We start from the raw sequence: 118,323 nt of genomic DNA, 5'->3' as shown, positions 1-118,323 counted from the left end.
GTTCACACACGCATCCCCACCCCAAGCTCACGCTTCTTGTTTGCCCTTTCTAAGCACTTTGTTCCAAAGGTTTTTGTTTAGCCGGGATATTCAGGGAATGGCAGCATTTCATACCGATAGCTGCATACTGACACAAACAGAGCGGAAACAAAGGAACTGCCTCTTACTCATTTCCTACAGTCTTCACGGATTAAAACAAAAAACCAAACCAACAGCCATCCAAGACACCAAGAACAGGAACAAACCCTCAGCTAACTGGTAGCTTCCACAGCTCTGAATTCCCAGTCTCACTTTCTCCTGTCATTCTCCGTGCTGTGTTTTATAAGAGCAAGTTTGCAAGAACAAAGCTCTGCAGAGAAGCAGATAATGTGCACGTATAGTGCCTTCTATTTGGCACTCCAAACCCAAGTTTTTCTCCAGGCTGTGGTGGAGTAATAGTAGTGTACAGAGATTAGTCAATGCATGATACAAAAGCAACTCAAACATGCTAAAACAACTTCCTAGAGAACAAAGTAAATAGAAAGTAAAAATTACACATTTTGCTTAACAGCTGCACCAACAACATCAAACCCATCAGCAAGTATCATCAGAGATTTAATAGCCAGGGCATTGTCTCTTTCAGTAAGCAGTAGAAATATGTATCAATTGGCAGGCTCAGGATAAAATTCGTTGAGTTGGGGCAGCAGGGGTCTAAAGCAGAGGAAGGTCAACACTTGAGCCTTCTCCAGTTGCTTCAGTTTATCTCAAGTGTAGCAATTCCTTATGCTGTACAGGTCAGATTTAGATTCCTGGGGACCCAGGATTTATGCAGGGCTGCGGACTACACATTCCTGCCAATGATTTGATGGGATTGCCACTGCTGCATTCCCCACAGAATGCTTCTGTATCATACCATTGAGTATAATCTGACTGCACAAAGCACAGCTAAAGGATGGTATGAACCTTAACTACTGCACATTCAGCTTCAGATTTCAATATATTCATGTGTGCAGGTGTGGGCTGATTCCTGAAATAAATGGAAAGTAAGAAAGTACAAATATTTAATCACCATTTCTTGCCAATCCTGCCATGTGATGCTGAACTAGGACAACACATTTTCACTTTTTCTGTATGAAAATGACAGAGGTCTCAGCATAACCTAAAAGAAAGCTGAGGAGGCTAGAGGAAAACAGTAGAATTAGCAGGTGGATCCTGTGAGATCCTTTTCTATCCTGCCTCTGTAATCTAGCTGGAACATCTGCTATCCAAGTTGACATCAGCAGTCCGGCTAAAGAGAAATGCCTCCTGTCCCTTTACAGCTCCTGATGCGTAGCATCAAATGCTGTCAGTTCAAATTAAGCACTGATGTTTTCTCTCTGTGTCCTGCCTGCTGCCTGACTTGTTGCACTTCTGCATCCAGCTGCAGTGTATGTACTCTGGCAGAGGTTGGTAATTGCCCTGCCCCCTGAACAGTTTGAGGAAACAGCACGGCCAAGTTGGCAAATCACCATAGTAAGGATCAGCCCTGCACATCTCCGAAACTGGTCCTTTCCCTCCCTGTTTATCTCCAACTTTTTGTTTAGACAGAAAGATTGCAATCTAGCAGCCATTCAGAACAGAAGTCTTGTGCTTGTGCAGTCCCCAGAAAACAGATTTCCAGACTCAGCTAAGTACCTGGTCTCAGATGAAATGGAGCAGCACTAAAAATAAGTGGAGCGCACCCATCTTCTGTGGAACTGTATATTTAATAGTGTTTCATATCCAGATGCTTCTGTTTTCTCTAAAGACCAGTTTTCTACCAACATGAAATATCAACAGGGACCATTCAAAAAGTACAAATAGATACAATACTGAAGCAAGGATTTTTGGAGGAGATTAAAAATCTCAAACTGTCAAGATGTAAAATTATATTCTTCTGAAAATTGGACTATATAAAACTCATACATAATTTTTGTGGATCCTGTGGCTTGTCCTCCCAATTCTTAGATTAAATATCTTTTTGGATCTAAGACTGTCATGGTTCCACACCAGCTGGCAACTCAGACAGATAGAGCCACTCACTCAATCCCTCACAATGGGATGGGGGAGAGCATCAGAAGGGTAAAAGTGGGTTGAGATAAAGAGTTTAATAGGGAAAGCAAAAGCCATGTGCATGCAAACAAAACAATACAAGTGATTACTTCACCTCCCATGGGCAGGTGTCCAGCCTTCCAGGAAAGGAGGGCTCAGTCTTGTATAACGGTGACTTGGGAAGGCGAATGTCATCCAGCCCTTCCTTCTTCTTCCCCCAGCTTCATGTGTTGAGCACAGTGCTGTATGGTCTGGAATATCCCTTTGGTCAGTCCTGGCTGTGTGCCTTCCCAAATCCTTGTGCACCCCCAGCCTCCTCGCTGGTGGAGTGGTGTGAGAAGCAGGAAAGGCCTTGACTCTGTGTAAGAAGAGCTCAATGATAACTGAAGCATCCCTGAATTTTCAGAGCTGTTTCCAGAACAAATCCAAAACACAGACCCACACTACCTATTGTGAAGACAATTAACTCTACCCCAACAAAATCAGCACAAAGACCAAACACTCTTCATTTCCTCTCATCTCTTAAATGACATCACTGGACTATTGAGCAAAAGAGATTAGATCTCAGCAAACCCAAATTTCCCTCAGAACACACTGAAGATCATCTTTGACACCATGCCAGATTCTTAAAGGCTACCCAATTAACACTGTTTCATCTCCACAAACTAGCAGGCACTGAGATTCCAAGGCTTTTAGAAGCCATGTGCACAAGGTTTCATACTGGCTACTTCAGGAAGACAAGTGTGGGTCAGAAAAATCTTTTGCTTTGCTGTGGGTTGGAAAAACACTTTTATCTCTCCTGATTTTAGAAACTATCTTCCTTTTTCAGATGCTCCAATAACATTTTAGAGCTTCATCTGTTGGACAAAATGATTTGCACAGTCCAAGCTTTCTTCCTATGTTCATCCTGGAGATGTTGCCCTTACAAACATCTTGCCTAATGTAGCTGTTGACTCCAGCTGCCTTGATGCCCCTAGGTCCATGTGGCGATGGGAATGTCTTCCCTACCCCCATCTGATTGGAGCAATTCCTTGCTAGGGCATATTTTTCATTTGTCAAGACACACATTTCATTGCAGAGCTGTTCTTTGTTGAGCAATAAAGGAAGCTGCCTTCTCTTGCTAGTACAAAACAAGGGGCTCAAAAGGAAACATCTCTTCTCGCAATTTATTCACAAAGCCTGCCCAAAAGAAAAACAACAGAAGAAGTACAGGTTTAGGTCCATTAAAGTGTCCTGAGAATTATATACACTATTTGATTAGACTGTAGTGTGATATAATGGGAGCACTGGAGCCATAATGAACCCACAGGACATCCTGACAAGTTTCCAGACTAAACATAAAACCATAGTCTCTTGACTATTTAATTTGTGTTTATTTTCCCCTTGCATTTCTTCTCTGGTTCCCAAAGCATTAATTTATCTTGTCCACAGCCCTGAAAAACTTCTAAATACTATGAATACTGCATTCTCTGCCTGCTCCCTCTCAGGCAGAACATTGCCTTACTACTGAAGTCTTCAAGAGGGTTTCCAGCCAGGTAAAGAAGTGCAACTGGCACTTGCTGGGACTTGCACATACAACCACACCCTTTCAAACCCTTTGGAAGGAGTGTCTCAGAGCAGGTTTTCCCTCTGAGAGACGTGATCTTCCACCTGATGACCTCTGGAATGGAAATTAAGAAGGAACGTGTCTTAGTAGGCCATGCAAGTGTTGGGATAAATTCTGCTCCTGGTACTGCTGAGAAAATCCTCTACTCCTTTTTTCTTTCAACCCTTCTTCCCAAATTGAAGAAACACTTCTCATTTGATGTGTCTATTAGATTTAGAGCCACCCCGCTGCATAAGAAAGGCTGATGCAATGAAGGATTCTGCAGTCTCTTTCCAGCACCTCATGGTGCTAAAACAAATACCAGACATTCACCATGGAACACCAAACAGGTGAGCACAACCCAGCTCAAACTGGTCATGCCATAGGGAAAACCTCACTTACAGCAATGTGGAGATTGAAAACTGGTGGGCTTCCAATGTCATCATAGCATGGAGTATAAAAAGAGCCAGCCCAGATCCTGAAATGCCTGAAGCATATGCAGCAGAAAGATTCATAGAGGCTAATTTACACCTGCTACTCTGCAGTTAGTTTGAATACCTCCATGGAGTTTTCCTGAAGGCAAACACAGGGAGAGAGAATGTCAAAAATTTAACATACTTTGCAGTGCTTACTATAAGAACAACTAACAATGATCCCTCTGTGATCATATAGCAGAATAAATTGATTGGAAAGAGCAGGCAAGAAGTGTTTGTTAAAGCAAAGAATCTACTGCACTTCATTCTTCCCTCCAATTTTTGCACAGTTTTGGCACTTTTATTTAGCAAATGTTGTAGTGCCTCTCACTGAACAAGAATTAGGTGTTAGAATAAGCCTCTGCCAATAATGCTGACTACACACTTGTGATGCCAAGCAGATGGAGAAATGCAGCAGAGTGGCATCACATGGATTTTATTAATTTCTCCTTTCTGCTTCTATCCTAGTCTCCACTATTAAAATAAAGATTGCTGCATCTACTGAGTCCTTCCCCATATAGGGTCAATATCCAATTGCTCCTGCAATATGGTCTACTGCTTTATCAGTCCAGTCTTACATGTGCCATAACAATGCTTTCATCACTTTCTTTGTGAGGTAATTCATCAGTCTCCTAGACAACATGACAGTAGTACATAGGTCTGAAAATTAGGCAAGAGAAGCTGTATTCTAATTCCACTGTAAGACATCTGGTAAACAAACCTGGCTCCACAACTTCTCTCTTCAAGTATTTCAACTACTACCAGATAGTTATCACACCTCTGTAGCATGGCCAAGTTCCTCTTGCTTGAGTCCTTTTTTTTTCCCTCATTGTCCTGTTTGAATGTAAGTGCAATGCCTGGTTAGAACCAGTAGCTGAGTACTGTCACTAGGTAATTTTTAGTCTTGTTCCACACACAATGAAGTGACCAAGCATTTCATTTTAATCCAGATGTTCCCAGTTCTTTATTGAAAGTTGCTAAGATAGGTTTGACACATTTTTCTAACCACTCTGAGTTGCTCTGTTTTCTCAGTTTCCCATAGAGATCTTTCTAATTCAATAAAACCTTTCTTCTAGCAGAATGAAGTATGCTGGATCAGACATTAATTTTTTCTAATGTCTGGCACTTGTCCTTGTTAGGACAGAAATCAAATAAACCCATAGAGAGAGGATTCCTAATTGTGTATAAATGGTCCTTGTTTAACCCAAGGCTGTATGTATGAGCAGAGGCTTCTGCACAGCTGAAGTTGCAACATTTTTTAGTCTGCCAGTAACCACACTTATTGTAAGTCTTCAGTGACATCTACACAAAGGCCCAAATCCTAAGAAGTTGGTTAAGCAACAAAGTGGAAATTAGAAATCCCATTACTCATGGGATTGCAATAAAATAATTTATTCAAAGTGACGACCAGGACGTGTATTCAGCAATTCTGAAATGCAGCCATGCTCAGGATCTTCAGCCCAAACTCTATTATAAAATAGGGTGAATCACAATGAATACAACTGCCTTGAAGGTCTCTCAGAGACCACTGGGAGCTTGCCACACCTGTGCAGCAAAAATCAAAAGGAGATCCATCCTCGTCAAGATTTGAACTGAAACTCTGTCATACATGAAACTTGAAGTTAGTTGATAATTACTTCTGTAGGCAAGCAGTAGTAGGTTAAAATTTTATAATATAGGGATCGGAATCAACATAATAGGAGGAAGGCAGCAACTAAAAAGAAAATTCAGCAGAGAATTCTGAGGAGACAGTACCTTTTCCTCATATCTTAATTATCACTAAAAGAAATGCACCAGGACAGGCTGGAGGAAACTTGCTGGGCAGCAGCTCTGTGGAGAAGGACTCACGGATCCTGGTGGACAACAAGCTGTCCCTGACCACAAGTGTCCTTGTGGCCAAGGCAGCAAATGGGATCTTGGGGAGCATTATGAAGAGCATGGCCAGCAGGTCAAAGGAAGGTGATCCTGCCCCTCTACTCAACCCTGGTGAAGCACATCTGGAATCCTGTGTCCAGGTCTGTGCTCCTCAGGACAAGAGAGACATGGAGCTCCTGGAACAAGTCCAGTGGAGGGCATCAAAGAGTATTAAGGGACTGAAGCATCTCAGTTACAAGGAAATGCTGAGGGAACTGGGCCTTCAGCCTCAGGAAGAGAAGACTCAGAGGAGACCTCATCATTGTTAATAAGTATCTGAAGTGAGGGTGCCAAGAGGAGGGAGCCAAGCAATAGGAAAAGAGGCAGCGGGCAGAAACTGATGCACAGGAAGTACAATCTGAACACATGGAAGAACTTCTTTCCTGTGTGGGTGATCACATGCTGGATTGTCCAGAGAGGGTGTGTAATGTCCCTTACTGGATATATCCAGAATCTATCTGGACACAATCCTGTGTCATGTGCTCTGGGATGGCCCTGCTTAAGCAGGAAGGTTTGATCAGATCACTGTGATCTCTTCCAACCTGACCCATTCTGTTATTCTGTGAAATGGTCCCAAACAGACAAATATGGTTATATGCTTACAACATTCTGGATCTAAAAAATTGAGATTCAGTTCTAAGGCATGGATCTGTAACACAAAAGGCTTTTTAGGTATAATTAAGTACAATACTTTGCTAAATCGGGAAGAAAATTGCCTGGCTACTGACTTTGAAACATTTCCATCACCTTTTTAAGAAAGAAAATGTAGTGTCTTAGTGATTCCCCCCTATTACTGAAAGACTTTTCTTCTTCTTTAAATGGGCCATCATAAATGCTCAGAGATGCACAAGGAATGCACAAAGCAAAAAATGGTGTCATGCAAGCACACAGTTTTTTTCTCCCTTTAAAACATACTACCTATCAAAGAAAACATATATCTTAGTTTAGCTCCAGACCATTCAGAGATGGGTGAAATATTCATTCAGAAACCCAGGAACTCATTCATGTACAAGAGAGGAGAAAATGCTGTTGCTGAAAGGAATAAAAAAAGGGAGGGGAACCATAGATACAAAACATAATATTCCTCAAGCTACTATGTTGTTATACCCACTTGTGTTAATATCCAATATTTCTTATTTTAAATTGCAACTTGTATGCCCTGTATTTTAAGGCATCAAATTATACTGCCATATTGAGGATTATTTAAACAATCCCAGTAAGTAGGTCAGTCAGTAATTTACTCTTGTTTTATTAGAGGGTGCTAAAAGAAAAGAGCAACGCCGTTATTTGTTAAATTAACAGCTAGACCCAAATTGTTGGGGGAAAAAAAGTCATTAGTTGAGGAAGGGTTTTGCTAAGATTTCTAGCATAATGAAAAGTATGGCAAAACCTTTGTTTACCACAAAAATTTGTGTAGTGAGCAAACACAATTAGAGCAGCCTCCTTCGCACAGCAGGTTGGATTAAGCATCGGGAGGAACAAAGCAAAGAAGAGCTCTGATGACCCAGGGGACCAAGACAGGGGATGCATTTGGTCTTGTGCAGCTTCATTACACCAGGTTTTTCCACAACCAGAATGGAAAGACTCTAGAAGCTGCTGCTGAGAGAAAAGAAAGAAAAAAGCATCTCAGTCAAATTTCTTTAGAATCACAAGCAAGAAATATTCAGTTATGATTTTGACATACACAAAACCAAAAAATTATTAAATTGTACTTACGAAACCAGAACAGCCTTCTGGCACCAGACCTCATATATTTACTTGATAAGTAATCTCCAATTTCCCAGTGTTCCCACTGGAAATTCTCTCCAGTACTGTAATGTATCAAATGAATTCTAAAGAGAAGGTATTGATTTTGATGTGTGGCTGTAGGTAAATATATAAGGCTAGAATAAAGCATTTAAAAGGCACTAGCTGAATGGCATAGAAGGGGTGAAAAGGGTAAAGATCTGCTCTTAAAGGGACACATCAAGGCCCTGACACTCATTCTTCCTTCTGAAAGCAGCATCAGCAACTCCTCCACGTGAATACTCTGTGGTGAGGGATTTTCATGGGTTTGACTAGAGATGGTGGTAATGTCCTGCCCGTGCATCCTCATCACCACCCAGAATGGACAATTGTGCGCACTAACACTTAGCAGTCATAACAGAGGTAATAAATGGTAATATTCCTTTGGCTCAGTTATTTTACATCAGTATAACTGTTCCCAGGCTGTGGTAATAAACCAAATGTTTTGCTGATGTTGGCCTCAAGAGTTTCCTTGAATGCTAGATCTCAGTTATGGTTTGTCTTTTCCTTTGCTTAGAAACGTTGTTCCATAAAAACAAGTTTTATTCATGAACCTAGCTCTAGCTGGCCTTCCTCAGTGCAAGAGACTGATTCAAAAGTTCAGCTTTCTTCTCCTCCCTCACAATGAAATTTTTTTTCATAACCTGTGAAGCAAAAACATAATTAAATTTCCAAATCACTGCTACAGGATTTTATGTGAGGCTTAACTTTCCAGAAGAGTCTGCAATAAATCAGAAAGGCTTTATTAAGAGCTAATTTAAAATATCCTGGTAAATTTTTTGCCCTTACAGAAACATAGAGAGAAAGTAAGATCATCACATTGTTCTACTATAGAAAAGAAGTAATTTGGGGCAGTGAGCAAGAAATGGGTAGTCAGAAGGTCAGTACTGGGACAATTCCTGGTCTCTATTCAGTTCTCAGTTTTCTAAGCTCACAGCCTGTGGAGGGTAACAGGATCCTCCTATTAAATATTGGAGAATGTTAAGTAGTTACAGAATACAATTTTTGAACTTATTACAAGAACCAGCTTTCCACAGAAGGCAGTATGTCCAAGTCCCCAGTGTTCAGAGCATTAGGAAACTTTGGACAAATGCATACACACAGGCATTTGCACTTTTAAGGACTCAGGAAAACAAGTATATGCACAAAATATGAAAGTCAATCCATTAGGGTACCAGCCTGATAGGGGAAAAACATTTCATCAGAAATTAATTTCCAAGGAAAGCCCTAGATCCTTTTCTGGCACCTGCCTTGTGATTTATTAGCCCAGATACCTCAGACAGTCTTGTAGCCAGCAGTATCAGTTCCTCTTCTCCAGGTAACCAGGAATCAACCCATTTAGGACATCATGCATCACATTTCATCTGGAAATCCAGAAGCCAGCAAAAATTCCACAGCACAAATAGTTGTTTCCTGAAGAAAACACTCTGCCCATTGACTCTTGAAGCTCATGCTAATCCTGAGGCACAAGCAGTGTGAAGAACACAGAGTTTGTGTGAAATCCTTCAGGTGGCACAAGCATAGACTGCTGTTTTCTCCAAATTCCTAACCTAAATTCATTCCTGACAGCTCAGTGGTGACCTCATCTGTGTCCAGCCCTATGTCCTGCAAGTAGGATAATGCATAGCTGACTAAACAAACCCAAACAAGAAATTCAACACCTTGCAGATGGCATGGCCTGAGTGGTCTCACTATTACCTTGAAATGGCTCTAGCACTGAGGAGAAGCTGACAGAAAAACTGACAATTCTCAATTCACTTTGAGATGAGGAGCATGAGAGACATGTTTATTAAGCCAAGTTTACTAGTGTCTTTTGCCAAGGCCATTAGAGAACATATGTGTCCCTGCCACAATGCCTGAGCATGTCAGTATTTCAACAGTCAAGGGAATCAGAGATGACCCAGAAGGATCAAATGCTGACCACAGGAAGCCACAAAACTAATGCAGTCACCCAAGTTTGTACAGGGTATACAAACTATCCAGGCTCCAGAGAGTCAGTGGGTGTCAGGCATCATGAGGGATGAATCACCTTTTTCACAATTCTCTCCCAAAATATGAGGACTAAGCACAGACTTATAAATAAGAGAGAGCTAACAGCAGGAGAGCAAACAAGGATCCAGCAATCCCTTGTTTGAAAGCAAGCTTGACTCTGTGCTTTGCCCCCACAAAAATGGCCTTGTCAGTCTGTCCTGTCTATACCTACCATCTCACCGCAAGAGGTTACAGAGACACAGAACATTAACATATTTCCTCAGAAAAATTCCACTTCAGAAAACCTTTTACTTGAAAAGAAACTGAAAATTAACATAAAAATCAGATCATCTGGCCCATGAGATATGAGAAAACTTTCCACAACAAGAAACAGAGAGCTGAACAGCTAGACTAAGGCAGCAGGATTTTGCAAAATGCCTGCTCTATAGCATCTGTCTGATATCATGAATCAATAGGTTACTGGCCTATGACCTGTGGAGTTTCCCTTCCTTAATGGAGCAGAGAGGAATATGGGCTAGGACATGTTCTAGCAGAACAACTCAGTAGCACAGCACTTAGGCATTAGCTACAAAATGCTGATGAAAAATACACCAAAAGTAGAGCCCCTCCTGGAAATTCCATTTACTAGTATTTTAACCAAACACATTTTTCTGCCTTGAGTAAACAAGCATATGAGGAAAAAATGAACAGCTAAGAGAGGTTTTGGATTTTTTTTTTCTTTTTTTTTCTGTCTAGCTTAAGTAACAAATTTCTGGCTTCTACACTGATGACTTCTCAGTTAGGAGGGGCCATTTGGCTTTTAAAAGCTTAACAGGGACTGTAACTAGATTACTGCTGCTTGCTTGTCAAATGTGTAACCTAAAATTCCATCCCCAACACAAAGCAGTTGGAAGAAGATGCAAAAGTGTCTGCATTTCTGTGTGAATGCAGAAGGTACAGCCTCAAATCCACACAAAGAGTTCAGGTTCAAAGATGCAGCAGCCTCACGAGGGGTGTCCACTGCCCAACCCGAGCATGGCCAGATGGTCAGAGCAGCTCTGACACAATGCCTGGGGGAGGGGGCTTCACAGGGAAGTGGCCTCTCTGGGGCAAGGATGGTGAGGCTGGCCAACCCTGTCCTACAAGCTCTGCCTGCTACAGCTAATGGATGAGTACTGGATGAAAAGGATGAAAGCCTAGAGAACAGTCTAATGGTTATTACGGCATATAATAGGACTGGTAGACCAGGGATCATACACAGACTGAAGCCTCACAAAGAAGCTAAGGCAGGGTAGGATCTTGCAAGCTAGAATCCTGGAGATTATTTTAATATTAAAAAAAAACAAAACCAACAAACAAAACATAATTGAAAACATTGATCTGGTCTGTGTATCTATACTTCCTGGACAAAAAAGGATAGCAGAAACCAAAAGTATACCTGTATCAGATGTTAGGTGTTAGTATTAAAAAGTTAAAGTGAATTTATATTATTTAACAATAATAAAAAGAAGACTAAGACCTTTTTGGGAGCTATAACAAAGAACAAGTTTTGATTTCAGTCATGGAGTCCATTAAAGACATTGCTCTTACATACCAGGTCTAAGGCTTTCTTGAGGAGAGGAGCTCACTACCAAAAGCAAAGCTGGACTGGAAAAAGGAAGGTTATTTTTCTGTACTTCTCAGTTTCAGCACAGAAGCTATTTCAAAGCAAAGAATAAAGTTGCTGTATTTCTTGAGGCAGCTGAGGAAAACCTTCAGGGTTTGCTGTGAAGGTGCAGTAATCTCTGCATTCAGCACAACACTGCACATGCAGCAACATCTTTGGCAGCTGGGCCTTACACACAGTGCCCTTTATGCACAGGAACACAAGGCAGTCCTTAATGCCTGATCTCAAGCCTGGAATTCTGTTCATAAGACAGAGTCTATCAGACTACTTTGACATTTAATAGGACATTGCTCTTACCCTCAAGGTTCCTCAGTGAAACCAAGGCCTTCCCACTGACTTCAGCTTTCCCTGAAAAGTCACTGCATCCTGCAGCCACGTAGACAGCTGTTCCCTACCATCCCCCTGCCATGTCACCATGTCATGCCATTTGAACCTAGCAGCCTTTTCTTGGGACTAATCATTTATTAGCTGCCAGCAAGTAGCTATTTTTCCAGAGTAGTTGGGATGTGAAAAAGGCTGTATTGATAAACTGGGCTCTGAGCCCCTGAGAGAGAGAACAGCCTCTCCCTGCTCACGGCTGGTCAGGCAGATATGACCTCTCATGCTGGAAGCAGCTTTCTGACATGACAGCACATCATGTTCACCTTTGTGTGAAAAAACACTGACTAGAAAAGCCAGAGCTCCTTAAAAGAAAAAGGGGGCTCCCATCAATATTAAAGAATCAAGAGAAATTTCCCCTATCATCAGATGTTCTTTTGCATTCAGATGATGGGAATGAGAATGGTCAGCAAAGCAGGAGAAGCAAAACTGATTTGTTTTATGTAGATATGTGTGCAAGCATCTTCTCTGATCACTCCATCCATGTTCTCACTAACTCTACCATTAACAGGAAAACTCCTTTTTTATCCTGGTGTGTCACTGGCCAGATTTCCCTGTTATCTCTACCTCCCCTCAGAGGCATCTTGGAATTCTTCAAAGAAGTAAATGGGTTTGGCATTTAAGTGACTGGCCTTCAGCTACAGACTCAGCACCCTGAATCATGTGAGCCAGACGTGCCCTCAGTCTTGGAGCACAGGCTCCATCTTTGTCAACACTTCATGAAAGCAGTATCTCCACACCGGGCCCTCCTTGCTGCTGCTGGTGAAACTACACCCTCCTAGAAAGCTGATCCAGGTCTTCAAAACCCACAGATATTTCAAGAAAGCCAAAACTGCCAATCAGCCTTCGTCTTGCAAGACCTATGACTGCACTGCCATGACCATGGTTATTTCTGTCTGAAGGCTGAGGAGGAATGTCAGAAAGTTACAGCAAATCAAAATGAACTTTTTTTTCTAGTTCATCTAGAAAGCTGGATACAAGTTCATTCTTCCTCTAAATAAAGGGAAATGAGGAAGATGTGAAATGCTGAATTTTAGGAGGATCTTTTACTTCACTGCAATGCACTTTTCAAACACCCTTAAGTCATAGAGCAAACCTTTGGGGTAGACTTCATTAACTTACTGATAGGGTGTAAGGAAGAAGATTAGAAAGACAATGAAATAACAGAGGGAGACAGGAGATTAGTGAAACGTTTCACATGCAAAACTAGAACTGCATTGAGCAATCTGTCATCCCAGCCCTTCCCTACCCTCTAATAGCACCATTTCCAGCAAAGGATTTTGTGTTTCCATTATGCTCCCTCTGCAAACTGTTAGTGAAGTGTTACAACTGAGAAGAAAAGCAGACAGACAGCTTCTGAGACTGACCAAGAGGAAGGTGCTGTCTGCAGAAAAACAAAGTCAGAAGAATAGGCAGGAATGTCTAGAACACATTACATCCCTTCTTTTCTGATTCTATCCTTCTGTGATTTCAAAGTACCAGCCCACTCACCAACTTCAGAGCTTGCAATCCTGCCTCTTGCATCTACCACTGCGGTTTCACACAAATGCCAAAGTCATCAGGATGGAGTCCATAAAGGAGGAAAAAAAAACCAAAAAAACAAAACCAGAAAACAACCAAACCCTGTCAAGCCAAAAAAATCCCTTGTTGCCAAGGTAAAGCCCAGTCCAGATGTGTGGGTAATTTCTCACTTGCCTGTATGAAAAAATGAGTACAGAAAAAATTTCCATCTCTTGCCTTCCATTCTGCTTCCAGGAATAACACAGTCTTTCCATACCTTAGAAGAGAGGCATTAAGCCTCCTCCATGTACATCCATGGCAGTAACCAATTTTATTTTTTTTTCCATGCTTTAGTCCCAGTCAGAGCTGAGAGGAGAGTGAAAAGGCTTTTTACAGTAACATATTTCAATGTGCTTTACAGCCACAAGGAAGCAGGTCAATTATGACAGTTCCTAAAGTGATAATAACTGAGGCAGATTTACTACACTGCTCTTTGGAGTCCAGCAAGACTTTCTATCATACTTAGGGAAGACATCTTATCAAATCTGTAATTCCATTGCACTGAGATACACATACTTATCACAAGCACACTGAGGGAAAGCCTAAAAAGTAAGCACAGACAAATTATCTATTTTTTTTCACTCTGAGTAAACAAATTATTTATCACAGAGACTTTAGCAGAATTCAATATTACATGAACAAAGTAGGCAACTGTCCATTATGACCAAAATTTTGAAAAGCAGACAGAGACATAGGTGCCCACTTTGTGACATTTTACAGTGATCTCTGATTGCCAAAAAAGCAGAGCAACAATCTCTCTCAATCAGCCTAAGCTTGGCACCTTAAATGGATAATGATTTTGAAAAAGCAAAGGGAAAGTCATTGACAATTCCACCTCTACAGAGTGAAATTGCCTTGGACCTTCATGAACCTCTCCTGAGGCTGATCAAATAGTTTCAGGGCCAACAGCATGTAAAATGGTGTGACACTCCCATCTGCAGAATTGTAAGGGCGATACAGCAAAGCAGATACATTGCACTCAAGAGTTGAATCACCAGAGGAACACCAAGACTCCTGTATGTCTTTCAACATCAAATAAAACCAAAGTGGCTTCTCCCACATAACTGATAGGTGGTACTGTGTCCAAATGTCTAACAAAAATTGGCTGGCTTTAAAAGAGATTTTTTCTGGCTTCATTCCAAACAGCTCTCAAACCTGCCTCCATAAGATGCAAGCCTCCAATGTAACAGACATGCAAGAAAAAAATATGCTCAGCAGTTGCATATATTAAATCCTGAGACATTTTCCACTATTGCAGGTGTTGATAGATTATCTGGTCCAAACTTACTTCAGCTCAGATTTTTTATTCTTACCCAAAATACATAAATGAAGCAAAAATGAACAGAATTTTTTTAAGTCCTCTTCCTGCCATCCCCTAAATTAACCTCTTACATTCTTCCAAAATGTGTAATCACATGGTAGAAGACATTATTTCCCTTTCTGAGCAAGTAGTGAACAAGTAAACTCCATTTTGTTCAATGGAAATGCTGCAGAGATGCACTCAACTCATTTTTTGCCACTTGACAGAAATACTCTATTTTTTCCTTTTATTTTCCCTTTTCATTTCTTCTTTTTTTTTTTTTTTTTTTTTTTTTTCCCAAGGAGAGAAATTCTTGTGCCAGCCCTGGGATATAAAGTCAAAATTACAAGTGCACAAATTATCCATGTTACTGCACCATTGCTGGGTAAGGCAGCCTCTCTGGAAACAATAGCTGAGGCTTGAGGTATCCATAGGGAAAAGAGAACATCGTGCTTGATTTACAGCCCTTCTCATGGGATTTACTCTTGGCAAAGTGCCTGTGTGGTTTATGTCAGAAGGGATACATGATTTGCATGTGCATCCAGTGCTCTCTGTGAGGTAACTCTTAAGTGCTGATGGAACATAAAAGCACTGAGCATCCCATGAATTAAAAAAAAACAACAAAACACCAAAACAAAACCCAGCTAAAAAAAACGCTTGAGAACCATCCTCCATCAGGAAAAGCCAAAGGCCTGAGGCTCTGGTAGGAGAGGGAGAAAGATGAATACCCACATCTCTCTCCAACAAATCCAAAAGCTATGATGAGAATAAATTACTGTTAGATTCCATAATTAGATAATGGCAGAACAGTGTCAGTGCATGAAAATCTGCAACAAGAACGTTTAAGAAGCACATTTCTGGATCCTTTTTGCCCTTTTTCTGCTCCAAACACTTTAGAAACACACTATTTTTTCCAGGTGTGTATTAGTACAAGCAATGTAGATAAATACAGATGGACAAATAACACTTTGACCGGCATACTCAGATGGAATCAGATCAGTATCCATCAGAAATAGTCCATGATCCTGTACATTTAAAGACAAACCAACCAACCAAACAAAAAAAAAACCCTCAAAACCAAAACAACTCCCTCCAAGAAAAGAAAAGCACCCACCCAAGGTTTTTACAAGAACAAAGGTTGCAAGGTGAAATCCATGGTTTTGCTCTATCACTTGACACAGATGTTCCCACTGCTGTTCACATGACTGGAGACTGCTCAGTAACAGAACTGCAAATACCATCTCTCTGGACTCAGCAATCTCTAATGGATGAATGAAATTCCTTCCTCCCCTCTAACAGGTGTGGTCCAGTCAGCCCAAAGAGTCTGCATAGGAGAACCTGGTTAACTGCTATTTACCATGAGAGATAGTAAGCAGTTCATTGTTTCTTCTGGTGGCCACTCAGGATTACATCAGCTGTAACAACTACCTCTGCTTCATCTCTATTTTAGAGGACTTGGGGGACTGAGAGCACCAGGCATCTTGCTGCTGTTTGTGGAAAAAAAAATTGTCTCAGAACTTGCAGAATAACCAGGAATGGGGAGAAAACTCTGTATTCTTGGGACTCTGTCGTCTTGCACGTTCTTGATTTGCCTGTCTGTGCAGGGAGGAAAAGGCTGGTTATAAAGAGAAATACAGAATTAGCAGCCTTCCTTGTTGGTATGGCAAAAGAAAATGAAAAACTCACGCCAATACAATGAATTTCTGAGTAACAATGGAGCTTTGAGAAGACAGTAACAATTTCTCCCTCCAAAGCATGAAAATCACAGAGATCAATACAGCTTAAGGAAAATACTTGCCAAGCTCTAAATATTTTTGCATAGCAGCCTTCATACAAACTGCATCCAAAGTAAGCAAGCAAAGCAAAGACACATAGAAACAAGGAAAAGCAACCCCAGCCAGCCTGAGTTGAGTTTGAAAAGGAAGGGGATGGATTCAGGTACAATTCAAGAGGAAATGGAGGACACTTTCACAACTACCCTGGAAGTTGCAAATCATGGGCTGGCCATGGTCCAGCTGGTCACCTGCTGTATGTACAGTTCCTATGAAGTTGAGCTAGGAGAGTCAAGTTTCCAGAGATATGATACTACTAAATCATAAGCAATTTTAAAAGCATCCAGAAGTGAGCATTTAGTTCCAGGAAAAACAAAGCAAAACAAAAAAAACCCACATCTTTATTTAAAATACCTTTTTGATACCTTTCTGTGCATTTCTATAATATCTACCATTGTGGGTCCCTGATGTGACTGGATTTTGTCCATGACACTCTAAGATCAATAACAGGCCTACTGAAATTAGTAAATTCATCATGAATTGAAAGAGCTTTGCCTCAAGGCTGTGAACAATACCTGGAGCCTGTTTTTCTTCAAGTTCTAACCTTTGCTTTCTGTACAAATACCACCATCCTTCTATTCATACCTCTTACACAAGAGACAGGTCAGACAGACAGACACTGCTGAAGGAAAGGAGGAGCAAAGCAGTATTTGCTCAGCAGCAAATCAGAATTCCTTGCTGAGGACAATACCTGCAGCACCATTCCAAGGACTGGTGAAATCTAAACTATCAACAAACAAAGCTAATCTCAGAGAAGAGAGAAAAGAGAGAAAACTGGAAGGGTTTTCACTGGGTTCTAACTGTCATCCAAACATTTGCTGTGAGTACTCTCAAGAAATTCTGCATCTTTAGCAAACATAATGTGCATAGTTATTTGCAAATGAATTCTGACTGTTCCTTCCTGCCATGCAATTCTTCATAATTTATTCTCATCTCCCTTTTCCTCTTCCTCTACAACTCGAATTACATTTTGGAAATGCATCCCTTGTTTGAGAAACAGGATTTAATATCATCCTAATCAGCTCCAATTTTTTGGGGAGGCAGAAGGAGGAATTGAAATTAATATTGTTTCAGTTGCTTTCATATGTTAGAAGGGTGTGACAAATCTAGGATACATATTCAGAACATTTTTATTTTCACCACTCAAGAATTTTATGGAAGAAAGGAAGGCTTTCTCCCTGAACAGGGAGAGTCTCCTCCCTGTACAAAAATACTTTTGGTTTCCAGGCACCTTTTCTAGCCTTCTATGTCTCTTGCCTTCTTTCTAAACAGCAAAACCCAGTCATTACTAGAGATAATAACCACTTACAGCTAAACTCCATTTTGCTCTCAACTTTGTCCCAGCTTTTTGTGCTGGACACAGCCCAAGGTGCGCAGAGGCTGTGACTACAACATTGAGTGAGAGAGGTTCCTGTACCTGAAGATAATGACATCATTTGTATTTTATGGTAGGGGGCAAAAAACCCCAAAACAGGACTTACGTAAACCTCTACAGATATTGATTAGCTGATTTCAAAAATAAAGAAAAGTGATGATGTTGATATGCAGCAGTGAAGAAAATCTGCCTTTAATCATAGACAGGTACCTGAGCCTTTATAATCAGCATTTCTTCACTGTGCCCCTGTATTAGAGTCATAGAAGAGATCCCTATGATCATCAAGAAATTCAAACCTACACATTTTATAAATAAAAATCTGCAGACCCTGAGTGAATACAAGGATGTAATTCAGCCTAGGATTTCTGCAGCTGTTAATAAATCACTCAAGCTGCACTCTGGCAGCTTATGACATCAGCAGATCCCCTCAAGTGAATTACAGCCATTCATTTACACAGAGGAGGCCATCTATCATCTATTATTGACCATCTGCTACTAAGAATACGCACATTTTTGATAAATTAATAAGCCTTTGGCGGGAAACATATTTTATTTTCTTCCTAAGCATAGTCACTTATGATATCCAGCTTTGGGTTTGTGACTGTCAGTCAAAACCAACTTGTGACATGAGCCAGAGGTGGTCACACCTTGATGGTTTGGGTCCACTTGCCAGCACCTCAGGCAAGGCACAGTGGCTGGTGTTTAACATCCTGCTCCTGCACAGAGGGAAGGGACCGATCCTCTCACAGGTACCACAGGAAGGTATTTACTCACCCAGCACACAAAGGAAACAAATTCTCAGAGTGACCATGCCAACAGAGGAGTGTTGCTGTTTGCAATGTGAAACCTGTTACCTCTTTGCACATCATTTCTTCCCAGTAGTGAAAGTGACAGCTACAGAGCAACTCCTTGCCCTGCACAGAATATAAACCACCAGCATAAATGAAAGATCGGGGTCATTAGACCTGATGATTTCCTCTGTCTCCTTCCATGTAAGACTCTCTGCTTCCTCATACTTTTTTCTCCACTCAGTGATACTGCTGGGCTCCTAAGACTGTCAGATCTGATGGTAAGGATTTGGGCACAGTATTTCCAGTTTAGAATTCCAACACAAGTTCTATGTAAGACATAGCACAAGTCATGATGTGCTTTAAAACTTCTGTGGCATGAGGGTGCCTTAGAGCCTGGCAGGCATGCTAAAGAGCCAGAACATACACGACAACTCGGCTTTGCCACTGGCACAGGAACACTCCCAGATGTCTGTGCCACAGCTGCTGATGCTGGGGCTCTGTAAAAGCACCGAAGAATAAAAGTCAGAAATAAAACCCCAACGCCTGCATGGCAGAGTAGAATTGTCAAGCAGGTGATGGACTTTTCAATTGTAGTTGTACGTTTGCAGCTCTCCACATGACCCACTGCCACAACCTGTAAATCAGATTTGCAAATAAAGTCAGAGTGGGCACAGAACACCATTTGCTCGGCTAGAGCTGTATCTTTTTCAGCTTAAGCTGGATTTGGCTTCCTTTCAATAGAAAGGTTTTGTTGCAGGGGTGGTTTGGAAGAGGGAGGCTCAGGGCTGGATTCTGACCCTGTAGCCATGGGCAGAGGTCTGGGCTCACACAAAGCCCCAGAAATCAGAGTGCAGCAGCTTCTACACACAGCTCAAGTCCCCTTTTGCTTCTTACAAGATACAGCTTGTACAAAACCACTCAGTACATTAATATTTTACTAACTACAAATTTTTAGTAAAAACTGGATGACCAAAAATGTTTACAATATTAGAGCTGTGTTGTCATAGCATATATGGGATGCTGAAAATGTAAAAAGTGGGAACATCTACAAAATTTGCAAAAAAGCAATTTTTTTTTTATAACTGTAACAATTTAGGAAGACTACTTTGGGAATTTGGGAATGCACACTGAAACTTATCTATGGCTTGGTGCATGCTGAAAATCTTTTGGTCTAATAGTACCAGAAAAAAAAATCTCCAAAAGTCACAAAAGCAACATAGACACGTTGAGTAACCTAGGACTGACTGAAATTTTTACATCTTTAACAACTGATTTCATCATTCCCATCCTTTGATAACTAAGTAGAAAACAACAAAGGTTTATTAGCTGAGATTTTTCATGTTCTGGTGAGGGTCTAGGCTGATGTAGTAAAGCCAATATTGAAATTAACCTAAATAGTTTCTGAATTGAAGTCTGAACATACTATACAAAATATAAGAAATTACCCCAATTACATTTAGTGGGAGACAGTTGCCATTTTTGGTTTCCAAAACAAAAACAACCCAAACCAAATCAAACAAATAAACCCCAAAAACAAAAGGCACATTTAACATAGTAAACTTATTCTTGAAGCATCTTATCATGATTTGACCATGGTTTGATCACCCAACTTCCTTATTTTTGAAGGCAGTATTTTGTTCTATTGAATCAAAGGCCTACAATGCAAAAACCACTAAAATGTGGAAGAAATAACAAACCCAGCTGTAATTGAAGTGGAAATAGTGATTATTTTTTCATTTAATTTTTGCAATTGTTACCAGAAGAACAGAAGATATAAGTCTCAGATAAATTAATTCTGGAAAAAAAAATAATAAAATAGTCCTTTCAGATGCAGCCAGGGCTTTGTCAGCAGATCACCTGCCGGAGTTTAGGGAAAGGATGTAAACAGGGGCTTTTCCGTGTCCTGTTTTCAACCACACTAAGGATTCACCAGCCTTGCCAAGGCTCTGGAAAACTCTTGTTGCCATAAAGACTGAAGTCAGCATCTTCCAATCTAACAACATCCAACCTTCCAAGAGGACTGGATAAGCTGTTCCCATAAACCTACAGAGCAACCTGGTGCACTAGAAAGCAATATACACAAAATATTACTAATATCACAGTTCTACTGCTCGCATCTATTCTGGTTTAAATTAAATCTTTTAGACATTTATAATTTACCTGTATGTTAACCTGGTTTAGTAACTGGGTAGGCAAAATTTCAGCTTCAGAGGCAATTTCTTGTTATCAAATTAGAGTAAAATCAATTTGTCTAGCAATTTGGCTTGTTGAGACACATGGCATTTCCAAATATCATCTCGCTGGTGTTATTAAAGCAAAATTAAACAAAGTCACATGCAAAATTACGTTCATTTGAAAATCTTTAGCATCCTACTATGCATAAAGCTGAGGATTTGGTATTCTGGGTGAGTAGCTGCTGACAGGATGGATGTTACACGGCAAAGATTTCCCTTAGAAAAAGGGGTTTCTGGTTGCCTTAGACCGAGTGCAAACAACCCAAAAGCTCTAGGAAACTTATATAAAAAAAAAAAAGCTTCTATTTGAGAATAGTTTGTTCTGCCACAAGCGTATTGTACAATAAAATACAGAATGTGCAACGTGAAACATCACGCACATCACAGAATTCCTGAACTTCCAGGAGGAAAACGTTGGCCTCCAGCTTTCCAAGCCCGGCGAATGTAGTACCGCTCAATAGCTACTGCACTGACGAGCTTTTTTTCCCCACAAGCGCCCGTTCCTGCCCCCGGGGGCTATCGCAGCCGTCCCGCCCCGCTATCGCGACAGGGCGCGACACTGACGCCGCCGCCTTTGTTCGGGCGCGGGGGGGCGCGGCCGCACCCCGCCACTGGGGGGCGCTCCCGGAGCCACCGCTCCGTGAGGGCCGCGGCCACCGCCCGCCGCCGCTGCCTTCGGCGCTGCCCCGGGGCGTGGAGGGGAAGGGAAGGGAGGGAGGTACCGTCCCAGCCCCTCCAGCCCGCGGGGGCCATTTTTAAATGGCTCTGTCAGACAGCGGCGCGGGGGGGAGCAGGTGCCGGAAGAGCTCAGTTTGCGGTCCCACTCCCTTCTCAGGTGGGGCAGGACGAGCTGTCGCCGCACGAACCGCGGAGAGCGGCACGGCAGGGGAACCGCGAGGCAGCACGAGGACTCGCATCCCGGCTGCATGCCGGTGCGAGCCCCGCGGCGGGGAGTCCCCCGCGTTTAAAGGGCAGCACCGCGCGGAGGGATCCCGGAGCGGGACTTCTTCCCCGCACACACGGCCGTGCGGGGCGGCCCGGGCCTCGTTCCCCTCCCTCGGCGGGATCCCTCCGCCGCGCCGGGCGGTCATGGGCCCCGCGGCCGCCGGCGGCCGCCCTCCGCGGCCGGACAGGCTACCCCGGCTGCCCCCACGCCGCCCGCGGTGAAGCGGCGGCGGCAGGAGGCGGCGGCGGGGAGCGGCGCGGCTGGGGGCGGGCTGTGTTTCCTTGCCAGTAGTGTATCCTTCCGCGGCGGCGGGAGTGCGCGGCGGCGGGTGTCCGCGGTGTCCCTCCGCCGCCGGGAGCGCAGGGGCACTCGGCGTCTCCCCGGACGGGGCGAGGAGGTCGCGGGCTCCGCCGGGAGGAACAAGAAGAAACTTCGGGGCGCAGCGGCCAGCGCGGCGCTCGCCTGGCTCGGCGGGGCGGCGAAACGAGGGCTCCCCGCAGGGAAGGAGGAGAAGGAGGAGGAAGCGGCGGCCGGTCCGCGCCGCCACCCCGCGGGGTCTCTGCGGGGGAGCCCGGGGGACTCTTTCTCGCGGGGCGCGGCGGAGGGATCTCCAGGCGGCTCTCCCCGCCGCCTCCCCCCTGCGCCGCTCGCCCCTCGGCGCCGCCATCTTGGATTTTAATCCGCCATTTTTTTTCCTCCCCCACTCGGAATTATTTTTTATCACTATCGCCGCTTTTTTTTTTTCTCCCCCCTTCCTTAGTTTTCCTCCCCAGTTCGCCCCTGCCTGGCTCGGTCTTCACTTTCCCCTCTTCAGCTTCCTCCCTTCCCCCTTCCCCCCCCTCCCGCACCCTTGCCTTTGATGATTCATTTTCCCCCCGTGGCAGCGGGGGCAGCGCCAGCGGCGGGGGACCCCCAGCGCGGGGCGGTGAGTTTGTGTCTCTGGGGAGGGTCTGTGTGTGCTCTGTGGGGTGGGGGAAGTGCCGGGGCCGTGAGGGGGATGCGCCCCTGAGCACGGGGGGGGGCCGTGAGGAACCGCGCCCAGGGTCCGGCAGCGTGCGGGGCCGCCGCGGGCAGGCCGGGGGCGGCTGTCGGGGCGCTGACAGCGGCGGGCGCAGCGGGGACCCGCGGGCGGAGGGGCGGCCGCGGGCGGGGCCGGGCCCCGGGGCCGGGGGCGGTGGGGGCCGCGCGGGCCGGGGCGTGCGGCGGCGCCGGCGCGTGGAGAACGCCAGGGGGCAGCAACGGGCGCGGGGGCGGCGCCGCCCGGGCCGGAGCCGGTCCCGTTCCCCTTCCGCCGGCCCGGCCCTGCGCTCTGGGCCGGGAGTTTCGGCCAGTTGCAGCAGTAGTTCCACGTCTGGGTGGATGGGTTTAGTGTCCCTCTCGATCTTGCCTCGGTTTGATGGAATGGCCGGACTAGTTGCCTTGGGGGGTTTTTGGTATGTTTTTTTCTTTTTTTTTTGGTTGGGGGTTTCTTTTTGTGATTTTTCATCGGAGGATACATGCCATTAGGGAAGGGTTAAAAGACACGTCTTTATGCAACATCTGTATCTGAAACTTTAAAGTGAAGTTACCTTTAAGACGTTACTCTCGGAAACGCGAAAACCGGTGAGTGAGAGGGAGAGTGCGTGGTGTTTTGTCAGGGTGTGTCACAGGCAGTGGGAGAACCTGAAGTGTAAAACTTTGTGGAGTTTTCTGGTGCCTTAAATTCAGTGCAGGGCAACATGTCTCAGGACAAGACGACAGTCATAATTTGTGCCAGGGCAGGTTTAGGTTGGACATCAAGAATTGCTTCACAGAAGGGGTGATTAGAAGTTGGAATGGGCTGCTCAGGGAGGTGGTGGAGTCACTGTCCCTGGAGGTGTTTAAGGAAAGACTGGACGTGGCAGTTATTGCCATGGTCTACTTGAAAGGGTGGTGTTCAGTCACAGATGGGACTCGATGATCTCAGAGGTCTTTCCCAACCTAATTGATTCTGTGATATGAGATGGCAGTCTGATCATTGTTTAATAGTGTAACTATAAATACATACTGGCAGGTTTTTATCAATGAGGATAAAATGTGTATTGTAGGGTAAGTTCTCATGGAGCCATGCCTTGTTTCCATAATCTGACCACAATAACTATGGATGCAGCTGCTTCAATTTTCACCAATACTGAACTTTTCAATTCTTTGCTTTTTTCCTTGCAAGCTAAAATGTGGGAGGAAATCAAGGCTTACTTGGTTGAAAAGTTGGGTGTTATTGTTTCTTTATCAGGCTTCTTTTCTTATTAGGGCCATATAGACACATGCATCTCTGCTCTATACCCACTGGAACTCACAAACTGGAAATTCAGACTAATGTAAAGCAATTGCTTAATGTATTGCATATAAAGTTAAGGAGTCAGATGATGTATCCTTGTATACTCAGTAACGGGACTGATTTGGGCTACTGAACGCTTTTCTTGCTCGGTTAGCACTATCCTATTCTAGGACTACATTTCCCAGTGTGCTCTTCACTGCAAACAGCACATGCTTTAAGGCAACAGACAGTTGCCCAAGTCAGCATGGTAAGTGTAAGGTGTGATGTTCCTGTGCCAAACCAGTGCTGTGGTTTGAAGATGCAAAGAAGTCCCAGCTTAAGTACTCCTGACCATTTCCCTGACCGAGTGTGTTCTCCCTGCCCCATAACATCCACTCATGGTTCAAGCCAGCCAGGTTCAGATTTGTCTGGTAACTCTCCTGATTCGGTGACCAAATCATTCAGGTCACTTGGCTCTGCATTTGTTTTGCTGGCGCAGGGGGAGGATGGTGTGGAAGTGGGCACAAGCAGATGGGGAGGCAGCAGCACTATTGGAATTACACTGGTTTGGGGTCTTCATTGAACTGTTTGATCCAGCTATGATGGGGCTGCCCTGAAGTGAACCTGAATCTGTGTAAGTCACATAGCTGCACACACAGAGTTAATTTGGGTTATGGAGAGGTCCACGGAGCGCTGGAATCGGTGAAAATGTTTGTGTGAATTGGCAAGTGGGAGGAAGGAGGTTCTCCCTCTCCTGGAAGCAGCAAGCTTTTATATTGTCTCTGACTGCTGAATGCTGGAGTTGTTGCAGTGACTTGGGGTAGTCACACAGGCTTTGGGGTGCTATGCTCAGCCTCACCCTGAGAGAGCACCCAGTGGAGAACATAGCAGGGCAGGGGAGAAGGGGCAGGAACTGCTGAAGTGTAATTTGCTCTCTGACACTCACTTTGTGCTGGTACTGGATTGCTTCTGTGTCTGTACTGTGCTTGGATTACTATCCAAATTGACACACAAAAATCACATGACGGCACAAGAGAAAAGGGGAATGTACAGGCTGAGCTGTTGGTGAGAGATTGGAGCCTGGGTTTGGGTCAGTTTTGGATCCAGGTGTGCTCTCTCAAACCTACATCCTGGGCCTGCAGTTCTGCAACAGTCTGGACTGACCCGAGTCAGTTTTGACACAGTCTTAGAGCCTCCCCATGCCACTGTTAATCTGTGTCCAGTTCTGCACTGAGCTTACTCTCAGCACTAAGTAGCTGAAAAGAAACATTCAAAAACATTTTCAGGGGGGTCCCATTTATTGAACCAGTTTATCCTAAATGTGGTAACCAAAATAAGACTTGAGACTGTTTTAAATAGCTTCTTAAAGCTGTGCAAGTTTTCTTTCAGCTTTGATTTTGATCAGTCATTTTTATTCTGGTGATCCCATGGAGAAACTAGTTGCACAGTTTTGCTCTGCTTTCCAAATTCTAAGTTCTATTACTTTTTGTAGGGCTATCTATAATGAAACCTATGTCTTTTCTCATGATACCTCTGATTTGTGCAGAAGAGCTGAGGCTGGGTTTATTGTTTTGGGGGTTTTTTGTGTCTTATATTTGCTTTAAGTTGCTGTCTTGTTGAAGATAAACCTTCTTGCAGCTATTGTTAATTTAAAGAAAAAAAAAAACCCAAAAAACCCAGAAAGGCAAGCCAAAATGTTTTTGAGTTCTTTAAAATAATAATAATAATAAAAAAATCCATAAACTGTATTTTAAAGGAGGTCCATTGCCTGTCTGTGCTAATTGTGTTTGTGCTTCAGTTGTTGAATGGTGCTTCTGAATGTGACTGACATGCAAATAATGCTCAGAAAGTGTTAATAGGTTTAATAAATTTAGAATCAAGCAAATGAAACTTGAGTTTTCATTTTTGAGAGTACTGTTGCAATGAAATGCCAGATACCTCAGTGAGAGGTAGCAGATGCAACTGAGCTATGTTTTAGCATTTGAGGAAATGTGCCTGTCAAACTAGTGTAATAGAATTGCTAAAAGCAGTGTCATTTAAAGAGTAGTGCTGTTATCAATAAAGGGTTAAAACAGCAGTGTGATCATTTATATTGAAATATAAAAGGTCACTTGGAAGCTCTAATTGTGCTGGTAAAATTACTTCACAGTTACAGGTTCATCTCTTGCTCCCTTTCAGGTTTTCTGTTGGCATTAGTAGCTGTGATATTCATGGAGAAAGGAATCCTGGCTGTTGTTTCTGGCTTTTTATGTCATGTCTGGAAAGCAGTTTTTTGGTACTGGGAGAAGGACTCACAGAATCCCAGAATGGGTCAGGTTGGAAGGGACCTCAGTGGGTCCTCTGGCCCAACCTCCCTGCTCAAGCAGGGCCATCCCAGAGCACACAGCGTAGGAATGTGTCCAGATAGATCCTGAATATCTCCAGTGAGGGAGACTCCTCACCCTCTCTGGGCAGTCTGTTCCACTGCTCATTCACCCACACAGTAAAGTGATGCTTCCTCGTATTCAGGTGGAACTTCTGTGCATCTGTTTCTGCCCATTGCCTCTTGTCCTACTGAATAGAGGCTAAAGAAGCGCACTTGCTGCCTTCAAGTTTGTAGTTTGGCTGATACTAGAAAATAGAGGCAGCAGTAGCTGGAGGCAAAGGTTTTCTTGCTCATTAGGCTGATGGGCCCCAAACAAATAATGGTTTTTCACCAGAATTCTGCTGTACATCACTAAATGACCTGATTTTACTTGAGGAGGACTTATGTTGCTGTCTATAGGAGGCTTGTAGGAGACTTAAATTGCTGTTTTGGAGCAGAACAAAGTATTTTTCCTAACGTTTAGTATAGTTTGAGTATCATTCTGTGCCACGTTGCTTCTTACCTTTGCAGTGGTACTTTCCTTGTCATTGCTGTTACTGATGAAACAGAAGTGTGTTAGCACAGACAGTACTCGACCTGCCCAAACAGCCCTTGCGAAAGATGGGTTCTTCCTGTGACTACTGTACCTGGTGATTGTCAGAAAGTACCACAGTAAGCATTTCCCCCGGACTGCTGGATACAATACAGGATTCATCTACAGTCAGACTTCATGGTAATTTCATTCACCTGTTCTGCTCCTGAGCTGTAGCACAGCACAGCGTGGAGTTCAGTCCTGGTGTACAAAGACACCAAGACTGAATTTCATGCAAGTCTTTAATGTAGTTTCTGTTCTAATGCTGTTCATTACCAAAGTTACAAAAACATGGCAGAATGGGGGTTAATTAGAGTATATAGACCTGTAAGATTAATAGACTGAGAAATAAGAAAAGCTAAGTTTGAGAGTGGGTTTGTCATTAAGTGTTTATGTCAATCAGTCAGTGGCAGACCTTCACAGAGTTGGTCTTCTGACAGAAGCTCAGGTGGGATGCTTAACAAGGAAGTTTAAGGGGATTGGTTGTTTTTGAAGTTTTGTTGGGGTTTTGGGTTTTTTTAGATGATTGTTATCATAAACTTACATGTATATGTTATCAAGCAAGTTCTGTGAATTAAAAAAAGCCTCTCCAAGAGTGTTTTGGAGGTATTTTGTAAAAAGGGCTGGGTCTACTTGTAGTTGAATAAATAGAATTAATCTTGAGATTAAACAAAATCCCTTCTGTTTCTGGCAGCCAGAAAATTCTTTGTCCACTGATACAATCTCAGTTTTTCTTGATACTGATGCAGTAACTGAGCCAGCTTTTGCTCAGTGTGATTCTGTTACACTTTGTTGATAGTTTTTACTGCCCTCTGTAACAATTTGTAAAATGTTCTAAAATCCGTCAGTTCTGGGTGATACGTTCTAGAAAGATGTTTGAGCCAGTGCATCTGTTAATATACAATACACTTGTCTGTACTGTGTTTCCCTAATTGCCTCAATCTTCTGCATCTTTGTAAATAATTTAATTACAAATTATCTGGCTATAAACATTTCTTTAAGGTAGCTGGATCACATAGGTGTCTAAGAGAAGTCCAGTCATTTACTACTCTTACCTGACAAAAAACAGAATTTCTACAATAGACAGTATTTCTAACATCTGTTAGTTTGTTGTGACTTTCACCAGATTGAAGTGTGTGTTACAATGGCCTGTTACCAGCTGTGAGCAGAGTGTTGATTTTTTTTTTATAATTACAGTAAAGTGAAAAGGCACAATTTATTTCTTTGTGAGGAAGCAGTAGGGAGGAGGGTGAATTAAAATCAAGAGAATGAATAACTAATGCATAAATGCAATTGTAAAATAGTTGTGTAAATCAGATCTTTTCCTGCAAGTTCTACAGAGTGAGACACAACTGTGTACAAAAACATTATTAGCTTTCTTATAATTATTTATGCAAAAGACATTAACACTACAGACAAAAACTATAATGTGCTTTTCTAGACATTTATATACTGTAAAATTTCAACTCTACTTGTGACCCCACTTAGTATTGGTATGTTGAACCACATGTGCTGTGACTGGTTCGTTTTTTAATATGAAACCATAAGAATAGTAGCCTGAGTCCTCTAGGTCATCACTGAGAGTTTCTTGAACTCTGATTCTTGAATAAAGATTTAACATCTTTCCCCTAGCCCCATTTCAAAAATGGCCATTTTCTGGTTGGGTTTTTTCCTTTCTTTTTCTAAACTCTGCTTATCTTTAGTTCTTGGAGGATGCTTGTAAAATGGTCTTTGCTGTAGAGTTCCCAATAGGTTATGGATTTTATGTATTAGGAGATGGAATCTTAATTGGATATGTATTTGAAAATACTGTGGGTCTGGAGTCACATAGCTCTGGGCATGTTTATCCGTGTGTCCGTATGCTTGTACAGCTATGTCCATGGGTATAGTCCAGCTCTTAAAAATGTGCTGTCATTAGCAATTTACCAGCTTTAGAATTCCGTCCTTGCTGCCAGATGCCATTGTAAGTTGTAGGACAATACTTCACCTGTTCACAGTTCCATGTACCAGTGCTAATGAACAGCTTTTCTTTCTTCCCAATGCAGATGCAGATTGCCATTTCCCCCACTTTTCCTTTGGGGGTGGGGGTGTTTCGGTTTTCTTTTACTACTATTATTATTATTGTTGTTGTTGTTGTTGGGCTAGTATTATTATTATTTTTTGTTAAACTCTGTGTCTTGAAAATACTTTCCCAGTAAATTCTAATCATGTATATGTTTTACTTCCAGTAGGAATTGGAACTGAATTTATTCATCCACTTCTCCAAGCCTTTTGAAAAGTGACTAAATGCAACTGAGTCAGATTGTCTGTGGGTATGAAGTGGCTGGGAGAATCCAAGAACATGGTAGTGAATGGCCGGAGAAGTGGAAGCAAGTCATCTAATGATCACGCGCAGACCAAATTGCAGCATGCAGGAAAGGAGAATCCAAAGACGGGCAAAAATGGAGTTGAGAGAAGATCAAGCAGATGTATGTACATGTTTGTGCTGCTTAGTGCTATGATTCACTTCCTAGTTTTCAAGCCAGGCTTCTGTCTTACCTCAAATCGTGAGGAAGGTCTGCAGTCAGCGTGGAGCTAACATCAGAAATACAGGTTGCATATGTATTTTCTGGATGTGTTAACTCCCTTCAGGAATATAGATCTCCTCAGATCAGTTTAAAAGTCAAGTAAGAATAACTGGATGTAAATGCATTTTGAACTGTTGTAATTATAAAATGCATGTTTGGCACTAAGTGAAGTCTAGTAAGATTTGAAGTGAATAACTTAATTTGAAGTACTTGCTCAACTTTCAGTAAATGCACTTGTAGAAGTAAATCCCATTTTTTAAACAAGTCAGTTACATCAATAGCCATTCTGCAGTGGTTTTAAGAAATACAGAGTCTTATTTTTGCTATTGGTCTGGGATGAAGAATTAAAGGCAAATTAAAGTCCTTTATTCAGATGTCCTTTAAAGTCTTTTATTCTGCCTCTCCAGGTATTTCATCATCTTCCTCAATTGTTCTGTATTTTTTGCCACCAGCTTGTGTGTCTATCTGTCCTCAAATGTAGCTGGGCTCTGTAATGTCCCTTAAGTGATACCTAATTTGTGCTCTCTTATTTGCAGGTAGCGGTGCTTCAGGATTTGAGGGTCAAAGTCGTTATGTGCCTTCCTCTGGAATGTCTGCCAAGGAACTCTGTGAAAATGATGACCTAGCAACTAGTTTGGTTCTTGATCCCTATTTAGGTTTTCAGACACACAAAATGAATACTAGGTAACTTGTCTTTATTTTTCTAGAAAAGAATTCATCTTCTTAGTTGATGTAAATCAGCAAAACCATGGTTTTTTTGCATGTTTTAAGAAAGTGAAAGAATGCAAATGTGTGAGTAGCTTCTGCCTTTAGAACAGCGTTGCATGTGAGTCTGGAACGCATTACTACAAATGCAGCCTCTCACAGTGCTCCATCATAGGTCTTTCCATTAGTCTCATGTATTTGTGCTGTAGAACAGGTTGGTAATAGGCACCATTATCTAGCTTATACGGTTAACTATTTGTAAATTTGAAACCAGTAGTCATTTGAAATCTTTCAAAGGCAGAAGCCAGATTTTGGTAACTTTTCTGTTTATTCCATCTGCCTGGATGTCTTTTCTTTCCTTCTTTACTCTTAAACATCAGAAGAAAGATGCAGCCTCTGAGCAGTTCAGTGTTGGTGGTACTTGATCTGAAGTTCTTGCAGACCCTTGCTGAAGGAATTGCTACTGAGACATGTCTGTATGGATAAGATAAATGAATGTGCAGCTGGAAACTTGCTTAACAGAGTTGCACCTACTTTTGCACTGTTACGCACGTGTCTGAATGCTTTGGTGAATTCTTTGTGGTCTCAGGGTTTAGCTGCTTGCGCTTCTCCCTCTTTTACAGATGTACCACTGATGATAACTGTGTTCAATCAATCTCTCTTAAGCTGGTTTGTATACAAGATCTGTATTGATAGCTCAGTAGGGAAATTGTATATAAACTATATGTTTCTAAGGACAGGAATTGTGTGCTTACTACTGTGCAATAATAAGAGCTGGAGTTTCCAGGCAGCACATCTTGGGAAACAGATTCTCAGCCTTTCAAATTGTTGCTGTGATTATTTTTAAAGGACAGTTCACCTGTGCAGTACAGTCACATACACACACTATCAGTTAAGCAAATTGTATGTATGCAGTGAACTTACTGATTCAGAAATGACTGCTGGATGAATTGGTGTTGTCACATAAATAGTTGCTGATATAGCCTGACATGACAGCATCAGCTGTACATGAAATTGCAGCAGTGTGATTGTAATAACTGTAAAGACTTACTCCAAGAGATTTTATGTTTTTTCTGGAGGGTGCAACGTCTACCTTTAAGGAGAATGTTGGAGTTTTTCCTCTTCCCTCCCTGCTATTGGTTACAGTAGCACATTGTCCCGGTAGATATTCTTACAGTTCAAATTGAAGTGTCTTTGTATTTTCATCAGTTAATCAAGGTAAGAATATATGCTGAAAGAAATTTTCTGGTTTGTTGCATGAATGATAGTTTACAGGTTATGTACAAGTTGTTAGTTCTTGTGCTTTTTGCTATGAAAGTGAATCCTGTTTAGTAGTTGGAGAAGCTACTTTCATAAATGTTGTTTTATATTGATAGGCTGTCAACTAAAATATTTATTTAATTACTGTTTTGAACCAAAAGGCTACACAAAGCCCATCACCATGTATTTCTTCCTTTCTCAGATTTGGAGAACAGTTACAGGCAGTCTTCAAGGACAGTAGTTAATAATCTTGGAGCACTATGGGAAATACTTAGGTGAGGCTTAAAACTCCTACCAGATGCACACTTCCTGCCTCTGTCATATTGTCCCATTGAGAAAGTTTCTGATTTTGTAATAATTAAAGTCCAGACATCAGCATAGTTCTTATCTTTTTGGTGCAGTGATGATGCCTGCTTGTTACTGTGGCTGTGATGCTCAGATTACCTTTTTCCATCTAGTAAACTGCAGTCTTTCTAAAGCTCCTGAGAGCTCTGGAGGTCAGTACTGTTGTTTTAATGGCTTTGAGGGAAGGTGTGGGGAAAGCAGGTGTGAAAAAACCATACTGCTTCCAAAATGCCAGGTGACAGTACCCAAATATTATGATGTAGTAGAAATGAAGATTTGCAGCTTATGTTTGGGCATCTTCTGCTTAAGTGCATGGAGTCATATTAGTTACATAGTTTGTGTATGGAGGTGTGCTTAAAATAAAACAGCCAGTTATGGTGGCAAGCAAAGATTTCTTGTTCCCTTGTTCTAATATGCTTGATGATGCCCTGTGAAAGTGTCTGTGCCACCATTCTGCTGTGCTGTGCTGGAAACATGTAAAAGGTTTGTATTTTTGCAGCCCATTGTAAGTTGATGATCACTTACTAGAGTTCTGCTTCCCTTTACCTCTGGAAGCCAGGTCTGTATTTTTGTATGCATGAGTGTCTTCCCTGTAAGTACTTTTTCTACTTAATTCTTCCTGTTGAAGAGTTTGTAAATTTGATTTATCCGGAGTATATTGATTAAAGAAAAAAAATCCTTATGGTAAAGTATCAAGATTGATATTGAAATGTCCTTGTTTCCCATCTTCTTTATATTGAGTTAATGATCTTATGGTAGGGTGGTGACAATAACATGACTGTTACTTTGCTTGCTGGGTTTTTGTGTTTTGATTTGGTGGTTTTTTCTGGGTGTATAAAAATAAAGTCCTGCAGTTTGTGAATGCCCACCATCTTGGTAATAGGGCTGTTGGCTCTGCAAACTGTCAACTCAGGAATGTCTGAAAGAGCTGAAGACTGTTTCTTAAAAGCTTACAACTGAATCCTCTAATGTGTTTGTCCAGTGTTCCTCTGAAATGTTTTGTTGTCACTGGGGATTTGAAGGACAGTATAACATGTAGCTCTGGAAATGTCCTCAGTGGCTTTACCCAAAAGTATTTTTTTTCATCCTCTTTGATTTCCAAGAGAAAACAGGATGTTTTCAGAGCTTCCAACCCTCTTTTACAGGCCCAGTTGTTGTTCTTTCATCAAATTTGTAGCTCTTATCTCAACAGAATAGCAGCTTAGCAGTTAATAAAAGAAACACCATGTATTAGAAAGCATGTTCTTCTCAAGTATCATTGTTCTAAGAGGTTTTCTTGCTTCTTGTACAAATCCTGTTAGATCAGCCTTCGTTGGTTTGTTAGACAGTTTGTCTACCAAAACAAAACTCATTTTGTGAGCTACACTTCTGGGTTGAAGGCTGACAAACACTAGAGATTAAAACTGACACTTGTAAAATGCTAAGTGAATTCTTGCCTGTCTTACCATCTCTTATTTTTGGGTGCATTTCCCTAGGCTGAGCACTGAATCTTGAAGTTACATGCCTTAGTGGCTAATCTGCTCTTTATACTATCTCACAAAGGTGTTACTGTTTAAACCTTGAGCCAGACTCCTGATCATATTGCTGCTGTTACCAGTCAGTGTTGTTTCCTGGTTTCCTAAAGCACCAGCATCATGCTGGGGAATACTGACAGCACTTCCAACGCGTCTTTAAATTTGCAAGTGGTTTAGGAAGTCAGCTATGTTGCAGTCTGCTGCTTTTAGTGAAGTTAAAAACAGGTGCGTGATGTGGGTGGTTTTGTCTGATTACGTGGGACTAACAGACCAAGCTTTAAGAATTTCCGTGTTTTCCATTGGAATCCATGAAGTGGGTGGGGATGATGTACAGAATCTGCTTGTCTGGACACTGCCTCAACAGCAGTCACTGACTTGGGTGACTGAACTTGACAGGGTGCATCACTCTTCATCCCTTAGTCACCACTAGGCAGTAGAGACAAAAAGCACAAAGCAGTTCTGTATCATTGCATTTATGAGCCTGTGCTGAATCTCCTCTGCTTTCTTTAGCTTATTTCAATATAATAATTAGAAGGTTCAGTATTCATCTTGAGTGAAGTCTGGAGGCTAAGGAAGTGACTTGGGTTCTGCTAAATAAGGTTATGTGGCCATACAGTTCAGCTTCAGTGTTGAGGTGCTATGGAGATACTGAATTAGAGGTACACAGCTCTTACGTAGTGATAATCTGTTTCAAAGTGAAGCTTTTGCATTCTTCAGACCTCAGTGTCTGTGTATTTTACAAAATGGTTTTGTTTGACTTTTGCATAAAATCTGATTTTTCCATTTTTTCTAGATGATTTTTACTTGTAGCTTAATTCAGTAAAGTCCTTTACCTTGCTTCTGATTGTTTTCCTTCACTGTGTATAAATCACACAGTGATTACATTGGAACCAACTGTTTTGCTGTTCTCAAATGTCTTGGATTAAAAAATAAAAAAACAACCAAAAAAACACCCTAAACAACCATGCCCTCCCCCTCAAGCCAACACCCACCACCTTACTTTTATAGTTTTCTTATTTGTACTCTTAGCTTCAACAAAAAGTGTTACATCTTCAAAACATGGAGTGACTTGCATCCAGTAGTCACATTAATTGCTAAATTGAATTTACCATGTGGAGTGTTGGAATAGGATTAGAGGACAGTTTTAGGTTGTTGATTTGGAGGGTTTCTTGTGTCCCCCATATTTATTTTTAAAAAGTACTTCTTTGCTAACCATATTAAGGAGAATGAAATTGTGTGTCTTAGAATTTTCTTTGTTTTGACCACACTGATGTGTATTTAGTATAAGAAATTTAAGTAATGTGAATTACTTTCTTCATTAAAAGTGCTGTTTTGAAATTTGGCCTTTAAAGAACATGAGTTTTCTTCTGTATGAAAACACTGGCAAGAAAGGCAGAACCAGTTGATCATAACTTGTATAACTAGCTTTGAGGAAAAAATACTCATACTACAGGATTGGGCAGGGAGGAAGCCAAAATGCATGTTAATTAAATTGTTTATGCTTATTTTAAATACATGATTTTCAACTCTTGTTCTGCTGTCTTGAATGCTTAACAGACTTGCAGTTGTAGCTTCTGTGCTCAATCTCTGGTACCAAGTGAACATAAACGTGGTGTTTTCCAGAACTGCTTAAACAGAAATACCATCCAGACAAGGTGCCTGTTGTTAAAAGGATAATGGGTTGATACGGTTTGATAAATTCACTCTTCTTGATGTTCCCTAGTCAGAAATTAAGAAATAAGGTTTGGAAGTCAAACCCTTTATCATGCACTGGTATGCTGTGTGGAGTTCCATACTGGATCTCTTGCAGGATCAATTTATCCTTTTTGTTCAAACTCACTGCTCTCAGTGACTGAGACTGAGCAAGGTACTGTGCTTCTGAACTTACCAGAAACTCTCCTTTAACTTCCTTTATAGGCAAGCATCTCACTGACCTTTGGCTTTATACCTTGGAGTTCCAAGAGTCTTTAAGTACTCCTGAGGTAAGAGAAACTTGAGAGAGAAAGAGCTTTGCTTCCCTGAGCCATTTTCCTATATCTTCCTTGTTGAGACCATATATGTTTGCCCTTAATTGGGATGAAATCATCTTCTATCTGATTCTGAAACTGCAGTAGCCACAGCTTTATCAGATCTTGTTGACTAGGAAAAAATAAGTATTTTCTAGGGAAGTGTGAAAAGCTTCTGTTCTGCAGGTTGTCAGGAAGAAGGGCTGATACTATTTCTTTAAAGACACTGTCATAGCTGAGGTGTTCATTCTTTGCTCATTTCCAACACCTGTCTTGCAGCAGACTTCATGTCCTATGAGACCTGACCTGTGAACGGCTCATAGGGTGGCTCAAGGAGTCTGTGCCTGTGACCAGATCCAAACATCAGTGTGTCTTGTTCAGTTTCCATGATGGAATTTAATAAAGATACTGTTCAGAGGAGGAAAGCAGAAGTCTGGATAAGCAGTTCTGATTTTAATTGCCTCTGTTCAGAGACTGGGTTGGCTGGTTTGTTTTGTTGGTTTCCTTGTGCTCTTTCTATCTCTCTTTGAACTAGTCTCTTGTTTTACTGATGCTTAAAAGTCAGTTTCTCTGGCTCATATGTATGCATTTAGCTATGGGGCCTTTTCAGGCTCTTTTCATGGTGGAGCTCAAAAACAGTTGTGGAGACGCTTCCAGCAGATCTGTAGGTTTTTGGGTTTGCTTTTTTTTTTTATGTTGTGTAAATGTGGATGCCCTGTAACACCAAAATGGTAGTATGCAAGGTTGCTTCTCAAAATCAACTGGCTTTTAGGTTGCAAAAAACGAATGAATTAACTAATTAATTATACTCCTGGGAGAAGTGAATTATCTATCAGCAGACCCAAATTCTTAAGGAATACTTCCAGGCTTTCTTGGCTTCTTCAGTGTCTCAAATGAGAAGATACCTTTTAAAGTATATATGGAGACACACCTGTGAAAGACTAAATCTTTCATGAGGAGTCTGGACTGTAGTATTCTGAATTTGCTTACAAACTTTGTATGCTCTCAGTGCAATTTATATGTGCTGTTGAACTGTGAATAGGCCTCTAACTCAGGCTTAGGGTCGTTCTGATTCATAGTGTTGTTCTGATTCATCTGTTTGGGAACCCTTGGAAGTGAAATGTTAAACATGATGCTGGTTTCCAGCGTCTTTCCATGCACTTGTGGATGCTTCTTGCTTATTTGGATTCCTGTTTATCTTTTCTCATTATCTCTGTCCTGTCACTATGTAAGAACTAAATTTTGATAGGGGTGCTGCAGAGAGTCCTCAGTATTAATTTTTGAACCCCTGGGTGCAGAGAGTCATCTCTTTCAAAAACGCAGTTCCTGTTTGAAATGCCTGCCATGCCAGTCCAGCATTCATCTGACTGTGTAATGCCTTGGGGGTTTTACAATCTTTTCATCCCTTTCTTGTTTCCAGCCATCTTTTTGGCCTTTGCAGGGCTTGAGCATACACTATCTATTTTACGTCATTGGAGTGGTTTACAGAAGTTTCTGCTAATCACTTAGATGAATTCCACCAGCAATGTGGTGCTTGAGTCAAGAATCCATAGAGACACCTGCTGAATGTGATCCACAGAAATGTGCCAGCGACTTTCAAGGGCTAGGGCCAGATTCCAAGCTGCCTAAGGTCGCTGTTCAGGTAGACATCAAGTCAACCTCTGAGAATAATGTGTATGAAAGTCCTAAAATATGAGGACTTGAGGGTGTAATTCAGTGCTTCCAACTACTAGAAAACAGTGTGTTGATTCTTTTTCTGTAGGTCTTGAGATCCACTGTTAAGCTTAGCATCTGCCCTCCTTTTTTTTCTGTACTTCTTTTCCACATTGATGGTTCAGTTGGGGTACTGCTTTCTTTAGATAGCCTAGACCAAGCTTCTTGGTGATAAACAAGTGTGATGATGTCTATCAGTACATACACTGCCTGTCTCAGGTGCTAATGCAATTTCAAATATGATGGCTTTTCCACCTGTCTTTGCTCCTGCGGGTCACTTGGCTAAAAAATTGTGTATTTCAACATGTAAAATACAGTGTAAGGGAGAGGGCCGTCACTCATGTAGCCCAGAAAGAACAGACATACTGAAGACCAATTTTATTTGTAAATCCTGTGGGTTTTTCCTGTGTGTAATGTTTGCAGATGGAGGTATAAGTGAGATACTGGTCTTTCATGATTGTGAAAATTGGTGAGCTCTCTACTTCTGGTGTAAGTGCAGTTGACTCTTTGCTGGGAAACTTGTTTCTGGTTGAAACTGAAAAGTGAGTGCAAGTCCTGTTCTGAAACTAGTCAGGTTCAGTTCTGGCTATATGATTTTAAATTCCCTTTGTGTATGAGGAAGCTCTTTGAGTTATGGCTATCAAATTTGGGCAAAGTCTTTCTGGTTTTGGGAGAACAGAGATATTCATATGTGTGACTGGCAAGTTAAGGAAGACTTTGGTGTGCTGCAGAACAAAAATAATGATTGTGTCATAAAGTTTTCTTGCATGATAAGGTCTCATCAGCTTGTTAGGTAGTTAGCTAGCGTAGTAGGTAGGTAGTTAGTTAGTTTTTGGGATGATGATACAAGTATATTCTTTAATAAAGAACTTGACTTGAAACTTCATGGTGTGGTGTGTGCTACAGTTTTAAGCAGGCATCTGTTTCTTGGCTGACTCCAACTGTCTTGTTCAATTGTCATATGTCAGCAAGAAGAGAACTGAACCTGATGTTCGCTCAGAACTCCTTACTGTGCCCTCTCTTCTGAAAGCCCACAGGTTTATGCTGGTAAATTTTGCTGGATTCAAAAGATCTAAAAGGGTACTTAGTTATTATGTCACAAGAAGTTTTTCCGATGGAAATTTGAGAGATTTGTAAAAGCAGCATGGAACGCTGATAACCTGCTGAAAGTGATTCTGCTCTTAGGGGATCTGTCTTCATTGTATCAGGAGCATAAATACAGCATCTTCCTTCTAAGGAAGGAAATTGAATCCTCATCGTTGTTACTTATTTCTGATTAGATTCTTAGTATTTTGCAAAGTGAAACAAAATCAGGAGGTAACACTTCTTTGTTTCCTTTATACAAAGTTGCATGGAAGAAGTAAATATTATGTGGTCGTTTAAAAGAAGTTACTTGCAACAGACAAGATTCTAAGGTGACAATAACCCAGTTCATGTGGCAATTTGAAAATCAGGGTGTCAGTGAGGAAGTTGATTGAGGTTTCCTTCCATCAACTTCAAGAATTATTTTTTCCCCCTTACTTACTTTTGTAGTGAAATACAGATTTCATTTAGCACAGAAGAGGAAATAAAATAAGCATAGTAATGAGCTTCTAGCAACAAGTAACAGGACTTAGTCTTACATGTTTGCTCAAAAGCTCTTGGTTTGTTTAGCACTTTTGTCATATGCTCTGTAATCAAAATATTTGAGTTGTAAAAAGAGCTGCAGAAAACTGTTTCTCATGATCCTGGGAAATTTTTATCTTTGTGAAGAGTCCCCTGGGGTGTGGCACACATTTAAGAATACCCATACCCCACCTCTGCCCCAAAGCAGAGCTTATATGGGTATGTGCTCAGTCAAAGGCAATTTATAGGGATTTGGCAAAAATCCTTAAGTGCCGCTTTCTCTTGGTGGTTTTGCAGCTCAAAAATGGAACTTCCACTTCTGGCAGTCATGCAGGTTTTTTCTGTTACTTTTTCCCACTGAAGATATGAAGGGTAGCTTTTCTTAAATCTCAAGCTTTGGGAAGAAAGGAGAATTCTCTGCTAATGTACAGGTGTTTGTTTTCTTATTTACATGTCCAAGATTTCCTGTTTTGGGGGAAGAATTCTTACGATTGCACTAACTTGTGGAACCTTAATTCTCCACAGATGTAGCATCTGCCATGTGTCAGTATTTGTAGATACTTCTTGTGTTGTCATTAAGAGCTCTATTTTATTTGAATGGCCATGTTAAGTTTGCAATCCACATAAACCCATGTACTGAATTTATCAATATAAAAAGGCTTTGGGTTTGGCAGAAGTTGGTCAGTGTCTTTATGCAGGGAGTTACACGTTTATATGGGTAGCAAAAGAACTGTGCTCTGAGTAACTGAGGAAGAATTGAGAATGACTGATGGTGGACTGGAATAGCTTTATTTTTTTATTTCAGATTTCGACCTATTAAAGGAAGGCAAGAAGAACTCAAAGAAGTGATTGAACGTTTTAAGAAAGATGAGCACTTAGAAAAAGCCTTCAAGTCCTTGACGTCAGGTGACTGGGCCCGGCACTATTTTCTTAACAAGAACAAAATGCAGGAAAGGTTGTTCAAGGAACATGTAGGTGTATTTGTAATTAATGTGCTTTTTCAAATGGTTGAAAGGCAAAGAAAACAAAGATTTCTTAAGAATGTAGCAATAGTAAAGCGGTCAAGTGCTCTGTTATATGTTGTTTTATTGTTTTTTTAAGATAAACTTCCTTTGTTTTTGTAAAGCCTAACTAGACACACCCTCAATTTTTTTTGTGGGACTTTTTGTTGTTTTTTTTTCAGTTAACTTTCATTGCCTTTTATTAATAGAGTGTAGAAAGGAAGGGTTTTTTTTCCCTTTCATTGTTTGTTTGTATTGTGGTTTGGTTGGGGTTTGTGTTTTTTGGGGGGCTTTTGGGGTTTTAGGTTTCTTTTACTTACAGCTGTTGTAAATTAAATTGGGTGACAAAGGAAGATGAAGGAAAAGGGAGTTGTTACCTCAAAATACCCCACTTCCCCCACTCCAAATCTATTTTGATTCTCAAAGTTCAAAGAAAAAGCCATAGTATTGTTTACATAACAAAAAAAAAAAAAAGGTGCTTCTTCGGGAGTCTGTTGTTTCCAGGTGTAACCAAAAGGAATTTGGACTACTTTAAAATGCACCAAATCTAATAATGCAAGAAGGAGTTAGCAGAAAAAGTTCTTCTTTGTTATAGTGGTTTTTAGAGTAACACAATCAGACCTCACCTAAAAAAAAAATTATTCAACAGTCCCTGAATTCAGCATCTAGGTTTGTTGTGGAAGTAATCATTTTTCAGAACTTGAAATAATAAAATGGATTCCTTTAGATTATTAGGTCTCAGTGGTTGTTAAAGATATAAGAAGATTTCTTGAATGCAAGTATTCAGTGATTTAAGAAAAAAAATTACCTATTTGCATTTGTAGGACCAAATTTGTACCACTCCAAGTATCTTTAATTTTCATAAACTTTTTGGATAATTAGATTACCTGTGTGAGGATTCCTGCAAGTCACTGTGAAGAAATAAGATAAACATAATATATGTAGATTAAACATATAGAAACATAAAACATACAGAAATGCATTTCAGCAGACAGTATCCTGCTCCAGTATAATTTTGTGTTTCTGTACAGTTCACTTTTCATTATTTATATAAGAAGTTCCTCACTGCTTTCATTTTGCATATAACAGACAAGTACTGGGTTTTTTCATTGCAGGTATTTATTTATTTACGAATGTTTGCAACTGACAGTGGGTTTGAGATACTGCCTTGCAATCGGTATTCTTCTGAGCAAAATGGAGCCAAAATCGTTGCAACAAAAGAATGGTAAGAAACACAGTTTACTGTTATGTCCTGTTTCTGCCAATTATTTGAAAGAATCTATAAATATATATTTAAAAGTGTGATTCAGAAATAAAACTGCAGCCAGTGAAACAGTTTTGTATTGTTACTTACAAATTGAATTTTCTCTCTATTTTTTGCTAAGTATTTAATACAGGATCCATGTCTGTGGAAGATACTCCTTTGTATATTTGGGTTTATGCATATAGTGTTCATTAAACTTTTTTTTTTAAATCTTGTTTTCAGTCAGATAGTTGTTTTTCTCTACTCAAGAGTTGCTAGCCTTCCATGAGAAACATGACATTATGGCAGAGTTGTTACACGGCAAATAATTGAGGAGAAAATGAGTTTTTAGCCTTTTTTTAAACAGGTGTTACTTGCCCATTTTGACTGTGCAAAATAAATCTCTCCTGGAAACACAAGGCTGGAACCCCAGTATATTTCCCATATATCTCATGTATATCTCATTTTGGCACTTCTGAGTTTCATCATAAGCATGCATGTTGCAGCACCAGCAGATTCTGGCTTAATTCAGATTTTAAAATCACTTCAGATGTAGACACCAATTGTATGAGCTTTGCTCTGTGGCAATACCCATTCGTAGCAGCACACCTGATGTGAAGAAATGCAGTTATGTTCACACTGGGATTTGTTGGCTGGATATCCTGCTGGTGGCAACACAACCTCTACCTCTTAGACAGGAAGCTTTAAATAGGCTGAGGCCTGTTTCCAGCTCTTCATAACCAGAGCTGAAAGTTCCACATCCATGATACAACCCAGAAAATACTGACTGGGTTTTTTTTCTTGGTTTGTATCTGTTTTTTGTTGGGGGGGGGGGGGGGGGGGCAGTGTTTGTTTTTTTGATTTTGTTGTTGCTGCTGCTTGAATTCACCCCTTGGCTGATTCCTTGGGGTAGAAGCTTTGTATGTAGGTGTATTGAAAACAGGTGAACTTCATACTCAAAATCTAGAGTAGCCTGAGAAGTGAGCGAGACAGGAGGGCTGCATCTTAACCTTGCTGATATCTGGAAAACTGTTAAGACTGAAAACTGATTAGAATTCTCAGCACTCTCTGTCAAAGGAGAAATTTGAACTTAAAAGACTTCTAATTTGTGTCCTTCATGTACCCTTATTATATCCATGTTCATCTCTGTCAGAGTACTCTGGCCAAAATATGGAATGGCCACTCTGAAGAGCAGTAGAAACAACGCCCATGCAAGAAAATGGAAACTGTGCTCCTACTAGGCTGAGCATTCAGTGCCTTTCCACTGCTCTAGTCATGATGGCACATTGGCTGTCTGCACACAAATCCTTTGTGGTTTTGTTCATTTTTGTAGGTGTCATTCCCCCTCCTCACTCTATTTCAAGGACCAGCTTCATGCTCATGAGAGAGGAAAGCATCTTGCTTGAATTCCAGCCTTTGTTTGAGTCACTACTGGGCCTCATTTAAAAAGCCATGGAGCTCTAAGCATTTTCATTATGCTGGGTTTTCCTGGCCACAGGAGGAAGTTTAGGAAACACAAGCAAGAGCAGCTGGAGGAAGTCAGAATTTCTCAAGTGGTGATGGGGAGGGAGTGTACACAAATGAAAAGATCTTGCTTTTGGTTTTAACAATTGCAGAAGCTGAAGTAATCAACTCTTGCAATTTCTTGCCTGCAGTCTCAGGAAATTGTAGAAACAATGGTGGTAATTGTTTCTGACGTCAGATTTGTTGTAATTGATTCTATAACAACTTCTCTTTCTGTGAAATTATTTTGTAACTTTGGCACATGTAGTCCTATTTTTGCTACTCTTTTTACATTAAAGGAAACGAAATGATAAAATAGAATTACTTGTGGGCTGTATTGCTGAACTATCAGAAATGGAAGAAAACATGCTGCTGAGACATGGGGAAAATGACTTCAGCGTCATGTATTCTACACGAAAAAACTGTGCACAGCTGTGGCTTGGTCCTGCTGCATTTATCAATCATGGTGAGTAATAAGTATAGGAAGCATGTTGAAGGGCATAAGAAATTCAGAAGTGTTGTAGGTGAGCCAAACAACACAGAAACTTGGAGAAAAATGTCTGAATCTGGCATACTGTATTACTGTAGGACAAAATCATATTGGGATTTTCCCAGCCAGAGCTGATCAGCTGAGAAATTCAGAGAAGGCTCTAGGGAAACGATGCCTTCTTCCTTGAAGGAGACTTTGGAACCGGCAGCTAAATTAGTGGAATATATTGTGGGTTACCTTGAATTCTTTGTGAACTCAGTCAACAATAACATCTTTATTAGATGAAGTTCTTACGGCTGTTTAACCTCTTGCACAGTTTAGCTGATTGCATTTGTGTGCCAAAGGAAGAGCAGGTAGGATTTAAGATGAAGCTGTTTACTCTAAAGAGGAGGGAAACTGGACATTTGTGATAGCATAGGAAAGAGCTCAGAAATGCAGCTATATCAAAGCAGAAATCTTTTGATGTATGGCTTTGTGCAGTACTAACTTAACTCCCAGTATTTAGTTGAGATTCTGCAGTCATTGAAGTCAAAGTGAATCCTTACTTTAGATATCTACAACTATTCATGTTTCAGGTCTTATCCACAGTTAATTGACTTTATCTTTTGGACCTTTTTCAGATTGCAGACCTAACTGTAAGGTAAGCAAGAAATTATAAATAAATAAAGTACCCCACTTTTATTTTTTTCTCCTTCCAACTTTTCTTCCCCAACTGTTTTATTTCTTACTCAGATACTGTGCAGCCTTAATGATTAACCTTTTTTTTACTTCTTGTCATCTCCTTTTCCAGTTTGTATCAACGGGCAGAGATACAGCATGTGTGAAAGCTCTAAGAGATATTGAACCTGGAGAAGAAATCTCTTGTTACTATGGAGATGGGTTTTTTGGAGAAAATAATGAATATTGCGAATGTTATACCTGTGAAAGGTATGCACTGTTGTAAAAAGCTTTCAAATGGAATTGGGCATATTCATGATCTGTTTTGTGAACCTGAAAGTCCTTGATTATGAGTACTTCAGACTTTTGGACACAAAATAATTGCTACCTACCTATTTGATGTAATGATTTTTCTGTGTTTTTACAGAATGGTGATGATTCTTGAGAAATCTGTGTTCTCTTAATCTTTTGATTCTCTGTTCTGGAGATCAGCTAAAAATAAGGCAGAACAAAACAGGGGTGTAGATCCTTAAAAATACTTGTACTGAATAAAGTAGAATTGGAAGAAAAGGCAGTTACAGCTTCTACAGACCACTGTGAACTGATCCCAAACTTTTGCTCTTCTTTGCACTTGATAAAGCAAATTCCATTAGTGTTTTATTTGTGGACCTGAAGTTCTCTTCTGCTGGGAATGGGCAAACTAGTTTTTCACCCAGTGTTGTTAGAACCTGGGGATTTGTGTATTTGTAAATATCTACTGGTTTGGACAGTATTTGCTTCTCTCTGTCCATCACTCAATATTTGTTTTTAACGTGCTGTCCCAACCTGGTTTCTTCACAAAATCAGTTGAAAGAATTCCATAGTTGGTTTTTGCCATGTTGAAACTTCTGCTCACTTGTGAGCACGGAGGCTCGGCATCATCTGTGAGAGCTTCACTCTGTTCCAAGAGAACTCGCTGTTCTGTTTGATCTGACTGTAGGAAGATCAATCTATAACTGCATAACCTCTAACTGTAGAAATAAAAACCCTATAAAGGTCAAAATATTGCACATATTGAGAAATAGCTTAGTGCACCTGCATGTAAATAGTTTAATAATACTATTTCCATTTTTATTGGCTACTTTGGTCACTAACATATCTTGAAATTAAAGGGAAAATACTCTGGTATGGACCTCCAAGCTTATGTGATGTTGGTAGGCCATTCCAAGTGAAGGGTGCAGTCTCAGACTTTTATCTCGAGAGCAGTTAGTAAAAATGTATTTCAGTCCTGGAGACTAAAGTGATGAACAAATAGGCACCAGAATTGTTCTTCCCTTGTTACATGGAGCAATGGGGGTTTTTTCTCAAGTTCTTTTGATCACTGATTTCAGTGTAATATGGACATACTTTCCTTTTCAGGACTAACTAGTTTTATGTGTTTGAACATTTTCATTAACTTGTTTTTGTATTTTAAGTACATGTTAAGTTATTTTTTAAAGCTAGTGTTTGGGTAATTTTAACTTTAGGAATCTGCTTTTCAGATGCAAAGCTGTGGTAGAGGTAACCAAATATATAAGATTTTATTCCAGGGGGAGTTAGTAAGGACTCATTTTTTGTTTGTTTGAAGACTGAAGAGGCAGCAGTCACTTTGTACACCACAAAAATTTAAATGTCCCAATTTTAGCTATGCTGTAAAGAGTGTTAATTTGCAATGTTAAAATGCTGGGATCTAAGGACCTGTGGTATGTTCAGAGCAGTGGGAGATTTGGTGCAGTACAATTTCTTTCAAGCCTCCAAAAGTCATCACCAGTAAGATTTGCATCTCTTTACATATGTCCATGTACTCTTCCCAAGTGATTCTGCTGTTCTTGCTGGCCAACTGAGACATTTAGGCACCCAAGATGACAGGTAGAAGACAGAACGGGCCACAAACTGCTAACCAGTTCTGTGGCTGTTGGTCTCATTGATCTAGGTACACCTGGGATCCAAACTACTGTATATGAAACAACACTCAAAATTTACATTAAGATATATTAATACCTTCTGTGCTCCTTTTATCTGTAGACGTGGAACTGGTGCTTTTAAATCAAGAGTGGGATTGCCAGCACCTACTCCTGTGATTAACAGTAAATATGGACTGAGAGAAACAGACAAACGATTGAACAGACTTAAAAAGTTGGGTGACAGCAGCAAGAATTCAGACAGCCAGTCTGTCAGCTCTAACACTGATGCAGATACCACTCAGGAAAAAGGTAATGCAAGTAAGTAAGGGGAAGAGCTTGGAGTCATTGAAGGCTTCACAAAAACATGGAAAACTTTCACAGTGATAGAATTCTTCTCTTACTGTTGAGATGCTTCTCACATACTGGTCGTTAAAACTAATTTATTCAGGAATCCATAGGCAGTTTAAACAGCAAATTAATGGTTTTCCACAAGTGTTAGAAGAACAATAGGTGGTATGTTCTTCTTTTGTTTTGTTTTTTTAATATCAAAAGCAAATATTTATAAACATGTCAGTTAAAGTCCTGACAATAATTTCTGTATTTCAAAATACAGTAATCTACCACAGGCAGTAGTATGGTTTAGGAAAGAAAACTTAAATAGTTTGAATTCTTAGGAAAATAAATTTTAAATAAATACTATTATTAGTTATTATTAAACAAATAGTTGTTTCCTTTAGAAGTCTTTGAAATTAGGCAGCTGTTCCCTTTCCACATCCAGAATTGATAGTTCAGGCACCTCTTGTGCAGTGAAAGTGCATAGATAGTAATTTCAGAAGAAATTGGAAGGGATTTTTGTTTGTAATCTTCCTGCAAGACTTCTGTCTGTGGAGTAGTGAGTATGATTTATTTCCTTTCCCTGCTTTCCCACCTCCACCAACCTCAGTATGGGCAAATACAAATAATTTAAACTTTGATTTAAGTGGTAAACAGGTTTGGAGCTACGTAAAATACTGTGGTTCCATCTGTCTCCTCTTTGCTGCTAATATTAAAAAAAAAAAACAAACACAAAACCACAAAAACAAAACATCAAAATCCAACCAATCAATAAACAAAAAACCCTAAAAAATGTCCCAAAATCTTTTTATGGTCTCTAATTGCCAGTATTAGAATTGCACCTCTGTTGAGCAGAAAAAAACCCTTAGCTTGCCACAGTAGGCAGTAGTTTCACCTGAAACTGAAACCATTACATTAGATAAAGGTGTTTGGGGTTTTTTCCTCCTCCTCCATGAAAAAAAATCCTGGAAATAATATTAGATCATGCTGATCCTCAGATTTTGCTGGAACGATAGCCAGCAAAAGATGTAGATAATGTCAAAGTGATTTTTTTTTAAATGGTAGAAGAAGAAATTCAGTAGAAACACAGGGGGTAGTGAGGGGAAGTGTACCTGGAAATACTGATGTACTTGTGGCCTGTTTGGCAATTCTTTTCATGTGCTGAGTTGCAAGTTAAGCATTCTCATTCCTTATTACATACTATCTATCCTGTCTCATGGATTTTTTTGAAGTGCCCCAAATAAATGAAAAAATGCAGTATTTGGGAGTGGGAAATTCAGGATATAGCAGTGTCATAACAAAACTGCTTTTTTCTTTTTCAGCTAGCAGAAAATCTTCAATTGGCGTAAAAAAGAACAGCAAAAATAGAACGTTAACCAGACAGTCTATATCAAGAATTCCAGCATCATCAAATTCTACCTCATCTAAACTAACTCATATAAATAATTCCAGGGTACCAAAGAGACTGAAAAAGCCTGCAAAGCCTTTACTTTCAAAGATAAAGTTGAGAAATCAGTGCAAAAGGCCAGAGCAAAAGAATGCTTCTCGAAAGCTTGAAATGGGAAATTTAGTTCTCAAAGAGCCTAAAGTAGTTTTGTATAAAAACTTGCCCATTAAAAAGGATAAAGAATTGGAGGGACCAGTCAAAGTTGCAGTCTCTAGCGGATGCTTAACGAGGCATGCAGCAAGAGAACATAAACTGAATTCTGTGAAAGGTGCTTATGAGCATGGTGATATTGCACCCTGCACATATATCACAAGGAGGTCGATGAGAACAAGGATGAGTTTGAAGGAGACCTCTGACACAAAGCTTGAACCAAATACGTTGGATAGCTATAAGAGTAACTTGACTGGAACACAATCAGACATTGCAGAGCAGCAGTCTCGTGCATTAAACGACAACGATGTGGCTCATGGACCATCACATAAAGGGGAGGGTCGGTGCCAGAAAAGTGATGCAGGCACGTCAAAAAAGAAATCTCGACAAGGGAAGCTTATGAAACCATCTTCAAAAACAGAGGAAACTGATACTATGCACAACACACCTGTGAAGGATGAAGTACCGGATTTGATTAGTTCTCATTCGGAACTCGAAGAAAGGAATAACATGGTGGACACACCTGTTGGCTTTAAAGACTGTATCCCTGGATCTGGTGGCTGCTCTGTAACAACTGACAATTTTAAAGCAAAAGACAGCTTTAGAACTGCAAAAAGTAAAAAGAAAAGACGAATTACGAGGTATGATGCACAACTTATCCTTGAAAATAGCTCTGGGATCCCTAAACTGACTCTTCGTAGGCGCCATGATAGCAGTAGCAAGGCAAATGATCAAGAGAGTGATGGCATGAATTCTTCAAAAATAAGCATAAAATTAAGTAAAGACCATGAAAAAGATAATAATTTATATGTAGCAAAGCTAAATAATGGGTTTAACTCAGGATCAGGCAATAGTTCAACAAAATTAAAAATACAGCTAAAACGAGAGGATGAAAACAGAGGGACGTACCCAGAGGACCTTCATGAAAATGGTGTGTGTTGTAGTGAAACTCTCTCCCTTTTGGAGTCGAGAATGGAAGTAGATGATTATGGTCACTATGAAGAGGAAACAGCAGATGAATCTTCATCAGAAGAGGACGATGAAGAGGAAGATGACTATGATGATGAATTTGATGACTTTATTCCTCTTCCTCCAGCGAAGAGATTAAGGCTTATTGTTGGCAAGGATTCAATAGATATTGATATTTCTTCCAGGAGGAGAGAAGATCAGTCTTTAAGGCTCAATGCATAAGCTTATAGGTCTAAACTGACCTGGATGTCATTTCTAAAAAAAAAATAAAAATAATTTAAAAAATAATAATAATAAAAAACCCAACAAAAATTCCATTTGATTATTCCTCAACTAAAGAACTTTCTGAAAAACTTAGTGGCAGCACTTCTTTATTCACCTATCAACGTAATATTGTAGAAAGTGTACAGCATACTGACTCTTCTTAAGTCTGATTTGTGCAGATTTTTATTGTACTTTTTAATAGCCTTCTTATGTGCAATTCCGAGTTAGAGGTAATGCTCTGTTGTAAAATAAAGGCTCAAGCAAAGTTACGAAATTGCATCAGATCTTTCCATGCAGGACAATGAGAATACAGTGTGGCTACAGAATTATTTTTGATCAGTAGGAGCGTTAGTTTGCTCTTACAATATTTGACTAAACAATTTACAAAATCATAGTAGCAGCATATTAAGGTTTTCTAGTATATGTTAATATCACCAGCAATGATCTACAGCTTTCTGATTTATTTGCTAGATGGTTTTTTCCCCTTGGAGTTTGTCAGTTTTAACACTGTATGCTGTCCCAGACGTACTGTTTGTGGCCTTTGTTATAGTAGCAAACCGTTGGTTGGAAGTCAAATTGATTTCTTTAAAAAAAGAGAAAAAAAATATTAAAAGATGTTGACAATTTGCTGACTTTTTAGTACATTATATGTACAAGGGTAGCAGTATGCAGAATAAAGTTTGGATATGGTGTATTTATTGCTTGTTACGTAAATTAAACACCTTGTATTTAACACTTTTCAATACTTTTAGATAAAATTGTTCTTTGCAAGAATGATTGGTGCTTATTTTTTCAAGAATTTGCTGTGAAATAATGTGATTACGACGGGCAACATTTATCCAATGAACTGCAGCTATCCTAAATTGGTTCTTCATATTTTTCTGTTGCACTTGTAAAATGCTACAAGGAATTTAAAGAAAAATCTATTCACTTTAACTTATGATAGTTTTATCAAATTAAAAACAACTAAGTCACAGCTTTTGTTCTGTGGTAACCTATGATTTGTTTGTCTTTTAAGAACCAGTTGTAAAAGACTGAAAAAATATGTATATGTTGTAAATATTTGTGTGTTGTGAGAAACTTTGTCATAAGAAATTGAGATAACTTGCCAGAAGGGTTTTTAAGTTTAGAAATACATCCATGCCAATAAAATAGGAAACTGTAAACCTAGTTTTAAACTCTGCATCAGTTGGGAGTCCTTTGCTCATACATAGTTCACTTAATACTTCAGAGTCTGCTTTATAACAATGAAGAGCATCAGGGCAATCTTTGGCTCTTTGGTTTTTAATAAAAGAATGTTAGGAAACTTCTGGGCACAATGGATTGTTTGTATGTATAAATCAGCTTTCTAAGCCATTTCTTTTAAGCAGGTGTGAAACATCAGAGTTGACATAACTGTGTATTGCTTTGGTCTGTTGTATTTGCGTTTCTACTCAACTGTGAATTAAGGTTTCAAGTTTTTGTATCTAGGGGTGTAGAAACACAAGTTTCATCCTAAAACAGGTGCTGTTGGGTTGCCTGAATCCACTGTTGGCTGCTCAGGATTTTTATGTCAAGTCCAACTCTCTACCCTAAAGAGCTTGATCCATGATACATGGCCACTGTGTTACCCGTGAACATTTCATTATGTGAAAGCATTAATGGAGAGAATTAAGTGTAAAATTGAACCTAATACTTGTAACTTTGTCAGTCCCTGGGAAAAGCCTTGTGTCATGCCAGGGTGTGTATGGTTTTTGAACATGGGTGGATCTGTCTGTGCAGTCCACGGCTCAGACTGTCATACCTTGGCCCTCAGTTCAGGGAAGGCTACACAAACACCTTGGTGCGTATGCTCATAGCTGCAGGGACTTGTCTTGTGGGGTCTTTAATTGTATTGTATCATAAAATGGGTTAAAGGAGAGAGAGATAGGTTATTAGGGGCTTGTCTTAAAGTCTGGAGTGTCCAGGAAGCAGCTGATGACCAGTGGCACTAATACAGCTCTTTCCTCCAGAATTCACAGGTGTTGTCACTGGGTGCTGTGCTCTACAAGCATTTCTGGCTGTACCAGCAAAAATTGAACATAGTCTCCACACACTTTCACCTGCAGCCATTCTGTGACCCTGCTGCTTCTGCTTGCAGGTTCATACTCGGTGCTGCTCTGGCAGCCTCAGTGGGTGCAGTGGCAGGTGGGGCTTGGTTTGCAGAAATGTCATTCACGTTGCAAGGGAAAGGGGGTCAATGCAACAACTAAACATTGCCCACCATCGTGGGTATTTATGACCAGTGTGCTCGAGAGCAAGGTTAGGGCTTGCCAAACCAGCATCAAGCAATGAGAGCAGATGATAAAATGGGGAAGAAATTGTAAGTGAATCCTGCCTCTAGAGGGAGAAGCTGTTTTCCTGGGGTGGATGATCCTTCTAAGTCATAGTTCAGACAGCCCTTTAATGAGAGCTGCTTTCCTTTTCATTTAGTGTGAAGGTAAGTACAAGTAACTCTGGGCATCAAGATCTCTGGATTGGTCTTGTTCTTTGAACAACCTTGTTTTGGAGAACCTGGAACAAAAGCTCCTAGTTGTTTCCATGGCCATGTCCTGCTATATAGATGTTTGTGTTACAGATACCTTGAAAACAATTAAATGTGTTCCCCCAGGTGGGTCAGGCAGGCAGGGCTTCCACAACCCCAGTTGTGCCTCCTTCCCCTGAAGCAAGTGGGCATTTTTTTTTTATCATCTGTATGTGAATTGGTGGATCTCAGTGTTTCCATAACCTTAGTAGCAGGGGAAGGTGTATGTCAGCTGTATGAGAATTTGACAGCCAGGCCATGTTTCTTGTCCAGATTGCAAAGCACTGCGGAGCTCATAGTAGTTTGACTGCCAGGAACCCTCTCTATCCTTGATGTCTCATTGTCCAGGATGCTGGTAAGAAAAGATGCCATAGCTGAGTAGGTTTGGGGTGAGCACAGCACCTTTTTAACAGGTTGAAGAACTGGAGGAAGTATAGTTGGGCTTTGCCAGTTTATGTCTTATCACACATAACAGTTGTGTGTTACCTGTAACGGGTTGTTCAGCTACAGAAGAAACATCCCAACCACTATGAAAATGTCAGGCTGGCTACTATTTGGGAGCATCCTGTCATGCAGTTATGCTGCCAACCCCTTACACAAAGTATGTTCATGTCTCCTTCTGGCTGGGGTGGTTTTTTCTGGTTTCTTGTGCATTTTGCCTAATACTGCCAGTTTACCTTTAAAATCAGCTCAGAAGCAGAATGAATTTGCTCCCCATATTTGTATGGTTGGTTGTCCTTGTTTAGAATGAAAGAGTGAAGGCTTGGGAGCTGTGCAGAATGAGACCTACTGAAAGTCAGCTAAGTTTCCATTGTATCTTCCAGTACTATGCCTTTTCCTAAATCCCCCTCCCTGTCAATATTCTCTTGTTTAGGCTGGGTCTTAAGCAAACCTACGGCCTTGCATGATCTCTGTTGCCCCTTCTTAAACTCTTGATTTCACAAAGTAGGGAGGTTATGGTGGGTTGCTGTTCTTTAGCATCACTTAATGGCAGCAACAGTAACATATATTTGCTCATTTTTGCCTGCTATAGCTCCCAATTTTTGCCAACCAAGGGAACTTCTGTGGCAGTTGTACTTGAGTTCACATACCTTGATTACAAATATTTTACAACTGTTTTTATTTTTGCAAGGTATACAGGTTGTTTCAGTTTTACTCCTTCCTACAAAGGAAATCCATTACTTCTTCACAGGCATCTACATTTGATTTAACTGTAATTTACATGGATTCATCCTTGCAAGAAATTTGATCAGAACGGTTCCTGCCACAGACACAGAAGCTTAGGTGGTCAAGTGGTGGTGTTGGAGGACCCCTTGTTGCAGCTGTAGGTATCTCAATGCTGAAACAGATAGGGGCCCAGTGAAATTGTATTGCTTGAGAATAGCTGTAGCAAGCAGAGATTTGTGTGTTCAGTATTGAGTTTCAGTCAAGCATGGAGCTATTGATGGATCAAACAAACCATACATAGGTTTTTCCACTGGTGCATTATGATGTTCATCAGAAGTTGGTTCTATTAAATAATTAGATTTTTAGGGTTTTTTGCTTCAACCCCATTCATTTAAGAGTTAGACTTAATGATCCTTTAGGGTCCCTCCCAACTCAGAATATTCTGTGATTCTGTGTAGTTCCCATATTGGCCATACTACAACAGAATCGGTGGTAAACTGGTAGATCCAATAAAATGTGGCCAGCAGGTCGAGGGAGTGATTCTCACCCTTGCCCTGGAGTGCTGTCTGGAGTGCTCAGCACAGGAAAGACACAGACCTGTGGAATGGGTCCAGAGGAGGGACACAGAGCTGGTCAGAGGTCTAGAGCACCCTAGGCTCCATAAGGCTGGAGACTCTGAGGACAGCCTGAGAGAGCTGGGGTTGTTCAGCTTGGAGAAAGGCCCACAGACACCATATAGCACCTTCCAGCACTGAAAGGGGGCCTCCAGGAAGCCTTGAGAAGGACTTTTCACAAGTGATACCACAAGGGGCAATGGCTATAAACGACAAGACAGGAGGTTTAGATTAGATGTTAGGAAGAAATTCTCTACTGTGAGGGTTGTGAGACACTGGATCAGGTTGCCCAGAGAAGTTGTGGATGCCCCATCCCTGTCAGTATACTCACGTGTTCGTTCATCGTGCCCCTTCGGCAGGATACTCGCACCCTGTCACTTTCCAAGAGAATCCCTATCTTGCTACAGAAATATTTTTCAAAATGCTTTTCTTTTCCTCCTTTGAGTTTGTAATGAAACCCTGAAGTCAATAAAACTCAAGGCAATACTGTCTGCAACTTGCAAAAATGTTCTAAGTGGTAAAAAGATCAAACTTAACTGATCAACAGCAAAATCTTTGTGACTGACTTAGAAATACAATTTTTCACAAAACAATAACCTCCCATTTTTGAACAATAAAATCATGAGGCTGTATTATATTAAATTATATTAAAGCTCTCCTAAAACTCAGTGTAGAGAAGCAGGCATTTTCAGAAGTTCAAATTTGACCAGATGGAATGTAACCCATCTTTGGAGAAAAAGTGTTGGAATAGTTTAAAAAGGAACAAATAAGAAATTCAAACTCTGTTTTTATATCCCCCAATAAAGTCAGCTGGTTCTTCTCTGTGCATTGGTTTAGGATAGCAGTATTTTGCTTCTGGAAATTGCTCTGTAAAATGCTTGTTGCATTTTACTGGTTCATCTTCCACACCTGCACTACTTAAGAGTGTTGCACACCTGTTGCACACCATGTTCCAGAGGGGATATCAGTATTACTCAGCAAAATTTTCCTGCCTGAGTGACACTGTTTTTCCCTGGACTTGCCTGTGCCAATGGCAGAGCTGGCATCTGCCAGCTGCAGCTATCTGTGCACAGTTACAGCGGAAGTGTGACTTGGAGCTGCTGTCTGGGGTCAGGGCAAACCTGCAAAAGTTTCTCTGTGCAACCCACCTGTCCCTTCATAAAAGAACTCTACCCTACAGCGGGATATTGGGAGCGATGCTGGTTTGTACCAAGAGGAAAGATCTCCAAAAGCCAAAACACCTAATGCAGCTTTGTTCCAACGACAGCTTCTCCTTCCCTTTCTCTCTTGCAGTTCTGGACAAGCTTTTATCCATTGACTGTTACCGTTCCCAGCACAAGGTGGCACTAAGATTCCAACAGAGGGACTTCTCAGCCCTGCAGCCCTGCTCCTGGTTAAGAGACCAGTGCGTAGTAGTTAGAAGCTGTTTGGCCATTTATTGTTTCGTACTGAGAGGTATCCTGGGAATGCATCTGAGCATTACATAAGGGAAGAAAACAACCAGCCATGCTCGGCAAGGACAGTTTGGGAATAACTTGGTGCTGAATGCTGCTGTACTCTTGCCGGTTTTCATGCGAGTTTCCCTGTTTAGCCCTTTACAGCTTTCTCCATGCCTGTCTCGAGTTGCTGTTTCCATTAGTCAGAGCAACTCCTGCCAAGGGCAGACAGGCCAAATGTGCTGCTGTGCCTCGCATCCTGCTGGGAGCTGCTTGCCACTGTGTTAAAGGTCCTTGTGCAAGGGGCACTACAAGTGCAGGAGCAGTGGGGCATGAGGGGAAAAGAGTGGAAAAAATCAAGCAGCATATCATCCTCCTCCTGTCCCCTGAGTCTATAGGAATTCTCTCTTGGTCGAGATCCAGTATTAACACTTGCCTCAGGAATGCCGTATTGGTTCTTGAGGGGGAAGGGTTGTTGGCTGGTCTTACAGCTCCCAAAATCAAGTAAGAGCAAGTTGGCTGCTGCCTGTCCTGTTGCTAAGCAGTGCTTTTAAATTAGTGTTTGCTATGGGGTTGCACCTCTGTGCTATGTGCTATCAGCAGTAGGAAGATCCTGGCCATCTAGGTAGCATCTCTTTCTGGAATACTGAACTCATGTTTGGTTTACTTTCTATTCTCCCCTACACAGTGAGGTATTTATTATCTGAGCAGACCTGGTAGAATAATTTCTGTGAAGTCTTAATAAAAATTATGGGTGAATACAAAAAATGAAAGATGAAGCTGAACACTACCTGACCTTCCTTCAACCCAAGCTATGTGGCCATTTTTCTTTGTTCTGCACCCGTGCCTTGCTGCTCTCAGAGAAACCATGGGGTTCCATCTACAGACTCTTACTTTTACCTATGCGTCTTTTTTAGATCAAGAATAACCCAGAACAATGCAGCAAGTCTATCATGTGTCCCAATGGACTTGAAGGAGATCAGAGTTACAGTTAGCAGTTAGTTCCTTAAGGGAACAGAGCAGTGACACACTCTGAAATAGCACTGATCTCCTAAACACTGATTAAAGTGCAGAGAAAAGACCTTCTGTGGAGGTTTAAGAATACCCTGACTGGCTGGGACATCCAGTCAGGGGTGACAATGGTCAAGGGTGCTGGAAATCTTGGTTGACTATCATAAGCTGTTTGTGTGCCTTTGAACTGGGTCCCAGAACCCAAATTTTATTTGTTTAGAAAAAACAGAATAATACCCAAATGCTGATCTGCTCTGAAAGTCTGGCTTAGGTTGGGTGCTCCAGAAAGTCAAATTGACTTACAGAAAAGAAGGTGAGGAGATAGGAGGCTCTACCAAATCTATGAAATCTACCAAATCTACCAAAACAGCATATATAGATGCTTTTAACAGTGACTGAGTAGTTATCAGTGGGTTAAGGGCCCTGAGAACGGAGCTTTTCCACAGTTTACTGAGAAATGCCTCTTCCAGAAGTAGCAGGCTGGGGAAGCAGAAGGGGATCTGTCCCCTCACTGCAGCCCTCCCAGTCTGCACACATGATCTGTGGTCAAGGTGGGTTGGTGACAAGCACAGCACTGTGCACTGTGGAGTGTGAGCCATCCTGCCACTCCATGGCATCCATGCTGCCATTACATGCTGCAGTCCCAGCAGCAGAGGGGCGGTCTCTGAAGGAAATGAGCAGTTTGTTTGAATGCCTGGGAATCAAGACTTCTTGGCTGCATTGCTCAAGGAAGATTGTAATGGGTATTATTTTGTATAGTCCTGAACTTTTTCACCTTATATTTATTACTTCTGTTCTTGTGCTTCCTTCAGACTCACCTTATTAGGCTTACCTTACACATAACTGAAGCATTTGAAGTTTGGCTTCTGATCTGTGATCTGCCTGCAAAACAAAGATGATCCTGTCCATCACCTAATAAAGCCTTTAAGTCAAATAAAGCTATAAGCTCCTCAGGACAAGGACTTTCCCTAGTTATGCAAATTTTTATGTTTGTAGTATGAGCCTTGAATCAGGTAACTGTATCTTACATAGTTAGAACACTAAAATTATTAGAACACTTTTTTCTTTTAGATTGTAGAAGATATAGGGCAACAATGACTTTCCTACATTCCCTTTTATCTTTTGGAAAAGCTTTCACCCCGTCCCAACCTACCATATCTGTACAAGTGAGACTTGCATCTCTTTTATGCTGCCAACCAGATGCAGTTGCAGCCAGTAAGAATCCATTTAGACTAATTAGATGTTGCAAATCTATTATGGTTCTCTTGTTGGCATCTGTAGACACAAAAAAAATATGTGCCCCTTACATGGCCTGACTTATGGCAGGGCTTCCCAGGGCTTGGCAGGCAGGAGTGCTGCTGCACTTGATTTCAAAATGGTGTAAGAAGGAGGAATCTTGGCTGTGGAAAGCAGCTGTAAAGCCAAGAGGAATGGCTGTGTGTCTTATGACCTTTGCTGATTGCATGATTGCCTGACATGGTATCATATGATAACTCTCAGAGACCATTAAGAATCAAGCAAGGCTTTTTTACATCCTTGCATCACCAGGATGAAAGGTTCCACAAAGCTGTTATAGCACGTGCAAGTAGACAAGGTGGATGACTTTGGTCAAACTCCAGGGATCTGGAAAGTATTAGTTTGTTTGGTTTTTTACACCCTGCAACTGCTTTCTGTTTACAGGCAAGTCTGTCCCCCTCCCTGTAAAATGGAAATAATTCTTTTCTCATTTTTAATTGTGTGCATTTAAATCATCACTTTTCCACACCAAAGGTCATCAACTGGGAAAGAATTTAGAAGGAAGAGGCATTACTCATACACCAGTATCAGCCAGTATGCTACATGCTCATGAGCTGTTAAGCTCAGCAGAGCCTTTTACCTCTCTAGGGCTGGTTCATGTGGGTATTTACTGGCTGCAGTAATGTGTCATTTTTTACCAGCTGGTTCTAATCTTATTGCAAGATCTTCTGAGCTAGCTTCACTGCAAAGATTTTAACTGGACTTTGGAGTCCTAAAGCAGCAAAGAGTGGTGAACATTTCTCACCATGAGAGTATGTTTCAAGGTTGTCCTTCCATTTCCTCACTCACAGACTCTAAAATTCATTTCTGTGGCAAAAAAATGTCAGTCCTTACCAGCAATATAGATTGGAACTGGTGATTTCTGTCCAATTCCCAGCAAAGAGGAAATTGTACTCCAGCATTCACTCTGAAAAGTGCTTGCAAGCACTGTTTCCTGGAACCTCGCCTGTTGCGCCACTGGACAATTCCAGTGGTTTGAGAGTGGAGGATGGTCTGAGTGGTGTTTGGAAGCAGCACCAAGCAGAGAGAAGACAGTGTTGCTGTTGTCTGTGCAGGCTGGAGCAGTGCTTAGCTGAGCATGTCCAGAGGTCACAGCTGGCTTCACCACCCAGGGGCTCCTTTAGCCAGGACACAGCCTGTTTGGGAAGGGCAGCACAGGGGTCTTGCACCTTGCCCTCTCCAGCTTGAACCTGGAAGCAGGGGGCCTGTCTGCCTGTGAACTCTGGGGGTGCACTGTTTGCCTGAAGACTGCTTTGGGTTGTGATTTTTACTTTTTTTTCAAGTTTTCCCCAGGAGAGGGAGCAGTCCACACAAATGATGTCAAAGGGAATGAATCTGCTTATTCCAGATCCAGCTTAACTGCGTTTTCTGTATTGCTGTCAGTGCTTTCTTTCCTCATGCTCCTCATCATCAACTCTTTTTGCTTCACCTTCTGACTCCTCTGGTAACCTTGCGAGAGCTCTGGCAGTGCTGGCCCTTCAAGGCTGGCATTCAGGGCAGGAATTGCAGCCATTTTCTCTGTAAACCACATTTCCCAGCACAGTACGCCCAAGGCTGCTCCAAGGGCCTGGTCCCACAGCCCACATCCCCATCACCAGGCCCTGAGTCAGTCACTAAATTCCCAGCACGGTGTCCCGTTCGCGTCCGTCCCAAGCCGCAGGGCACTGGCTCGGCGGCAGCTCCTGTGGTCACTATGGTGACAGTGGCCAGGCAAAGGAGGGCATCAGCTAATTCAGGAATTTAGGGCTGCTTTGCTGAAAATATCCTTTTTATTCTAGCAGTAGTAACTTCCAGAGACTTGCTGCTGCTTAGGTATCCATTTGGGGGTTGACTGCTTCCCTAGCAGATGATTATATTTCCAGTAACATATGCATAGAAAAACAGAGGAAAGTTGGGGGTTGTAGAGTTCAAAACCACTGCTGCCAAAGTTCCTGTCTTCATGGTGTCTTTTGTTGTATCAGGAAAAGTTCCAAAGCACAGTAGCCTGGTTACCACTTAAGGAATGGATTGTGGGTTCTTGTTGACTTACTTCACTATTTATTCCTTCCTTTCCTTCTTTCTTTTTTAAATAACCAAGGGAGGAATATAACAGAGCTAACTTTGTGATACTCAAGCCTCTGGTGCATTGTATCCCAGTGCACCTGATATAAAACCATCTACTGACACGTGCTGTGATTCTTAGCACTGCTGTAAACTGAACCACTCTGGGAAAATTTCCAAGGAATAATGGGAGGAACTCTCAAGGACAAGATGAGGAGGACAGCACAAGGTATCTGTTCAACAGCATTCCTGGGAAACTAGTGTGCCAGGGAGGCTATCGTAGCAGTGACTCGCATGAATAACAGTATTAATCTTTATTTTGATGTGCCACTGGAAAGATCTAAGAGGTTTTGTGCATGGATGACCCTCAAATTAAGGGCAAAATTTGAGTAGGGAATTTTGTAGCAGACCTGAAGTTATATAGCTGTTAGGGGAATAAACTGGATGAGATCTGCAGCTGTCTGCTTGGAGATGGTCATCTCTGGTAAAGATGTTCCCTGGGACAGATGCAGTCTTTTAAGAGCACATAGCTGCAACAATTGCATCTCTGCAGTGTGCTATCTCTGAATGTCTGATACAAAGACTACAGACACATGCTGTGATTTTTAATGCTACTGTCAGCTGAACCACTGGGAAATTTTCCAGGGAGCATCAGGCAGCCTTCTGAAGGACAGATTGAGGACAGTGCAAGGTATTAATGCTAACAGCACTCCTAGGAGACTACTGTTCTAGAGCCATAGCCTGAAACAGGGTAAACTTTTAAGAGTATAGCCTCGTTTAAGTTAGTACAAGCAGACATGCTGAAGACACCTGCAAAAAGCTTGTGTTGTGCACAGCCCCCTCTACTCCCATTTAACTGTATGTAGGCCATGCTTACGTCCCCTTTTCTGTACATGAGCACAGTGGGATTTGAGACATAAAGCTGTGTGTGTCCTTTCTTTGGCTGGAGGGGTACATTACACCTGAGCAGTGTTGCAGCTCATGGGGCACTAGTTGGAGTTCGACAGTTTGCTCTGTCTCTGTAGGTGTGTTATCTGAACCATCAGATCATGTAGTTCATATTCATTTTGCAGCCTGGTGGGTGACACTACACAGCAGGCAGGGTAAACATTTCACACAGCAGCCAAAGTTCACTCTTGCAGGTCTGAGTTGTCATCTCTGCTTCCAGGTTACATTGACAAAATGGCATAAAAAATGAAGGAGGTAAGTGGAAGTGGGTGAGGCAGTTTAACTCCTATCATTGATGTGTCCATTCAAAGGGCAACATCCAAGTCAGCTGAGCATGAGTAAATTCCCATTTATGATGGCCTGACCTTAGACTCTGGACCTCCACAGCCTCACTATAGAGCCACAGAATTACATTTTTATTGAAAAAAGCATGACTTGAATGCCAATATAAATACCATCTCCACCTCAGCCTTGTAATGTACTCTGAGATAACAGCATGTATTATTCATTTTGCCATCTCACCATAGACCTGTTGGCTGGTGCCACCCAAGGGACAAGACTCTTAGACAGTTGATAATCTCAGTCTTATAATCTTTTTGTTCAGAAGACATTTTGTTCAGAAGAATTCAGAAGGAATTCTTGCTTTCTGTTCAGGCTGGGTGTGCAGCAAATTTTGTTTGTTGATGTTGGCTAGTCTCTTTAGGCTTCATTTTGGTGTCTTTTTAGCTCTTTGCTTCCATGTTTCATTACTTCATTGTGTGCCAAAAGTTTTAAAGTTATTTTCAGATGTTCCTTCTACTTGCTGGCACTGCAGTGCCTGGATATGACTGTATCTAAAAGCACAACAGTGATGCTTAAACTGTGACAGTCATGCATAGTGGGTCTCCCAGGATTTTTATTGTCACTTTTTGCTTGAGTCTGGGCATTTATTTAAACATGGAGAAAAAGCACCAAACAGGATAGGTTCTTGCAAGAAGCTAAGTTCAGCTGAAGTTTTGGATGTGGCCTTAGATGGGTTCTGATAACTGCCAGGCTCTCTCCCTTCTACTTGCATACTAATTTATGTAGGGAAGAAGTTCCTGTTTAAAGGGTTGTGATTTTGTCAGTTTGTGTTGGAGTCTGGTTTAAGGGCAGATTTCCAAGTGCTATTAGGAAGAAAAAGACATTTGTCTAGATAGCTACTGCCCGTTCTCTCAACAGTGCTGTGGATGAAAGATGTTTTCAATTCTACTGTGGGATCGAGAAAACAGCCCAAGTTCACAAAGCCCAAGAGTGGCATTTTTCAACAGTACCAGCTGCTTCATAAGCCAATGGCCGATTTGACCCTGACCTCCATGGTAATGGCACCAGGCCAACACTGTATGCTCCAGCAAATCATTCCCTCAGGCTCTGTAAATCCTGTGCTATTGTCCTGCTTCTGGGGCAGTGAGAGGACACCCTATGTCACTCATGCACTGAGAGCAAACTATGCAGCAGCGGTGGCGACAGTGCTTTAAGCTGTTGCACTCAGCATGCAGGGATGGAGCTGAATCCCTAATTTTGGAATACCAATAGCAAGACCACTGCCAGTGAGTGAACATCACTTGTCTGCTTTGGTATTTGCAGAAGTGCATGTGCCACACTAACTGCTGAACATGGGGCTGTGGAAAATAGAGGCCTCCTGAGCTGTGAATCAGAAATAGAGCAGCTGATACCATGGACTGTCCTTATTCCCAGTTGGAAGTACTATTTTCTGCAGTTCAAACTGAACACAGCCTCACAGCCCTTCTTGCTCTGTCTCTCCTCTGCTCTTACAGCCAGCATGTACCAAACTTCTTGTTACAAACCGAGACATTATGTGAGAACATAATGTCTTCACCCAGAGCAGAAAGGCAAAGTCTCTTTGCAAAGACTTCCACTTACAAGAGACAGCAGAAACACTGGTCCTGTAGCCAGGTCTGAAAGCTGTTGTTTTTCCTATTTCAACCTATTTCCTGTCTTTCAGCTGTTCTGGAAAGGGATAAAGAATGGATGAGTTCGCAAGAGACAACAGAGGAGGTGAGTGGCATTTGCATGAAAGATGATAACAGAAGAAGAAGAGGGAAGGTAGAAAGAATGGAACAAGAACAGAGATAAGAGTGACCTTGGCAGGAGAGAATAACAGACAGTGAAGGCCCAGGAGAAGGAAGGGCAAACAGACAGTGGAAAGAGGAGACCTTGGAAAGATTAACGAGACTAAACTGTGCTGAGGCAGAGGGACCTTGCACTGAGATTTCCAGGCAACTATGCAACCATTTTCTCATGCAGTGAAAGACATAAACAAACACACTGTGTGGTAGAAAGCAGAAATACAAAAGTAAGGAATTTTTCTGTTTCTTTTCCCAATTTTGTGAACAATTTTGCCCCTTCTCCAGAGTTGGGTTTTCTTCTATAAGCTACTTCTCCAGAAGACATAGTATAGTTTGCAGTTCCCCAGGGTCTGGATTTTAACTATACATACAGTATAATTCCTTTTTTTGAAGAAGTGTTGTACACAAACAGAAATCTGAGATTTTATGGCTGGTAGAGCAATTATGATTTAAAGGAAATTCTTCTCTCTGTACAAGTTAAGACATGTCAAATTAACTTCTCCTCTAAAGTTTGTGGCACCATCCATGCAAGCTAGTCTGAGCAGGTAACATTTTTCATCTTCTTTGAAGTTCTAGTCAGTGGCAGACCAGACCCACTGAGAGACTCAGTGAAATCTTTCCTACCAACTCCACCACACACTTGGCAGGTTCACCAAAGCCTGTAGTGTGGAAGTCACTCACTCAACAGTGCACTGTTGAGTTAAAAAAAACCTTGAAGCTGCCCCAGTTTTACTGATGTAGCTCTCTCTTGGGCCCTAGACGTGGTATGCAAGAGCTGGCTGTTTCTTACCTTTTTCCTCAAGTTCATTCCAGTGCACATGGAGAACAGGCCCTACTTTCCCTTTAGGAATCTAGGCAGGGCCTCATTACTCAGTTTTGCTTCGGGGAAAAACTGAAGATGGATTCTCTTGCCTACAGGAGTACAAAACTAACAGGAAGCACCTGACTGGGCACTGCCTATCCTGTTGCAGTTCAGAGCTTCTCTGATGTGTCCCTGGCAGATGGATTTCTCCCTTTGCTCAGGATTTGTGTGTGACATTGGGTCCCAGAGGAATAGCTGTAGCACAACAGGGGTGTTCTCTGTGCAGGACATGCTCTGTACAGTCTGTCTCTGGGTACAGCATTTGGGAAACCGGGCCAAGGCAGCTTGCCTGGCATGCCACAGTCCTGGACATTCCAGCTGAAAGAGACACCCCACCCCTCAGCAGTGCTGGGGCTGCAGCTTTGGTACCCAGGCTCCTCGGCTCAGGACTGCAGCTCTGTTTGTCTCTAACACTGCCATGCTGGAGGATCCCCAGTCTGATGGCTTTGGCAGAGCCAAACCCACTGAGCCCCAGGCAGCAGCAGCTTGTCTCAGGAGGGGTTTCATGATACTGAAATGGATGCATCCTGTCCAACAAGCCTTTCCATGCCCTACATGCCTGGGAAGGACTGAGCTGCCCTCTACCAGTCAACAGTGACAATGAATGGGTTGAACATTGGAGGAATCTCTCCTTTGAACACCAATACTATTGGTGTTAGTAGATTGCCAGAATAGAGAAAATTAAGAGTTAAGTGAATTAATTTATTCCTTCCTCTTATTTTTTCTCATTTAAAACATAATTTATATATTAAATTAATATTTTATATTCAGCAAATCAATTAACTGTGCCTGCCACTGTGTATGAAACACTGAAATTTGCTTTAATTCTTCTTTCAGAAAATTCTGCTTATCCTGCCTGTGTACAAGATATGTGCCTACAGCTTACTTAGGAGACCTCTATTTGCACGGGGTGACTAAAAGGTATTTTGGAATAGCTGGTTCAGTTGTCCCTGTTCATGTGCTCCTAACACAGATCTCAGGAATGGGGCAGATGGTGGCATAGAACCTCAAGTGTTTGGTTTGGTTGATGGCATCTTGTTTCAAGTAATACAAGTGAACCCGGAGACAAGAAAGGAGATGTTATTGACTGGTGTTTTTCCGGAGGTTTACACTGCTAAGTTGGCAACTAGCCTTGTTTTCATTTCCCCTCAAATTGACTTGCCTACCCTTCCTGTCAATTTAAGAGCCAAACTACAGTGATTTGCATTCTTCTCTTCTAGAAGTGAAGTTTCTTAACCAATTATAAATGAGCTGATGTTTCTTGACAGTCATTTTATCTGTCTAGAAATGATAAGAATTAATCCAATGGACAGAAGTATTTCACAGTCAGAATAGTTCAGGAAGGATTTCTAGGATATATTAAAGAGGGCTCCATACTGTATCTCATTCTTTCCCACATGAGCCCTAGACAATGGAGAACAAGTCCTTGATATGCTAGGCTGGTGATTAGTGCAGTAGGGACAAAGGTTTTTTACCAAGCACTGGTTTGTAGAGGTGAGAAGTTTAAAAGATATGGGAAATTAGGGAAGTGCTTGTCAGAAAATTTAACTCATAGTGTCTTCAAGGTGTTTCAGTGTTGGACAGGTAGGGTAAGATGGAGACAGCATAGGAAAGATTATTACAAAAGCAGAGATGGTCTTTAAAACTATAATGACTTTTCTTGCCAGAAACGGGCAGATGAGCAACTTCTTTTTCTAGCTGTTGGAAGCTGTTGAATTGATGAGCTGCGAGCATTTGACCCCACAGCTATGGAGGGAATCATCCTCTAAAAGCAGCCTGCCTTCCAAGGTTGTATCCAGACCCACCGCATGTTTGGAAAGACACTGATATGTTGCTGATTTGTGGAATTTTCATTTCCCATGATGATTTTGCCTCACAGAGGGAAGCTGGGGTTAACACTGGAGCTGGAGAGAAAATTTTGATTTGTGTGGGGCTTGGAGGGGAGAGGAGGGAGCCCAGTGTTACTGTCTCAGAGGGACAGTGGGCTGGGGGACTACTTCTATGAGAAGTGCAGGCATTTCCTAGAGAAGGATCTTTGACGTACCTGCTGACTGAAACATTCCAGGCATTCCTGCACTGTGCTGCTAAGCTCCTACAGCAGCAGCTCATGCTGCTCAGGCTGCATGAGCAGCCTGGCCTCAGCAAGTGTGTCCTGGTCAGGGACAGACACATAACTCTCATTAGCAAGTTCGCTGTGTGGAGTAGCACTGTAAGAATTTGCAGCTGTAAGAGAAGATGGATGTGATTTTAGTGTGCTGCTGTTGTGAACAGACCTTCCAAGAGCAGGTAAAGGGTTGCAGAGGGCTAGTCACCACTGTGTTTTCTCCAAAGATTTCCTGGGTGCTTTGTGTACAGGCTGGAAACTGTAGTTCTCTGTAGCCCTTACTGCTCCTATAGCTGTTCTCTCAAGCTGTGTTTGCATCTACTGTAAGGGGCAGAAACTCGCACCATCTCAGTGTCAACAAGCTTGTAAATCATCTACTTAATAGTCACAGGTGAGATAACATTAAATACTAAAGGCAGTAAAAAATCCTTCCCACCTCACTCACCCTCCCCTCCGTACTGAATCTTGTCCAAAGCTGCACAAACAGGATTCTAAGATAAAAACCTTGGGTAGGAATTACTAAAACAAACAAAGCGTGGCATGGTTTGTTAAGGGTCTGGCTTCTCAAGGCCAAAGGGTGGGTGTGGAAGAACACACCATACACCTTACAGAGGGGAAAGCTAAGAATGTTTAAAAAGTACATTTTGGAACTAAGCCCTCCTCAGAAATTTGTAATATTTTAAATAAGTTGATGTAGCATGGGAGGAGAATCATACAAGTACAATGGAAAGTATATTGCCTGTGATTTCAATAACTAGCAATACAAAAGCTTTCTAAGATTTATTCAGAGTTAATGCAGTTCTAGCAAGGAAACTGCTCCAAGCTACATTTCTGTCTTTCCTTTAAGAATGCTTTGAAAGAATTCACCACTCAGCTGCAAACTACCTGATTCTGAACATAAATAAAAGAGCAGAAATTTCCCTGTTCACTTCTTCCCTGCCCTGCCATGTGCAGGAAATCTCTCCATAGCAGGACAGTTCCTGGGGGCACATTAGTTCAGTCACCATGCAGTGACTATTGATGGCTCGCTCAGTGTCAGGGTTTCTTTCCTATTTTTGTCATTGCATGGATGAAATCCACTGCTATAGCATTATCTGCTATTGACAGGGGATACATTCCGATCTAAAGGCAAAAAACTTCATGTCTGTGATCTTGCTAGCCTGTGACCAGCACCTGGAGGAGAGATTTGAAGGTGGAACATGATGAGCCACAGGACTACAGTTTTAGGCAATATCTCAAAACTTATTCCTTTTGCAGGCTGATTTTTTGCCCCAGAAGAATATGTGGTCTATAGCTTTAGTCAGTGCCTAGGGGTAATCTCTACATCCCCTTGACTCAAGGCTTGTTTAACTTTCCTATGCTGCTGCAAAGCTATTGTTAGTTTGCAGATAAGGAAGTGTTATCATTTTAGCACAGTCTAAGAGAAAAGGATAGGAGGGAGCTATTAGATTCTCTCTTGTGTTACTCTCTATCTGGTGTCAGGATTGCCCTTCCCACTGATCTCTAAAATGTGGTAATAATAACAGTAAAGTTTTATTTTTACTGGTTATCAGCCAAAAGCAACAACTAGGCTAAACCAGAAAATACCATCCTTTCTGCCTTTGCAGTGTGTATGCTCAATCTTTGTGCTGATGCTGATTCTTCTCTAGTTCTTTTCTGAAGAAACAAGGAGACACAGACACAGACACCTTCATCCCTCCCCAAACAACCTGGTCTACCTAATCCTGGCCATCATCTAAAAACAGGCCCTCTGCCCTCTTCAAGCAGGCCAACACACATTCCCACCCTCCCAGTGCAAATCTGCAACAGCTCCCTCTGTCCTAGCTTGCTTTCCCATTAAGACATGGTAGACTTTTCACAGCTACTTGTTGCTGCCTGTAGCAGTTGCTACATCTTCCTCTGTGTGTGCCTGGCAGTCTTCAGTCATTTCAAGAGGGCCCTATCACAAACAAATTGCCAAGCTTGAAACCAAGGAAGACAAATGATATGTCTGACCAAAAAGCCCCTGTAAGGGCCAGAACTGGGAAAACGCATGGACTGATCCTTATGTGAGCACCTTGCATCTCTCTGGACTGCAAATGCTCTTTAAGGACATAACAGAGATTGTCTCACCCAAGGTGTTGAGGACTATACAGAATTTAGGTAGCTCTAATCTCATATGTTTGTGCTTTAAAAGAAAGAAACCTTGCTGCAAAGACTACAAACCAAAAGGAAGTCTGGCCCTCCTACTAGAAAAAAGAGCATGTTCCTGGCATGCTTAGCTTTCCCTTCATTTGTGTGAACAGTAAGAAAATAATCAAGAGGCTAAATCCTGTTCAGACCGAGTTCAGCGTCGCTTTTCATGGTGTACATCTTCATTCTAGATATCTGCGAAGTAGAGGTATACACCAAGCTAGCCAGTCTGGGTTCCTTTAATAGCCAAAGGAAAGAAACTAGCAGTTGTTTGAAGAATTTTCAGGGTTAAGTGAAGCTCACCCATGGTGCTGTTGACTGCACACAGGAGTTTGGGATGAGCCAAGACCCGGGTGTCTGTGGTGAAATTCCACTCTTGGTGTAATAAAATCCCGAGGGAGATCCTGAGACCCCAGTCATTTTGCACTGTGAAAGGAGATGTGGATCACAATAAGAGTGTGAATGAAAATACTATTAAGAACTAGAAAATCCTTTCCAGGTTTTGACTCTACCAAATTTACAAGAAGGTGGATGGTTTTTCAATAGGGAAAAATAGGTGTAACAGACCCCTGCAGGCTTCGGTGTAGAGAACAAAACATTGCAGGCAGAAAGTCATTCTTTTCAGGGCTGGCTTGCTGACTGTGTAGCTTGACAAAACTGAAGCTCTTGTGAAGCTTGCCAGTAGGTGCAAATGATGGAAATTGGATTTTCTAGGAAGGCAGGTGATGACTGCGTAGCACTTCTATTTTTGTTTTTTGAGGTCACCCTATTTGTTTTGAAGTCATTCTAATTCAGGACAGGAAGGGACCAGGAGTTGTTTTTTTTGGCTACAAATTCAGTTTGAACTTTAACAAGTTGAGCAGTGTCTTTCTGTGGCATGCAGCCATGAGGAACAATTTTGAAGGGCAGCAAAGAGGCAGGATTGGCAGCATCCCTCAGGCTGAATTGACAGACTGGTCATGCACAAGTGCCAGATTGGCCTGACCCAGCCTGGTGCCATCACTGCTGGACCTATGCCTCTCACCTCCTTGGGATAACAGGACTGCTGGGGCTGTGCCAGGGAACAGCAACGACCAGGCAGATAAGGGGACATTGGTGTCCTTCTAGAGACAAATACAGGATGTCCCAAGCCAAATAGGCTAATGACAGAGAAGAGGTGGCCTGGTTCTGCTCTTGTGTTGACACACCATGTGGCTGTGGTTTTGTCAACATGTTCTCAACAAGGAACCTCCAGGAGGAGGGGAATTGTCCTCCTGTACAATTCTCTTGTCACAAGACAAGGGGATAGCTGCACACTTCAAATCTTCTGCATGGGGAGCATCTTACTGACATCCTGCATACCCTGTCAGTGTGCTAAGCAAGTTGTCCATCCCTGAATCAAAACCTTCTAAGCAATAGCCTTGGCAGCCATAGCCATGAAAGAAGGAAACCCCTTACAAAGGTTTAAATAGGTTTTTTCATGATTCCACAAGGAAAACTAGCTCTTCACTTAGCATAAATGCAGGTTTCAAAGAGCCCTGCAAAACAATGTGTGGTAAAATCTATGTGCAGGAATAAGAAAACAAACTAAGGACGTGTGTTTGGAAGAGCTTATTCTTATTTGAATGCTCTGTAAGACAGTCCTGAAACCTCCAAGTGACAGGAACATTACAGATACTGTGCTTGGAGGCAAAATTAAGTTGGATTTTTTTCTGGTTCTTGTGCAAACCTGTAATTAAAATACGTTTTGCTTTAAATGGTCAATGAGCTAGAATTATTTCTCATAGCAGAGCCAATTGCTGAGATAGAGTATTTTGATGCCCAGAAAGCACACTACTCTTATATGCTATTGTTGAGAAGCTGGGAGAAAATCCTCTACATAAAGTAATGGCTGTGTCATTGGTACAAAATTGCCCCCTTGAACCCAGCACTAGAGAAGGGTGGAGAGGGAATGACATAACAATCAATCACACCATGTTTACAATACTTTCTCTGCTCCCATATGGTGCTGAGAACCAAAAGTGGCTCAGGAGATCTTTTCTCAGCAGAAAAGGTGCACATCAGGTCCAGAGCAGCACTTCTTGAAGTTAGTTCCTAAATTAGTTGTTTCAGCATACGTCTAATGTAGCTGTGATTCTGTTGGGTATCACACAGTTTTGGTTCTCCAAGCTGCTGCTGAATCTGCTGCTGGCATTTCTCCAAATGGCAGCACAAGCTTTCCCAGGCAGCTAGACCACAGATCCTACCATGATATATAGAGGAAAGAGTGCTGTGGTCACTCTCATCCTCCTGCCCAGATGCAGCAATGAATCACTCCGTGCATCATCAGATGTCTGGCTGTGAGGCATGACATGTTTTGATGAGCTGTATAGCTGAGATCCCTGATGTCCTACTGGAATTCGTGACAGAGAGGTCCCATATGCTGCTGCCGGAGGTCCTCTGCTATTTCAAGGTGGTGGATATGCCAGGCCCATGTCAAAGTCTGAAGAGAAGCTAAGGCAGAGCTCCACCTGGCAAAATCCCATCCCAAAAAGGAAGCTAAGTTTGAAGAGGACTGGCAAACTGAATTCCTCCAACTGGTATAGAGGAAATGAGCTACATATGGCTACAATGAGCTGGGAACCACCATGTTTGTTTCGGCTGCAGCAGCTGGATTGCAATAGCAAAAATGATCCTTAACACTTCAGTAGTTTGTCAACCAGTGGACAAAAGAACCAGTTGTGCAATTCAGAGCAATCTGCTAACTACATTTGTAAGGAAAGGGTTTTAAATTGCATAATGTGCTGAAGAATGATACATGTAGGGATTTTGTCTTACAGCTATTGGCAATTAGAAGGAATGGAGAGATAACAGAATTTGCTCTGTTCTCCATTCCATGGAGCGTAGGGAGGCTCAACCACAGCAGATACTGCAGACCAGAAATATTCAGTTTGGCATGCATGGGATGTGTCCGTGGCAAGGAGAGTCTGCACAGAGTTCAAGGAACAATCTGCTATGTGCTATGGCATTGTGAAAAGCATATCACAGTAGAGATGCCACCTAGAGAATGTTTGGTTGGGCTAGTTAGATATTAGAAAAAAGTTCTTCACCAAAGGGGTGCTCAAGCACTAGGACAAGCTTCCCAGGGAAGTGGTCATGGCACCAAGCCTGTCACTATTCAAGAAGCATTTGGGCAACGTGCTTAGATTGTTTAGCCTTTTTTTAGGTTGCTCTACATGCAGTCAGAAGTTGGGTCCCTTCCAGCTCAGAATATTCTATTATTTTAATATTAGAATATCTGAATTCAGTCTGAATTCAGTTACTAGTTAGGTATTATTTACTTCTAAATGTTATGATTTATATCATGTCTCATGTGATGTGATGCTCTAAGCATTGATTCCAACAGAGTTGTTACAAATATTATTAAGAAAACAGTGTTAGTTTGATAGCCAAGATAATGCATATTTATTTTCTGTGGCTTTAAATAATAGAAACAATGAGCTATTCTAAGAGATAGAAGTAGGCCAAGTTGAGCTGTTTTTATGTAAATGTACTTATCTTAAATTGCTTAAAACAGGAACTTCATTTTTGTGGTATAAACCCCTTTCTTAGCAACTGGCTTAGTCAATATTGCAATTACAGAGCCACTCTTAAAATGAGTATCTGCAACACATGAAGATTTAGAGCACCTGGCTTATGTTATCCACAGTCCACTGATTCAGACTGGTTGGAATGGAGTATATATGCTCTTTTTTCTAACTGCTGCTTAAGGGCTTACCAAGACAGCAGTGCCCAGGAGATTGGGGAAACTCATTCTCATTTAGATCACTAACTGTGAAGAAGAACTGTGCTTGTCCTACTCAGAAGAACAGCTGGGATTCAAGGCTAAGTGAGGGAGATCGCTGTATTGCAATGGAAGAGCAGATTGCCTGTGTAGATGTGACTCACAATACCTCGTTAGAGTTAAAACAAATGGGATGTGGCACTCCTTTTCCCTTGAGTTTCCTCCAACTGATGAGAGACTCCTATTTTCCAAAGTGTTGAAGACAGTTTTTCATTTTGATGTTCACTGTTTCCTTAACTTTATATTCCTTTTTCTGCTTGTTCACTTATTTTTGTGTAGCAGTTGTTACAGCATCTATAAGTGGGAAAAAATACCTGATGTCCCACTCCCCTCCTGCTTTTAGTGCCCCATAAATAATAACTTCTTGTGTCTCACTCTCCTCTTCCCAGATGTTACATGTCTCTGGAGTATAAATAACTGAATAACTTGGTACTTAAACACGATGTGATACCTTTGATTTTAGCACATCAAAACTAGGTTCTGATAGAGACTGTCAGTATCAAAAGTGAAGGCAAATGCTCTGTTCTCATGAATTCAAACTGAAGTGAGCACTTTGATGTCAATCTCAAATGAACACAGAGGGAGCAGTCCTCTCTGAAGTGGTTAGGTCAGCACCTGTAACCTCTTCAACTGCAGCCCTATCTCTCCTGGGAATCAATATTTGAACCAATATTGACTTAGGACTCGGGCATGATTTATATGGGAGTCTTGGTATTGCAACAACTGCTGTGTTACTCAATCAGATTCCCAGATGACTGGTTAATACATAACAAACCGGATTCGTAAATTTAGTCGGCATGTGTTATCATCAGAATGGAAAGGGGAAATTAATTCTATCATGGTGCGTTTCATAAATCTGTTAAGTACCTGTAACTAAGTACTACATGCTCTGTTTAAAGAGGCAATGGGTTTCATTCTCTTGTCAGAGGGTTTCTAATCTGGATTAATTTTTTGGTGACTAATATTTTCTAGTTATAATGAGTAATTGTTATCATGAGTGTTTCAAAATGGAAACAAATTAGGATTAAATTAGTTACTTACAAAATTTCACATTAAAAAGCTCTGTAGTGTACAGCACTGTTCTGGTACAAATTAACAGTAAGCTTAATTCTGGGGTCAAAAACCAATCTACAGCTGTTATGCTTAGGTATTTTAGGTATATCACAAAATTACTCTGGCTGTCTATAAAGTTACCCTCAACTCCCTGGCATTATCAGTGACTGTTTCTGAAAGAAGGCCATTTATCTGGATGAATTTGAGTACTTCACACAAAAATCCACTCTGCTCATTTTGTGATGGTATGGCAATTACAAGATTATTGAAAGTCTAAAGACTTGCACAATAACAAGATACTGTTTGTCAAAGATACTAGGTCAGAGGACTGACTTTAAAAATATTATTTTATCTTTTGGGAGAATTTATACATATATATATATATATATATATATATACATAAAATAAATGAGCACAGAAAATTGAGAGTGATGTGTTTCCTCCTATAAATGGCAATATAACTTAAATCTCATCATATAAGCTAAGAAATTGTCAGTGTCTGTGCAAAACAGACAAGACCTGTAGTTTTCTAGGTTTCAGGCTAGAGCACTTGAAAATCTATGTGTATATGTGTGTGAGGAAGAACACGGCCAGCCCCTGAAATGCTCCAACCTCTTTGTTCTGGTGACCCTCCTGTGTTTACACTGTCTGCCCTCCACGTGTGTGCTCCAAGTCCATTGACCACTTCTTTGGCAGTCGGTTCACCATGAATAATCACACTGGGTCTATGTGGAATAATTTTCTAACTCAATGACCTCTCTGTAACTTCAGACTGCTAATTGTTATCACTGGCAAGGAACAAATGGATCTGAGCAAGGTGAGTAGGTGAAGATGTCTTAAATATGTGTCTTGCCCCAGGCAGAGTTCCACTGCTGCTTTTGCTGAAGGCTTGGCTCACCAAAGGTTCCAAATCTTCCCTCTGCCACCTCCTTATGCTGACTGTTAGAGGTTTAATGGCCCATGAGGAAATAACCAGTTAGAAACCATTCTTTGGCTTAAATGGGAAACTGCCAGGATGCCATAAATGCTATGCCAATTCTTAAGTATAATCAGCACCTGATTAAAAACTATGGTGTCTGGAATCCATGTCTGGAATCCACCTTTTTACATCCTAACATAGGGGGAAACTGTATCATGCTTGAATAACCAGCAGTACTGGAGTTACAAGTTCCATCACAAATCAGTTATTTCAGCTTGCTATTAGTCCATTGCTATGCATGCTTTGCATAGCAAATTGTTGCATAACAAGCAAAAAGAGTGAAAAAAAAGAGATATTTTAAAAGTCAAAATGGTTTTAAGATTAGTCTGTGACCTACCTCATTATTTGGATCAATAATAGATCTTGAAATGTTTTAGAAATGCATGCACATTTCTATTTTACTACTGGCTGCTGTTCAAGCAACATATTGATGTGGGTGTGTTCTGTATCTTTTTATTGTGTTGTTCTTAAATATAGAGCATTTACTATCATGGTAATGGCAGCTACATGAACATAAGGAACTCTTCTAGCTGCCTAGTCTGTCACAGTGTCCAGTCAATGTTTTTGAGTCCTTCACAGCACACAGACTGAGCATTTAATACAAGCAGTGACAGTGCTTGGTGCCTTGTTATAGTGTATTGCCTGCTCTACGTGATTCTCTGCAGCCTTATATTAGTGGCCAAAACTACACCTAAAGTAATTAATTCCATGGCTTTTTCCCCCCTCCCTAGTCACCACATTGTACCCTCCTGAGTCCACTTTCTGTCAGTGGAACACACCCCACCTTGTTGAGGCAATTTATCTGTGTTGCACAGGCAGAACTAGAGGTGGATCTGGAATGTTATTCCTTGTACCAGGTTTGTTTGGCTCCCAGCTACACTCTTCCACAATGGAATTCATAATGCAGAAAACTATTAGTGTAATGCCTGACCACAGCAGACATATTGGAAAAGATACAATTTAGCATAGTTGAGAATTTACTTAGTGTTTTGTGGTAATTTTTAACCTTAACAATAGTTGCAAAAATGTGCTATCAAAGAAAATAAACTGTATTCAGTTTCTTTTTCCACTGCAATCTATCCCAGTGAGGCTGCAAAGGATGTACAAGGAAGGCTGTGATGGCTACTAACAGGTCTGTTCTTGGACAAGATAGCAGTAGGGTTCCACCACAAGCTGGGGCTGGAACGGAAAACAAAGTGCCCGTCCCTCTGCAGCTCGGGTGGCTCTGTGACAAAAGGACAGTGCTGGCAACCCTCACACAGGACATTCTTCAGCAGGCAAAGTTAGCAAGCAACAACCACCTGATGGGTGAGGACCCCCCGCCCCCTCCAGCGCCTTGCACGCATTCCTCCAGCCTGCAGAACCAAGCACAGCCCTGACCTGACGAGCTGCTTCTCGCCCAGAACTAATAAAACCAGAGAAGATTAAGAGGCAAGAGAGAGCCAATTCCGTGCAGGTAGAGAAGTGGTTACTATAGCAACTGTTTTCTTCTTTGAGCATAGGTCGGGAGGGACTCCCTTGCAAGAGGATTTCTGTGCAGTCCCCAGGCTGGGGAGGGAAGTTGCTACAAGAATCTCGTTTGACGAAGGTTGCGTGGCTGCACTCTTGAACTCTGGGTGGGAGCGGGGGTGGAGCTGGGATAGGGTTGTGGAAGAGTTTGGCTCCTGTCCAAAAGTAAAGCAGATGTTGAAGAGCCTGTATTTAAAAGTGATACTCACGTCATGGTGTATTGTTCTGTGGGCTGCAGCTACATCTGAAGCTGATGTTGTACCGTAATACATGCCATAACCGGGGTTTCAAGGCTAGAGTTTTTAAAAGACGTAAGAGAATATTTAGCTTATTACTACTGGATTTTTAAATCTGAGGTCCTAAGAAAGTTTCCCAGATTTATTTCTTCAATGAGACCAAATTGGTGCAAAGTAAGAAATTAAGTATCTTGTAATATAATAAGCTTGGTCGATTTGACTCTGGGAAAAGTCATTCTCTGGGACTAGGGCCAGGTAATGTTATCTTAGTGTACTGCTTGGAGTACCTGGCACTGTACAAGCTCTAGGTCTTTGTGGTTACCTTAGACCAACATAGCAAATGAATAAGCATATTATCCTTTGGCTAGGGCTGCTTTCTGGTGGAACACACGCCTTGCATTCACAGGACACACAAATACCGAGCAGTGCCTAGGGTAAACCCCTCCCCTTTACCCTCCTTAACCCTGTATGCTCTGGCAGGCACACTTCAAGGACCAAAGTTGCACCTCGTTTTTTTGCTACTGTTTGGTGCTGGAAACTAAAAAACACATCAGGAAAATAAAACAACCTATATTTGTTTCAAATTTAGTCCTGAAACTCTCTGTCTCACAGTGCCAAAGCACAAAAGATGAAAATTCTTTTGGGAAGGGACAAGCAAAGGGAGCTTTGTATGAAATACTATGCTCCCCTATTCTCCCTGGACTGCTTATTGTCTGTTTTTCCATGCAGTATTTTTGCCGGAGACACAGATCTACAAGAATGTTGTCTGCCACGAACTCATCACCCTTCCTATCACTGAGAAAGAGGAAAGGAGGATAGGTGTGCAGCCTCTCTCTTGCAGCTGCATTTTGCCTAGGTGTCAAATCCAACCACAAACCTGCAAACCTTCTGAATCCGTCTTTCAAAGTAGCATTTTCTTGGCCATTGATGCAGGGAACAAGAAACAGCAGCCTTCATTTTTGTTTAAAATTCAGCAAGTGTTTGACCAGATGTAGAACCAAGGAGTCATAAAACAAAAACAGGCTCCCTGCTCCAAGTGCAACCTGAATGCAGGAGTAGGCTGGGAGTACTTTGCTATGGCAAAATGCTCCCCTTTGAGCAGTGCACTCAGGAGGTAAGCCAAGAGGCTGAGGGACTCAAGGACAATTCTGAACTCTCACTCAGACTGCAACAACTGCACAGTTCCCACATCAAAGTCTTGGGCTCAGCCTAGCTTCAAAATTCACAGACTCAGTATCAACCTGCTACTGGTTCATAAAGAATCAACAACTTATCAACAACTGTTACTATGATGTCTGCAAGCTTTTCAGTTGAAGTAAGTATCTGCACCCTGTCATTCTGTCTATGCCATGTGGCAGATCTGGCCTTAGATGGCATCTGATCTTGCCAGTAAAATCTGCTGCTGCTTGGAATAAAAGAGAGAAACTTGTGAAAGAAAGTTGAGTGCTTTATGAGTCAGAACTGTAGACTTAGCTTTTTTTGTGAGCAATAAGAAATATCTGCTGTAACAATGCAATTGGTGTGAATAAAATCACATAAAATTGCATCAAGCCAGCTGCAATTCCCTTTCCTCCAGATATATAAGTTTTAAAGGAAAATGGGGGAAAAATGTTTCAATAAGCTTTACTAAATTACACTAATTAATAAATTAACAAAAGGCTCATATTATACTGTCATAGACAAGAGACATGATTGACTGTTTCCTGAATATATGATTAAGGCTGCATTCAAAGCCAATGGAAAATAAAAATTTCCATCAAGACTTGCAGAAGTGTCTCCATTACTTCAAAGGATGTAGTGGACTCACAGTTATATTCTGTTCAGCCACTGAAGTAACAGATTATGTGGTCATGGTATGGAGTTGAAGGCAAAGTAAATTACAGAGAAAAAAAATGTGTTTTACTGTCTGAGGGGAAGGAGATTTCTGTGACTGGCAGTTTTGTCTCCCTCCATGTTGATAGCAGAGGTCATACAAAGTCTCAAGGCTCTGCTCACACCAGAAGTGGGTAGCTTAGTCCAGCTTGTACCTTGCTTACAGCAGAATTAGTCATTATGTGTTTGTCTGTGGCCTAACCTTCCTTATCTCAGTTACTTCCTTTACAGGCTTTAAAGCCAGGTTTATCATGGGGATACAGGCAGCTGAGGAATTATTCTCTTAATAGGTCTCATTTATTAGATGCTACATCAAATTAACCTATTAGATTGAGGCAGAAGTTGAACATAATATAGAACCCACGTCTGCTACAAAAGTGTGCTAATGCAGTTTGGTTGCTATGGTGTAAAATTCAACATAAGGATCATGAAGACACCTTTGCCTTTTCCCATTACTGAAGAAGATGGCTGGTTGATTGACTAATCCATGAGATAGGATAAAGCATTGGTCCTAACAACAAGGTGCTTCTCAATGGAAACAAACATCAGTTGTTGAGACAAACATCAGCTGCTGAGAACGTAATCAGTCTTCACAAACCCAAGTTCAGTACTTTAACTAGTCAGTCAGTCTTGGAGCTTCTGAGCCTTAGTTTTGTTAAATTTGATTACAAGAATTACCTAAGTGTAATTGATTCCTCCTCAGGAGCAGAAAAATATTACACATATAAGTAGAAGAAATTGTTTTGTTTTATTTTTTTCTTAACTGTTTTATTTGAATGTGGACTTAAAACTTACGACAAGTACATCTTAGTAGGTCTCTAAGGAAAATATCTCATACTGTTTATCTGTTTAATGCACACTGCATGAAGAAGAGCAGTATAAATTTCTGATGCATTGTTCCTCCTGAATGCTTTGAGCCAAATTGGGGAAGTTTTTAGATAACAGCAGAAAATTTTCTTGGATAAGAACAAATTTATTTTCCTATCTTTCCACATACTATACTGAGTTTTGAATTGCCTTCAGACCATGCACTTCATATCCCTGGCACTGCTGCCTAAGATTTTAGTCAGAGCAAGCTTGTGCCACTGCCGTCACATTGCTTCCCACCCACTCCAGCCAACCACACTTGAAATGTACAATGCAGGGTACCGTGGCTAAAAGAACCCCTACCCACAATGTAAACAAGCATCATCATAAGCAATAACCAATATTTACTTTTAGGCACAATGAAATAAAAATCATTTTGGCAGTAACATATCTATTTGCCTACATATCAACTAAACCTGCAGCCACTTATGATTATTCACCTTATGCATATCAAAAGTTCTATTACAAGTATTTTGTTCTTGCCTTTATTGTGCTGTGCAGTGTTGTGGCTCCCCAGGAGAGAGACAGTGTTTATTGGAAAACAGAGTGAATTGTTTTCAGGTGAGTTACACCCTTTTTGTAAAATCAACAGTGAATGGCTATGAGTTGCTCACTGCTAAGAAAGCACGAAACCAATAAACAGTGTCATGAGCAGAACAAGCATCTAAAGGCAACATGCATGTGGCCCTCACATGGATCCAGGATACTTATCAAAACGGAAGTCATTAAAGGACTGAAACCCGAGCTAAACTTACACTAAGAAAGGGTGTGTTGTAATAAAAAGGTTATAAAAAATAGTTCATAATTTTCCTATCTCCTTTTAAATTCTCTGATTCATTGGAAGAGATTATTGGAGGTTTTGAAGCAAAGCTTTTGAACAACTGTCAGTGAAATGGCCAGTAGCAACGAGATGGAGTTTTCTTGTCTAATAAAAGTGAGTAGAATTCTCTATATCCAGGAAAAACAAATGTTTCTTTTCTCAGATTTTACTGCCTTTTCTTTCTACACTGATAGCAATCTAGAGGAAAAAAAAATCAGTCAAACAACTCTAATTAGGGGAAAAAAATGCAAGTCCTGTTATTCATGCTATCATGACAAGCCAGTGTGAAGCTCGAGCAGCTGGAAACAGAAGAGCCTGTGTGTAAGGCATATTTTTTGCTGTTTTCACCCCTTCTTCTCACATATTTTTTCTGTTGAGATATTCAACATCAGCAATGTTGTCAGGTACTTGAGCAGGGTTCTGAAAAAGAAAGGACTCCTCTGCAGTCCTGAGTAGCCATCTCCAGCAGCAACTGCATGTCTCCTCTCCAGCACCCTAATCTGTGCCTGAGTTAAAGGATTTTATTTCATAAATGAAGAGCTGTGGTATAAAGAGAAAAGAAAATCTCTGTGTCTTCTGTCCCGGTTTGGCATTCCTAAGTCATACATCACTGTTCCTCTTAACTTGAGTCTGGTATGCCTCAGCCAAAACAGCTTTGGTTGTGCTGAAGCTGCTTTGCCAGCACAAAGCCTGTTCCAAAGCCATTTCTGGACCTTTCCTGCCACTTCCCAGAAAATCCGTAGGCTCCTTGGGGATTTTCCAGCACTAGAGTGCCAAAGTGAAGCATGCAACAAAATGAGAGAGCAGCCCGTGTGGTGAAATAGTTTGGGGAAGGATGAGGGAAGGAGCCTATCAGGAACTCCCTCACAACCCAGCAATTCCCAGCTTTAACAATGATCACCACAATAATGGCATCTTTTATTACAAGAGGCTGCAAGTCTCTCGTATACAGAAAAAGACCATCAGGAGTGAACAGCCAAAGGAGGGGGGGGGGGAAAAATCATGGAAGTGCAGAGGTAGTTCAAGGCTTGAAGGGATTTATTGCTTTACTGCTCATTTATGACGAGGTGATATAAGATATGAGGCGACAGTCCCACCCGCTCCGCTGGAGGGGCGGGAAGGCCTCGGCTCCTCCAGCGGGCTGTGACATCACCGCTCCCACACTCGGATGCTGGGGGGGGGGAAGGACCGTAAGGCAGGTGCTGGCCTTTCCCAAAACAGGAAAGCCATGCCAAAGCTATAAGAAACTCATGTCCAAAGCACTGCGTGTAGACATTATTCTTGCTCCCGTAGCTCTACCCTTCTGTTCAGGCGTGATCCCGAGCCACAAGAGGCCAGTTCACCAAGCGGGCATGAGCCAGCCCTCATACGGTAACTAACTCAGTCACTTTCATTAAGGAGCGGACTTTAAATACGGTTATTATTGGTCGCCGCGACCCACTTCGCACCGTGCGGAGATTTCCCACATATTTCCGTATCACGTTCACGGAGTGAATAACACCGGCGCATTGAGCAGCCCTAAGCAAGGCCAGCCCCGCCTGAGGGGGTGCCAGCCCCATTCAGCGCCGCATCACGGCGGACCCAGCAGCGGCAGTTCCACGGCACAGTGCACCGTGAGGTGTCCCCCCTCTCCATTCCTCCCTCCTTTTTTTGTTCCTCCCCTCTCTCTCGGTCTCCCTCCCTCCCTCTCACCTTCCCTCAGCGTTCCCCTCAGGCTCAGCCCCCGCCCCGCGGGCGAGCGCCTCATGCTCCCCTCGCGCGCGCGCACCAATCACGGACGCCTGTAGGGGCCGCGAGCCGAGTGCGCGCGCCCTCCCGCTCCCTTTCCCTACCCACCCCCGCTCCAAGGGCGGAACCGAGAGCCCACTCCAGCCAATCACAGGCAAACGGGCGTGAAGCGTGAGGCGCGAGCGGGCCCGCGTGCCGAGACGCCGTATAAAAGGGAGGCCGGGCGCGAGCGCGGGGCTCACTCGCCGCCGGCACTGACGGCGGAGGGACGCACGCGAGCTGCCGCCCCCGCCCGCCGCCTCAACGGCCGCCGCGCCCCCCCCGCGCCACGCCATGAAAACCAAGTTCTGCAACGGCGATGCCGACCCGTCCCCGCTCGGACTCATCCTTAGCCGCGGGTCCGCCGCGGCCGGGCAGCCGCCCTCGCCACTTGCTCACCCCGAACCCGAGGGAAAGGACCCCACCACGGCGGGCAGAGGCGGTGGCGTCTCGCCCCTGCCCCCGGCGCTGCCTCCACCGCTCGAGGAGGAGTCGCCGCCGCTCGACCCCCGGACGCGGCGCCGGGCGTATCTGTGGTGCAAAGAGTTCCTGCCGGGGGCCTGGCGGGGGCTGCAGGAGGAGCAGCTGCGCATCAGCCCCATCAGGTCAGCGCGGAGGGGGAGGTAGCCCATCTAGGGGGCGGGGACGGGGGCTCGCCGCGGATTCGAGCCGACCCCGGCGGGAGAGGCGAGGGGCTCCGTCTTTAATTTCGCTTTATTCTTTTAAATCCCTCCCGAATTGGGTTTATTGGGCGGTGAGAGGGGGCTGGCTGCCGCGGGGGCGGCGCCGGGTGCGCCCCCGGCCCGGAGCGGGTGGTGGTGCGGGGGGGCGGCGGCTGCTGCTGCTGCATCGCGACGGCCCCGTCTCGGCCCCGCGCCGGGGGAGGGGCCCCGCGCCCGGCCGGGAGAGGGATGGAGCCGGCAGAAACCGCTGCACCGCGCCCCGAGCTCCCTGCCGGGGGAAAAGGGCCCTGCTGGGCTGGCCCTGCCTGCTCCGCACTGAGAAATTATCAGGTAAACGCGGTGTACCGGTGATGTGAGTCATCTTCTACAGTACACAGTAACGAGTGCTTGTGACTCAGCACGTTGGCAGCAGAAATATGTAAATTGGGGACGTTCTGGAAGCCATATGATGTAATGTGCTGAAGATCTTTGCCTGCTTTGCAAAATTAAATAGCATCTTTATTTTGCTTTAACTAAACTGATGTTAGTTCAGAGTTTCCCTTTTAAGCACCGCTTGTCTCACATCTTCCAGACTGATCGTTCTACCTGATCAAACATAGAGTCAGGGACAGTTTCAAAGGATACTATTGTCAGTTTTCTTTCCCAATGTTTCTACTTTTGTCCATTCACAAAACATGCACACGTCTACCCTAGGTACCTAAGGGAGCATACGCAGTTGAGAAAGCTCTGATGTATAAAAGTATGACTAAAACATATTTTGCTCATTCCTAAATTTAGTTTAAAAGCATTATTGAAAAATGAGCAACTCACTGAGACCCAGTGCAGGTAGTATTTTTTTTCTAGCTAGTTTCTCCTCATTTGACATGATCATAAGGAGTTAATGAAAGGAGAGAATTTTAACAAAACCAATACAATTCCTAAACAGTAGACTACTCTGATATGTCTAGTTTGAGTTGCTTAATTAAGTTTCCATCTGTATTAGTGTGTATTGCTGATTTTAGCACTTACTGTCTAAAGCCTTACATTTTAGCACGGTTATCTTTGCATTTCTTGGAAACCTCTGCGTGAGACACCACTTCAAAATAGCTTTGTGATTTCCAAATTTGGCAGAAGAGGAGCTGAAACTTAAGAATGTGTAAAGCCATGCTAATTGGTAGTTGGGTTTTTTTTTGGCAAAAGTCTTCTCACCACTTTTATCTCTGGACAATGCATCATATTGGTTTGCTGATTCTGGTTTCAGTCAGTGTGCATTCTCCAATGTGTCCATTAATACTGTAAAATCATCTTGAACAGCTGTCACTTAAATAACTGGTAGCTTTATCTGTATGAGTGAGATGTGCCCTTTTGACCTTTAAACAAGCTGCTGAATCTACTGACCTTTCAGAAGAACAGTGCCTTTTATTATGCTTCTGTATGGATTTCCTTGATAACTTTTCCAGGTAACTTTTGAAGTTCTAAATGCAATAGTGAACTTAAACTGTAGTGAAACTTCTGTTTAGTGGCATTCAGCATCCACTTTGTCTTGTCTGGTATAAAAAAAGAATTTCTGGGCTTTCACACACTGTGCAGGCTGAACATTTGTTTAAGTCATGTAACTATACAGATTCTTGTGCTTTAGTCCAGTATTTCTTATATTTTTCAGTGTGCTTAGTTCTTCTATTTAATTATTGATATTTTCACCAGAGTTTTCATCAGAGGCATAGAAAAGGTGGCAAATATTTTTTCACAAAAATCTGTCTAGCACAGTTCAGATAAAGCTGAAAGTGTAGTTAGTATAACTAACCAATGTTTGGATTGCCTTTGAATAGCTGGCTCTGCTCTTCCTTTGATATCCTTTCCATCTGTCTCTTGGGTTTTTTTTCCAACCTGTTAACCTTCATGGTTCAAAGTTACTTCATATCTTGTCTCTAAACATCCTTTTTTGGGTGCCTGCCAAGCCACCTGGTTCTTTTCTGTCTCCTTTCTTAAGCATATTGTGCAGCTGCTGTTTTACCCTGTTTTCTTGAGATTTCTTTTTTTCTTCTCAGTTGCTGACTTTGGGTATGTAGGCCAGCCACTGTCTCCTTCTTGGTAGCCTTTTTTTTCCAGAAAGTCTTTTCTGCTTCCCCACTGTATTGAAAGAGAGCCGAGAACAATATTTGAAAAAGCATTGAAAGGAATGTCAGGTTAGGACTGAGAATTGCATTTTAGACACTACATTTTGGATCTGCTGTGGATTCTTGTAATCCAAGGTCACTGCAAGGTATTACATCTTACAGTCAAAATCACTTGCAGAAGGAAAATTTGAAAATTTCATTCATGATAATAATAAGAATGCAGAAAGGCAATGCAGTAAAGAAAATGTGGGTTGAGTAGATGGGTGTTCTTATGAGCTACAAGAAGTTCAGGAAACTTAGAATCTCATCAAGATAGGCACAAACTAGGAAAATCTATGCTTCAATCATTTAGATGATACACAAACATGTCAGTTTTTAAATATAATTACTGTTTAACAACAGTATTTTTACAGGAAAAAGTGGTAGCATTTGTTTTGTTTTCCACAGCTTTATCAATCTAGATAGATACTAGACCAGAGAAACTGAGTGTGGTTTTGGATTTGACAAATACATGAGCAATTTATTTCAAATAAAGAATTGCTTTAATTGTAAATTAAAAAAAAAATTGAAAATGTGTCCCTAAGAAAGACAGCAGAAGTAAGACTTTCATCAGGAATGCTTTATAGCTGAATTTTGAGCTGCCACTCCCAGTGATAGCAACTCTTAATTCAAACTTGGAGTTTTATATTCACTGCATGGTTTTAAACTTATTCTGCCGTAGCTTTGCTTGTGTAGCCAAGTGTATCTGACAAGACTCCAGCATGGCTGAAAATAATTTGCTTAGATCTAGATAGTTGTTTGTTGCATTTTACATCTGTTTGTTAATAGCTTGAGCTGTTATTTGGATCAATAGCTCTGGGTGGTGAACTGTACATTAAGAAGCATGAAGCTGCCATTGTTTTATCGAAACCTCATATGTTATGAGTTATTGGTACTGCTGGAAAACTTTCTTGTTAGAGCAGACCAATTAATCACACCCAAAGGATTTTTAGTTCACCTCTAATCTGCTGAAAAAACAAAACATGTGCTTATCCAAGTCAGCTAATCAATGTATTTCTGTCTCCAGAGGTGGCCTCAGCAACATGCTGTTTCAGTGCTCACTACCTGATACCATTGAGACAGTTGCAGATGAACCACGGAAAGTTCTCCTGCGTTTATACGGTGCAATCCTGCAGATGGTGAGTACATAGAGTGCTTTGGGAGTGGGAGGGTTTCTGTAGCTTCACTGTAATATGCTTGAAGATGTTCATTTGTGACACTATGGAGCTTTATCCTTTAGGGAATGTTTCTGTGGTGGGGGGTAGATTGCAAGCTGAAAACAGTTTTTTAATGATTTGTTATTGTCTAGGACTTACTCCTTTCTACGCAGATCCCAACTGGTGTGAATTAGCTGAAGGCTCATTTGCTGTTTGTTTGGGCACTAATGTTTTGTTTATGGTCTTAAGTTTGGACTGTGGTGTTTCAAAAAAATTTGCTTCTGTACAGAATGTAGAACTTTGACATAACTAGCTAGATTGCGAGACTAAACTGCTTGATTTTAGTCTTGATAGCACTTATGAATCTTGGAGGTTAGTTGAAGGTTTTGTCAAGTTTGTACACTACTCAAGCATTTTATTAGATATCATGGGTAATTGTGCTGCTAGAAAATTTGAAAATATAGTTTTAAAATAAGAATGAAGTGTGAACTTCAATACTGTACAGTCATCTCATTCCAAAATATGCTTTCCTGAATGTGTGGAGTGCCGTATAGCTGGCATAGAAGCTTAACCGGATGCTTTGTCTAACTCTTTTAATGATACTTTTATTTGGCTAGTAAAATGTAAATAGCATTGAAATTTGTCACACCTTAAGTGAAGCAGTTGGCAAATCTGTTTCAAATAGTAGCACTTAAAAGCAAGACTATTTTGTACATGTGGTCTCTTCTAAAGCTGACAGACTGTTACTCTAGGACTGTACAGCAGATCTTCTCTTATCCATCTCTGCTACACATAACGATTACATTGTAAATAAGCAATCATAATGTAAGTGTTTAACCTTATGAAAAATTGCAGCTTCATAACATTACATCTGTATGTTGGCAATTGTTTCTATTTAACTTAGAGGGTCTGGTTTTATTATCCATTAATTTTATATTTTCCAGTACTCAGTCACTTGCTTTGAACAACTGATCCAATATCTGCAGAAGATTTTCTGTTCCTGAAATTTCAGCCCATTCTTCCTGCTTCTGCTGTCTTGACCAAGCTCACTATTAAAAATATCATTAGATATTGTTGCTTTACTGACTTTGAAGTGTTCCTTTATTATATCATGTGAGTTGTTAACTTTCCTGTGGTAACAAACTTTACCAGAAATATGTAAAATATTCCAGTGGTTTGGAAGAGCATGAATTGCTTGGCTACAGCATCATATGTTTTGGGAAAGTTAAACTCTTAAGGAAAGTGTGTAGAAGGTCAGTAATTCAAGCTTAAATAGTCTTAAGTTTTAAAGAGAAACTAAAAGCAGAGCAAAAAAAGGGTCATGTGAAACTTTGTTTTCAAAATGACTCCTAGGATTGATGCTGAGTTGGGGTTCTTTTCAAGAACTATTAATGGTTTCAATGTAATGCTGAGTTAATATGTAGAAAGCTTGAGTAGGAACATGGGCTGTAAAATTATTGTAGTGGTAGAGCTTCTGTTTCCCAAGAGCTGTAAAGAAATATGGCCTTTCCCTTATTTTTCAAAAGAAAAATAAAGTAGACTCTAGAATTTGGCTGCCCTCTTCTTCCTTCAGGGTATTTTTTAACTTGCCTCTTCTCTGCCCCTATCTACTGAAGAAATCAAAATAAATTTTTGGGCTCTAAAATCAGAACCAATTTGGTTTGAAAATTGAAAGTGTGTTCATAACTTTCTAACCTTTCTGCTCTTGGTGTTGAAGGATCTTTTGAGATGTCTAACTTCCTTTATTTCCATAGTGGCAGTGAAATGACTGCTCTTGTTGGTGCAGTTCACTAATGGTTAAGTAAGCAGAGAAAGTCCCAAGGTAAAACTTTGATTGCATTGAGGTTCACAATTTTTGTCAACAAACATTTGTCTCTTCCAGCCCCTTTACCTTAAATGCAAGTTAAAATATAAGCAAACTGTTTTATTGGGTATTTTGAAAACCTCACATGGGATTCCTATGAGTTTCTGGGTGGCATAAGCAGAATGTTATGACAAGCCTGTTAATAGGGAGTAATTTGATACTTTTAGTAAAGTTGCTTAAGTTAAAAACCCTGTAGAAATTAAGGAACACTGCTTAAGTAAGTTGAGTTTTGAGACCTTATGCTAAAATCACAATTTAATTTTCAATGACTTAATTGTAACTGCCACTGGGTATTAGTAGTTACCACTTGTTTGTTTGAGCCTTTGTAGCATGTTTTAACTCTTGTCCATTTTACCTTCTGTTGAAATTGGAGCACAAACCAGTGATATCAGTTCTTTATCCCTTTACTGTAAATACTGTGTATCTATAGCAACCTGCACCAAATTCTTGTACATACAGAAGACAAGTTTAAGTTAAAATTTTGAATACAAGTGAAAAATGGGTCCCTGATTACTAACTTAAGAATGAATGATACTGGCACCATAATTCTTTGAGCCACCTTTTAAAGGAACCTTTTTTGCAGTTTGAAAATAGCTCCAGTTTGCTTATTATGACACTTGGAAGACACAAATGTCAGTACATGAAACTCATCCAATATAAACCATGCCAGCTGGCTAAAGCTGCCACACAGGGAAGGCTTTGTGCCTTCCTCTGTCATAGCTGATATGTTTAAATCAATTTTTTGTGTGCATGACTGTTTGGGGGGAGCTGGGTGGAGATGAACTGAACTGGCTCGGCCATTATTATGAATGGTCACACTGGCATGGATGTTTATAAATCAAGGACTTCTCCTGAGTATATCCTTGAGCAGAATTTTTTTTTTTTAAGACGAGTATTGTACTTGTGATAGGTTAAAGTACTAACCACATTAAAACTCCAATGTTTGAGGCACAATGCAGATATGTCCTACACTAAAAAAGGGAAATGTCTTACTCTGCTTCACTTATATGATTGCTCCAGCTTAGTTGCTAAATTTAAACAGGAGCACTGAAAGTAAAACTTGTTGTGACAAAATGTCTTTAACTTGTTGTATTAGTGTTAACAACTGAAACAAAAGGCTATCCAACAATATGCCACTTAATGTCCAGACTTGAAAATTTGATTTCATATTCATATCACTATAGTGTTTCTACTCAAATTCCAAGTAGCATCTTAAAAATGCTAATAGGATTGTGACATAAGGTGGCATCAACAAAAAATAAGCTCAAATTAAGGTGAAATTTAAGTTCACCTCTCAAAAGGTAAATCAGGGATTGATTCCCATTCTTTTACATGTGTCAAAAGAACCTTGAACTCTGACTCACTGGGGCTCTGTTACTTTACAACAGCCAAAACAAAATCTTGTATACAAATGAGGAAAAACAAACCAGTATACCTAATGCTCCTTTCTGGTCTCTCAATTTCTATGTGAACAGATGCAAAATGAGTATAAATGGTTGCCACAGTTCTGTGGTAAATATTTTTCCATACCTGCCTTGCTGCCTTTTATTTTGTGTAACTAAATAAAATGCAGACTGCTGTGTAACTGTAATTATCAACGTCTTCTGTGGTTGTTGGTGTCCATGTCTGTTTGTAGCATGGAGTAACTACAAATCCCTGGCACTGGCAGAAGGCTTGAAAGAAACCAAGCACCTCTTACGGGGATATATTTGTGTTGGGTGGCATTAAGGGTTTTCTGGGGGTAATGTACCACTTTAGTTGTATATGCATGTGTTCTCTGCTGCAGGCTTGCCCATGCGATCGTGCCTAGAGCACTCTGGTTTCCAGGTGACAGACACGATTCACGGTATAGTATGAGATCTCTGAAGTGGAGCATTCTCTACAGCTTTCATTTTCTTTAGTATTGGATTTCGTTGTTTAAAAGTAAGCCTTAAGTAGCACCAGCTACTGTCTGTGCATCTGAATGTTTACGGCAATAACAGAATATCAAAAAGCTGTCCCTTCCTTTTCTCTGCTCCCTCATAACAGAATGGTAACTTGAGATGTAGAGGATTTGAGTTGTGGCTTTTGTAGAGCTTGAATTGGGGATTCTTCACATGCTAGATTTTTAGGACTTCAACAAATTAGCATCAGTTCCTTCAGGTCTGACAGGGATATGGGATCAATTGCAGATCCTTAGAAGCAGAAATAGTTATTGTGGAATCTAACCCTGGTTTTGTTCCATACACTGAAGTTCAAACTGATGTCTGTCAACAGCTTCTAGAAAAGTTTTCCCTGCACAGGTCACATCTAACCTCTGAGACAATTCCTTGTAATGTTGTGATTTCCTAGCAATTTATCCAATTCCAAGTGCTACAGTATTTTAAAGTATTGAAAATCAAGCTGAGTAAGCTGAGAAAAATTGAGTTATATTTAAATTTGCGAGCAGAGCTCAAAGTTATGTAAGATAAAAAGAGATAAAAGTTCCTTCTCTGTGCAGAATTCTTCAGCCAAGCATCATTTGGGTTTTTTGATAAGGGACTTCATCTTTCAGCCACAAAAGAAATAAATTGGGGGCATTAGGAAGAAAATGCTGAACTCAATTTTCTGTATTAAATTGCCAGATGTCTAATCGCTGTCTGGTCATCTGAGCACAGATCAATGTGTACTGTTTCCCATTCTAGGACTTTTATCTTGTATCCTGCATTAAAATCAATTTACATGATCACAAATTTGACTCTAAACTACTTATATTGAATATAGTTGTCCTCACTTACTAAAACTGTAGTGAACTTTCTCAGGGCTTTGAGAATAAATCGTCCCACAGTAAAAGCCCTGAACAAATATTTGAAGAAATCTTGAACCTGTAGAACACGTGTCCATTTCTAGTTAGTGTCCATGTAGAGAGTGATTAAAAAGCTCTAACAGTTACTCTGTTAGAGTGAGCCTCTTTTTCAGGTAATTAAAATCACCTCATTTCTGTTGATGTATTTAGCTCCCAGAATTGGACATTAGTTGGAGTGGGCTATGAGGGTTATGGAAAAACTGAAATTGATAGATTTAGCCAAGAACAAGTGAGCTAAATAGGCTGACAGATTAAAGTAGTGGAATTTGATTATTTCCTGATTCCACAATCACCTCTGAGAAGAGTGGTTCAAAATAAGGTATCTGATATAACTTGATCAAACTTTTAAACGTCTGGTACATAACATTGCATCCTGCTTACTTTGTTCTCATTGCCCATGTATAGTGAAGAATTTCCTAATCCTAGGCTGAGTACATGGCCACTTGTGAAGACTAATCCTCTCCAAGCTCCCATTCATATTTGCAAGTTATTTACATATTTGTGCTCTTTTCCTTGTGGAAACTAATGCTTCATGCTGAGGGAACAGAAAAGAGGGAGGGGATGCTGCAGAAGTCTCCTCTTGTGATGACTCTGCAATAAAGCCCTAACTGTCCCTTTCTAATGGCACAGTAGATGCCATTAGGCTGTCTCCAACACTAATTTGAGGTGGACTCCTGGAACTGGCTAGCTCTTTATACAGTATGACCTCTGGAAAGCAGATGCCAGTTCAGGTTCTAGGGAAAACTCTAATGTGATTACCTTCTGATTGAACTGAACCATTCTGAGAGCACCATGTTTCAGGAAAGACTCCTGAATGGTGAGTAACTTTGACTGTTCAAGAAAAATCTGAGAGTGGTATTGATGTAGAACATGCTTGTTCAGAGAAGCCCTCTGTAAATGATTTTAATGCTATTCAGTAGTTACATATTTAGCTGTAGTGAATATGTTTGGACTTCATTAATTTCCTTGAAAGTAATATAAAGTAATAGTAGTTTCCATATTGTCTTGTTTTAAACTTATATAGTAGTGTTATGGGAAGTACTTGCTGAAAGACCATCGATTGTTGTTAACTATCCTTCTTCTATAGCTTCTGAAATACTGTAACTGCAGAGCTTGTGTAAATCATTAGTTTGTTGTATTGTATTTAAGGCAGCTGGTGTTGCTTAACTGTATTCCATTAAGTTCATATTTCCACCGTTGTTTTGGACATGTTAGAGCTTTGGAACAGGAAGGTATGCACATGGTTCTGTGAATGCAATGTTTGTGTTCAGAAGGTGGAGATGCTGGCTGCCTTTATGGGCCTCTAAAGCTAGTCTGGTTTAAACAGTCAATGCTGGAATTGCAACATAAATAGCAGCCACAAACTGTCACTAATTCTAAGCAGATATTTGCTTTCTCTTCTCCTTACCTTCAAGCCCTTTAAAGGACAAGGTTTATAATACATCTTGAATTTTTAAATGTGCAGCTCTATTAAAAGCATGTGCCATTGAGGATTCAGTTGCTGAGGGTATGGTTTAATATTCTGAAACTGCTTTACAATGACTCTTAACAACCGTAGCACAATACAGTATGCATGGAACTTGTTAAAGTTTTGCTAGTATACTGTGGTTCCTGCTGAGAGACCTTTAACTGACATGGGCAGTTCATTCTAAGAAAAATCTTGTATTTGCACAGCCAGTGGTACACTGGACAAACAGCCAAGAAGACCCACTCTAAATAAGGAAATTCTAGCCACAAGAAATTTGGAAAATAAGGTAATAAGCAGAAGAAGTGCTTTGCAACCTTTATAACATGCCTCTTCCAATAGTCCTTCTAAGGCTTTTATGTACTCTGTAATGTGTCTCAAGTGCTTCGGCTGGAAGAATCTCATCCCAGATGTAATGCAGTGGGACTTAATTTTCTCTTAATTAAAAACATTCCTCTGAGCTTATGGTGCATTGAAATTGTTTTGAAAGACTGGGGAATAATAAAAATATAAGTGAAAATCAGCTATTTACATGAGTGTCTTGGTCTCAGTGGCACATCCTTTTGAAAGACTTTGGAATTGTTGAAAATGTGGTGGTCAGAGGTCAGATGGATACTAGTGCTGTAGCTGTCACAGATCCAAGACAGTGTTGAGACTTTTAGTTAACTGTAGCTGGTACTTCTACTCCCTTTGTTCTGGTGGTTGCAGGTTAATAACTTTAAATTTCATCCTCTCATTGTGTTTGCTTTTTCTCATTCATAGAGGTCGTGTAATAAGGGAGAGTCTGTACAGTCTCAGAAGGAAAATGACTTGCAAGTGAGTAATTAAATTTGCTTATTTCACAGAATTTTATAGATTATAGGGAAATGTGGTGATCCTGCTTGTTTTAAACCAGTAGTTATTCCACCTGGACTGTGTCTAGAAAATGTAAAAAGTAATGAAGGAAAGAAATTTATTTACTCACAGAAGCAGCATTATGTGAGTGTCTGGACATAGTTTGGAAAGATTCAAGCATCCCACATTATGAAGAAAAAGACCCCCAGTTCTACTCTAAATGGTTTCTTACCATTTTGAATATTGGTGTCAACACTGCTATTTCTAGTATCAGACTCTTCTTAAGTAGATGAACAACTGTTCTCTGCTTTAACTAATCCCTAATTTTTTAATGTATTGGTGAACTCCTATGAGGAAGGTACATGGAGCTGGAGAGAACTTGCTCTTGAACATGAAATGTTCCTGATCAGCACTGTGCTTGGATCATCTCTGCTCTGAAAACTTTAAAGTTCTCCCATTTGGAATAATTTCTTCTCCTGCAGCATAATGTTTAACTGAGTTATCTTTTCATAAAGTCATGTGAATGGGATTTGGTAATTTAGATTTCTACTGTGGCAGTATTTTCTCAGTAAGGGAAAGCATTGCAGCATGCTAGCCAGATGCCTTGGTTGTTGTGTTCTCTGTTTTCAGTTCTGTAATGGCAATGACTAGGGAAAAGTAAATTTTACTTAATTGATAAGTGCTGCTTTTCTCCCCTTGTATTTTTTGCCTTCTGGTAATGCCATCTGAAACATTTTCAAGCATTTGTTTGGTTTTGGGGTTTTTTTTTCCTACTGAGTTGAAACTGGTTTTAAATTTTTTTGTTGTTGAATGACTGCTTTTGAAGTTTTGTTGAACTTTGTTTAGCTTACTGGAACAGCTTCAATCAGCTGAACCAAGATTGAACAGAAAAATGTACTGGTTTGATACCTCAGTTTTCAAAGATGAGAAATGGAGATGGCTTGATTTCTTCTCTACCATAATCCTGTAAAAAATAAAAGTTAGTTTAAAAAAACCCAAAAGTCCAAACAAGCCCCACTCCAGTGACAGAAGCTCATAGAAGTTTTGCAGTATAGGAAACAAGGTTTTGAACTTCAGAAGTTCATTTGTGGTATTTGTTGCTTGAAAATACTGATTCTCTGCTGATAGGTTGTTTTCTGCTATTAATCTCAGAGCTAAAATGTCACTCTTGAATCAGTGTTCTCAAGAATTACTGTCAGGATGGATTTGTTAATTTTCTTGTGTCTAGGTTATGAGAGATGATATCCTTTAGAGAGAATCAAATTCTCTGGGTTCGCTAGCAAAAGCATTGTAGCTTCTGAGCTGCCTGGTGTGTGACAATTGTCTAAACATTGGATAGTCTTGTCAGCTCATAAGGCCTTTTAACAGGAATTTGTTTTACTTTGGTTTTGCTATAATTGGCAGTAATTTTCCTTAGAATATGACTCTTTGTGTATATTATAGTGAAATTTTTGTTGAGGCAGGAAAAAAGCAGAAGCTTCAGTTCCATCTGAAGTGTAGAAAGGCTTCTGATCTCTCCTTGCCTGTATGGGATTTGTATCCTGGGGAAGTCTTGTAACAAATGTGTATAATAGTTAGCTTTGAAACAAAACATTGATCTTTAAGTATTCATTTAAAAACATGAGTGGTCCAATTTTCTCCAGAAATCTAAATACAAGTGCTTATGGGTGAATCTCTGAAACTGGTCAAAATTGAGAGCTTTAGCTCTTAATAACAGGTTGTCTTGGCAAGCATGAGTATGTTGCAAAGTGTTTGAAGTCACTGAATCTATAATTTCCTTGGTTGCAATGCTTGGTCCTTTAAAGTAATCAGATGAACATTAATCTGAGGAGTCAGATACCTGGATTTGTTCAGTCTCCATATGAAGTATGCTATAGAATTTTTTTCATGTCCTTTAGTAGTTTATTTCCACACCTATCCCATGTTTGGCAGTAGTGTGTGGAGTGGAGATTTGGTAAAAGGTCCCTTGGGTATTAGGAAGGAGAAGCCTTTGTGCCTGAGATTACATGGGTGGTATTGTTCCAAAACTCTCATTGGACTTGTGCTCAAATAACCATTTGGTTTCAGTGAGGAAGTTTTTCTAGTGCTTGCACTGCTGATGCATGAAGAGATGTCTTAATGAATAACAGGATTTTTTCGTACTTCCTGTTATCCAAGAATAATAAGCTGCTTTTCAGTAAGATATGGAAACAAGTAACTGACACCTTAATGGGAAGAGACTTAAAAATGCCTGGTGTTGTACCAGGTGCTGTCCAAGTCAACTTTGGTTAATAATAGTGGACATTCAGTAGCTTGCAACTAATTTTCTTTTTGGTGCTTGGTATTAAGTTTCAAAACTGAACAGAAAGAGTTCAGACCTGTAATGATGAGGGCATGTGAAATGATTAAAAACATTTTTGGTGTGTTAGTGGCTAAAGCATTTGGTGCTTTGAGGAACTGGCATGAAAAAAAGGTGGAGAACATAGATGCAATACATTCATATGCAAATTGTCTTAAAGTCTCAGTTTTCCACAACACAGTTACATGAGTCTTTATTGCACTTCAATATGAAACACTAGAACTTATTGAAGATCTCAGAATAATAAGGTGTGGAACAAGAATAAAAAACATTTCTCAATACAGTTGCCTGGAGTGTACTCAGGAGTGAAACTTCTATAAAGTTGTTTACTGTCTGATACTGTGTTGACTGCAATAATGCAAAAGGATCTGTGGTCAGAAATACCTGAGAGCTTTCTTGATGTTGTGCTTTTTATCCTTATGCTTTTAAGTGTTATGGGTTTGGCTTTGAGATGAGTTGCTCAAAAATAGACAGAGGCCTGGCAGATCTTTAGGATTTGAGTAGAGCTGGATTCTGGTGAACATAATTGCAAGTAGAGATTTATAATGTGACCTCTGTGTTTACTTATAGATAATCTTACCCATCCAGAAAGCTACACTTCAGTGATTTTTAACTGTGTTTTTGAGACTAAATATTTCATATTTCTATTAATTTTTAAGCATTCGTATTAAAAAGCTGTCTGCTTCTCATTGTTAAGAACCAAGCCCTATTGATGTAAGACAAAGAGAACACTTGAGTTAGGCTTGGTGGTAGAAAGGGTAAAACACACATGTTCTTTAGCAGAAGCTTAAATTACTTCCTCACTTGAAAAAATAAAAAAGGGAATACTTAGTGTGCTTAATGCAAGGAAAAACTAGTCATTCTTCTAAATGAAAAGTTGTTTTATTCAATAAAAACAATATTTTATTGTTGTCTGTTCACTTCATTCACTTGTGTAGCTAAAATATCCTTTTCAGAGGCAGTGTTCTGGAGAGGGTTAAAATAGCTGATATAGGATAATATTTGCTGTTCCTTGTTGTGTTGCAGTGGGATGAACTCCTCCAGGAAATGAATTTGCAGAGTTCCCACAGGTTAGAGAGGTGTTTTGGTTTTTGCAGTTTTGGTTTTTTTTTTGATCTGGCTCACAACAGTACCTGCTAAGTAATACAGATTTTCCTCCCCAGCTTTAATTTGAAAGCAAAATACTTGTATTGCTCCCATCCTGACTAAAAGTTATTAGTCAAGAAACTTTGATGAGTAAAATGCTGAGTCGTTTCAAAGCCAGCCCTAAAATTTCTCACTTGTTAACAGTTTAGCTGTTGCACACACCCGAGGTAATGTCTGTGCATTCATATTAGTGAATAACTAATACTTTAATTTTTTTGGTAGGGGGCAGAAGCCATGGTTCTGGAAAGTGTTATGTTTGCCATTCTTGCAGAGAGAGCACTTGGGCCAAAGCTGTATGGAATCTTCCCACAAGGGCGACTGGAGGAATTCATTCCCGTAAGTCTGGTCATAATTAGTCAGTGGGCTGTTGGAAGCTGTTTTAATTGATCATGACAAGGAGGTCTCTGGACTGCCCAGAAAAGCAGGGATGTGGGAATGGAATACTTGACTGCCTGTAGTAATTGCTGGCTGTCATTTGATACAGTTAAGAGAGTGGGTGTTGGAGAGCCCCATTGTAGCTCTTGCCAGGGGGAGATATCTAAAAACTCTTCAGCTCTAGCAGAGGCTAATAAATGAAGATAAAAAGCCTGTTAGATACCAAACATAGCATGGGGAAGCTGTGGAGTAACACTTCCCTTTAACAGCAACAAGAGCAGATGCTTTTGATGTTCTTAAATATTTATACTTGATCTGCTTTGAAGATATTCTTAGTGTGAGATGTGATACTCCCCAGGTCTTGAATCTAGAAGTGACTTGATTAAGTTGTAAGTAGGGCTGGCTAGCAGCTTTTCCAAAGGCAGCAACTTTGTAAGTTCATCTGTGAGCAAAAAGAGTGTTGCTTGAGTACTATGCTAGTGTTTCACACGGTACTGCATAGAGCCTAATGCTAGTTTATAATTAGTCACAGTTCTGTAACTCATCAATTAACTGCATTTTAAGAATACTGTATTTTATTACAGAGCAGGAAACTGAGCACTGAAGAACTAAGCTTACCTGACATATCTGCTGAAATAGCTGAGAAGATGGCCAGATTTCATGGCATGAAAATGCCATTTAATAAGGAACCTAAGTGGCTTTTTGGAACAATGGAAAAGTAAGTTATGCAATACTTTATGGGAAAAAAGGTGACCTGTTGTAATTTTGATAAGCAGATCATTCTTCCTGAATGCCTGAGAACACAAGCTTTCACTGTACCCAGAAACTATCACATAAAGGACTTCAGTTACCTTGAAGAACAGTAATGTTTTCTTCAGTAACTCTTTCAAACTTCCTTTATTTTAGTTTAAATGGCATCATAGTATGGGAAGAATAATATACTCATTGTTACACATCCTGTATTCTTGTTTTTTTTTTTAACAGGTATCTAAATCAAGTGCTGAGAATTAAATTTACCAGAGAATCCCAAACCAGAAAACTAAACAAACTTCTCAGTTACAATCTCCCCCAGGAAATGAAAAATCTAAGGTAGGTTTATTTTGTCTACTACTATCTTCTAATCTCTACAGTTTCTGGATGGGTTTTTGTATACTTGTTCAGACATGTTATACAGTATAACACTTTATATTCATTTTACTTTGCAAGCTGGGGATTGTTTTTGGTTCTGTGACCAACCTGAGTCTCATACAAGTAGAAAATTCTATGATGAAATTGCTGATCTGACTTCCTGATAGTGATGTCAAATTTCACTGTTGTGATGTTTTGTTCCTAATTGAGAAAATAGGCCGTTGGCAGGAGGAATAGTGTTCAAATTCTTAACAAAATATTACCTGGAAGTGGAACATAACTTGTGATTTGTTACTTAAAAGATGCTATGTTGCTTTTTTCTAGAGCAATGCTTGAAGCTACTTTTTCACCAGTTGTGTTTTGCCACAATGACTGTCAAGAGGGTAAGCTGCTAATACTTCAGTATTGCTCAGTAATGTACTGTTGAGCCTTTTCTGGTTATTTGTTTGCTCGATGAAAGGTAGCCACATTCAGAGCTACTGCCCTGAAGCAGCAGCCTGTGTACTCCAGTACCAAAGCAAAGTATGGGCTTCTGCAACCCTTCAGGCTTCTTCAGAGAACTCTGGTGTCATGAGTGGGTAAAGCCAAGATTGTACTCATGCTCTGTTAGTACAGGTCAGTTAATGAAGGGAGCCTTATGTGTTTTTTGTTTAGACCATACCTTGCTTTGCTGCAATATACATGATCGGAGTTGGGGATACCCAAGTCATTTTAAATGAAAGATGCTGAAGTGCAGTGAGTGACAGTGACAATGGAGAGTAGGGTAGTTTGATGTGGCAGTTTTTAACTTGTACTGGTAAGAAACATTAGGAAAACCTTATTCACCTTTTTTTAGTGTTCTCTGGGAGTCATGGAAGGAAAAGCAATTTTCCTGAGCCAATTACTGAAAAAGATGAGGAGGAAGCAAGGCTGAAGGTGTGTTGGGTATGCTGTGTTTGTGTGCCCTGTCACCTGAACAGTGGGTAAGCTGGGCTGAGCTGGAAGAATGCTCTAGTGGGCCTGTGTTCAGGGCTGTATTCCTGTCAGTGGTCCCAGCTTTGTCAGCTAAGGCTGAAGAATTGCCCTGGAGGATAGTCACATAAGGATAGGCAGCACAAGAGGAAAATGCTGATATGAGAGATGCTGTGAAATTTATATAAATCTCAAGCTGTGGAAAGAAACAATGCAGCAAGGACTGCTAAGGCTGACAGGGCCACCTGAGCCAGCTGCAAGCTAAACTGGGGAAGAGAATCCTTGGTAGATGAAATCTGCCTCTCCCTGTACACAAAAAACTTTGCTTTCAGCTTTACAAGGTAAAGCTATATATCTCAGATTCCAGAGAGCTGGAAAACAGTCTGTGCAACCTGGCTTTTTCTGTCATCATGGTTTAACTAAACCCAGCTGGCAACTCAGCCCCACAGAGCCACTCAGTCTTCCCAGTGAGACTGGGAAGAGAACTGGACAGATAGCAGTGACAACTCATGGGCTGAGATAAAAGCAGTTAATTAGGGAAAGCAAAAGCTGCTCACACAAGCAAAGTAAACAAAGAGATGATTTCACTGCTACCCATGGGCAGGCAGGTGTTCAGCCATCCCCAGGAGAGCAAGGCCCCATCACACACAACAGTGACTTGTGGAGACAAACACCATCACTCCAATCCCTTCTTCCCTTCTTCCCACTCTATATAGTGAGCATATAGTATGGTCAGTTGTTCAGCTGTATTTCCCTACAACTCTGCCTGCACCCCCAGTCAGTTTTTGGGCTGGGGTGTGAAGCAGAAAAGACCTTGACTCTACAGAAGCACTGCTCAGCAGGAACAAAAACATGCCTGTTATCAACACCACAAATCCAAACATAGCCTTGTGCCAGCTACTATGAAGAAAGTTAACTACCCCTGCCAAAACCAGCACACCTATAATTCTTCCATGCAGATGTAAGGGATAAATGGGATTAGCTGAAGAATGTTCCTTGAGATAGTGTTGCTTTTCTCTGATTTTCCTGCATTATTAAATATGCTGTATTATCTTAATTTTCAGGTAATATCTTACTTCTGGAAGGCAGAGAGAGTTCAGAAAACCAAAAGCTGATGCTCATTGACTTTGAATACAGCAGCTATAATTACCGGTAAACACTTCATTTTCTCTTCAGCACGGGAGTGTGTTCCTTTCTGCATGCTACAGAGGGACCAAGTCAATAATACCATCAAAGTCATCAATAATACTGATTATTTGTCTATTCTAGTGAATTGTGTTCTGCTCTGATGGTGGTGGTTAGCATATATAACTAATCAAAACAGCTCTGGTTCTGATTCTGTTAAGTTTAGGCACACAGCAGAGGCAAAGTTATTGGGGCTCCTTGGCTGCTCAGACTAGAGGGCTTGTTTATGCACAAATGGCTTCTTGCTTGCATGTCAGAATTTTTCTAGTGGGAAGTTGAGGAGAAGAGTAGATTTTGTGAGCATGTCAGCTTTGCTTTTGTGTTCTTTCCTTCTGTCCTTTCTAATGGCTTTTTCACCTTTGCAGATGAGAATACAAGTTTTTCACTGCATGGTTATGCAACATGATTGTTTTTCTTCACTCAGCCATCTAGTTAAGTGTTTTTAAGGATGATGAAGTGTGTATAGTTAATGAGATGAAACATCACCATAGCTGGAATAGGGAATTCCAATAATGTCAGTGGAATATATTGAAAACTTTGATTATGATCTCTTTACCTGCAATAATGCAAATATTAGAGACTTCTGACTTCACACTGAGATATAGTGCATACTCAAGTATTTTTACTGTCTCCATTGGTGTAAAGTTTGCTAGCAAAGTCTAGTATTTTCATGTAGCTGGTAGCTTTCATTCTGAACTGCCCCTCTTTATGAACTGTTTTATAATAATTTGCAAAAATTTGTTTTCAGTTATCAATTAGGTTGATCAATTCTCTACCTCCAGCAAAACTGCAGTAAATTGAGTAGCCCAGAGCTTTTAAACTTGATTTTGCTTTAAAAAAAACCAGATTGCTACTTTGCAAATACTGAGGTACTTTATTTCTTTTTCAGAGGATTTGACATTGGAAATCACTTCTGTGAATGGATGTATGATTACTCGTATGAGAAATACCCATTCTTCAAAGCCAGTGTTCTTAAATATCCTTCAAAGAAACAACAGGTAGACACAAAAGACATAGTTAAATGCCAGTGTCCGTAGTCTTCACATATTAACTCTTTTTTAATTCTCTTTTGGACTGACTGTGTCCCAAGATATTTCTTCCATGACTTCCTTAAGTGTGTAATACTTTCTGTAATCCTGACTACCTTTGCTTTAAAAATCATAGTAACTTAATACCTGTTCAGGATAGAATATTTACTGTGTGCTGTGTAGCCATCCACCACAAAAAGTCCAGTAGTTGTAGACTGCAACTATGAAATTAGCTGGCAGTAGCAATGTGCTGCCTGTCCTAATATAACTTTTTTAAAGTCAGACTTTCAAGCAATTGTTAGAAGCACCATTAATCTTAAAGCTAACTCCAACAGCTGTTGATGTTTGGAAAAATAAATGCCAGCTTATTAAAAGGACTGCCTAGGTCTGAAAGGAAACAGTGTATCTTGAGATGAAAAGTTGTAACTCAGTTGTTTACTTGCCTTCCAGCTTCATTTCCTCTCTAGTTACCTGTCTGCATTCCATGATGGCTTTGAAAATCTGAGCAATGAAGAGAAGTCCAAACTAGAAGAAGAAGTGTTGGTAGAAGTTAACAGGTAACTTGCCTTGTACAACTGCATCTTCAGGCTTCCACCGTGGTACCTGTACTTGTATCTGTCTCACTGGGTGGAGGAACTTGAGCAGAGAGAGACTGAAAGCTATTTGTATGCAGTAAAGAACAATCTGTCCACTGTAACATTAGATATGTGATATACACTAATAGTGGAGTAAGCAGAATACTACTCCATGGGGCATTATTTTTATAGTATTGTAATTGAATAAAAGGTGTGGATATCCCCAAACTAGGGAATACTGTTCTAAGAGGACATTGAAATAAGGTGTTGTGACTTAGCTGGGTCTTTATTTCAGTAACATAGCCTTGTCATTTCAGATTTGCCCTTGCATCACACTTCTTCTGGGGTCTGTGGTCTATTATACAAGCAAAGATCTCATCCATTGAGTTTGGATACCTGGTAAGTTTTTTAATTGTAGTTTTACACAACTGAAAATGAGTAATCTAAATAACCTGTGGTACAGTATTGAAAAGGCAATGGAATGGCCTCTCACAGCAACTAGTATCTAAGTGGAGTAAAGCTTAAAAGCTTAAAAACTCCATTTGTTACTACTTTATGCTCTTTCATTAAGAATGTAAAGAACATCCAAGATCATAAAAACTTCAGAAATTGTTCCCATGGTTATGTAGAGAGTGTATAGCCTTGTCGAGCTATATTGCAACATTATTCTGCAGTAAGACATCCCAGGCAAGACAGGCCAAGATGCAGTGAGAATTCTGAACCAAGTACTCAAAATGCACATTTCCTCTGGTGATGTTCAGTGTGCAGCAATATTTGTGCCAGGTAGCAACTTGTACTTGAGAAACTGATCAGTCTGGCTCTTGGACTGTGCTCAGTGTACTGTAAAGTGATAGGACTGGCAGGTACATGGAGTATCTTACCAGAAGTGTTGCAAGAGCCAGCCTTTTTAGTGAAGTCCTGGTCTTTTTAGTACCTGTGTTTTCTGACATTTTGGCAGCAGCTAATTGTGTTAGAGTTGAAACAAAACTGGAGGAAATGTTAAGAAGCCAGAACACCTCTGGAGAGATTATCCTTCTAAATAGAGCTAATTAGTGCATTGAGATGATGGATTAGCAAAGTAACACAGTTAATACCTTCATTATGTTTCCCCATCCCAAAAAGAAAACGGCTGTTTATTGAGTACTGAGTGTCCCTTATTTCCCCAGGAATATGCGTTATCCAGATTTGATGCCTACTTTGATCAGAAGAGAAAGCTGAAGGTGTGAATGTGGGAGGAGTGGCCTGTTGGTTACTGTATGAAGAGGGCAGCTGGACAGAACTTTCACTGTGCTTAGGCTACTGTATCTCTAATGAAGGTGTCACTGAATTCCAGTTCCTGGGAATGCAGGTGTACAGTACTGAGGACTATAAAAATTACTTGTTTACAGTTCCGTAAATAGTTGGAATGAGATTGGGAGGCAAAAGTAAAATACAACCATGCAATATCTTTAAATCTTTTCAATCTAGAAGCTATTTTGTATTCTGGGAGAAGCTTACAATTAAGTGTCAATACCACATGCATCAGAGCAAACTTGCTGTGGGTACATTTTTGGGGGGGTGTTGGCATTCTGGTTTTTGTTGTAAGCAGAACAGCTGTAAAATCTGATTGTAGACATTGCCTCTTAAGGAGAAGGAAAAGCAAAGGAGACAACTGCTAAACTGTGAAGTAGGCTTAAAAACTTACTGTGAGTTGAAGTTCACCATGCCCCAAGAACACTATCTTCAAAGCTGCTGATACCTTACATCACTTTAACCAGAAGCAACTAAACACATTGAAGCAGTGTGCTTTAAAGTGTTAGTGACACACACATGAATGTTTCTCCTAGGCTGGTTTGCCTGGGAAGTGAAGTATGAATGAGCTTTGAACTTGACATTCTGAAGGAGTTTATTTTGAACTGTTTGTTCCATGTTGTTCAAGAACCCAGCCTGGTTTTCTTAAAATGCTGTGTCCTGCACAGGGGGTTCTGTGGGCTAGCAGTACTGGGAAGAGTGCCTTGAATTGCTCTAGCAGCTCCCCAGATAACTGGATTGGCATTGACAGTACTGATAATTGAGGCCTGTCTCTCTTCATGTGTTGCCACAGTATATGGCTGTAATGAATAGTAAAGCCAAAGACTGTGGAGAACACTTCAGGAAATCGCTGTTCTGCCCATCCAGTTCTTATGTGGCTTGAGAGGTGCTTTTCTTGCACCTTCAATTCTCATCATGTTCCAGGAATCCAGTAAAGTGGAGCATCTTGTGGGGAACAATAACATGTATATTGAAACTTGAGTATAATCTGTGTACATGCCATCTAAAGATTTCTTTTGATTTTTGGGAGCTTGTTTATTTTGAATGTTACTTGTTTGTGCTTTCTAACACACTGTATTATAAACAAACTTCTAAGTTTACTCTTTTTGACTTGTATAGCAAATACTGTTTGAAGCGGCTGAAGAAATCTGCAGCATTTCATGTACTGTATAGCAGAACTTGTAAAAGCTGTCATGTTACTCTCTTGTACAGAGAATCATTTTCCATAAGTTTAGTTATTAATACTTTATAATAAATATAAAGCACTTAAAAACACTGTTGTTGATATTCTTGAGTCTGTTACAGCTGCAGGATAAAATTTCTGGCCTTAATCTGTTGGATCCTTGCAAAGGCAGACTGAGATACAGGGCTCAGTGCTCTGGGATACATCTTCTACTTAAATGTGTCTTCAGCAGTTATTGCACAATTGAATTCTAATAAAAAGTAAGGTGTTTAAAGCAAGCAATGAAAAGCAGACTGAACATCAGTTTTGAAGTCTATAGCTTTAGAGGTGGCAAGAGTTTTAGTGGAAGCACTTCACTCTCTCTGCCCTGTTGACTACCCTCAAAGCCAAGGTGAAAGGTACCAGCACACATTGAATTTTACTACGAACACTTTATGTGGTGTGCCAGTATGAACAGCCAGGTCACTTCTCTAAGATCCTGAAGGCTTCATTTACAATACTGTAGCACACAGCAAACCCAGTGGAAATGGCAGCATAGGGAAAGGGGTGGGAACAAACAGTACAAGTGAGGCTTTCCAGGTACTTGAAAATATTATTGATATGTAATAGGTGTCTGGCATCTTGGAAAGTATTCCAAGGGTAAATTCAAGTTCTTGAGAAACCACCCATGGATACTGACTCATCACTTCACATTTCTCAGAACCAAATAGGGAAGAGGACTCAGTCTCAGTAGTGCTAACTGTAATCAAAGGTGTGATTGGAGGTGATCCCCTTTAAGTTTAAGGGAGTTGCAGCGCCTCTTAAATTCAGAGAGGAAACTGAAGCTCCCTGGTGAGATGTTTTGGGTAAGTCTCAGAACTACACTTGTACACCAGCACCTCTACTGTGCCCTCACCAGGTGAGGAAAGACCTTGAAGGGAAAGCAAAGCATGCTCCAGCCTGTGCCTTCTGTAAATTGGCTTTTAAAAGGATGAGATGACTCTGAGTGTTGTGTGGTATGTTTGGTGGGGACATCGGTAAGTCAACAGTTGTGAGCAGAGACAATCTTAGTCACTTCCTGGTATTTTTTTCAGTCTTGCCTCTTGATGGCAAGTTCTTTCTGTTTCCTTGGAGAACTTGGAGTAGACAAAGGAATTGGGAGTAAAACCTTCTCTTACTCATAGTCACTGAATATTAGAGCTGATATTTATAGGCCGATAAAGCAGCTATTTAAATGTGTTGGTACTTCATAAGATTTAATATAAAAGTAGTTAAGTATTTCTTGGTTCTTTAATTTCAAAATTATTATGGTCAAGCTGATTTGCTTTTCAGAAAGGCAGTTTAAAAACTACCGATTGATCCTCCTTTTAGTTGATCTGTAAAAACAATTTGTGTTTGAGCTCTTTATTGAAACTGCTGGGTTTTATCTCCCCTTTGTGAATTCTTGTCTCTAGACTTGCTATTAACTGGTGAAAATGTGACTTTTGGTACAAAAGTTAAAAAGAAAATTTTTTAAAGAAAGCTATTGCTTGTCTAGCCAGACAGCTCATCTCAGCCACCACTTGGATGTGATTCAGTGGGTAATTGGCCCAGTTTACTGTGTACCCCCATCACTCCTACAACCACTTACTGTAAGACAAAAAATACAAATGATCAAAGTGCCTCACTACAGCTCATTAAGGATTTTCCCTGTTCAGTCTTAGGGCCTTCTCTTTAACTGGAAAAGTAGGTGTTTCTGGGCTGAATTGGATACAATTGATTAGTAAATTAAACGTCTTTGATAGCTGTGATGCTACTAAATAGAATGACACTATTTTTGGGGTTGCTCTTCTCCACAGAATCGATTAGAGAAGTTTAATTCCAGCCCTTCCTCAGGGAAGGAGAGCAAGGAGAAACAGTAGCAAAAAGCAACAGCAGCTTTTGCTCTCTGTGACTTTGGGCCTTTCCACCAAATGCAAAGGTACTTGCCTTAGTGGGAAGAAGCTGAGATTTTCCAGCATTTTGATCTCTTACAGTTTGAGAACTGCTGTGTTTTCACTGCAAGGCTTCTTCACTTAAAAAAACCCTGTTCCCAGCACTGGGAACGAACTTCTGGGAAAACTTCACCAGGATTGTTTGGCATTTTTCTTTACGTCGGCTTGGAGTGTTAAGTGTTCTGAAAAACCTGGAAATGTTGAGTGTCCAAATAAATTCTTTCACTGAAAATTTGCTACTATCAGTAAGATAGTTTCTGTTTTTCCCTTCATATTGACTTGGCTGAGGTTGCACTGCAGCTTAAAGGGAATCAGCTGGGTTTCACTCCTCTAGTTGTGTGTAATTAATTCTCCTTGGTGATTATGGCTGTGGAAGCCCCTCAAGGGTACTGGGGCTTGCGGCCTCGTTGTTCAGGGACCTGCTATGTCCTGCAATTTTATTAGACATGTTGATGGGAAGGCAGGAACCTGTCTTAATTCTGCAAGAGTCTCTAGGACTTGGAGCTGAAGAATGAATCCTCTGATTTGCAATAGAAAATGAGAAAGAAAATTCATTCCCAGAATAAAGAAATGACTGTCCTTAGCCCAAGGTCCAGCACCTCAGCTTTATGCAGTCTTTCCAACTGCAGTGCTGTGAATTCCTGGGGTTCAGCTGATGACTGATGCTGTGGTAAATCACACTGAATCTGCTGGTGTCTCAAGACACCAGTCTTGTCTTGTCTGCAGACTACATCAGCAAGTCATCACAGATTTTCCAGGTTAGTAAAATCTCAAATCCAGCAGTCTCTGCTGCTTTTTCTCCACCCCAGTTCAGCTATCCCACTTGATACAGCCAACAGCTGCTGCACAGCACAGCCTTGCATTCTTTCAGTGGCTTACAGAAAAGCAGATAGGTGAAGGATCACTGTTTTCTGAGGCTTACCAAGACAATAAGGCTTTTGAGAATTCAAATCCCCCCTTGAAAGATCCTTGAGGCAGCCTTGGGTGAGTTCCCTCACCAGGCAGGGAGGACTGTCCCCGATGCCAGCCTGGGTCTATGTGAAGCAGCAAATGGAGCACTTCTGTGGAGATGGATAAATGGCCATAATGGCTCTGGACTGAAATAAAATACAGCATGCTCTTACAGGCTCCTGGCAAAAAGCAAAAAGGAGCTTCTGTACTTGGTACCCAGGCAACAAAGCTGATCACTAAGAAACAGGCTACTTGTTTTTTCCTTATGCAAGATTCACTTTTTATGGCTTTCATTTTCAAAGTATGCAGAGCTCCTATTACCTCAGCATTAAGTGCTATTGCATTATAATGCACAAACACAGCTATGTGTGTGTGTGTGTATATATATATATATATACACAACTTCTTACCAGCCTCATTAAATAGGGATTAGCTCATAAAGTCTGAATGCAGTCCAGTTTGGCCTGCATGAATACACTGAGTCCTGCCTTTGGAGAAAACATCCTGAGCAGAAGCTGTTTGAGATGTGGTATAGGCACTGGAGTGCTTGTCTGAGGAATGGTGCTAAAAAAGGCGGGAGAGCAAGCAGAGGTGAGGGGGTTTGTTACAGGTCACAGACATGCTCTGGCAGAGCCAGGAACAGCATACAGCACTTGAATTCCAGCCCAGCATGCTGGACTAAATATCTTCTCAGAAAGCTTTACAGATGCTGCCTCTTCTGCCAGTCTAAAAGGAACATTACTTTTATTCATTGTTCATTTTATTCATTGTTTCCTTCTTATGAAAATCAAGTACGCCTTGGGGGTCAGCCATCCTTCCTAATTTTCAAAGCCCACAACTTTGAAGGAACTTTAAAGCCAGGGCTAACAACTGCTGTCTAAAGAGCTCTGATGTTCTGTGAGGGCAGCCATGAGAAGCTCCCAGCTCCCACCAAGTGAAAAATACAGCAGAGCCAAAAGGCACAGTCTTGAACAGAGCTGAAGCATTACCAGTTGCCTGTGTCCTGACTCAAGATAGAGATCTCCTCCCCAGCAGTGCACTCAACATTTAGTTGGGCAGTGGAAAAGCACTGCCTGCAATCATCTCAAACATTTGCTGACCTCTGCTCTGGTGTTTGCCATCTGGAAACTCTCAGAGTTTCCTCTCTGCATGTGCTTTTTTCTCCCTGCTGTTGCACTTCCTCATACAGTCTGTGAGGCAGCTGTTATGCTGTGTTTGTCTAGATATGTGTATTGAAGGCAAAGGGCACTGCAGTTTCTGTGTTAAAAACCCAAGTCTTCCATGCTGAATAATCCCTCCAAGCCTGTGTCCCAGCACTTCTTGCTGCATCTCACCAAATAATACACTGGAAAACAGCAGAGACTGTGGCCCTAGGAACCCATTGCAAATGTGCATAAGAGAAGAAGGAATTGAAAGGAGGAAAGAAGCCTGCTGTAATTACCTAGCACAAAGAACACTAAATAATACAATAATTTCCTCAGGAAGAGATTATAGAGGATTGTGTGTAATGTCTCAGGTCTGAAGGGTTTAAAAATTCACCTCAGAATGAAAGTCTAATTAGAAGGCTACTGTTGCAAAGACAAGTTATTATTTCACAAATCCCTCATTAGAGTTGTTTGGAAAAATACTGGTTTGTCTTTAGAAATAAAATGAATATTTTTTTTTGTTTTTTAGTCATAATTCATTTACATTGAATTATGTTTGGGATGAAGGCTCAAGACAAAAACTTTAGGTTTTTGAAATTCTCTGAGGTCTTTTCACTCCAGTCTGAAAGTGTGAGCAATCTAAAGTAAAATGGAAGTTTTTCCTAACATCTTCATTTATTTTCTTTTCTGACCTCTGCCAACTAGTTTTGATTTTTTTCTATATTTTTGCTCAGTTTAATTAAAAATATGCAGGCTTGTACACCTACAAAAGTATTGAGTAACTGACAGGTAGTGATGCTTCCTGAGGAGCAATTGGATCTCATGGTTATGATCGCTTCTACTGTTCAACTTAACCAAAAGAAGACAAAACAAGAACTAGTAAGTCATAATTAAGCAGAAATTTCCATGGCTGAATGCTCCAGATGTGTTATGTGTGAAACCACACTTGGTGTCACAATTTCTGTTCTCACTTCCCAAGAAAGTAAAGACCAAAACAAAAAAAAAGAGGACAGGATGGAAAAGAAAGACAAAACTGGAGAGGCTGTAAATAGCAGTTTTAAAATGCCCTTGTTGCACAAGTCACTGATTCTCATTGAGCATCCTCAGGGCCTTGATCTGCCAAAGTCTTCCAGGGCACCATGAGGTGATGCTCTGCACCAGAGTAAGATGGCAACACAGAAGCATGGATCGTCCAGGGAAGGGGCTTCCCAATCTCCAGCTCATGATGCTTCTGCTTTTGCCTGGCTGCTTCACATCTCAAAGCCTCCCAGGCTATGAGCTTGGCACTGTGCCAAGAGCTGCCAATAGAAGAGAGCGGCTTCACATGAACCTGGGATGCTGGATTAGGAAAGTCCAGCAAAGGTCCTCCAGGCAGGAATGCCCTGAGGAAGGGGATGCATCCTCACCTGTCATTTTAGGCACCCAAACTAGGCCTCTTGCTTTCTCTTGCTGCTCAATATAAGAATGCAGCATCCAGAGCACTAACAAAACTCCAGTCTCCCACTGAAATATTTATGTATTGCAAAGAGTTTCTAGCTCAGTTGCCAGACTTCCTAGTAATGTTTTGTTTTTATCTTCACCTGTGGGAGAGATCCAGGCTTTCAGAATTCAGCTGTAAATTAAGTCTCTGGAAACAGGTTTATCAATTGGATTCTTCTAGTAAGGGTTTGTATCAAACATATTTTAGGACTCCTGCCTTTGGCATAACAAGCTGGTTCTCACTACCTTGAGAATCTCATGCTCTTCTCCTGTCAAGTCTTGGACTCCTCGTGTCAAGTCTAAGTCATCACTGAACAGCGCAGTGGACTAGAAATCTTGGCAGGGATCTGACCAAATTTGTAAGGTAATTACTTTGTGCTCTCACAGATTATTTTGCTTCAGCACTAACCTTACCTCCAGTATTTGTGTGTCAGAGGTTGCTTCAGTGGTAGTGTAAGGCTGACATTGTGCATCTATGAACAAGCTTTGTTTTGGAAAGCTGCTGGTATTGTATCACTGCATGGGCTCTGGCACAGCTGGATGTTCTGTGACTACAAGCTTGCTGACCTCTGAAAAGTGTAACAGGATGATGTGTTTGGCTCAAGAAATGTGAAATTGTAAAGGCACTGGGCAGGAGATGTAGGAAATTGGGCTTTAAAAGCTTATCTCCACTGGGTCAAACTGGAGATGATCCTGTGGATCTTGGTATGCTGCCAGCTGAAGCAGCAGTAGGTGATGATTCTTAAAGAAGCTACTTTAAAAGCTCTAAGTGGTGCTCACCAGAACCTGACCTGAGGAAGCAGGACTATGGGTCTAGTGGAGCTCAGTGGAACTTTCTACTTGGTTTATCCTCTTCCTGTAGCTGGAGTTCAGTGGGTCAATAGCATATATACATGTTTTTATCCCAGAAATTGCAACATAACTTTGCCTATCCTGACTCTGATCCTTCCCCAGGGGAAGCTTTAGTCATAAGCTTCTCCTACAGCTCCCAGTAGCTTTCAGATCACTGGAAGTAAACTCACTGGTCTTCCCTGCATCCTCCCTGAAGAATGAGGGCCTTCCTGAAGAAACAGGACCAAGCAGTTGATGTAAAGGCCAACTGCCCTTTATGTAGGACTTCTAATCCTACAGAAGGATAATACAGAAGATGAGGATGTCACTCAGAAGGGGAAATATTATTTTAATTGCACTTTCTCCTCAAGATCTAGCTAAGTTACAGATTTCTTGGCTTAACCATTACCTACCACCAATACAGAGCAGAAGACTGGCCCTTCTCATCAGTCCGTCCATACTTTTACTACATCAAGATTTCTATCAACAGTGCAAGCACTGAGTTACTGAAAAGCTGTTCAGCCCTGCCTTTCTATGACAAAATTATTTGGATGCTGCATTAGTACAGGGAAAGGACTGAACAAGCTCTGTAAACATAAGATAAAAGAGAACATTTTTGGCCCAGTAATCTGAATCTGTTCTCCCTTCAGCTACCATGTGCCTGGCGATGGCTGCAGACTCTGCTTTTTCCTTTTCCGTGCCAGTTTCCCCCTCCTGTTGCTGGAAACCCTGGGAACTTTCAGTTGATGGCACCAGTTTGTTTACAGAGCTGGCTTGATGTGTCCTGTGTACACACAGACATTAAAAGAAACCAACCCTCTCTTTCCAGGCCATTCGGTACCTGGAGGTCCTTTTCAGTAACTGATTTTGGCTTCAGTATTTGAAAGCAAATACTCTGTTTGTGAAGTGAGTGTGACCATGACCGACTGGAGTCAGAGCATTTGTGGGACAGCTGATAAAGATGCTGGGCTGACAAAGGGAGGCGACCAGCCCCTGGGGCAGCTTCCTTGCAAGGCAAACCACCAGCGTGACTTCTGTGCCTCCAGCTCTCACTGGCTCCCCTGTCCTTGGCCTTAAGAAAATCAAAGCAAACTCTGTCTTCCAAGGTCACACCTTAGGTTTCACTTGTTTCACACAGTGCAGCTTCCTGCACCTGCACAAGGATACTGGAATGTCTGCCTACGTCACAAACACCAAAATTAAAAAAAAAACCACCAACAAATTAGCTTGGGGATGCCTTGATTAAAAACTTTGTGTGAGTTTTTGTGAGCCTAGTTGTTCCTTTTGGGGTTGACCTGAACTCGCTCTCCTGCATGCTAGAGGGCAGATCTGAAAACCACTGAACTTGAGAACAGCTCAGCAATGTCTGTATGCTTTGATTAAAATGGGATGGTAAGAGGAATCCAGGGGAGAAACCTCTTTTTACGCTGTAAAGAGACCAAACTAAAGTCCTCCTGGGATGTATATCGGAGTTCAGTCCTGTGTTTGCTGCAGATCAGTAACTAGGGGGGAACATCTTTAGTTGATGTAAGCAATAATGCACCATGGGTTGTGAGTGGTCCCTGCTCAGTGCCCTCCCAGGCACTTGAGCTGGGATGTTTCCTGATGGCCCTTAACGAGATCTCCATCTAAACTCCTGCTCTCTAAACTGCAGGGAAATTTTGCAGATTATGGTTAATGATTACGATGTTCTTCTGGGAGTCGTGACTCTGCTTGGAGGCACTGGTTTGTTCATTAACACACATCTAAAAACAGATGTCAAGGACATTCCCCAGAAGGCACACGTTTAGTGTGGTTTTGACCCAAAAACACAAGTCTCTATTTCTCTTAGGGAAGGAATTGTTTCACTTCCAGTGAGTAAGAATAACAAGTTTTCAGACTGCATGCTGAGGGTATTTTCTCAAATTCCCACAGCGCATCACTTAGGAAAATGCCTCAGTACAATACAGGGCTATGGAAGAGATGAGGATAGTGAGAGGGACGTCTCCAAAATAATGTCAGTCCTGAACACTCCTCAGTCCCCATACAGAAAGCCTTTTAGAAAAGGCACAAAGGTACCATTTCCCTATTAAACAACCTGGAGACTGGGAGGATAGGGCCTAATCTTAAGTAAATGAAGAGAAACTAATCCATGAATTGGGCAACAAACAGTCTGAGGCACCAGCGCTGTAGCTATTTCTAAAAATTTCTCTTTCTAAAGCATGTATGTACACAGGGCATGCTGTAGTCTGTACCACCTGAATTACTTTCAGGACTCTTCTTATTTATAGTTTTCAGTGTTCATTGAAATGTGATAATTTCCAACTGCCAGTCTTGCTTTACTAAAATTAAAAAAAAAAACTGCTCAAATGCTGCCCATGAAAATATGGGTGCAAGAAACATTTGCAGGCTTCTTTTGAGTGAGAGTAAGGAAAACTAAACACACAGTCAAATGCCCGAACATGCCACTCTGGTAAGGATTGAGTTTTCCACGATGTACTCATATTTCATGAGAAATTAGGTGCCCTTACAATGTTAGATGGGGTCTTTAACTGCTGGGGCACCAAAAAACACTCAACAGATTTAATTTATTTTTTTTTCCTCACCCCTGCCCAGCTGTCTTTGGATGGCAAACTTTCCCTGTAGGAGCAGAGCTGGTTCCAGGAGAGGGCAACAGAAGGATTTGTTCCCAAAGCTCTCTGGGCCATGAATTCACTCATTCTGAGTGGAACCGGTGTTTTTATCTTGCTTCAAAGAACAACAGCGAAGTCAGTGCTTGGCCGGATCCCTGGCACGTTGTCGTGGTTTTAAACCACTAACTAAGAAAATTACTTATTTCTTGCTGTGAGATATGGATTAGAATAAGAGTAAAACAGGCATACAATTTAAAAGGGGAAAAAAAGAGAAAGTTTATTGACAAACTACAGTAATAAGAACACCAGAATAAACTTCCAGAAAAAACCTTTCTATCTTTTATCTACCCACTATTCCCTTGTTCACATGACAACAGAGACAAAAACTCTGGAACTCTGATGGTTAAAACAGTCTCAATTCTTGCTAGTATGTTCACCAGTCTTTATAGAGAAACAGAAGTTTCTTCCTGTTAATTTATGGAGTTTCTCACAAGAAAACTATTTTTGTTATAGTTTTCTATTGCCCTAATGTTAGCTGCTCAGAGCTGCTATTATTAGAGTTCACTCTTCCTATTTTCACATCAGTCTGAAGTGTGTATGGGCCATGAGTCTAGAGATAGCATTTTTAAGGATAAGTTATTCAAAGGCAAAAAAAAAAAAAAGTCTTCTTCATCTGTTTCTGTGAGCTTCACTAGAAAACAGTTTTCTCATGGCCTCTCAGAGCTTTAAATCTCTCAACAGTTTTCTCATGGCCTCTCAAGGCTTTTAATCTCTTAGTACTTCACTATACTATAATTACTCTTTACTCAAATTTATACTTTGAACACTATTCTTCTCTAGATCTTATATCATGAATTAAAGGAGGTTTTTTCAGGACTTCATTGTCCATCTCTATAGTTTTAACAGGGAGATATTTCAGCTTAATTAAAGCATCTTCTTAATTCTCTACCTTTCCTGAAGCTTCTTTTCCTTCTTGTCACTGGTAGTTTATAAAGTCTCTTTTCATGTTAATCTCTCTCTCTCTCTAGATAAAAAGATTAATCCGCAAGTCTCATCTGAGTAATGAAAGAGTTAAAATCTTGCCCAGGCTTTTGTAGATGGTTCGGAGATCTCTGCCGAACAGGAGCTGGAGCTGTCTGCGATGAGAAGTTCTTCATGGCTGCTCTGGAGCGTGTGGTCGCTGTTCTAACTTGCTGCAAGTCCAAGGCTTCTTTCTTCTTTCACTGGGCAGTTTCTAGTGAATGTAATTACAGCAAAACTTGCAGCCGAGCCAGAGATCGGCTCGGCCCGGCCCGGAGAAAACTTTCCCCAGGCCCCCCCATCTCCCGGCCGGGAGACGGGGCAGGCCCGGCCCCATCCCCGCCCGGCCGCATGGCCTGGGCAGGGACGGGAGGCCTGGAGCTCAGCCACCCTCCACAGCCAGAAAACAAAGAGAACCCAGAGAGCTCTGCTTTTACATTTTAAGGTAGGGTTCACAAGTTGATCCCACTTTTCAATGACCTAAACTGCTGTCAATTCCCAGCAATGACCGATAATTGGTCAGGAGAAAAGACTCCAAGCACTTCCCAGCAACTCCAACTCCCTTAAAGGTAAAGTAACTCCATGACACACGTGAAGAAGACCTCTCCCTTCGGTCTCATTTGGCTCACCATAGCATTTCCTCCTTTTGCTTACATTGCTTCTTCCTCTCCCCACCTCAGCCCCCACGTGTCTTTTTTCCAGTGTAGTTTTTCCTGCCACGTTGTTATCCCCATCGGGACCACAGCGAGATATTGCTTGAGCCAGAAGCTGAACGGTGCGTCCATTCCATTCAGGAATTCCTTCCCTTTAACCAGAGGATATGTTGCACCTGTTGTCCAAGCTCCACCGTGCGCGCTGCAGGCAGGCAGTGCCAGCAGGGGTGTCTGGAGGGGTGGGTGCTGGGCTTCCCCTGCATTGGCAGGAAGAGGAAACTGTCAGGAGCGAGCCTTGAGATCTTCACATCTGCTGGGGCAGAAAGCCAGGCTCAGCGCACTGGGGATGCTCACAGTGGGGCACCGGTGGGTCCTCAGCAAGGAAAAGCTGAGCCCCTGCTCTCCTCAGATTTGACAAGGGCAGGTGTGCAGGGAAACAGGGCTACAGATTAAGCATCGTGGGCCGAACACGCTGCCTTTGATCCCTGTGCTAAATCCTAGACCCATAAGGAACTCAGACTTCTGCTTCTCCAACCTTTTATCCCCCTGCCACTTTTCCAACCTCCTATTTTTTTAAAAAAAACACATTAATTTTAACCCAGGATTAGAACCAGGTAGCACCTTTCATCTTCTCATTTCCGCCCCAGCCACAGGATAAAATGGTTTCCTAGCAAGGTCTTTGGTGAGAAATGGTTTGTAGGGAGATCAGCTGCACGCCCAGATGGAGTAAAGCCTCTGTCTGCAGCTAATGAGCAATACTAGGGCTCCACAGGTTTAAATTCTCTTCCTTCTTTTTAGCAAGCTTTCTAGGTGAGTTCAATCAATGTGCCCTTATCTCTAGCATGAAATAATACTCACCTCCCATCTAGTTTGTTGGAAAAGGTAAATCAGTCATGAAGCCTCTTAGCTTCAGTGATGAGAGCCTTGGAAAAGGAGATAAGTGCTATGTGGGGAAGCAGATGCTTATCTAGAGCCAAGCAGACCTTGGAGGCTGCCGGATCAGGCTGCCGCTCTGTTCTCCAGGGGAACCGACTGCCCCTCCTTTGAAAGGTTGTTGTCTTGGTGATGCTGCCGTAGGCCCTGCAAGAGTTGACACAGTGACACAGACATGACACCTGGTCCCCTGCCAGTTCCCTGCCGTTTGTTTTTTTCAACACATTTGCATTTTGTTTCTGTGGGGTAAATACGGGGGAAGAAAGCACAAATTCTGACTGCTGGCTGTCAGTACAAACCCCTGCTTTGCTTGCCGGGGTGGGGCCGTGGGAAGCTCCCAGAGGGATCATATCCCCATGCAGACTGTGTGAGTGGTGTATAAGGGGACACAGCTGCATGGGGGCAGGAACAGCTAGGGCATCTTCTTGACTCCCTGTTTTTGACCTCTCACTGTATGTGATGGTTTAGCCTTGTCTGAGACTCCAGTTTGAGTGGGAGATGCATGTTGCCCAGCATATGTGTCAAAGGCCAAGTTCGGCACTTCTGGAGAATTAAGGTGCTGTATTCATCGGAAATATTTCTGAAGGAATATTGGTGCAGCTGGGAACGGCTGGCAGGGACAGCAGCTTCTGTCCAAGGTCATCAAGGACACTCCTGATGAGGGATTGTTCTTATCAGGACTGCTTTGGCTAGGTCGGATTAGGAATAATCACATGCTTGTTATTTCCAGAGAAGATGCCTCGCTGGTTTTCCCAGCAGCAGCCACTAGCATGCAAGGGGAAGGCTGGGGACAGGCAAGTGTGTTGTTTCACCTCACCAGCAAACACCATTGCACCATCACTGACATGATGCTCATCCAGGAGGGTTAGAATCATCCTGGATTGGATTTTTCAAGTCAACAGCAAGGGAGAAACAGCATCCAGAGCTGGTTTGGTCCTCAAGGAGTTTCACCTGCTCCTGAAGGTACGGACCCATGCCAGGGAGAGTAGCTGAGGATGCACAGGGAGGCAAGCAGGGCAAGTCTCAGCACTTTAGACTCTTCCCATGACAACCCATCACAAACTGGCACTTTGAAAGATCTCCACTCCCCACTCCAGCACTCCAGCAGCTACCACTGTACCCAAGGACAGCTGCACAGGCCAGGAGGAGGGGACCCCAGCAGGGCACAGGGCCAGGAGCTGCCAGCCTGGCCACTGCAGGCAGGGGAGGGAGGACTCAAATTTGGCAGATTATGGGTGGCTTTTGTTTACCCAAAGGGCCCATAGGAGGCACGAGAAGCACAGTCAAGAATGACTTTTTGGTCATGTTGGGAAGACTGCTAAAGGCCCAGCAGGACAGAGAGCATGGGAATGGTGGGAGAGATGCCTGGGTTTGATGCACAGCTCATGATCTGGGCAGCTCCCTTTTGTCTCTTCCTTTCAGCTGAGGAGACACGTCTGAAGAGCAGAACTTGCACTGCACAATGACTGGACTGGCAGGGATGGGGAGAGCCAGGGCTCCACTCCCTCCCTTGCCATGGAAAGCAGGTGCTTAGAGAGGAGGAGGGAGACAAGGGTGGATATGGGAGGTTTGCCAGGCACCAAAGCAGCCGGGAGATCCTGGGGAGGAGACATGTGGCACGGGTGGGCAGATTAACAAGCTGAGCCGATCAAAGGCTGCTCAATCCTGCATCCATGTGCCTGGGCTGGCTGCCAGCACCTCTGAAATGATTTTTCCTGGCCAGCAGCTGAAGGAAGGTGCTGTTCAATGAGACAAATCCATAATAATTTTGTTTCTACCAGCAAAGACTTGTCTGAAGACCCTCATGGCTGGGACCAAGTCTTGGATGCCAGAGATCTCAAAGTGTTCAGTGACACATCCTGGCTACCTTCAGAGTTCCCTGAATGGCAGCATAGCACAGGACACTGTAGCTTAGGGGACTTGTAACTAAATGCTGAATTGGTCTGACCCCAGAATTTGTCTCCAGAGATTAATCTCAGGTTTGCCATAGTCTGAGGAGACCTAACATGAGTGTTGAACAAAAGGGATCTAAGAACTTTGGTGTTCAGGTGTGCTTGAACTGGACATCTTGCTTCAAGTCCAATTACATGGTGTTTTGCCATTAAATAAACATTAAGTAAAGAAGGTCCCTTCTTTTTTGTTCCCCTTTGGTCCCCTTTTCTGTTTTTAACAGAAAAGCAAAGCATGTGACACTTTTGTCCCTGAGGCAACTACAGGAGCTCAAGGTGAGAAATCCCCCTTCTCAGCCCTTCCCTCCCAGCCATTTTTAAGGGAGAGCTTGTCTTCATTGCAATGCATGAAGTCTGTGGACAGAAACCCTGTGATGCTGGGGTCTTCTGCTGGTCCCAGGCTGAACTTGCACTGGGCCCTTGGGACTGGATCCTGGCTCCAGAAAAGCAGCTGTTCATTGAGCTCATGCAAATCTGCTGGTACCTGCATGAGAGCCCAGCACCACAAAGCCAAGCCTGGAGAAGGAAGCACAAACCCTGAAAAACACAAGGAAAAATCCCAGGTAATTAAGGCCTCTTGCTGAAGCCACAAAGACCAAAGGAAAAGCCTTCATGTCTCTATTCTGTGATGCTTTCATTCTGATTCCCAGTCCCTGTGTGTTTCCTGGGACTCTCCAGTGCATCACCAAAACTTTTTTTGCTACTTCAGTAGAGTATTGTGCTTTATAACCCAAAGAACATCATTGCCTGTAGTTACTACAGGTAGGCAGGAGAGTAAGGACTCGAGCCTGCAGTTCACTGTCAGAGCTATCCCAGGCACCCCCAAACCAGTTGAACACGGCCAACAGCCAGGACAGCCAATTGCACAGGAATGAACCTCCAATTCATGTTAATAGCTCCAAACCTAAAATTGACAGAGGCTAATTATGGAAGCTTTGAGACTTTGAAGAGTAAAATTATCTTAATAGTTTAACTGTATAAACAGAGTGACTCATACTGAGGGTGGAATAACAGTCTCCTGAGCAGTGTGTTCACCTGTAAGCCAGAAGTTGGCTTCTTCTCCGCCTTTGCCTTGAGATAGGGAAATCTGAGATAGGAAGAAAGTTATGGCTCTGTGGTTTGATAGTACTTTACTCCAGTGATATTTTCCTGGTAGGTTTTGCAGAGCTACTTGCCCAACTGTCTGTCCTTCTGCCCGAATTTATTTAAATATTTTTATAAACACATAATAATATATATTTATATAGAAACACTATGTATTTAGTTATAAGCCTCTTTTTTCTTCCACAACTCGGCACCCCCTGGCTGCATCTGGAATCATACCTGTTGTCCATCTGTGCTCATGTGAAGGCAGCACAGCACCAGACCTGGTGAACTTCAAGTGAACTCTAATGTATTGTTTCTGGGAGTGAAAAATTGTCCACCGTAGAAGACCTGAGCAAGTGGTTGTCTTGGGGTGACTTATGATGATAATCTGTTACATGATCCTCCACTTTGTGCCCCAAAGTGGTTGCCGTATCTTAAAGGTGTGTGGCTGGGGTTGCGGGTAGCCTTGGGCTCTTTGCCGAGCTTTTTCTAAGCCTCACTCCCCAGGGTGCGGCACAGTCTGATTTTCCTTGGCTAGCTTGGTTCTCTTAGCCCAGGCAAGAAGTTTTTCCCTTCCCTGGCCTTGGAGAAGCTGCAGCAGCAAACCTCCAGCTATCTTTGAGGTGAACTGGACAGCTTGTTAGCCCGAGACTAGAGAAACGGGAGAGGCGCCGCTCTGTTCCGACCCCACACCTCGGGAAGCCGAACTGGGGAGAGAAAGGAAACCAAGAGGTTCCAGCCCAGCAGCCCTGGAGAGGAGGTCGATGCCAGAGGGTCACCAGGTTTTCATCTGTTGCCCGAACTGCTTCATGAAGCTCCTGTTTGTTTGGGGCTTTCTCCCTGAGGGAGACACGGACGCCATTTTGTACGGTGCCTCACATCGTGAGCGAGTGTTATCCCTGGCATTTCGGGGTTTGGTTCGTGGGGGGGAAGGGGTAAGATCTGACAGTTTAATATCTGGCATTTATCCACGTTTTTCCTCTTGCCTTGTGGGCATTCTGATTGTTAATCAACTGTTGGGGTGTTTTTTTCCCCACTTTCATCCATTAGTATTAATTTCCTATTGGTGGGAAGGGATTGTTGGAACCTTTTAGAGAGACGACATTCCAGAGTGTCTTCTCCTGAACTTGTCTCTAAACTGAGGCAGTTGTACATCCTCAAAGAGGCCACAGAAAGCCTGTGCCCCATGGTGGCAGTCAGGGTGACACTGCTGCTGCTGCTGTGTGTGGACAGCTTTGGAGATTGAAGCTTGGAAGGGCTGGAAATGGTCATGGATGAAAGGAGGAAGACCCCCAAAGACCCCCAAAGACAACCAAATTATTTTTGGCCTCTGCAGGAAGGGGCAGACAGAGGATGACAAGAAGAGTTCTTTCTGTTCTCTCCTTACAGCTCTAAAATCCTGTTTACCTGGACAGCTTTCACAGCCCAGAAGCCAACCTCCTCCAGTTATTCCTGAGCTGTCACCCACTGTCACGGCCCTGCCTGGGCTTTACACCTTGGAGAGCTGAACACCGGGCTCTGGGGACACCCCATCCCAGCTCGCACACCCGCTCCAGCCTGCCGTGCATCACAGCCTTTCTCT

General features: G+C 41.5%; 2 protein-coding genes and 2 long non-coding RNA genes across 16 annotated transcripts; 2 read left to right on the top strand and 2 right to left on the bottom strand.

The window, feature by feature from the left end:
• Positions 1–1,705: 1,705 nt before the first annotated feature.
• LOC111944329 (uncharacterized) lies at positions 1,706–21,599 on the bottom strand. Of its 2 annotated transcripts, XR_015288728.1 has the most exons (5): positions 21,294–21,599; positions 7,422–7,620; positions 4,829–4,941; positions 4,037–4,207; positions 1,706–3,228 (listed from the first exon to the last, which is right to left on the bottom strand). It is a non-coding gene; the product is annotated as an uncharacterized LOC111944329 (long non-coding RNA). The 2 variants fall into 2 exon arrangements; XR_002871253.2 differs by lacking the exon at positions 21,294–21,599 and having other exon boundaries at positions 7,422–9,759.
• Positions 21,600–21,700: 101 nt separating this feature from the next.
• Positions 21,701–50,070, top strand: KMT5B (lysine methyltransferase 5B). 9 transcript variants are annotated; one of them, XM_086895793.1, is made up of 10 exons: positions 21,701–21,748; positions 29,302–29,538; positions 30,174–30,321; positions 39,591–39,756; positions 40,902–41,011; positions 42,832–42,998; positions 43,643–43,662; positions 43,813–43,949; positions 45,723–45,919; positions 47,257–50,070. In XM_086895793.1, exons 2-10 carry the CDS (start codon positions 29,385–29,387, stop codon positions 48,720–48,722), a joined length of 2,565 nt encoding a protein of 854 aa, XP_086751919.1. In that variant the 5' UTR covers positions 21,701–21,748; positions 29,302–29,384; the 3' UTR covers positions 48,723–50,070. The 9 variants fall into 9 exon arrangements, with proteins under 9 accessions (XP_086751919.1, XP_086751920.1, XP_086751917.1 ...); XM_086895794.1 differs by lacking the exon at positions 21,701–21,748 and adding an exon at positions 22,167–22,784 and having other exon boundaries at positions 45,723–45,910; XM_086895791.1 differs by lacking the exon at positions 21,701–21,748 and adding an exon at positions 22,167–22,784.
• On the bottom strand, positions 48,858–80,011 carry LOC111930713 (uncharacterized). 3 transcript variants are annotated; one of them, XR_002865275.2, is made up of 5 exons: positions 79,895–80,011; positions 74,617–74,700; positions 61,721–61,807; positions 56,367–56,416; positions 48,858–53,290 (listed from the first exon to the last, which is right to left on the bottom strand). It is a non-coding gene; the product is annotated as an uncharacterized LOC111930713 (long non-coding RNA). The 3 variants fall into 3 exon arrangements; XR_015288726.1 differs by having other exon boundaries at positions 48,925–49,347; XR_015288727.1 differs by having other exon boundaries at positions 49,213–49,347; positions 56,353–56,416.
• CHKA (choline kinase alpha) lies at positions 80,002–102,220 on the top strand. Of its 2 annotated transcripts, XM_086895796.1 has the most exons (12): positions 80,002–80,574; positions 83,815–83,926; positions 90,860–90,913; positions 94,638–94,751; positions 95,375–95,508; positions 95,775–95,879; positions 96,243–96,301; positions 97,934–98,021; positions 98,944–99,052; positions 99,533–99,639; positions 99,975–100,056; positions 100,824–102,220. In XM_086895796.1, exons 1-12 carry the CDS (start codon positions 80,264–80,266, stop codon positions 100,881–100,883), a joined length of 1,335 nt encoding a protein of 444 aa, XP_086751922.1. In that variant the 5' UTR covers positions 80,002–80,263; the 3' UTR covers positions 100,884–102,220. The 2 variants fall into 2 exon arrangements, with proteins under 2 accessions (XP_086751922.1, XP_086751923.1); XM_086895797.1 differs by lacking the exon at positions 90,860–90,913.
• The last annotated feature ends 16,103 nt before the right edge of the window (positions 102,221–118,323 follow it).

This window comes from Cyanistes caeruleus, chromosome 6 (assembly GCF_971803275.1).
Source record: "Cyanistes caeruleus chromosome 6, bCyaCae1.hap1.1, whole genome shotgun sequence".
NCBI lineage: Eukaryota > Metazoa > Chordata > Aves > Passeriformes > Paridae > Cyanistes > Cyanistes caeruleus.
Note: the sequence above shows the minus strand (reverse complement) of the source record. Positions and strands in the feature narration are given on the sequence as shown.

Excerpts from the sequence above, each read along its gene's own strand:
- KMT5B (XM_086895793.1), top strand. The coding sequence starts at position 29,385 with ATGAAGTGGCTGGGAGAATCCAAGAACATGGTAGTGAATGGCCGGAGA. Across the intron at positions 39,757-40,901 it reads AAAGGTTGTTCAAGGAACAT|GTATTTATTTATTTACGAAT; the intron begins GTAGGTGTATTT and ends TTTTCATTGCAG. Across the intron at positions 42,999-43,642 it reads TGCTGCATTTATCAATCATG|ATTGCAGACCTAACTGTAAG; the intron begins GTGAGTAATAAG and ends GACCTTTTTCAG.
- CHKA (XM_086895796.1), top strand. The coding sequence starts at position 80,264 with ATGAAAACCAAGTTCTGCAACGGCGATGCCGACCCGTCCCCGCTCGGA. Across the intron at positions 80,575-83,814 it reads CTGCGCATCAGCCCCATCAG|AGGTGGCCTCAGCAACATGC; the intron begins GTCAGCGCGGAG and ends TTCTGTCTCCAG. Across the intron at positions 95,880-96,242 it reads CAGGAAATGAAAAATCTAAG|AGCAATGCTTGAAGCTACTT; the intron begins GTAGGTTTATTT and ends GCTTTTTTCTAG.